This window comes from Tachypleus tridentatus, chromosome 13 (assembly GCF_004210375.1).
Source record: "Tachypleus tridentatus isolate NWPU-2018 chromosome 13, ASM421037v1, whole genome shotgun sequence".
Lineage (NCBI taxonomy): Eukaryota > Metazoa > Arthropoda > Merostomata > Xiphosura > Limulidae > Tachypleus > Tachypleus tridentatus.
The window spans coordinates 174,553,487-174,697,665 of NC_134837.1; the positions used below are offsets into that span (position 1 = coordinate 174,553,487).

General features: G+C 31.6%; 2 protein-coding genes and 1 long non-coding RNA gene across 9 annotated transcripts; 1 reads left to right on the forward strand and 2 right to left on the reverse strand.

Annotated features, from left to right (window-relative positions):
- Nucleotides 1–13,272: 13,272 nt before the first annotated feature.
- On the reverse strand, nt 13,273–57,242 carry Polr2A (RNA polymerase II subunit RpII215). 2 transcript variants are annotated; one of them, XM_076480301.1, is made up of 25 exons: nt 57,155–57,242; nt 53,337–53,504; nt 47,163–47,432; nt 46,696–46,869; nt 44,557–44,838; nt 43,679–43,840; nt 42,004–42,224; nt 39,420–39,552; nt 37,640–37,764; nt 35,708–35,918; nt 34,440–34,649; nt 31,219–31,557; nt 30,595–30,723; nt 27,824–28,046; nt 27,336–27,546; nt 25,338–25,482; nt 23,249–23,354; nt 22,730–22,935; nt 22,401–22,625; nt 21,792–22,139; nt 21,320–21,424; nt 19,601–19,783; nt 18,984–19,187; nt 17,467–17,650; nt 13,273–15,068 (listed from the first exon to the last, which is right to left on the reverse strand). In XM_076480301.1, the coding sequence occupies exons 2-25, from the start codon at nt 53,421–53,423 to the stop codon at nt 13,786–13,788; spliced, it is 5,766 nt and encodes a 1,921-aa protein (XP_076336416.1). In that variant the 5' UTR covers nt 53,424–53,504; nt 57,155–57,242; the 3' UTR covers nt 13,273–13,785. The 2 variants fall into 2 exon arrangements, with proteins under 2 accessions (XP_076336416.1, XP_076336415.1); XM_076480300.1 differs by having other exon boundaries at nt 57,096–57,217.
- Nucleotides 57,243–62,662: 5,420 nt separating this feature from the next.
- LOC143241041 (uncharacterized) lies at nt 62,663–117,701 on the forward strand. Of its 6 annotated transcripts, none has more exons than XR_013022163.1 (3): nt 62,663–62,935; nt 69,761–69,820; nt 108,064–112,870. It is a non-coding gene; the product is annotated as an uncharacterized LOC143241041 (long non-coding RNA). The 6 variants fall into 6 exon arrangements; XR_013022161.1 differs by lacking the exons at nt 62,663–62,935; nt 69,761–69,820 and adding exons at nt 104,560–106,852; nt 107,001–107,153; XR_013022162.1 differs by lacking the exons at nt 62,663–62,935; nt 69,761–69,820 and adding exons at nt 104,578–106,852; nt 107,049–107,153.
- LOC143241039 (ras-related and estrogen-regulated growth inhibitor-like) lies at nt 69,726–92,387 on the reverse strand. Its single transcript, XM_076484497.1, has 4 exons — nt 91,868–92,387; nt 81,124–81,180; nt 74,524–74,600; nt 69,726–73,474 (listed from the first exon to the last, which is right to left on the reverse strand). Exons 1-4 carry the CDS (start codon nt 91,926–91,928, stop codon nt 73,028–73,030), a joined length of 642 nt encoding a protein of 213 aa, XP_076340612.1. The 5' UTR covers nt 91,929–92,387; the 3' UTR covers nt 69,726–73,027.
- Nucleotides 117,702–144,179: the final 26,478 nt, after the last annotated feature.

The window sequence follows — 144,179 nt, forward strand, 5'->3', positions numbered from 1 at the left end:
CCCTAATTTAGCAGTGTAAGACTAAAGGGAAGGCAGCTAGTCATCACCGCCAACTCTTGGGCTACTCTTTTACTTACAAATAGTGGGATTGACCGTAAAATTATAACGCCCACATGGCTGAGAGGACGAGCATGTTTGGTGTGATCGGGATTCGAACCCGCGACCCTCAGATTACGAATCGAACGCTTTAACTCACCCGGCCAGACCAATTCCAAATACTTTTTGCTTGAATGCTTACACTGACACATTGTATAAATTAAAATACAGTCGAGCTTTCACTCCTTACATTTTACATTTTGTCAGTAATGATAACTCTATTCTTTCTTGTTTTTTGTAACGAGGATCCCCCCTCGTTTTAATGAAATTTACTTTCGAGTATCTATTTCATTTATGGCTTTAAGTGATAAGGGAAGGTAGGATAAGACGGCCACCTTTAACTCTAGATGCTTTTCTCAACAAATAAAGTAGGTGTAATGAAAAAAGTGAAAGATTTTAAAGAGAACCAACCTTAATTTATTGCTAAAGGCAATTTTAATTAAAACAAAGATAAGATATTTAATTCATAACAACTACAACTTAGGATACATATTGCTTTGACAACTTCATTCAAATCGCATTTAAGTTATTTAATTCATCATTTAAAAGGCTGAAGATTTGTGGAAAAAATATGTGTCATTCGCATAGGGTAAGACGAACATTCTGGGGAAAGAAAATCTTCCAACCCTAAGTAACTTATCGTGACGCAATCACACGTTATAAAAAAGAATCAGTGAACTTAAGCTGTACCTCCTGTTCGGCTTCTATAATTCCTCAATGCTTATCTGAAGTCAATGTTATTCAAAAACATATAAATGATGGCACTTTAATCATTCACACTCGTGCTTGTCATTAGTATATTTTTACACTGGGGCAAAAGAAAAGAGTTAGATATAACTGACCCTGATGTCAAATCTTTATAAAACATGTAGTGATAGTTTTACCCAAGAGGTGTCGTCTTATCTCACATTTCCTTAAATAAATTTTATTTTCGTCGTTGTTTTTTGTTTCAAATAACTACACCATTTGGATGTATACTGATTTTCTTAACATTATTGCAGCTAAATAAGTCATCTCCACCAACATACGTGACCACCGCAGCTCGTTAGAATAACAGAACTTTCTTAATTTATAAATTATATGTTGTAGTTTTATTAGTTACTTTCAACTTGCTACTCTTTAAGTGACAAATAACGGTGCAAAAATCACGTTTAAAAACAAAAGATAAATCTAAATTTTCATTCCACCAAACAAATGTTACAAAAGGAAAACTCTCGGCTTTTGACCTTTGTTTTCTGCTTGCGAAGCTACTACTGCATCATCGTCTCTTTCAGCGTAAAAAAAAATCGAGCCCCATGAATCTTGTACAAAATGTCAACCGAGGCTTGTCACAAGTCCTGAAACGTTGCCCAAGAATTAACTTGTTACCAACTCACTCCACAAAATACGAACTGTATAAAACACAAAATCATCGACTTGAAGCAATGTTTAAGTGCTTTAGCTGTACGAGATAAAAACTATATATTTGAATTTGAAACTTGCTTTGTTTTCTCCACTCTGAATCTTTATATAGACAATACTTCAGCAATTATTATATTGTTTCTTAGAATGAATGTTTTGTCGTAGAGATACACCACAGATTATCTGTTTTCTTTCCACTCAGATTTTTTTTTATTATTTCTTGAGAGACCTTAAAGTTAAATACCAATAATGGTACAGTTATTATAAAATACGGTAAGCAAATAGTATGATTATTTTAAATAGAACATAACATGCTTATGCAGTTTTAAAAAATCCTAAACATTTGCACTAACTTTGTGAAAATCCAACTAAAATTAGATAAGATAAATTACAAAGATCCTCATTAAGGTGTATAGAAGGATTATTTATTGACGTATAATGAATATTATAGGATAAAACTAATTGGATTTTATTCAGTTATCATGAATCAGTTTATTAGTTTCTAAAATCCATGAAGATGTGTGACATATACATACGGCATGGGTTTGTGATCACGTTGTTAGAAACTTTAGTTAAAACTGAACATATTAATAAACATTTGAATTTTCTCAAGAAATAAAAAACTAGAATTAAAAGTGGAGTTCATTGTGCTAGAGACCGTGGGTTTATGTTTTAAGCATATGTACCAACATGGCAATGATAAAATAATGTTTATTATGCTAAATATTATGAATTTATGCTTTAAACTTTTGTATCATAACGACAAAAATAAAATGAGATTTCGTAAATATATGTTTCAGACTTCGTTAGTTTTGCTACCAAATAATCCAGTTTTCATTTTTAATTAGTATGCATTTTAACTTTGATAGTTACATACTATTCTCTTTTGAGAAAAATCTGGTTAAAAACTGGTTCATCGCTTATATGAGTTTGTTATAAAGGGTTAGTAAATATTAATGCCTTCTACTAAAAAAAAAGTCTCCCAATAAACGTTTTAAAACCAGTAATTCAAAACTATCTAAACAACAAGTGTAACGAATCTTTAAATAGAAGACATTATCACACCTTCCTTAAGGCCAGCAGTGAACAAAAACCGTGAATTATGAAAAGTATTTTGACTAAAACAAAAGAGAAAGTTGATTAATTGATTCTGATCTACGTATAGGCAACTTGTTGGTTGCATCTGAAGTTAGTGATAGCATACATGTAGCACCAATCAGTATTTCATTTATGTGTTTCAAAACAAAAAAACCACATCGGGCCTTCTGGTGTATTCATCGAAGGAATCGAACCCCTGATGTTAACTTTGTAAATTTGTTGTTTCACATCTGTCACACCGGGAAACGTTTCAATTTAAAGAACCACGCATTCCATTTTTCAGTATTAAATAATAACAAAACAGATTATTACATATAAGTCAGCTTTCCCTCCCCTGTAGCTCAGCGGTAAGTTTCAGGGCTTAAAAACTAAAACTCAAGGTTTGATTCTTGTAGTGGGCAAAGTGCAAATAATCCAGTGACTTTACGTTTGAACAGAACAAACAGGTATGTATAAATATTTTTTTACAACTCTAAATGAGAATATCTAGGCATACTTGTATTCGGTTAGTGTGCAAAACTCGTATAAACATAGCTTCAACTAAGTCTGTATTTTGTATTCGATCCAGCTTGATGATATCTGGTCATCAGCAAAATATTTGTCGGGTGACAAACAACGGACAAGACGTAGCTGTTATGTACATTCTTCTTGGTTGAAACATGTCTTACCACGTCCCACAATGGCACAGCGGCATATCTGCGGACTCAGCTAAAATATGAATTTTGATACCCGTGGTGGTCAGAGCACAGATAGCCCATTGTGTAGCTTTTTGCTTATTTCTAAAAAAAAAATAAATGTCGTACCACTAAGGAATGATCTTATTTTCATTATTATAATTTTTATTGTGTCCTTATGGCTGATTTTTACAGGCTTAGTTACACTGATTTTCATATGTAGTCCATCTGTACTGGTTTTTGTGAGACAGATAACGGTCTGAAAACTTTACATTCATCGTAAGTTAAGTGAGTACTTCATAAGAAACAAAGCCTACCCTTCCCACAACCTAATTTATTATTACAAGCGAAAACGATCTTATATGGAATAATAATAGCTTGAGTACAAATATAGCTCAAAATGTACGTTTTGGAACAATGCGAGTTTATTATTATAACTTATATGCTGAAATTGTATATTCTGTAATTTCTGTAGGAATGTTCCAATGACATTAGTTCAATAATAAACCTGTAAAAGGACACTTTTTATTTTCCTATCAAAAGCTAATCAGAAAATAGACTTATTTGCAAAGTTTTCAAACGGTTATCTGTCTCACAACTTCACAAGGGTAATTTTAGTGGTTATTGATACTTCTGGTTTGAAAATGGAAAATAAGTTAAATATATAAACTAAGTGTGCTAATTAGAGCATGAATATAGTAAACCTAAAACAAAAAACACCTTTCTTGATGACTTGGGCGACCCAGTGATCGAGTTAATATATCACTATCCAGGCAAAAGAGGTTAAACGTGGCAATACAACATTTCTGTATGCGCCCTCTTTATTCTGTAAATGGCATGAGGAAGGAGTAAAAAAAACTAGTTTGATTTCTGAATTTTGCGCAAGGCTACATAAGGGCTATCTGCGCCAGCCGTTCCTAATTTAGTAGTGTAAGACTAGAGAGAAGGCAACTAGTCATCTCCACTCATCATCAACTCTTGGGCTACTCTTTTGCCCATGAATAGTGGGATTGACCGTCGCATTATAACGTCTTCACGGCTGAAAGGGCGAGCATGTTTGATGTAACGAGGATTTGAACCCACGACTCTCGGATTACGAGTCAAGTGCTTTATCCACTTGGCCATGCTAGGCCTATGCTGCTACTCTAATTCTCAAGTACATTAATAATCTAAGTACGAAGTTCAACTTGCTACCTTTTTGAGTATACTACACAACCATGTCTTTGTCTTTATAGCAAGTATGAGTAATAACAACGGAAAATTTAAAATTATCTTCGTTTCTAGTCCTTCAAAGAACATTCTTATGTGATTGACAACCACATGATTTTGGAGGCGGTATTTAATGACTTCAACCTGGACGACACCATATACAACATATAGACACATAGATTAAACATGCAAGTCTGAGATCCATTTAGATGTATTCACCACCTACGTGGCTACTCTTAATAAAGTAGCAAGATTAACTGCCACCTTTGTAGTACTTGGAAGCTGAAAGTAAGTGTGGGGGAGTGTTCAGAGGAACATTGCAGGCTCGTGCCTTGAGTTTTGTGACCTGCAGCTAAACAAGCTAATCATAAGGCTTGGCACAATCTGTTTCTCAAGTCACAAGATGTTTGGTTAATGTATTAGTTAAAGAAGTGGTTCAATATTTCTTTTCAATTTAAATGAATACATTATTTTTTACGTAATGTAGAAGCGAAGTGGTGTAACTTTGTAATAAGATTAAAGAGGACAACGCAAAATCTTAAAATGACCAATTTTGAGGCAAGAAAATGCGTTAAAAGTACGGAAATATAAAAAACTGTTTATATCCCTACTTAGGATCAGCAAGAGGTTGTCTTAGTACCAAATCCCATTCCGTGTAATTTGATTGAAATGCACATAAGTAGCTCATGAAAATGCCCAAACTGTGCTTTCCTCACTGAAAAATGGAGCAAAAAGAAACAAACAAAAAATATTCCAAAAGTGTCCACATTTCTGTTTGGACTTGCAATGAGTAACTTTCCATTAACTCCCACGTATATTGCTCAAAACATTTAGCTAAGTAATTGAACAAAACCCCTCAAAGTATGGATTTAACCTTTTAAGCCTTTAAAATGACCAAAAATGGGCATATCCGACACTTTTGTACCTGTATGCGCAGTACCTATAGAAAAGTATATTTGTACCAAATCCCATTTAAATTGGCCAAAATACAATGGAATAATCGTAAAAAAACAACAAAATTATTCTTTCCAAGGCACCTTGACCCCATGTAATTAATAAAAATTGGAGAGTCCAACATTTTCGTTTGTCAATAAGTGAGACCAGTAGAAAAGTATAATTTTACCAAATTGCAAGTAAGTTGCTCCAAACATAACTGAGTAATTGACCAAAACCTTGCAAAATATGGTTTTTTATGAGCCCTGATGCATCTGAAAAACTTAGAACGTGTAATTCCAACTTTTTTGTATGCCAGTGTGTTAGGCGCATGAAAATTTATATTTGTGCCAACTTTCATCTTAATTGCTGTAAATATGACCGAACAGTAGTCCAAAGTATAAATTTTGGGGATTGTCTGACTTCTGGACCCGTAAAATCCTCGAAAAGTCCTAAATAAAAAAGCAATGTTTGAATGTATTTGAATGTATCTTACCAAGATAATGCAAATGACAAAAATTATAATATCATATAATGGGTTTAATCTGTTTCTAATTATGGCATCAACCGTTCAAACTAGTTTCTCTTGGTCACTAAAAATACGTTATTTCAATAAAACTATTAATGTTTCTCTGAGACTTATAAATAAATGACGATACCGAAACTGACGACCCCTGACTTTTTATAACAGTAAATGAAACACCATAATACAACTGATGTATAGTTTTCAATACCTCATTTTTAACTCCAGGCCAAAGCTCAATTCGACTAAAAGGTGTATATTAATAACATTTTACCTGCAGTAAAATGTTGCTACAAGGTTAGTCACTCAATAGCTCTTTGTTTCTTAAAAATAGTCATATAAAGAGTATTTCATCTGAAACTTTAGATGTTGTAAAATAAGACTTCTGATGAACTGCGATACAGATCAAAAGAAATCTGGCGACTCTTGCACTGCTAGTTAAGAACGAGGCGTCTAAAACGAGTAACTGGTTCAATATTTTCATTAGATGTAAAATAAGACTTCTGATGAACTGCGATACAGATCAAAAGAAATCTGGCGACTCTTGCACTACTAGTTAAGAAGGAGGCGTCTAAAACGAGTAACTGGTTCATTTTTTTATTAGGAATTTCGTCAAGATCACTTTATTAATACTAGGGTATAGGAAGTTTTACTTCTATAATCGTCACTAAACACAGGTTTTTGATAGTGCACTCTAAGAGGACAGCACAGACGTTTCTATGTACTTATGATGTTAGTTAAACATTTTGTTCAGTGAATGATAACCTAAAATGTTTTTGATGTTAATAAACTATCTTAGTATATTTTCAAGAAGGCAGTAAAACATCTAATTTGAAGTGTGATCCCTTAAAATGTTCTAGTAAAAATAGAAAAGCCTATTAAATTCATGGGTTGTCATTTGAAACTCTTCCCTGTAGTGGACACCACATGTAACCTAATGGGCTTTGCTATGAAATAGATAAACGTTTAAAACATTTGAATGACAATCGAAAACATTTCCTGCAGTGGGCAATCGCTTAGATGTCACAAAACATCTAATTCAGTGAATAATCGTTTATCGTTAATCTGACTTTCACATAATTTTCTAAATGTCGTTATTTGTCTCACTGTTTAAATTTTAAACTATTTTATTGTCAAGTACAAACTGATCCTACTTACAAAGGAAATGGTTCAATATTAAGAATCGAGTTAGGAATCTAACTGATGTTTCGACAGGTCAAACAACGCATTGTAAAACGTTGTTAAGAAATACAACTAGTGAAACAATGTAATATTGAAGACTATTTTTAAACCTATGGTTTGTTTGTTTCTGTTTATAGCTGTTGATATTGTCTTTGCGCAAATAACACTAATAACAAAAAATACCTTGAGGATGCTTCATGAAATAGAGAACTATATAATAAATATAAGAAGGCCCGGCATAGCCAGGTTGGTTAAGGCGTTCGACTCGTAATATGAGGGTCGCGAGTTCGAATTCCCGTCACACCAAACATGCTCGCCCTTTCAGCCGTGAAGCATTATAATGTGACGGTCAATCCTATTGTTTATTGGTAAAAGTGTAGCCCAAGAGTTGGCGGTGGGTGGTAATGACTGGCTGCCTTCCCTCTAGTCTTACACTGCTAAATTAGGGACGGCTAGCACAGATAGCTCTCGAGCAGCTTTGTGCGAAATTCAAAAACAAACAAAACAAAACAAATATAAGAAATAAACAACTGATAAATTAAATAGTGTACATATATTATATATTACATATATAATTCGCATACTTGTTTTAGCTCAAAATGGCTGTCTATGCGTTGCCCACTACAGGTATCGAAAACCGATATTTAGTGTTATGAACACTTACATTTACCACTGAGACACCAATGAGACACGGGGGCATAACTATGCACATAACATAATGATTTATATACTTTGAAAAAGTAATGTGTTCCACTTAGTCATTACAAGTTAATGGTTGAAAACATAGAAAGTAGAATCAATTCTTTAGCTTATTCAAAGGTGAAAATGGTTTAACTAATTATATAAATTTAAACCTTAACACGAATTGAAAAAAACAAGCAAAAACGTTCTAAATCAATTATATTAATGGTTTATTATGCGTCTTAAGTCATTTGACTACCATATCACGTGACACCCTTGATTAATTAAATCTCATCCAAAACTTAAATATACTGAAAACAACATTTCAAGTTGTTATCAGAAAAGACGAAGCCCGTTTAATTTTTTACCCTTAAAAACTAACCTGTGAAATAGGATTAGTAAATGATAATTTTGGTTTGAACTTCGCGCAAAGTTACACGAGGGCTATCTGCGCTAACCGTCCCTAATTTAGCAGTGTAATACCAGAGGGAAGGCAGATAGTCATCACCACCGACCGCCAACTCTTGGGCTACACTTTTACCAATGAACAATAGGACTGACCGTCACATTATAAAGGGTGAGTATGTTTGGTGTGATGGGGATTCGAACCCGCGACCTTCATATTACGAGTCGAGTGCTTTATTCACCTGGCCATGCTGGGCCCTAAAGAAGAGAGAATCTTCTAAGTGGATCTTTAGAATGTGTGGATGTGTTATAGAATATTTAACTCAATTTTTGCTAACTACAGTTTATCCATGAGTTTCATAAGAAACTAATCTGATGGGATACATAATAGATATTTCCTGGTGCAATTAGATTACACTGTTTCTTTGTAAATTCATATCTAAAGTACGTAAACAGAAAATCTGTTTCTTTGTTGTTGTTGTTGAACAGCCTTGCAGCAAAAACATCCATCAACAGTTTGACAAAAGTTTCAAAATGTTCTCACTGAATGTCACACATAGTGGGATAGAAAAGTATTAAGGCTATGTCAAGGTATGTTCGTTAAGTGTACCCTGGGCCAGAAAATTATGTCAGCAGAGATCTACAGCTAGATCTAAGTATAATTTATTACAGATAAAGTTTTGCTTGGTGTTACCTGCTTACATTGTTACTGTTGTTTGTTTAATAGTTTTTACATCCAAGCATAATTTATTTTTAGAGCCGATTAATTACAGATAAAGTTTTGCTCAATCTTATCCTCTTACTTTGTTATTCCTTTTTCTTTTTTTTAACTTTTACAACCAATGCATAATTTATTCAGTTTGGAACTCAAATATGACAAGGTGAACGAGCTCTGAGTATCTCGTAACTAGTATAAAATAACCCGGAAAGTAAAACTGATGATGAAGTTGGAAACGTTGTTTATTTCTTTAATTTTTAGAATTTCGCTCAGACGTAGAAGGTAACCTGGTCATTTTGATAACGCGCCTACGACCGCAAATTGTGGGAGGGGGCGTTATTATGAGAGCAGGACTCAGCCACGTTCAATGTTGTTGTTGTTTTTTGTGTGTATTTTTTTTTTCGTTTTAGCAAAGCCACATCGGACTATCTGCTTGAGCCCACCGAGGGGAATCAAACCCCTGATTTTAACTTGTAAATCCGTAGACTTACCGCTGTACTAGAGGAAGGCTCGGTCGATGAAATTATGAGTAAATTTCATGTACACGAGGCCTAAAGACAAAGTCCTTTTTAGTCTTTGTAATGTGCCTTCATGTACACGTGACATGATTGTGTTTGTTTGTTTTGTAATTTTGCACAAAACTACTCGAGGGCTATCTGTGCTAGCCGTCCCTAATTTAATAGTGTAAGACTAGAGGGAAGGCAGTTAGTCATCACCACCCACCGCCAACTCTTGGGCTACTCTTTTACCAACGAAAAGTGGGATTGACTGTCACATTATAACGCCCCCACGGCTGGGAGGGCGAGCATGTTTGATGCGACTCGGGCGCGAACCCGCGATCCTCAGATTACGAAGCGCACGCCTTAACGCGCTCGGCCATGCCAGGCCCACACGTGACATGAAGATGGAGTGTTCTTTGTTTTTGTAATTTGCCTCTAGCTATTCTGGAATCGAAAAGGAAGAACCAGTAAAGGTTAAAGAGTAAAAAAACATCAATTATTTCTACTTCTAGGGATAAAAATACCTAGAGCAAAAAAAAAAAAAAAAAAGATAAGAAAAATAATGTTTGTTTTGAATTTTGCGCAAAGCTACTCAAGGGCATTTGCGCTAGCCGTCCATAATTTAGCAGTGTAAGACTAGAGGGAAGGCAGCTAGTTATCACCACCCAGCGCCAACTCTTTTACCAACGAATAACGCCCCCACGGCTGAAAGGGCGAGCATGTTTAGTGCGACCGGAATTCGAACCCGCAACCCTCGGATTACGAGTCGAACGCCTTAACACACTTGGCTATGATGGGGCAAGAAAAATAATATAAGAGTTTCTAATTTGCGCAGTGCTACTAAATGTTATTTGTGCAAGAATAGTATATTGGAGATTAATAGTGACTGTCAAGGGATAGTGAACAGGAATGAGAAAAACACGACTGTATTGAATCTTCTGCATAATGAATACCAAATAGTGATTAAAAAAAGATGCGAAAAAAATCTCCGGCAAATGAAGAATGAACAAAAGAACAGAATAATTTCTCACGTCTGTCTAAATAGTGAACCGAAGTCAGAACGAAGACCAAATACAAAAATCCGAATTTCTCAGTATAAAGCTGGTACTATGAGTTTAGGGACAAAACTTCCTACAGCCTATAGTGTTTTAAGTAGTTCAAGGTAGTGTTGTGGTGAATCAGCAATACCCGGAAGACTACAGTGATAAAAGTTGTACTTAATTTTTAAAGCGAACAAGCTTGCAGAGGATTTCGAGATTAGGTCCAAGTAGGTGGCAACAAGTAGTCACACACCAAGGATGAATGAAAACTACTAAGTGAAAGATTACAAAATGACAAATTATCAGTAGGGCTGTTTTCGAGCAAGAAACTGCACAAAAATGACACGAAAAGTTGAGAAACAAGAACTGATGACCTCTTGTCTGATATTCCGCAGAAGTATCCTTAATAATTCTTAATCAAATCTTCCACAGGAAACAGTGTTTGGCAATTACTAGATAACTTCTCTTGTCTATAACCTATGTTGTTGTTTGGTGTTTATAGTGGTATAATTATCTTTTGTAATGTTAAAGTTTATAAGAAAGAGCCCCGAATAGCCGCGACTGCAATTTGATCTCAAAAGGTTCAAGAGATGAAGCTTTGAGTTAAAAGTTCGAACTTGGAAAAAAACAATAAAAATCTCAGAGCCATTCATTCCATGGGCCGTTATGCCGCGGCTGAAAACATAGCGTAACTAAGCGTCTTATATCTGACACTGGTAACCAACTTCTTCTTGTTATGATTATGAATAATATTATCACTGTCACTAACCGGTGTTATTATTGCCATTCTAAAATCAAATATCAACCTTTGACGACTCTAAAAATGAATCCGGTCTTTCAACTCTTCTACATTTACCAATAGCATAGTTAGTTTGAATATTGTGTAGCTAATTATCAACAAAACGACTTACGAAGTCTTATTATTATTCATAAGATTTAGATAAATTACCTCCCAAACCGATCGATAAATGAAACCTATACATCACCAACAGAACTAGAATTCCTACATATAGCTTCTAACAACTTGAATTTGGTTAAGAATTTACAAAATGTCTTCTTCAAGCTTCAATCACAGCTTATACAAAATTGAATATTGTTAGGCTATGTTATTAAAAGCCAATTGTTCACTATTTTCTTACGCACTACTAAAAGTTCAACAGTGTTCAGACACCGATGTAGTAACGTAACCAGATGTTTTAATTTATTACTACGGGTCCTTTAACAGCTACTTCAACCATTGTATAAGGAACACTTGAACAAACTAGTGTTAAGAGATTTTCCGTCAGTATGACCGTGTTTCGATCCGTTAGTTTTATTCCGACAGTTTGTACATGTTTCGATCGATGATGGCAAATGTTTCAAGTTCAGGCAGAAAGTACAATGTTTTCCATCGTTAATTATAAAGTAATTTTCGAAATATTTTTTTTCTTAAACATGTCACTTACACCCTTACATCGTTGTACTGTCTCTGTGTAACACCTTGTTCACATCATCTCTTAGGTATAAAGTGTTATCAATTTTAAAGTTGGCTATCTTATTACAGTTTTTGAAATGTTTTAAGAGATCTTTTTTTCATTCACAGTAAATAATTAGTTTAGAATTTGGACACCTTCACGTAACAAAAACATTCATCAGAACTGACAGTAATATTTTTATTCTTGGCAGTTCAAGATAATTCTTCATAAATGGCATTTCATATCTGGTTCCAGTTTTAAGGACTAAAATGTATTAAATTTCATTATGAAAAACAAGTAGGTACATAACCTTTAGGTAAATTAGACATTACGCGCTACATCTATGATGGTAGAATAGTCTTTATGAAGAAGCATCTGTTACAAGTAGTAAATATGAGTATTACCACGAATTAGAAGTCGAACTTTGTTTAAATGTTATATATCAATCTGATCCTAGGCATTACAGTTATCATCCAGAAATGAGACGTATCACAGGTAGTTGACCGTAATTTTATCGATTGCTGCATACTCAATACATATGCACAGAAAAACTTGCACATTACACTGTGTAAAATAAAAACAATTACCTGTGAATTACAATAGCAAGAAATATTCGTATTGGTGACTGAAATAATAACATATTAAAGGGGCTGTTACTTGAAACTGGCCAAGTAATTGTCTTGTTGAAAACACAACTCATATTAAATTAATTTGTATGTACGTTGTTGGAAGTACAAGTAATTTCCATTTTAAATCAGTAAAATCGTATTCGTGTAACATACATGTACATATTTTTATTTGTTGGTTTTTAAACGAAAACGACTGGCTAACACAGCAAACTATCAAACAGAACAAGGAAACCCCCAGTGTCTAGAGTATTCCCTATAGTCGTTTTACCAGATTTTTTTAATTACCCAAAAATGTACTTCATAGTTTTGTTTTGACTCGTAAATCACGTGTTTGTCAACAGGTATTTTCACGGTACGTTAGTATGTAAAAAAACAAAAAAACTCCCGCTAAATTAATAATAGTTCGGGTATGTGTATATATACACAAAAACGTGCATTTGTTATTGCAATATTCCTGACTTTAGATTTAGTATTTTGTATGATTAAATTACCCTGTGGAAAAAAAACTTTGAACCTTCTACTAGAACATATAAAACATTACTTGCTATTACACACGAAGAGAATGTTTATTGTCACGTACTTGAATAAGTTGGGTCCAAGAGGACATATTCAATGACGTGATATAGCTGAATGACACAGCCATAATACATTACCTACCAACGTGTCAAGATGCATTGCATATTCGAGAAAGGAAGTCCTGAAACAGCATTTCACACGCACGGACATGTGTATATATATAAATTAGTGCTTTATTAAACCATCTGGAAAATCGACTTCTACATCACATAAACGTACACTCGAATATATGAACATATTTAAGACACCACCTGAAATATTAACCGATTGCCACAATGTTTCATTAAGATATGGTTCTTACATTTAGCTAACAGTAAAATATGTTGAATATATTGTCATTTCATGGACACACAAGTATAAAACATTTTCATATTCAACAATCAGTAACTTAAAATAATCAAAACTAGTTTAAAGTTTTTGTATAAATATTTCGCTCATGTTAGCCACATTTTTTAATAGGCTATTTTAATCTACCAACACTATCCTTTAAAAGAACACAAAATGCTCCCAAACAATTAATTTTTTTGTATTAAACCACTGCAAATATTTCAAATATACAACGTAATAACCTTCAAAGTTTCACAATATTTATGTGAACAAAAATGTGTACAATCGTTAAGCATTTTCCAAAAGACGTTATGAACAAATTCCAGACACGTTTCGTGATCAGTGGTCATCGTCATAATCCATCGTGGGGCTAGTAGGACTTCTTGTTGGTGAGGAAGGAGAGTACCCTGGACTTGCAGGAGAGTAATTTGATCCTTTAGGACTGGATGGTGAATATGTGGGACTTGTGGGGCTATAATTAGGAGAACTAGGAGAATAGGTGGGAGATGTAGGGGAGTACTTTGGAGACGTGGGACTGTACTGAGGGGAAGTGGGACTATACTTTGGAGATGTTGGGGTGTATGTAGGGCTGGTAGGTGAATACTTAGGACTTGAGGGAGAATAGGATGGAGATGTTGGAGAATAAGTTGGAGAGCCAGGGCTGTATTTAGGAGAAGTAGGTGTGTACTGTGGAGACCCTGGAGAATAACTTGGACTGGTGGGACTGTATGATGGGGAGGTCGGAGAATACTTGGGGCTACTTGGAGAATAGCTTGGAGATCCAGGGCTGTAGCTTGGGCTCTGGGGTGAGTAGTTTGGTGAGCTGGGTGAATAACTGGGGCTAGTGGGACTATAGGAAGGTGAAGTGGGAGAATATCCTGGGCTTGTAGGGGAATAGCTTGGGCTAGTAGGGGAATATGATGGTGATGCTGGAGTGTAATTAGGGGAACTGGGAGAGTAGCTTGGACTTGTTGGGGAATAGCTAGGGCTAGTGGGACTATAGCTTGGGCTTGTGGGGCTGTAACTAGGGCTTGTTGGTGAATAACTTGGACTTGTTGGAGAGTAACTGGGACTAGTTGGAGAATAACTTGGGCTGGTGGGGCTATAACTTGGGCTGGTTGGAGAGTAGCTAGGACTGGTAGGGGAGTAACTTGGACTGGTAGGAGAGTAGCTGGGACTGGTAGGGGAGTAACTTGGACTGGTTGGGCTGTAATTTGGAGATGTTGGTGAGTAGCTTGGGCTAGTAGGAGAGTAAGAAGGTGATGTTGGTGAATAGCTTGGGCTCTGTGGAGTGATTGATGGAGACGTCGGAGCATAAGCAGGTGATGAAGGAGAATAACTTGGTGACAGTGCACCAGCTGGACTGGGTATATACGGAGAAGCTGGAGAAGCAGGTGATCCAGGTTGTGGAGACCATGCTGGACTGTATCTTGGACTGTAGCCACTGGCATCACTTGCTGCTGAGGGGGAGAAACCAGCAGCTCCTGGAGTCATTCCACTACCTAAACCTGGGGACCAAGCACTGGCATAGGCTGGAGTCGAACCCTGATTCCATGGAGTCATCTGGGGTGACATGGCTGAAGTGGGGCTTGCTACAGTTCCAAAAAATACACCTGGACCACCTGGAAACATAGCGATACTTTTAAATTCTTAATACAATTAGGGTGATGATAATATTGTTTCTTACCACATAATCCATACACAATGTTAAACCTGCCAAGTAAATGTACACAACTTAATGGTGAAAGTTATCAATAACAACTAAGATAAAATCTGTTAGATTAAAACTACAACTTATTCATATTTTACACAAAACTACTAGTACACATTTATAATGGTTAACTACTTTATAAAAATGTTAAATAAAAACAGAAGTTTATCACTGCTGAATAACACGGCAACAAAAATTACATCATGAACTTTTAAATACATTAATACTGAAAATTAAATATAGTAAGAATAAATACAGTAATGCTGCTACTTCAATACATGTTAACTATTTTATTGTGTACTTTGTACTGTGATCCCATAATATTTGTGGCATAAAAATACCAAGAAATTTAATCTGAAAAACACTATATACAAATACACAATCACTGGTAAATAAAATAACATTTTCTCTAACAAAATTATAAGCAAACCAGCTTTTGTTTTCTTGTGGTACTGTCAATCTCAAGATTCTGTTTGATATACATACAAGTTTTAAAATACTTTGAATTTAACTATATGCATAATAATACTTGAAATAAAGTATATAATAATACAAAATCTTTAAGAAATGTATAAGTGTAGCAGAAGTTGTTGACACGTAATTTTCCACCATATTAGTATTATTTTGTACATATTTTACTAATATACACTAATGATTTTATTTGCAGGAAGCTGAAAAAATACATGGTTGAAATTCCAGTTCTTTTGAAGTTTTATGTTTTTAACCCTTTAACTGTTACTATATTTAAGGGCACATAGAATTTTTGTGACCAGTACACTCACATAAAACAGATTGAAATGGACTGTACGTCTATACTGCAAGTTAACAGTCAGGCATTAAATGTATGGGAGGACTACAAAAGTAATTATTTTTAATTAAATGGTGTAATTTTACCCTCATAGGGGAAAGTACCCATCCAAAGGTAATAAAGAGTAAAAATGGAAAGCAACAGAGTGAGGGCAGACTGATTTAATTTTCCAGTAATTTATACATTGAGTTTTTTTTAAATGAATGAATGAAACAAATAGAATTTATCTACTGTATGTATTTTCACATTTCACATGATTTTAAAAAACGAAATTTAACATTTCAGTGAATCCAAAACTTTAAACATAACTTCAAAGTTTAGCAGAGACACCTAAGTACAATATTCATTGTGATTATTATCTAGAAATAACTTTCAACAACAAGAATAACTTTGTATCTTTATTTGAACACTCTTAAAGTGATGTAAAAATGTGAAAATAGTGCATAGACTATTTTCATTTGTACATTATTACGCCAGTAATAATTTAAAGACCCCAAAGATTCCATCAGAGTTTCACCATCTACTAAATATGAAACTTGTGTCTTGTAGTATTAATTTCTTTGTATGTATATATTTGTTTGTAATGTTACACTGTGAGACAGTAAGCTGATTTTATTTTCATTGTTCATTTATTATTCCCTATATTATTTAGTTAGCTGATCATGCCCAATTAACTATGTATTGTGATGCTGACACAAGCTTCCCTAACAGTTACCTAGATATTATTAATATGGGAAAAGATTATGTGAATTTATGATCATATAAGATGAACTCATAGCCTAAACAGTAAATAAATACCTCTCATAAGCTACATAAACTGAGTCACGAAGTAGTGAATTATTTCTGTCTGTGATTCAGTCATGTTATTAATATAAAAAGGTAATTTTGGAATACTGTTTCGTTTTAGTTTGTTTTTCTAATTCTTCGCACTGATTCCATTATTTTTAAATAATTAATATTGTTATTTATTTTTTATAATTCATTAATATTAGTATCAAATCCTGCCAAAGGAAAATAAAGTGTAGATGTTCAAACGTTTACATGTAAACGTATGACACAAACACTGTTCCTTGTAAACATGTGCTATACATTACCAATAACAGGAAATACTACTTCCTTAAACATGGCAACTAAAAGGTTGGCCACTACTAGAATTAATGATTTACAAATTCTAACTATACTAATTTATAACAAACATTGATAAATAAATGTAATATAATCAACTATAACTCACAAACCAGCTTATAACATTCAAAAATACAAACTTTTACAAGTACTTTTCAGACAGTCTCACACAAATACTGAAACTTTTATACACAGTATTACAATTCTAAAAAGTAGTAAGAAAATTAGATTCTTTGCCATTAGTATGTATGTTTACAGATATTTGTTTCACATGATTATCCACTAGCTACATATTAGCTGTTACTAACTTTCTTATTTATCCTAAGTTAAGGTAGTCACATAAATGACAGAAAAATTATTTTTGGCTATGACTTACCAACTGGTCCCATTCCAGGCAAATTCATAGGGATCTCAATACCATATTTGCATTTCTCAGCATCCAGCATGAGGTCAAAGCAACCAGTACCCATTCTTGCTAGTTGTCCAAGCATAATATTCTCCGATACTCCTTTTAATGTGTCCACTTCTGAATGAGAAGCCGCATCCAGCAGAATATCCACCTGTTAAATGGAGCTGTTTAACAACCATCTACCAAGTTTATGCTAGTAGGAAGAAAATTATTAACCAAGAAAAAACAACTCAATGGCATTCAAATATAAATAAAATAGGCTGTAACACAAAGATTTTTCATCAACTCATAGAATGGCTCTAAATTTCTTTTCAAGCAGACTTTTAGCTCATAGCTCTTGACCAATTTGAGGTCTATTTACAATTTGAGTTGAGAGATCAAATCCCTTCTGACTGCTGTATTTGACTATGCCCAAGGGCTCAGTTTAGTTTACTCTATCTAGTCCAGCCAAAACTTCAACTTAAGGATAGACTGGCAGAGATCCATCCTGATGAATAATAAAATTGAATTGTGTATACTACACACAACCCACACTTTGTATTGATGGTGCACAAAAAATATAGCTAATAAAAAGGATAAAAACCATCCCACAGATTCATTTACTCTAATCCTGCCTAAAAGAATTTCAAGGGCAGAAGATATTGGGGATTCCCTTTTGCTTTATTTACTTATTTTTACATAGCAATTTTACATAATTTTGGTAAACAACACATTCTCAGTCCTAAACCACCTAAAAATCACAAGATTATTAAGGTTGAAATAGGTTTGTTATATATTTCCAATGAATAATTTATCCTAATTTATCAGGCTTTTGTTTACATACTATTACAAAGAAAACTTAAATTTTAAAATGTTTCATTCATTCACTAGTAGGCATGAGATAATTAGGGCCAAATTATAATCTGAACAAAGTTATGAAAAATAAAACCTTCTATTTAAGTTGAGAAAGTTTAAATGAGACACATTTCAATATATAAATGCCTATCAGGCCAATTAACTTATATTGGGAAAAGTAAAATACAGTACCACATTTCTTTGTCTGAACAAATAATTCTATGATCTTTTTCTTCAAGGTTAGAGATTAGTCTCTTTCCTATACATTCTAGCTTAGAAAATTCTTTCCCAATACTTCTGCTGCTGATCTGAATTATACTGCTAATTCAGTGCTAAGTAGAAAAGAAGAAATCAAGTATCTGACTTAAATTCTGAATAACTAATGGTATAAAATTACAATTTTATTTAATTACATAACATTAGTTGAACCTTTTCCACCTGAGCCACTATTTGACAAAAGTGTGTGTGTCTGTATAGCTAGAATATTGGTCAATCACACAAACACACACACTTTTGAGGGCAGAAAGACACTCCCCTGTTTTTCCTGTGCACTAAATGAGTGCACCAGCTAGCAATGAAATAAAACTGAACCAAAACTAAAATTATCTCTTTTTAAGTGGCTCATAACAAACAATTTAAGATGAAATTACTGTTTCTTCAAAGGAGCAACGCATTAGAGCACCAGTATCTTGTCTATTAATTCCATGACGAGTAATAGCCATAAGATGACCCTTTGCAGTCATGACATCACACAATAAGGCCAAGTGACGATAATTCACATAGGAACCATCAAATGATATTACATGATTCATTTCTTTCTCTACAGCCTTACGGACAGCCTCAATCCCAAGAACCTAGTGAAAAAAAAAATGAAACATTTGTCAAACATTTTGTAAAAACTTACATTATAAATCTTAATAATAACAAAGTAAACAAAATCTATTTCAAGTTAAAGTTCTTTATCACCACAAATATCTATCCATACATGTGTCTAAATGACTTTCCCTATTATGTAACAGAATATTTTATATAAAGAAAACATTCTTTATAAGATATTACTTTAAAAACTGAGTAAATTAAATAAACAGAAAGTAGAATGTAGTGTTAAGGAAACCAAATAATACATCAAAAGTATGATCCTAACTAATTTAATATTTACCAAGTTCTCTTTGTAGTGTTTTAACTCTCTACTTTTTTAAGAGTTGTTTTATTTTCTTTAAAAAAACTAATGCAAAACAAAAATTGAAAAACTAAAGAATGAAATTACCGAAAATATCTCACAAATGTCATTAGACACCGTACGAACAGGATCTACATCCCGTTCGCTAAGAACCCTCATGAGACTGGTACCATCAGTTTCAAGAAGCCACTCAGCTATAGCCTTAAATTCTCCAGTGTCTGTGATGACAATTCTCTTCTTGCTGTCAGTGGTAGGAAGGTGCATATACACCTGCAACACAAAAATGCAGTGAGGTTTGCTGTTGATCATTTCATACAATATATCTAGTATAGTCCAACATAAATCACTTTTAACAAATCCACAGGGTGATAGTTCATTTTTTAACAAATAAATGGTGTTACTACTACGTGAACAGGTTTGATGCATTGCACTACCCTTATTTCTTTGAAGCTATTTATAGCAAATGCTTATTGAAATTTCAAACGTACTTAGTGTATCTTCATAAAATCTGGTAAGCTTTTAATGAATATTATAAGAATGTTGTATATACAAAAAAACACAAAGAAATGAACTTAAAATAAAGTGTTTCTACAAAAGATTTGTCTGTGCATTTACTGAGTCAATCTGGCATGGACACTAACTAGTGTAAGTTCAAAGTATTTTCATGTTAAGAATAAAAATACTTCTCAGTTTATATTTCTATATTTCATTTCCATAAATTCTAAAACCTACAAAATGAGTATCACAATTTGTTTTCATAAAACTTTATAATTAAAAATATTTTTAAGGATGTCTGCAGAATGTAATAGAAAATTACAGTTAATTATCTTAAATGATTTAAACCACATCTTCCCAGATATGCTTTCATTTTATTGCTCTTTAAACCACATAACTATATCATGACAAGTAATAACTCATTCAGCAGAAAGTGTTGAGTTCAAAGTAAATACAGTTTCTGGTTACATCACAGATCATTATGTATGGACAGTACTTGAAGTGAAAGTTAAAATTTAAGTTTTGCTATCCAACATAACTTTGATTAAATAAATAATAACATATACAAAAACAAGAAATGCAAAACTTATTTTAGCTTTAAGTTAGAATGAAGTCAAGTATCTGCTTGTTTAATTCTGTTCTTTTCCTACAATACTTGTTGTCCAAACAAATAATTCATGTAACTTTCAAATATGAATTTTATAAAACTACAAACATATCACTCACTAAATTAAATTGAATAAAATTATTGTAATTTACTTGGCTTTCTAACTAACCTATAAAAAGGTTTATAAATTTTCATTACTTCCTGGAGTAACATCTTCAGTTCAAATTCATTGAGCTCCAATGGAAAATTATAGAATGGCACAAACAAAATTAATGATCACATTCTTACTGTAGTGTACAATTTGCTCTTTCAATTGGTGATAAACATGATCAATAGAACTGATTTGAAGATTTGAGATTATAAGTTTAATAATATCTAAAGTATAAGTGTGTAATTTGTGTTAAACTCAAAACATTTTATAGGTATAAAATCCAAAATGTACAGGTTGGAGCAGCAAAGTGTTATATGGAAAAGTGAAAAATTGGTATTTTTTTTAATGAAATTGAAACATGCCTAATGTCAGAATCTTAAAATCAAACTATATATCTTAGTGTCAAGAACTTTTTAGAAGAATTTAAATACATAGTATGTAGGAAATATATCATGTGCATCACTAATCAACAGAAAGAAATGTTTAAAATTATGTCATCAATATTCATTAAAAAGTGTCCAAAGATATTATGACATTTATAGTTTCATCTAACCTTAGTGATAGATTCTATGCCTTGCAGTGTCATATCACTCAACATATTTGCTTCTATACATCGAAGAAACACATCATCTTCCATCTTGTCCACTTGCTGTTCTTCCTATCAACAATACTCATCAGAATCAGAATAATAGTTAACAAAATTTCTACAATTATAAACTGTAAATGGAATTACAAACTGAAGCATACTGTAACATGTTTCACTTAAACATTTCAAATTAACCATATGATTTCCTTCAGAAATACAAGCTATAATTTGTTAATATTTGTTTTTAAAATTATGTACACAGAGAGACATAATTTCTGTATAACTGAAAAGAAAGCCCAATTTTTCAAGGTACTGGAAGTGTACTCAAACTATGATTGCACATTTACTCTCTCACATATGACAAACTGTCATTTCAACCATAATTCGAGTATTTTTATCTTTTATCATACAAAAAAATAAAAAGGTAGTTAAAACTCACATCCTGGAATTTGCTTTCATCATTGTTCATGATCCTAATTCGAAGAACTAGCTTCTCAGCATTGTCATCATTGAAAATACAATTCAAGTCATCTCCAAACCCTGCATTTATTTTTTCTGCAATTTGCTCCATGGTCAGTTTTTTGTCTGTCATGCGCTTACGATCCAGTTCTATGCGCAAGAGCCATGGAGAGATCCTTGTGGGATCAAAATCAGGCATCTCATAATAAACATTTACAAATTCTTGGTCTTCAGCTATGACAGTATTTTGTGGGTCAGGATCATAGTAAATGGCAGTGTTAGCAGTGACTTTTCTCAAAGTTGTGTGTTCCAAACGACATAAAACATCCTGAAAAACCAGAAATTACTACATTAAAAGTGTAGTTATTTTGCATAAAACTTCTAAAAAAAATAATTGTACCACAAAACAACTAAACCTTTAAAAAACAGGTTTTAATCTTCCCTTATTGGTATCCCTTAGTTTATATAAAATCATTTCCAGTTATAAACTGTTTTTGTAACACACCTAAGAACTGCAATACTAAAAATACAGGATACTTATTCAATGATGTTTAGTTTTTACACTTTTAACATGATAAAAGTATCTTACCTTTGCTTTCTCAGCATCCCGAGCAGCACTGCCAGTTAAAAACACTGTCAAAGAAGGAGTTTTAGGCTTTTTGGAGATGTTGATAATTTCTTTCAGTCGAGGTACACCAAGAGTTACATTCTTGGCAGAAACTCCAGCATAGTGAAAAGTGTTCAGTGTCATCTGTGTGGCTGGTTCTCCCAGAGATTGTGCAGCCAAAGGCCCCACCATCTCTCCAGGCTGAACCTAAAAATAAACATTTCAACAAGCCAAGTTTTAGAAATAAAACAAGAGCCATTTGAACCTGCAGAAATCAACCAAATGATGAAACTAAGAACAATGGCCATTACCTGGGCTTGCTGAAATCTTGTTTCAATTTCCCCTAATAACCATTGGAATGATTCACTAGAAAGTCTGAACTCTTCTGCAACACGCTTAGCACAAAGGGTCGATCTCAGCAAAGCACGGAAAAGTATTGTCGCATTATCATTAGCTTGAATACTCAGTCTGTCTTCCCCAGGCACCACCACTAGTTTCTTCACCAGCTCTTCAACACCTTATAACACAAATATTAAAAATTTACTTTATCTTACAATTACTATTAACCTACTGAATACAATTCATTAGTGTACAATGTTATTGAAGCATAAATTTATTTTAATTTCCAAATTTATTCAATAGTGCTCCCAGAATAAAAAAAATTGTTATTCAAAAATGTTTCTTACTTCCACAACTGAGTTGATAGATGTCACAGAAATATTCGATGTTACACAAAAATATTATATTTAGAGATTATTATGATGTTGAAAATGCAAGAACCTCATAGCTAGTTCTACATCAAAATACCAGTTATCATTTCACAAACCTACCTGTAATCACTTTCAACGGACTTAAATCTGTAGGGGCTCTCTGATTCACATGGAAAATCTTCTGTGCACTCCAGATCATTCTCTGAAGATTACAAGGTAGAACTACCTGTTGCAGTAAATGTGATATTGAGACGTTTATCACCAATATATAGGTATTGCAGTATTTAACTTCAAACACTATAAAAACAAGTATTTCCAGACAAGAAAGATGTCAATGATATCCCTCAAGTTTCCATTCTCAAAAGTGGAAATCCTTAACCAAATTGCAAAACCCTTCATATAAGTTTACAAGATAGTATCTAGTGTCAGCTTTAGGTAATTCTTATAGTTTAATTTAGTACTAAAATTTAGTTGTAAAACACCACTTTGATGAAAAACATTTAAAATACTTCAAATTTTCTTACAATTTTTCTTGATCATAAAAAAGTTCAACTTTGTGTATCCAGTGAGTTTCAGTTTGACATTTATTAACATTTATTTTGACCTTTTGCCAACTGCAGTATTCACAATTTATGATTATAAACTATAACAACACAGCAAAGACTAATAAAGACATATTTAGTAACCAAGGAACTCTCTGATTAAAATAGCTTCACCATATCTTTGTCAGACTGAGGACTGTGATTTTTAAACTAATTTTTTTTTAATCAAGATCAATTGCTAAATAATTTATTTTTCATAAACAGTTGTTTAAATAAGATAAACATAAATAACAATATTCAATAAATAAGGATTAGCTTCATGGTAATATATTTCTGGTCCATATAAGACTTGTGAACCTAAGCTTACAATACATAGAGTTATAGAAACAAATTTCTGTAGCTGTCAGGTATAATTTAACAAATAAATATTCTTAGAAATTAAAAAAATAATCCCAGATCCATGACTCATTCTCAAGACTTCTAAATTTCCTATTAATTCCTGTTTACTTTCTTGAATTTACTGCTCAGATCACTTCATTTACACTAATGTAACAATTCAGAATACACTATCCAATAATACTTAAATATTGCCTGTAGTTATTTTAAATTATAAGAAAGTTTATTAGTAATTATTCTGTCCTCATCGGAGTAGTAACAGTGGGCTATAGCTATGAAATCACAAACACAGAAGGGAAACCCACATACACCATGGATAATTATACTCTAAAGCTGGGTTTCCCCAAGGTGCTTGAAGGGGTCGATTGAGGAAGGGATTGAAAATGGTCCCTAAGGTAAGGCTGACTTAAGCAATCAACCACCCCACACCTTTCCAATTTTGTGTTATCTGCTAAGCAGAACTTAGCCATATGAATAGTCTTCTGAGCAAAAAATAAACAAGCTCAATGTTGAAGAATGCAGAGACTTAAAACTCAAAAACCTACAGCTTAATATTCCCATCTATCTCATTAGATAAAATAAAAGTCTATTTCTTTCCTAATTTTATGTTTTCTAATGATTGTATTCTGATGAATACAAGTTGATTATATATTGATGTTTTTAACAATGAACTTTCATTTCTATTCTAAGAGTTAACAACTCAGAAAGGTCTGGGAAACCCTGCTCTAAAGGGGTGATGGATTCCAATAAAATATGAATCTATACTTTAGACAAGACAGAAATATCATAAAAAACAAAATTTATAAATACAGACATGAAAGTTGTAACATTATTTTACTTTGTAAATTACACTAAATAATCATACAGATGACAAAATATTAATGAAAGTTAACATTTTATTCTCTTAAATTTTCAAATTTGATATTCAGGTGTGCATTTCACTTCAAACCTGAAAAATGCTCACTAGTCAAACTGGACTTAAAAAAAGTCTTGATATCAAAGAAACATGTCAGGTTCTCTTAGAAAAGTGCACTTTAAATTTACTTTCGTTATTAAAGTTTATTTTACATGATAAAATCATAATTTGAACATTTATAGAAGGAAAATATATATACCACTTTCAGATCAATTTAACATTATGTCAAAAAAGTTGTATGTACAAATACATAACTAAAATTAGTGACAACTATAATAAACCATTTGTGTTATTAACCATGCAAGTTGTGTCATAAGTACAAATGTTAAACCTGTACTGAATGAAATGTATTTACCTTACTATCACCTGTGGGGAAAATGGCTCTCAATAATTCCCTGTCATGTTTCAGTTTTTCCCATTCTTTCTCTAGCTCACTCAGTGCAGTGGCACTGCCCATCAAGTCTCTCACTACATCCTCGGTAAAGATACGTCGTAAATACCTTAAAAAAATTAAGGCATAATAGCCACAGATTAAGCTTTTCCTCCCATGGAAACAAAAACTTTTCTCAACTAGAAGTTATTCATGATTCTTTGCCCTTTCCATACAATATTTTCCATTTCTGACCTAAAACAGATTATTTATTTGCTGTACTTATTTCTCAGTTTGAAGATTAAACAATAATTATTATTTAGAACGTCATGGAAGTATCAGATAATTATTCTATGTTTACTTTTACTTGCAACTGTAAAGCATAAAGTTGGTTTGACTGCAATAAATACAGTCAGTAAGAAAACGACCACAGCAGAAAAATCACCGAAATAAAATTAACATGAGGAAAACGAAAGGAGAGGGCAAAGAATCTCCAAAAAGAATAACAGGAAAACTACATGTAAAATCAAAACATTCTACTTTAAAAGCAACAGCTACTGTTGCCTTGGTTCTTGAAGATGGTTTTGAAACATACCTAATATTATTCAAATATCTTAGAAAGATATTTAGTGTTCTTTGTCTGTTATTTCTCTTACTCAGATACTTCTGTTCCTTACTTAATTTTTGTCTATGTCGAAAAATGATTTATATATTATACCAACATTAACTTGTGCTTTTGTACTTGTTTGTTTATCTGAAGTTAAGCAGAATACAACACAAAGGGAATATCTGTGCTCTGCCAACCACAGGTATCAAAACTGTTTCTACTGCTGTGCCACTGGTGAATTTTTTTGTGTGTTTAAGGTTGTTTACTGAGAACAGTCTTAACAATGCTACAGTTAAAATCCAAGACAACTGATCACCAAATGTTTGGTACTTTGGCCTGTTTAAGTAACAAATTCAATATTAGAAATACTAATAAAAAATAAATAGAAAAAACAAACAAGGTTGAAGGGAGTAATCAATTTTAAATTTATCTCTTTAGCAAGATGGGAAAGAGACTGAATTTTCTTGAAAGCTAAAACTGTTCCACCACCCCACTAATATTTTACTTTCTGGGAATAACCAAAATTTTTTTTCAGTTTTTGCCAGAGCTAAAACAGTTTTTCATCTTTTCTTATTGAATTTCTACTCACTGATAAACCCTTTATTTTCAGAGATTTTATATATAGACATTCAAATTAGTACAAAATATAATGTTATCAAAAAACCTCTGGTAATACCCCAACACTTCTTGAAGTTAAAAGCAAACACCACTTTCATACCAATTCTAGTCACTTGGTTATTTAAACACTTAATATCATCCTTTAGAAGTCTTCCCCCACACTTTTTTTCAGTTATTGGAATCACAGGACAATCAAAATACAATTTTACAATCCAATGTATAAATAACACTACGTAACATAAATTTTGTTCCTGGGTAGTGTGGGTTATTTCTTAATTGCTTATGTTGTAAAAGTACAAAAAATGACCATTATTCCCTTCAAACTTTGCTTTTATGACCTGGATAATGAATAATAAAAATTAACCTATTTTATATGTAAAAATGGGCAAATTTGAACATTTTCATTTACATGAAGTCTGAATAAAACAACAAATGAATCAAGATTTACATGTATTTATACTAAAGTTATACAAAAATGTTTAGAAGTGAGTAGTTTTTTGAGATTTGCAACTGTAATGTAAATCACTTCCATGTATCAACCCCCAAATATAGTCTCCCATCATGTTTTTGTTATATGCTCCCAGGTCCCAAAAGCAAAGTTTTAAGAGAAAAATAGGTCTTTTCCATTTACTTTAGGCATATACAATTGGGAAATAAGACTTTCTGCCCAGTAACAATAAAAAGTAAACATTTTGTTACACAGTGAAATGAAAGAGTGTATTTAACTCCTTGCCAAACTTTCCCAGTTTACTGGATACCTTTCATTGGATACATTAAACCTAAACTTCTTCTCGAATGCTTTATCTGAAGGTTTCAGTGTTGGTAGTGACTGAAATTCCACAGCTGTCCCATCCAAACCATCTTCTCCATACTTCAACTGAATCACTTGTCCAGTGCTGTTTCTCACAGTTCCATCATAGGTAGCCATCACACTTTCCATAGCTTTGATTAAACGTCTTTGAATGTACCCTGCAAATCAAAAGTAAAATGAAGAAAGTACCCCAAAAGACAACCATCTTTACAGCTTCAATATTTAGTTTCCATTATTTTTACTCACCATAGAACTTCTTTTACACAGTTATAACATGGTTCAGAGTAGATTTGAAAACATTTTACTGTAATGCTATGAAAATATGGAAATGATTTTAACAATTACAGAGTCTTTCAGTTTAGAAATACTATAATATAGTTGGTTTGACACAACTCAAAAGTAAAATTTCACAAGATTTGACTATCTGAAAGTTACCTGTTTCTGCTGTTTTTACAGCAGTATCAATTAAGCCTTCTCTACCACCCATAGCATGGAAGAAAAACTCTGAAGGTGTTAGGCCAGCCAGATAAGAGTTCTCGACAAACCCTCTACTTTCTGGTCCATAATCATCCTTGATGAAGTGTGGAAGGGTTCGCTTTCGGAATCCAAAAGGAATTCGTTTACCTTCTACATTTTGCTGTCCCACACAGGCAATAACCTGAATTACAAAATAATATTATAATTCAAATGTAATTAAAGAATAATGCAATAAATCATTTAAAAAATTCAAAACTTGAGCCCTAATTGTTGATTTTTAGCCTTCTGTTAGAATTTGTATTTAGACAGTGATTTAGTTAAATCAATGTGAAGAGTGAATTATTGAAGTTGGTGATGTTGAGAAATGTACAAATGAACTTTCTGAATTGTTTGTTTGTTGTAACTTTCTCATTTCTAAATTCACTAAAATCATAAATAATTACCTAAAATCTAGGATTAACTTCTTTTTTGAAATCTATTTACTGTAGGAGTTTCTGTCTTTGCACTTAACATAAAGTAAGATTATAAACAAAGCATGACATTTATATTTAACTTTGATTTCATTTAGATATGGTATTCTGTTATTTGTAAGCCATAGAAGGTAATAAATTAATGTTTCAATACATGTTTATCTGTTTTACTGAAGTAATTTTCTTCACAGTAATTTTTTTCTATACAGTAACTTTAGTTTTGTAAATTAGCCCCAAGTTTAGGCCAAAAAGTACAGATATTTGTCTGTACTTGGTCAAAACACAAGTTTGTTACAAGGTTTTGAACATGCTAACCCTTTCACAATAAACTTGGCAAAATATACACAAGTTCATATACACAATAAATACTTAAACTATAACTTTTGATGCAGTATGTTTATCTTCACACGACTTGGTCGACTTTTATAAAAGATAACATTTTTTTAATGAAATACTATTATTACAGTTATTTTTTGCAAAAATATTGAGTCTGTTTGACTACTAGACTGAATGTGAAGTGATTAAAAAATGTATTCATCATCATAAAAATCTAATATTTGTGTAATCTCTCAAATCTCCCAAATACATTTCAAACGTATGCTTACAGTAAGCCTTTTATATTTTATATACCTTAACTATGTAGGATCTGTCAATATGACCTACCTTGGAAACATCATAAATAAATAAGAAATAAATATAAATTATACATTTTTCATGCTAGAATGAATAAAAATTATAACACAGAAATACACAAATGTTTAAGTCTTTTAACATTATACAAGTTTATATATGTTTATTATTTTTTATATTGACCTTCCAGTGGTGCCTGGCTAACATCACATAACTTTCCTTGATGCAGCGTAGGTGAACAAGTTATAACATCCAATAATACAAAACTGACCTTTAATCTTTACAAAGTGATCTTGTCCTGGGGTCATTTTAATAGACTAGTATTTTGTAATATGTAGTCACATTTCAATTATTACACACTATATAATTACTATTTTGAAATAAGTTTTTTTTTTAATACAGAACAATAAATAAAGAAGCAAGTAATTATCTCTTCAAACTATGACCTTTGAACTTGGTTGCTGCTAAGCCTTTCATATTCTCCACATGTGAAACTGAGTTACTAAGTTTGATAAATTATAGTGGAATTCTGTGGTATCAATATAATAATATACGAGTTTTTTTTTGTTATTCAATGGTATGTATAAAACCTTAAAAAAAATCGTATATTATTATATTGATACCACACAATTCCACTGTAATTTATCAAACTTAGTAACTCAGTTGTAAGGTCTAAAAAAAAAAAAGAAACTTCAAGCATACTAAAGACACAATCTATGTCCTTGAAATGTTGGTTTGAAAAAAATGTAAAAGCCTTTAAATAAATTAAAATGGCTGAAAAAACTATTAGGGGGTCATTTTAAGCTGTTCGTTGGTTATTCCCATGTCACATATTGAACTACATGTATATAAGGTGCCATGTTTACAAAAGGAGAAAGAGGTGAATAGGGCCACTCTGTTTGATTCAGTACAATAGCTGTATCTCAACAAAATAAAAAAGGTACATGGTTTTTATTTTATATTCTAGCTTGTTAATATTGGTGATTTGAGTTGCTAATTTATATGAAACTACAGACTTAGTATTTTGACATCACAAACATCTAATTTTAACCAGTGCTGCATTCAACATACCATGTGACTCACAAAAATTTATATTTAGATGTGTTATTTTAATATTTACTTTTAAATTAAGAAATTAATTCATATAATAATAAAGTTTGAATTATGACTTACAATTTGATACCAAACTTATTGGCATAAATTCATAAAACAGTATTTGAATAAGAATTTTGAATGTAAGTCAACAATCTCGATGAAATGGCCTTTGACTCTTCAAGAAATGGTCAAATATCTTACTATATACACGCCATAAATCATTTCACATGTAAATCAGTGTGACATAAGTACAATATGTTCAAAGTAGTTAAAGTATAAACATCACTATACCTGCTATTCATACATGTCTCAAAGTTCACTGTAAGATTAGCAACATATTCATAATAAATGGTTATGCTGCATTATGTTTGTTTTTGTTTTTAATTATGTTATGAATCATAACTTTACCACAAAAATATAGCTTATGTTTCAAAACTGGTGATGTTTAAGAGTTGTTATTTCTTATTTACAAACCCAAACTGGTCAAGCACCATCCATATGCTAAAGGATTAATCACTCCAGATCTTTTAATACCTGTGATATGTTGATCTTTGATCCTTTGGCACCAGACACTACCATAGCCTTGAAGTTATTAAATTCAGAAAGTGACTTTTGGGCACTAGCACCAGTCTTGTCTCGAGCATCATTTAAAATGCGGTTCACCTGCAAACAGCGAAAATGTTCTATTAAAATTAAAATGCTTTAATATATACAGTTGTGTACATGTGCAATTAACAGTTATAAATTTTTAATATTCACAGAAAGAGAAAAAACTTCGTAATGCAACCGTTGGATTTAAGATATTATAATGCAGTTATGTACCATAATTTAAGTTTAATGTCAGCTGAGCTTAAGTCAATTTTCTTTGATTCTTAAAGGTCATTCTTTGAAACTCACATTAACATTTTTCCAAGTATCTTAAAAATTGTTTCAGATCTATACTATGTTTACAACTATTATAAAAAAAATTCTTTTACATTTTTCCAAGTATCTTAAAAACTTTTTCAGATCTATACAATGTTTACAACTATTATAAAAAACATTCTTTTACATATTAAACATCCATTTATTTCACATTGTTACTGAAAATATGAGGTTTTCTCTCTCATAATCTTAACAAATATTAAAAGAGATTGTGTAAATGACTGCTCCATTTACCTGGTTCTCAAAAGTCTGTCTCAATGTATTACCAGGTGTTGGTTCCAACTCATCATTATGAGCTTTTTCTATAACTTCAATCACATCCTGTTTGGCCTTTTTAATTGTATTCTGTATTTCTATGTAAGTTTGGGGATCAGCAATTGTGTCACCAATACCGATTGTATGCCCTTCCAGAAGTAGCCAGTTATTAACAACTGTCTGAATATGACCATAGAATTGGCCTGCCACTTCATGCCCAAGTTCATTGAACACAACATGCATCAGTGAACCACTAGAAGCTCCAACTGTCTTCTTACACACTATACCACTGATTAATTCACCATGCTCAATAAGAACCTGCAAAAGAATATAAGGTTTAAGAATTAAATTTCACCAACCTCATAACCACCACTGAAAAAAAAAAATTACCTTTTTTTTATTTCAAGAATGACCTCAAATTATAGCATGAAACTACATTTATCCTATGTAGCTTTAAACTCATAACACTGTACAATTATTTATACTTAAATTTTCTTGTTTGGTTGCCCTTCAAACCATATCATAAGAAATTATAAACTGTTTGGTGAATTGAGATTCACATTACGCCAACAAATTACATTATCCACAAGTTAATTCGAGCATCTCATGCGTGTGCCTCATGAAATTTTTTAAATTACATTATTCATTTTACCTAATCTAACCCGAACTAACATAAAAAGAACCCTATTTTTACATTTTAGTTACTTTTATAACAATAAAGAATATATACGAAAAACGAGAAACAAAGTTTATTAATACCATGTATTTTCTTTGCTGTTAGCTGTCAATGACACTTATTCCTACTTTGTTTTTTATACTAATAGTAGTAATGAACTAAATATTCTACTTAAGTAATGCACCAAACAACACAGAATATTAACACTCCTACGAAAAGTGGGGCCTAATAGGCCCCAGAGCAACTTGAAAGGTTATTAATATTAGGCTAATAATTTTGTATTTAAATGAAATTGCCATTTAAATCCATTAATGAATGGATTAACGAGATTCCCACTGTCCTTATCTACTATCTAGCGAAACCACAGCCAGGGGAACGGGCTTGGAAAAATCAGGACTAGAAACGTCTTTTCGTAGGAGTGTTAACATGCAAAAAAAGCATACAATGTCCCATTACAGTAACAAATTTTCTGGCTTTTTATCTGTGCAACAAGAGCCATGACAAATTCATTCATGCTAATCAACATCTTTCCCATAGGAATGAAGATTGTGTTGGAAGAGAAATTAACAATTCTCTGTTCAAAAAACAATGTAATACATTACTTGATAAATGAAAATCACCTTCTGTTGGTTATAAATAATTTAGAATTAAGTGTACGAGGGAATTATCACAAAACCCTGAGAGAGGAGGTGACAAATAAGCACAACAAGAAGAGTCTGATTTTATATCTGGTGACTCTGTAAACAGTATTGAAAGCCACAAAAAATAAGCTTCAGTCTCAGCAAAGTGAAGCTGACAGTGAGTAATTTATGTTAAAAATCACTTACTGAAAAAGTGATACCTAGAAGGTAAAATACAATATTTCCCACAATAAAAGAATTAAGGATTTCTTTTCTTGTAAAACCAAGACATTAATCTATGGCTTATTCACTACAGTTTTATGATATATTGATTTGTATAACAAACAGAAATTGGTTTGATTAAATTTTTAATGTAAGTCATGTCATGACATGCACAGTAAATGATGCCCATACAGAAAGGGTTCACATATATACATTTTAGACAAACATCTGGACATTAACAATGGCCGTGTGGGCATCCTTTACTGTACATTTCACACAGTATTTAGTAACACTCAAAATTTAATTAACCTACATTCTGTTTATGTTATACTAGTTGTTATGGCATAAATTCAGAGCTAACGATACATATTTTAATAGTATACATGTTTTAAGTTCTTAATTCTATAAAGTAATAGTTTAAAACATCTTAAATTTCTCCAAGTGTAAGAAATATGACATTTTTTCCAGGCATCTCATATTCTGTAATTTATTCACCACCCATCCAATAGGTATGGAATTTAACATCACTTATTCACTAAAAAATTATCATCATTCAGTCAAAGCATAATTTTTATGGCTTTCAGTATTGGTTTCATAGTCATCAAATAAAAAAAAAAAACAAGATCCTTCTTGTCACGTCACTCTTTCAGGATTTGTTATTAGTTCTCTCTTACATTTAATTCTAAACTGTTGATAATTAATAGAAAGCCAAAATGTTTATGTATCAAATAACATATTACATTGTTTTCTAAATAAAGACTTACCAATTTCTCTTTTAGTATAAGCTTTGTTCCTACTGGAAACATACCAACTAGTTTGGATGCAGTTGTAATAGCTCTTGGCACAGTTAGGAAGCCAGGAAAACTGTGGTGGTTATGGACCACTGTCTACTTTTTGCATGATTTTATTCTATATTTTTTTTGCATTATTTAATTAAATAAAAATTATTTTGTGCACCACTACCATTAATATAAAAAAAAAGTAGAGTTAAGTGTCACTGACAGTTAGTAGCAAAAAACTTACCCAGGTAAGTACTTTATTTGTTGTTTTTCATGTGAATTCTTTATCAAAGTAACTAAATGTAAATATAGAAATATCTTCAGATTAATTAGTTAGATTAGATTAAATAAATAATAATATAACAAAACAATTTCATGGGACATGCACACCAGTAATTGTGGGTTAGGATAATGTAGTTCAACAACATGAGGTGAACTCCACATTCCTTTGGGTGATTTACCAAGAACAATACTAAGAACAGTAGTTAAAATTGGTTCAAAGGACAATGAAACAACAAACTTTTAAGCATAAACAGACATATACTATTAGGCATATAAACTACTTATGATAAATAAATATAGCTTCATATTAGATTTGAAATTATTCTAGAAAGAAAAAAACAAAACAGTAAACCACTTGTCCATATGTACATTAACATAAACAAAACTGCTTAAACTTCTGGAAATGTGATTTCTTATTTGTCCATTTAGTGAAAACAGAAATTTGACAAACATCTGTTTATAAATATAAATGACAATTTTCTTACAACTTACGTTTTTCAAACAAATTATTTAAAATAGCAACACTAGTGCAAGATATTTACAGTTTAATGTCTATTATATTTTCAAATATTAGTAATTTTAATGAAGCAAACCAAAACTATTAAAATAAATTGAACTAACTTTTGTATCTCCTGGAGATATCCACTTGTAAGGACCATCATCTTCTTCATCAGGATGTGTGCTATGGGTTCGAATCAAATTAATGTTTGGGGGAATGATCAATGAAAACAACTGTTTGCCTGTCCATAATGGCTTTGGTTTCAGAATAGCTGGCATAGGCATCTTGCCATCCCAGATAGGCAAGTACATAAGTAAATTCATCATCTGGTCCTAAACATATGAAACAAAAGTAGCTTACACTGAACACATATTGCAACACTTTCATCTAATACTAATTCATATTACCATTTCTGTAAACGTTATCTTGTTTTAATACCTAAAAAATATCTTTCTCTCCTAAAAATCTGCTACACTAGAACACTTCTTAATAAATAGTATTTCCTACCACAAATATAGTAAATTAATATTATATAGCCTGGCTAGGTGGAAAAACAGCACTGAATCAAAAAAAAAAAAAAAGCAAATAAATTTGTTGTCTTTCTTTCATATTTTTCAAAGCACTTTCACGAGATAAATTTTATGTAATAAGAACCTTGAAACTTCAATAAGTTTTTTTAAACCAATTACTGTTTCTTAGACTTGGTTGTCATGCTGTTAGTTCATTCCCTGAACCTCAGCTTTAAGAAGTCATGGTGATCCAAATAAGCAAAAGTTATGTTTGTTACAGTACAAGTTTCCAGTTCAGTGGAGAAACATGTGGAGTTTGAAATAAATTATCTATAAAACTTAGCTTGGCGATATGTTAGGGGGTAAAGAGAGATGGTTGTGAACAGTTTCTGGCAAATAAATCTTGTTTTTTTTTTAATTATTATTATTAAGGGTTGCTTTATCATATTTCAGAAAACTACAAAAAGAAATATTTTTTTACGACATAACATTGAAAACATTTAGGCCTAATTAGATCATTTTTCAACTGACTATATATTTCATTTTATTGAAATGGACACTTTTTGTTAAGTCATATTTCCATAGCCTACAAAACTGCTTGAATGGTGAACAATGTCACAGATAAAGTGTTAAAAAATATGTACATATTCATACAAATATCACACATAAAATTAATATTTTAATTGGTAGAAAGATCATAAAGTTTCAAAGAATTTCAAGTGTTTTTGAAATGCAATGAAACCAATAACATGCTTCAAATCAAAGTACTTGTAAATTTTAGTCAAAAGAAAGATGCACACAAAAGGAGAAAAAAAAACCTTTTTTTTTATTCAAGTAAAACAATTGCAAATTATTCAAGAATTATAATATTTTATACAAACCTTTTCTAAGAAAACATCTCTCCTAGTCATTTTCCTTACTGCAGTTAAAGTATCCTGTACGATTCCCATCACAGGTTTATTTGACTGAGGTGTAATGATGTTGCGAGATACCATCGCCAACTGTTCTATCTCAGCTCTGGTTTCTAGTGATTGTGGTACATGAAGATTCATTTCATCTCCATCAAAATCAGCATTGTAAGGAGTAGTCACACTGTTTGTGTATGAAAAATATATAAAGACTATTAAAATACTTGCAAAAAATGACCTATAACTGACACACAGTGGTGTAAAAACATTTTTGGTATATTAGTAGGTATGGGGAACATACTAGTTCAAACTGAAATTTACAACATCAATCTTCTTTGGAAACCTTTAACTGGTTCAACTGTGATAAGCAATGGGCATGGATGTTTGAATTACCTTCAAATATTTTGAAATATAAATAAAGAAATGAAGTGCCTTCTGGTCGAAAGCGTGCAAACATTTAATGTAACTCATTTTTTTATGTTACATTACAGTGAAATTTACTGGCTTGACTTTTTTTTACCACTATAATGAATAAATTATTACATATTGAAAATATGAATTAAATATGTATTTAAATGCTACTGATGTCACAATAACAACATAATTAGTACAGTGTATGTGATGTAGTTGTAAACTGTATGAACATATAATAATGATATTCCTGACATAAAATATGATTCAGAATACAAATACATAATATCTCTCAGTAGGTTACCATACCAACACATATACAATTAAATCAAAAGACCTTGTTCTTTTCCACCTTATCTATGTATTTGTGGAGGGGGTGGGTAAATTTCTGTCGAGTTGCATAGGTAAAAACGGCTGTCATCTTACATCAAAAATAACTTTTGTATTACCAGTGAAAAATAGTTTTGTTAATTAAAAGGTATAATAAGTATGACAACAAATTACTGAACAAGTTGATAACTGAACCATGCATGTGTTGTCTATCAGGCTAATGAAGTATCAGCCTATCACTTCAAAACAAACAGACTACCATTCTTACAAAAATTTCAGTGACAGTATATATTTAATGACTTGGTGGGAAAAATAACAATTTCAATGTTGTGAATATTAACTAATAACTGTAATGATATTTTACACATGTACACTTTTCATAAAGCAGAATCGTGCTACTTTCAAGTTAATACGTAGGAAGTCGCACATTTCTACAAGCTATCATTAATAAGCAGTCTACCAAACGTAAACAGTTTCAGTGACAATGAATATTTAATTATTTCAAAAACAATAACAAGTGGCATACTTGTAAATTTATAATTAAACACAACTGGACTTTAAACACACATTTCATTTAAAAAAAAACAAAATCACTTTTACTGAAAAGTAGAAAACAATGTTTCCATCTTCCTAGGTCATCTTCAGGTCAATACCCATACCAGCTGTTCTGAGACATATTTTTATTTCAAGTGGGTTTCTCATCATCAAGAAGAATCATATTTCAATCTAGTACACACACAATGCATGACAGCCTAAGTTCAAAATCTGTTAGTGGATTTTTTTACACCCTGGGCAGAATACTATAAAGTTGAAAATACCACACAACCCACTGAAAAATAGTCCTGAGGAGCCCTCAGTAAAAAAAAGTGTCTGAGATTTCAATCATTTTGTCATATAGTCAGTTTCATCACTGGACTTTCATGGACTTAATATATTTTTATGTTATTAATTTTTTTGCATTTTATAACCTCCTTTAATTCCAAATACCTTAGTTTAAAAAGAAGAAAACTAATTCCAAAGTACAACACATAGAAAACAATTAATTATATGCAATATTTACATGGACTTTGGTGTAGAAATACTCAATAAAGATGTATTAATCATGGGTACAACTGTCTATAGGATTGGAATATTCATATAAGACTTTTTTTTTTTTAACTTTACCTTAAATTTAATCTGAATGTTGACCATGGAAGAACTTTAATTCTATGCCCCATCATAGACATTTTATGCAAAGTGGGTTGCCGATTGAATATGACAACATCACCATTCCGAACATGTCTTTCCACCTGAAACAAGAAAACAGCCATCAATTTTTAAAATATAGTACCACTTTATCATATTTTCTCCATAATGTTTGTACAGAATTTTGTATTTGAAAATCTATGTAATGTTTTTCAGCTTTTTATGCAACAAGAAAAACCAAACAGTCATAAAATTAGTACATTAATAGCTTGAATTAAACTAAGAAAGGCTGTGTAAATTATAAAATTTAATGAACAACTGACTTTCTATCAAAATTAAACTATCAAGTCATCCCTTAAGTAATGTCCAATTTTAAGTTAAGAGAAAGAGAAAGGATTTTAAATGCTTTTAATGTTATTTAATCAATAATGCATATTCCATCATTATTAATTACTTCCTAACAACAATTCAGAAGCTCCTGAATGCTACCTCTATAAAATGATTGGGGTTTGGAGGAAAACAATGTAGAGAGGATAGTTTTGACATCTTCATATGTTCCATGCTCTTCCATCAAGATAGTTCTGCAAACTTTGGAATAGATAATAATCAGATGAGGCAAGGTCTGAGAATAAGGAGGATGCAGAAGTTTTTCCCAGTCTAGCTCTTCAATCTTTGCAGATGTGATCCTTGCTGTATGGGGCCGTGCATTATCCTGGTGTAATACAACACCTTTATGATTGATCAAAGCAGGCCTCTTTTCTTTCAGTGTAACATTCAAGCACTCTAACTGTTGACAAGAGAAGTCTGATGTAATCATTACATTGATTGGCAGCAACTCAAAGTGAATCACACTAGCAATATCCCACCAAATGCCTAATACGACTTTCCTAGGGTGGGGGTCCATTTCAGGCTGTGCTTAACATTTTCACCTCCAGTCACTAACCTGTCCAAAAAAGGTAAGTTATGTTCACAAGTGTGCAGAGAAATGCAAATGTCCACTCTTGCTCTTAGGTTGGCCACTGTCAAATCATGAGGGACCCATTTTCCAAGTTTTGACACCTTTCCAAGCTGTTGCTAATGACAGTGAACTGTTGAATGGGTCAAATTAAGCTTCTGTGCTAGTTCTTCAACTGTTACAGCACAATCTTCATCAAGTGCAGCCAGCAGCAAGTCATCATTAAATTCAACAGGACAACCTGAGCATGGCACATCACTTAAGCTGTAGACATCTGATCTGAACTTCTGAAACCACCTTTGACATTTTCTTTCATTGAGAGAGACTGCACCATAAACACCTTGAATGTTTTGAGAAGTTTGTGCTGCACTCTTGCCTTTTTTAAACTTATAAAGCATTATATGCCTAATATACTCCTCACATACATCCATCTTCATAGGATTTATTTGATTAATGATCTGAAAAAGTGGAGTTATGTTAGTTTCTTTTATTTGTCTAAACATTTTTATACACATCCTACTATATAATTTAGTCATTAAAGCCTTTTACAAAGACAGAAATGATGATAATGCACTTTCTGTGTTAAATGTTCAGACATTACTTTTGGGATGACCCAATACTTAGTTGATTAAGTCTTTCAATATTATTAACACATAAAATAGTCACCACATCTGATGAGGTACTCACACGAACACGTAATTTATGTACTGAGAGTTAAGAACCGAGATTAAAACATTATGATTAAATTTACTAACAAAAACATTATATCTTAAGAACTAGAGGTTTAGAATTCTTAGAACATACTTTATAACCACACTGAAGGTGGAGGTCACTAGCTTTTGGATGAAAACGTAAATCAATTCTTTCACCATTGTCTCGAATAATATACTTTGCTCCAGGATACTGGCTGTTTCCACGTCTTACCAGTTCATGCATCCTTAAAAAAACAAGTTATACATACTTTTCAGCGATACAAGTTAAATATATCCCTACTGTAATGAAATTAGACTTTTCCAGCACAACGTATCCAGTCACATAATAGCAAAATTTCAATTACTTTGACAGTTGGAATAATCATAAATCTAAATTTTAATTAGTTGATTATTTTTGTAACACTCCAATTTAATCATTATTTTGAGTAATCAAAGAAAAAATAACTGTTCATTAATTAACATTTGACAACTATTTAACTGCAATTAGGATTAACCAACTGTTGGAATAATCTGAAACCATAAAAAGTAATGGTAATTGCAATTAGTTAATTGCTTTGTGAAAATCATGTTAATAACAATCTAAATTAATTGTTGGAATAATCCAAAACTAATAAAAGGAAACACCAATTTTGATTATAGTTTTATCCTCCTACTTAAGGAAGTAGGTGCACTACAAGTATTAAAAAATAAAAATGACCAACTTTAAGTTCACAATTACATAAAAACTAATTTGAACTATGTTACATTATAAAATTAATTTTTTAAAAAAGTGATATTTTCAATGCATTTTAGAATAATTTAACATCATATGGCAATTACTAGTTTTATGATGAGATTAAAATACTGAATTAAGTAATTTTTTGAAATCTTTCTCCAAGCTTATTTTTTAAAAATTGTTATTTTTAAGACATTCCACCATCATAGTATAGATTTATTGGTAAGTTAATAACACAAATCACTCAAATTTCAAAAACCAAAATGTGTTACATTCATTACAGTAGTCCTATTTTTTATAAAAACATAGGTGAAACCAGAGAGCTAACAGAGTTATGTAACTAAATATAAGCCAAAAGTTCTTATGAAGCAGACTTTTTTTTATAGCCTCTAAAGGGCTAAACACTGAAAATGGCAGCCTACATTTTATGGCAGTGTCAACTCCAAATCTAATTAACCCTTTGGAAAGAGGTCACAGGTCAAAGGCCACATTATCTTGTTTGTTGTATTACATTCAAAATTTTATCGAACTACTGTTTTATACATTTATGTCAATAAGTTTGGAATTAAACTGTAGATTATAATTCAAACTTTAATACTAAATATGAATTAATTTCTTAATTTAAAAGTAAATATAAAAATAAAATATCTGAATATAGATTTTTGTGAGTCATTATGTCAAATGCAGCACTGTTGATGTCAAAATACTGTCTGTAGTTTCGTACACATTAGAAGCTCATATTACTAACAATGATAAACTAGAATATAAAGTAAAAACCACATCTTTTTATTTTGCTGCACTAACCCCATTCAACTCTTTCCACTTTTTTTTTTTAAATGGGCTCTTATATACTCTTACTACAGCATATGACATGAATAATCAAACAACAGTTTAGAATGTCCCCAGAATGATTTTGTCAGCCATTTTAATCTGTAAAAAGGACACACATTTTTCTGACCCAAGTTTTCAAGGATATAGACTGTGTCTTTAGGCTGCTTGAAGCTTCATATTTTTAAAATCTACATCTACCTCAGTTACTAAGCTTAATAAATTATAGTGAAACTCTATGGCATCAGTGTAGTTATTTATGATTTTATGTTTATTCAACTGTATATACAAAACCCAAAAAAAATTTTGTACATATCCTCCACGAGTGAAATTTTAAAAGGCTTAGAAAAATCTTATTTTTTTTATGCACAAAATACTTGTAATCTTCACTAAAAGTCAACCAAATTTTGAGAAGATATACACGTTACATCAAAAGTTATAGTGTTAATATATAACATGTGCAAACAAGTAGATGAACATGCATATATTATACCAAGCCCATAGTGAAAGGATTAAACCATCTGGGTCCATGACTACACTGTAATGTAACAGGCATGTTTTAGAAACATCACTATTTTTTCTTTTGGTTTCTTTCTAGGAGGTAGGAAGATCACAAGGTCAACTCCACTGATATAAATAACTTTACCTATTAGCAATGAATTAAAAATTAGTCTGTCATTGTACATTTACTAAACAAGTATTACACATTTATATACACAATCAAAATAATTAGTTGTACTTCTATATGGTCCCTGGAAATATTTTGTTTCAAGATTAAATAAAACTAAAACTAAAAATAACAAATATTTTAAATTCTTGCTTTTAAAGTTTTTACATAATGCTGCATTAGAGCCTACAGATTCCATAATTATTCTCATGATTCATGGTAAGTGCATGTTTTACAGACATCATGACAGTACAAATTGCAAAGCTAAGTGTTCCTTATGTGATGTCAAGGAAATAATAAAAGTGTAACCTAATGAATTCACTCAATCTCTAAACACATGCTTCTCATTTATCAACCAAGAATAGCTCATAATCTAAAGAATTAAATGTGACAATGTTCTTTTGCTACCCCCAAATACAGTATCAAAAAATATAAAAATAGACAATTTCCCCCAAAAATACTCACTTGTCAATGTTAAATGGTGTCACTATTTCTGGAAATGTCAAATTTTGTGCAATTGAACGTGGTACTCCAACTTCATCTATTCTTAAATTGGGATCGGGTGTGATAACAGTTCGAGCTGAGAAATCTACTCGCTTTCCCATGAGATTACCTCGAATTCTCCCTTCTTTACTTTTTAATCTTTGCTTCAACGACTTTAGAGGTCTTCCAGATTTTTGCATTGCCTATAAGCAATTACAAATGAATTATATGCTGTAACAACTTTTTTTCCCTTAGAATATAGATCTAAACAATATTCTCAATAACATTTATGGTTAAATGTCACTTATGTAACATATTACGAACATTAAGTACATACACACACACACACACATTAACAAATTAAACATCTGACTAAGATTCATTTAAGTACAATTTTTTAAAAATAATTTAAGGATGCTACCAATCTTGTTTGATTCTGGTTTGTGCCTATTTATCAATAATCTTTGTTTTACCTCAAACCATTATCTTGAAACTTTCATCAGAGGTTCATGTTTCAAGGAGTGTTCTTTTACACTAAAACTGGGTAGATCTAAATACATATGATATTTATTTTTTGTCTTCCAAATATCTCACAGTAAATAATATACTTATAGACTTACACCTGGGACATTTTGCTATAGTTGGAAAAGTTGAAGAATGTATGGATGAAGAATTACTTTGTGCCAAAACGGATTACCTTTAGGTGATGGTCAGTAATCATGTGACCAGTAAAGGTCACTTTATTAACCCCTAACAGTGATTGTCTTAGTTTTAATTTTTACTGGTAAGTTATCTATTCTTCTCCTGCAACTAGTTATCACATTGCTTTTTCTTACTAGTCATTTCTACCTTACCATCATTAATTTATCTTTTTTTTTCATCTTATTACACTGTCTACTGTCTATTGACAACTTATCATATTATTAATCTTCTGCTAGCATATCTTGATCAGTAATGGCCAACAGCTGCACTCTTCAACCATAAAGTATTTATTAATCAATCTATCAGTGTTTCACCATCCTTGAGAACCCTCTAATATGTTTATTATAATTACATTATTTTGTTTTTTCTGTTTTATATGGTTGTCCTGTTCTCAGTATCATGAACTCCTGTCAGTTAAACCCTGCTGCATAGCTAGAGAAAGTTGGTTTTTTCCCCCTTGCTTATTCATGATTTGACAATCAAAAAGAAATAAACTACCAGAATAATGACTTAAGTTTCAAAAGGAAATCACAGAAATGACAATTAATGAGAATGTCACATATCAATGCCAATGTCCTAGATGTAAGTCTAAGTATCTTGAATCTATCATAAGATCCTTAGAATCACAAATTAAGGAACATTTAAATTTTAGATTTATCAGTTTTCTAATATTAAAGAATATTCCTAGAGACAGATAAGTGATCTCCCAACTGTAGGATTCAAGGTTATAGCTCAAAGTGAACACACAAATTAAGGGTAGATTGAAGTATAATGAGCAGATGTAAACTGGAATTAAACACTGTTACCTTACTGAGCTATTTCCCATAGTTTAAATCATCAAATCAGAGGTTTGGATGGATTTTGAAACATATCTCATTCTTTACGTATGGTGTTAATTTTGTTGTAAAATTGTTACAATCTATTATAACATGCAAAACAGCATTCTGTTACTTACCCTAGGCAAACCAGGAAGTTCATTATCAACAAGTGTTGCTACATGGAACTGAAGCATTTTAATATTTTCAGCAATAATGTGAGCTGCTGCTCCATTTTGTTCATTCCTGATCAGTTCATTGTTTGCCTTCACTATATCAGCTAACTTGTGGGTCAGATCATCCTGAAATATGACCATCACTTTCAGCAATTTTAAATTTAAAACAAAATATGTAAATATTATACACTTTTCTCAATCTACCCATTAGACTAGAAACAGTTTATCATGGTTTATACTGATCTAAAACACTTTTAAAAACTTAGTTCATTGTCAGTACAAACTGTTAGACCAAATATCGTTTTTTAAGTAATCAAATCATCAGTTACTTCTGTTCAAAACTTTGAATAGTATGGGGGACAAAAATATATTATTTTGTATAACTATTATATATATCTGAAAACTACATGATCTGTTAATTTCAATCTAGATCCAAATAAGCATTGGATCTGAGATATCTGACATTTAATAAATGTTGTTTTTTTAAACATTTTTCCACTTATTAACTTCTTAACTAGGTACTATACAACCTCTTTGTTCATTGAAATCATAACTACTGCATATTTAACAAAATTTAAAACTAAATCTGGTAAATTTATAACATTCCTGATTTTTTTATGAGCTTTTACTGAAAACATTTTGAGGTTCTTGTACCAAAAATATAATATTACAAATGATAAACTTAGTAACTTGTGACACCACTCAAATGGTGGTTCTTCATTATGTTATATATTATTAATAAGCCTAAATATATAAAAATATATAAATTTCACACACTGCCTGCTAAGAATTCTTCAATACTTCTTACTCAACCTCAAGTGTTTTAACAAAATTTGACTTACCTGATTTCTTGCTGAACCAAACATCACTACTGCTGGCCTCACTGGTAATGGTGGAACAGGAAGTACTGTGACCAACATCCAATCTGGTCTAGCAAAACGAGGGTCCATTCCTAATATATGACACTCCTCATCTGAAATGTGCTTGAAAATTTCCCACACCCTCTCAGCAGATAACTGAATTTTCTTTTCCTGGGAATCTTCGTTCACATGCTTCCATTCGGCAGTCAAGTCCAAGCCACTTTTACGAATTTTCGGCTGATAACGCCCACAACCTCCGTGGCCCTAAGGCAAAATACAGAAGCTGTTCACTACATGAAATTCTCAGTAAACATAAAAGTGACAATTTATTTTTTAGATAAATTATAACTTTACTATCACAAAAAAATTCTCATTTCATTCTTCTTATAAAGATTAAAATATTCAATGATTCTAACATGTGATTCTACCTTGTATTTAATCAATAGCACAAATAAATTACATTGTCTACTGTCTGGTTTTAGACAGAAATAAACTTACCATAACTTAGGTAACAAATAATACCACAGTTAAAAAATAACTTAGTATAAAAACATTTGAAAAGTAGGTGGTGGTGGTTGTTTTCTAGCAGAGTCAAAACAAGATACATTTCTTATATTCCCTTAACATATCCAAAATCTTCTTGAAATGCTATTAAAATCAAATGTTTTTGGATGCATTGGAAGTTTTCTTATTTCAGTAAAATATGTGCATCCTCTGTGGTATGGCAACTAGCTTCATAATATAATTAAATAACTAGCAAGACAACATATGCATTGATCACTAATAGGTTACTCCAATAACTTTGATGGCAGAATGGTTCTAACTATGCAACATGCTACTGAGGATAGCTTATTAATAATAGCACTATTTAAATCAAAATATGAAAGGCAATAAAACCAAAATGACCTTATTCCAAAAATTGCATGTTTTCAAATTTTTGCCAGAATTTTTGATAAGAAATAACTTGTACAAACTTTGATAGAATATTTGGCAAATTTATTTTGCAAAGATTACTTTCCCATTGTGATATAAAGTCCTTCATACATTATATTAAAAGGTTAAAATTCAAAGAACTTGTGTAGAAATTAAAATATTAAAATCCACAAACAAATGTTTCACAGCTGTAAAAGAAACCATGTTTCAAACATGGTTTCATGTCATCTTCCTGAAACATGAAGAATAACTTTTACAACTATTGCTCAGTTTAACTCAAGATTTTAACTTTATATCATACAAAGCATTGTTTGCTTGTGGATTTTGATACCGTCATATTATTTTCATATTCATTCAAACAACTGCTATTAAATATTAAATATTTCTGATAAAAACAATGCTCAGCCATAATACTGGAACATTCAATAAATTCTGTCAAATGCAGCAGTGCAGCAAAAATCAAATGCAGCCAAATGCCAAGGAAAGGGGATTGAAAACAAGTAAAATATTTAAGCTGATCAAACGAGAGAAAAAAACTTTTTTTTTATTTTGACCCAGTAAACTAGCTGTTAACACAAAACACCAGTCCTTTATTATTAAACACAACACAACACTTAATGGTATTATGCGCTTCAGTCTTAAAAGAAATAATAAAATTATGCTTTAATTTACTTGTAATTCATGCCATTTATGGCCAAATTTCATGTAAAATTAAAGAACAAGGAATGCAATTTGAAACAACTAAACAAAATAAATAATTTTGAAAAAGTACATATTGCACTTAGAATCATTCATTAGTCAGCATACATAAACAAGTAACCAAAAACTGCCCTCAGTAAAAAATTAGAGTGACTGACATTTCAATCACTTAACTCATATTATGTCATATTCATCACGGGGCTTTTGAAATTAAACTAACTAATGGTTTTGAAATGTGTAAAAAAAAAGAAATTTAAATTTAAAGAAAGTTAAATTTTCTTATAGTTTTATGAACAAATTTTCTGTAACTATATTCAATGCATTTCAAAACTAGCCAAGTTTATCTCATACACCACTTTCATTCTGGACAAACTATAATATATATTAGTACTGTTAAGAACAATATACATGCACTAGATTATGCTCTCTGAAAACACCTGTATAAAAAATACATGATTGACAATTCTAAGCTTCCAAAGATATACATACCAGCTTTTTTGTGGGTTCTTCAGCATGCTGCTGAGCTTCACTAATCAATTTTGTGTCTATCTCATCGCCCCCTTCACAAATGTTCTTTCCTTTGCACAGATCATAAATATGAGCCAGTCTTTTCCTTGGCTGGCCTTTGGACTTGGATATTATTTCCTTGATTTTTGGATTATTCTAATGCAAATGTATGCAAATAACTTTGAGACATCTTGAAGTTTGGTAAAAAAAAAAAAAAAATTTACTGTATTTTCTTGGAATGAATCAGTTTCAAAACTAAAACAATCATAAAATGAACTTGTTAGTATTAAAAAATAATTAAAGAGATAGACTTTTGCTCTCTATTATTAATAAATTCTGCATTTACTTTTGCATGGAAATTTCATATATAACTTTATTCACTACTAAAAGTTTCTCTCTAAAACTGTAATAAACCATTAATTTGTCTCACTACTAAAACAAAAACTTACCGGGCTGACAAGTAGTTTGGAACAGTAAAAGCATACACATCTTAAGGTTTTGATGGTCTTAGTCAGGAATCCTACATGAAAAACAGGCTTGGCCAATTCAATATGGCCAAAGTGGCCTGGACATTCTGTCATGTTCCCAGCACACGTCTGGCATCTAGAATGCCTATCAATCACACCCTGCCGAGGATCCATCAAGCCACCCAGTTTTGGCCTACCTCCTTCATAAATTTCAGAATAGCGAATTCCACCTTCTGTGACAGACATGCGAAGCTAAAAGAAATTCAAAATGAGAATAAATGTTTGATACATTCTAGAAATATGTCAATATGGCCTTTAAACTCAGTTGCTGCTTGATGTAGGTTGCTAAGCCTTTAAAAATTTCACACATAGAAAACATGAAACAAAATATTTTTCAGGTTTTATATACACAGTTGGATAAACAGAAGTATTAAATTACTATAGAATTCCACTATAATTTATAAAGGTCAGTAACTAAGCTGTATTTAAGTATTAAATAAATATGAAATTTCAAGCAGACTACAGAGACAACCAATCTCCTTGAAATTTTGGTTCAAAAGAATGAGGCGACCTTCTAAAACATTAAAAATTGCTGAAAAATCACTAGGGGACATTCTAAGCTGCTGATTGGTTATTCACGCAAAATATTGAAATAAGTGTACATATAAAGGACCATTTCCAAAAATGGAAAGAGATGAATGGGCCACTGTGTTTGATTCAGTACATAAGCCATATCTCAGACAAATATAAAGATATGAGGTTGTTATTTGATATTCTTGATTGTCAATATTGGTAATTTGAGTTTCTAATTTATATAAAACTGCAGACTTAGCATTTTGACATCACAAGCATCTAATTTTAATCAGTACTATGTTCAGCATATCAAGTGACTTCCCAAAATAGGTATTTAGGTGTGATCATACCAAATATTTAAATTAAGAAATTAATTAATGCATAATAGTAAAACTGGATTATAAATTAGAATTTGATACCAGACTTATTAACATAAAAATTCATAAAATAGTAGTTCAATAAAAGTTTGAATGCAAGTCAACAAATAGAATGATGTGGCCTCTGATCTTTGATCCATCGTGATAGGGTTAAGTAGATTTAAAAACACTAATATCTTATCCAAGTTTAAGACCAATTAAAAGATATACAAGGAAATCCATATAATGGCACTTCTATGTTTGTGTCAATAAAAAGTAATGCAATTGTCACCACATCTAAAACACAGATATTTGAAATGTAAAGCACAATTATTAAATTATTTTGAAACTAAATGTTTCTGAAAACAATCAAAATTTGTAAGAAAATGAATATGTCACATCATACAGTAATGAAACTCTTGCTTATATGTATGGTACTGAAAACATTATTACATGACATGCGATCTCCAGCATTGCAAAACTTTTATCCTGTGTGTACATAGATTTACAATTTCTTGTCATGGAGTACTTTTTTCTCCTTTCATAGGTACAGAAAAATTTGGCAACTGAATTTGCTGCACATAATGGAGCAAAATGAAGGTGAAGAAGTCACACATAGATTCAATGTTTACAAAGTTATAAAGCGATTAACAGAAACAGTTCTGTTTTATCAGTTTTTTGAGCATTTACCAAGTGTTCAAGCAAAAAGACTCATTTATGGCCAACAAATTGAGAAAAACTTATAAAAATAAAAATGTTCTTGAAGTGATGCTATTTGTTTACAAATACACAGGGTGCAAATATGACATCACATACTAATCTAATTGTTTTTCATGAATTAAAGATACAAAGTGATGAATGGCATCAGAAACAGTTTTGTATTATCAGTTTTTCAAGTAACTACCCAATCTTCTTGCAAAAAACTGTCATTTGCAATATTCTTAACTTCATTTATTGAGTTTATTATACTGTATTAATTTTTTACGTGACTTATTATACCCTTCCAACTTGTATCGTTCCTTGAGAAAAATTATATTGTGGAAAAAAGTATTTTTCAGGTTTTCAAAAACAAAAAGTGAACACAACCAAATGAATGGTGTATGGTAAGGTAAAATGCAAGCTCTTGAGGTTCTCCAAAACCATTAATCCAAACATAGTTTTAGATATTCCTATAAAATCTAATAACACTGTTTACCCACTCAATTTATTTTAAGATATTCTGCCTTAAAATATTTTATATATATCATTAAAAAGTAATATAAATATAGTGTATCCTACACCAGCCATCCTGAGATACATTTTTACTTCACGTGGGTTTTTGATCATCACAAATATAAAGTGTTAACCTCATATACAAGTTACATATGTACTCTTCTCAGACAATACATACAACTTTTATTAAGCCAGTCCCTAGCATGCACTAATCTCTTAGCTTTTCCCAGGTCAAACTATACCAGAAGTCTCCAATTTATTTAAAAAATCAACAACCACAGTAATTTCAATGAAACAAAAATTATAACTAATTAAAATTAATTTACTATGCTTACAGAGAATGCAGACAATACAAAACCATGATAAATTAAAGTACTTGAAAACATGTAGTCATGAAAGGTTTCTGATGTAACATGCTTCAAAACTGACCATGTATACAAGAAAAAAAGGAAACTTATGGTAAATGTACTGCAAGAAAAACAAAAGTTTCCAGTTTTAAGATATGATCACATATTTGAATTTGTTAAACCAAAAATGAATTCTGTTTAATTATACTGTTTTTGGCACCATCATGTACAAAATTCCATTTTCAAATCATTTCAGCTAAAAATCAATAACATATGCAAGTAGCTGTTTGGTACATTTATATGAAAAGTAATTTTTCTTTCCAAATGAAGAATTCAACTATGCGACATAAAAATCAAAACAAAGTTCCACATATGAATATTTCAATTACAGTTCTATTTTGCACATATTTGAGAAAACTGATACATTTTTTTTAATTTCATGTCATTTACTCTCATAAAATGAGAGGGAATCCTTAATGTGAGCAACATTTGAAATTCTTTTGGGCAAGATCAGAGTAAATTAATCTACAAAACCTTTATTTTCCTTTTTTTTATTAGCTACATTTTTGTGCACCACTAATACAAAGCAAGGAGCACATATATACCTGATTCAATTTTATTACTTGATGAGGATTTCTACCAGTTCTCCTTCAATTTGAAGTTTTTTTAAGCACAATTAAAGTAATCCATGAGATTTTTGGTGTGATCAAACACAATCAAAAAGGTTTGACCTCCTGAATACAAATCTATAAGCAGATCTCAAATTGATCAAGAGATGACAGAGTTATGAGCTAAAATTTTGTGCTTGACTTTTGAAAAAACTCCATTATTCTATGAACCACTATACTGCTGCTAAGAATTCAAGATGCTAGGCTGGAAAAAGTATTATACCAACACATACAACTCCAAAGATATACTTGTTGTATTTCATAACTTAAGAAAAAAAAAACACCATTAAACCAAATGTTTTCTTTCATGTATAGACTGAAAAAAATTCACCATCTTCACACATCAGTTCTTCATAAAACAATCTGACTTTTAAAACCAAAATTAAAAATGCATTTAAAAAAATTAATATTTCAGAAACATGTTAACAATCCATTTCTTGAAATGGAGTATTGAGAAGTCTAATTTCTACTTCCTTTAGTCAGAATTTATGCTGATTTGATTTCTTAATTTCTATGATAGAACTAAGCTACATTAGAATAAAAAGCTAAATAACTGAGAAATATTCCCAAAGTTGCCACTTACCATTTTAACATAGAAGTCTCTAAAAGTTTTAAACTACTATAATTTTACTTGTTTAAACTGCAAATTTCAAAAGTCATTAAAAAGACAAAACTGCATGGTCTGATTACCTCTACACACAGACACTGCCATGCATTGTCAATAGCAACATACATACAGAATATCCTAAGTATTAAAAATCAATTTCATTAACCTTTTTTGATGATAATTATAACTACAATTATCATGTTAGCAGCATTTTATATCACTTTATAAGCACTAACATCAAAACAATCATTAACAATTCTAAAGTAAATTTAATGGAGGTTTAAAACGTGTCTTGTTCAACTACAATAAATTAAATAGTTGTATTTTAACTGATCCTAATGTGTTTTAAGTTATTATAATCCAACCTCATATTTCACAACTTATTTCTATATCTTCAATACAAACTGTTAAAACAGTTCTTGCTACAGTTATTACACTATCTGAACACACTAACTATAACATAAAAACTGTCTAGTATTAATTGTGATTTTCTTATGTACCATTTTACCAAATACACATAAACTCGAAAACATGAATCAATAAAACTAGTATGATTTTTATTTAATATTTGAAATTTGTCAGGATACGTATCATACTTTGAAAAGTCCTCATATGATTACCAAAATACATAATAAACAACCTATAAAAACTTCACATAATATCAATCAGGTCATAATTATGAAAAGATTAAAGAAAATGAAACATCCTTCTACAGAATTATGTTTGGTTTAAATAATGATTCTCCCCTCCCTGATGACAAGCAAAATTTATGTTATATAGAGTAGCCCTCAGTAAAAAATTAGAGTGACTGTATTTCAATCATTTTCTTCATAAAATGAAGCTTTCATCATTGGGCTTTAAGAAATCATTTTCACCATTTCATTTTCAAACAGCAGTATAAAAATAAACTCCATTTTTAACTTGGGTAGACATTCATTTACTAATACAAGATTTCTCATTTTACACTATTTACTCTCAGGCACATATAATTTTAAATAAGTTGTACATACAACACAGTAACACTAAATTTAAATACACTAACAGTCTCCATATTGACCATCAATACTAATGCAACTTAAAGAATTCCACAATGCTATTTTGATACACTTTTTACAAAGATTAGATTGGTTTATATATGAAAACATGCAATACATTCAAAGCATCTCCTTCCTGTTGGGGAAAGCACACGATATCCCAGTATGAAGGTTTGTTTGAAGGTTTACAAAAAATTAAATACATGAGGAATTTAAATTCATCTAATATACATTTATTTGTATTTTGATGGAAAAGTGCTCTTCTTGTAGTCTGGTAACTGCATAATTTATTTTAACAGCAAGTTCTGAAGCTTGATGCATGCCACTAGTATATATATATATATATATATATATATACACACACACACATATATTAGGGATGTCAAGACATGCAGAACACACAAATGCTGGTTGTCAAACTTTGATCTCAATAATCAAATGGTCTTGAACACATCAACACTGATCCACTATTTCACTCAAATTTCAGGCTTAACTAAAATTCATTTCTACAGTAAAACAGGTTTGCACCAATGGATATCAAAAGTAAAAGCAGACAAGTGTGAAAGTATACTTATATTTCAAATGATAAACTTCTGGGTAATACTGACTGTAAAACAAAACTAGAGATAACAGTGCATGTTGATTATTACAAAATATATTCTCCTCATATTTATAATTACACATATGCCTACAGAAAGATAACTTTGAAGCTACTATTCTAATACATATTTCATTTATTTAGTAAAAAGTGCAGCCCACATTTACAATGACATAAGTTCATACACACAGTACTAAAAATTGGCTGACTACAAGAAGATTGAAAAGTTGGTATTCCCCCAAACAACTGTAACAAAGTCACATAGGATTGAACAGTGATTTTGAAAATATTTCCAAAGTAATTACAAACCTGGAAAATGTTTTTCATTATTTTTCTTGGTGCTAATAGCAATTGTTTTATATTATTATTGTTTTTAATTACAAACATTATTTTGTTCTTCATTAATCACATAACCAACAGTTGGCACCTGTGAGCATGATGGCCAGTAGAACATCCCACAACAGTATCAGACAATAAATCATTACTGATCATGATCATGCAAGATTTATTTTTGATCAGGTTACTTCACTAATTGATGGGCAAAAAAATTCCACTACATATTTTTACATAAATCAGTTTGTAAAATAAAAACAAAACCTTCCAGCTGTTAACCTCAGTGGTACAGGTAGAATTACTAATGGAACAAAACTGTTTAAAAAAGTCCAATATGTATATATCACATACACACATGACAATCTTAGATATTAAGTTTCCAGAATATAAAGTTCATAGCAATACAGATACCATTTTCTAAAACTTACAATCTCATCTGGACTCAAAATTCCAAACTGGACCCTCTTCACATCCCTTAATGGTGCCTTAGAATCTGAAGTTATAATGGACGTCATGCTGAATCTCTATACAATTTTTGCAATGGCTGTCCAATATATCAGATGCAAAACTAAGTAAAAACCTCTGGTTCAGCCAACCTGAAAATAAACATTCTTTAAGATCAAAAATTTAAACTTAAAAACCACGTGTCATCACACTTGAACAGTTCATTAAGAAATTATTTACAATATACATGAGAACACACAGTCTATTAAATACCATTAGAATCTAAAATCAGATTTGTGATGCTCTGATGTCCAGGTAACACTCAGATCTGAATTAGAGTTTTCTTTTAACCTTGTTTCTTCTAGTTATAGAATGGAAAGACTTTAATGAATTATCCAACAGCACTGAATTAAAGATGACTCAATTATCAACTAACTTCCTGTTCAAATAAATGTATTGTAATTAGTAAGATTCATTTTCAAAACATACATTTGGAAGAGAATTCTAGTTTCCATAACATTTGTTCAAAAATATATAAATAAAATTCAGTAGGTTTTGTGTATGCATGTGTGTTTACAAACGATGATCCAAAAATAACTCTGCCAATACAAAAAGAGAATATATTTTAAATGAAGTATAAATGGAATTTAAAGTACAATACTTTTCAATTCCAAGACATATAAATTCAAAGCACTTGCAGTTGTACATCAAAATACTTTCTAACATTCTAGTTTGTTATTTTTAAGTTTAACAAAGCTTTTTCAAGCAATTTAAATTAGTTAAGATTGGGGTACAAGTAAGCTTGAAGTTAAAACATTAGGGTTAAATTGTAATACTAGATTGTTAGACTCAACTCAGTTTTGTGGTAGTAGCACTAGAATTACAAAACACTTCATTATGTATCACAAAACTATCACAACTTGTGTCAGCTAATTAAAAAATTATCTACCTCAAAGAGACTGTTTATTGTTTCTATTACTTGGTACCAGCTAGGTACTTATATTAATATACTTAAACTGGCAGTTAGTTTTATTTTAGAAATACATTACTGTCTAGAGGCTCAGAACAATACCATATATCACACCTGCACAGCTTTCTTACTTGTGGGATAAGAGTGAGCTTTGGGGAGAATACTGTGCAATTAAGAGATAAATAGCAAACAGGATCAAAACAAAAGTGAAATGTGAGTGGCGTGTTAGAAAGGATGCACAACAGAAAACAGATGGGCTACAGTTTCAGGTTCAGTTTATGTCCAGATACCAATCTTATAAAGGATAGGAACCTTTGGTTGTTTGCAATGATCCAAGAGGTTTACATAGTGGAAACTCAAACAGGAAACAGTTCAGAGAACTTCTCAGTTGGTTTTAAAATTGAAAAATTATCTTACAAGAAGAAACTATTTCTCTAAGTCTTTTCTCAAGAGCTGAGAAACTGATTAACTTATGGAACAACTTTCCATCAGCATCAGTACAGGTCTTAACTTCACATAAATGTACAAAAAACAAAACAAAAAACATGTTTCTTGTAAAATAAGGGGGTAAATTTTTACTTTTCTCAAGAGTGGGTATGCATGGGCAGCCTTCTGAAGTCAAATAGTTCCTCTTTGTATGCTCTTTTTTATTTGTTGTTGTAGTTTTACAAAACGTTAACTATATATTCTGTAACATATTCTCAGAAAATTTTCATAAATTACCTTTTCTGTATTCATTATGATAGTATTACACTTTTACACCAAATACAAGAAAGCTCAGCATATTTTTCATACCAAAGTATCAAAAATCCTATTTAGGAACTAGGTAATCAAAGCTTGTAAAACACTTTCCACATGGCAAATTTTAACACAACCTGTGCACAAAGAACTTAAAGCATTGGCCACAGAGTAACTGCAATGCCTCAGCCTAAAATATTTAATTTCCTTTGAATGCAGGAACACCTGCAAATTCTTTATATACACACCATTTCAAACAATCAAAATATGAATATGATGCAATACCAATTAGTGACAGTCAAAAATACACCAAAAAGAGCAAGTATTAACTTTTACTTTTTCCTCTGCATTATTAGTAGCAGGTGTGACACACAAATTAAATTCACAAATATAGTCTGACTGTTGCTATCATTTCACAAATATATTTGGATTAGTTGGCAAATAAATGATAAATGCTTCTAACCCAAGATAATGCACACGTAATATCATAAGTTATAAACACATTTTTAATGGGAATAATCTTTAGCATTCTATTTTATCATCCTTTCCAGCCATACAAGCTATGTACTTTTACTAGTAGGAAGTCAAATAGGTTTGTCTGAAATTAAGCACAAAGCAACACAATGGGCAATTTGTGGTCTTCCCCTCATTATCAAATCCCAATTTCTAGCATTACAAGTCCAGAGACATACCACTGTGAGGATGCAAACATGATTTTAAGCTGTATATATAAAAATAATGAATATAAAGTCTGTGGTTATACCCCCATATCTCACACAGTCTTGTATGTCTTAATTCATGAAGGACATTGAGATGTTAGAAAAGCACTGCTATGATGAAATTTGGGACAGAGGTTTTCAGACAAGTTATTTTAAAAATTGAAAAAAAAAAAAAAAAAGTGATGTGACAGACATTAAACACAGGTAATAGTGTTCATGCATAGTTGTTTGTACTAAGTGGCAATAATTAGGTGACAGCTATATAATTTAAGATAGACAAAAATCAGAGCTTTATTTTTTTTTTTTTTTTACAATATAGTAGTTGCACTTTTGTAAATAATTAATCAAATATAGTACATGAAATTAATTTAAGAGAGTATACAAGAAGACTTTATACATACTTAATAATAAAAGCTGGCTTTAAATATTTCACTTTTAAATTAATGGTTGTGATGACCTAGATGAACCAACAGGTCCCTTGTCTTTTCATACATGCATTGTACAACTGAAGCAGACCTCCACTTAGCTACGAAAATGTAACCACCACAATACAAGATATTTAACTCACATTATTAGGCAGTTTAAAGTTTTAACCCAACAAATTACAATTTGTAGATATAATTTTCCTAAACAAACTTGCATCAACAGGATTTTTTCAGTGAATTTTACAATTCACAATATGTATATACAAACACTTTACATAATGTGACCACTTACAAATGTTGAGATGTTCCCTATATTTCTTATATCAAAACAGATTCTATTCGTTTTTGATCTATTCTTTATTATCCCTCACAACCATTGCAAATACTGGAACGGGCACAAAGTTACTCTGTATGATGCAACTTTATAAACAATACCAATAAGATTTGTAGCTTAAAGCAAATGAAATTACACAACAATTAACAAGTTACAAATAGTTTCACCGATTTGTAACAATGTTTCCTGTATATCTTGTACATATGTGCTTTATTAACATTTGAATTCACAATTGCTATTTTTCAGGTTGCTTTAGGTGTAACAATGAAACTTTAGAACCACACGTTAAAAGATTTATTACATAATTCAATTTATTTAACTATGAACCTAGTTATGCTCTTAGTAACAATGACAATTTGTTAATAAGCGTCTGAAGATGATATATGCAGTTATTACATTAACTCAAATCATTGAGTGGGTCAGTCACAATTACTGTTAGGCCTAACCTTAGATCACATCTTACAAAAATATGCATAACAATAAATATAAACCTCATAACACATTCCTCAAAAATAACAACAACATATATAATCCTTTATCTGGTAGTTTAACCTTACCAAGATCATCAATTAAAATCAAATTTAGATTCAAATAACTTCATTACAACATCATTCACCATTTTCTAACATCAACATCCAGTATGCATTCGTTACGACACCTTTTATATAATATAATGAAACACGGGGTTTACAAATATGTTTTCAAGTCCAATTCGGCGTCATCTGGTGGAAATGTTATGACTTTTGAAATGTGGTCATAAGATGCGTTGAAACAACTATCCTGCCAAATTTATATGCAAAAACGGTTCGTTTGGATAATAATCAGTGATTATTATCCTGCCAAATTGTACCAAACGTATATCGAACAGATCTATTCCCCAAGACATAATTCAACAATTTAATTTAAAACCAAAAAGTTATATTAAAATGTGGATTACACAATATTTATTAGCGCTTTACTTCATTAATTACAGTTTAAAATTTGAATAAATTGTTTCAGAAAAAATAAATTTATTCGTATTATTGGAATTTAATAGTATATTTTTGTTTGTTCGATTTAAGCAAAGCTATTCATGGGCTATGTGTACTAGCTGTCCGTAATTTTAAAATGATAGCTTAAAATATATTTTTCAGACCGAATGGTGGATTTGATCATTATTCATATATCCCAAACAACAGTGATTCATAATAGATGTCGCAATGGCTTGCATAAAAACCCTAATAGATGTTGTTTTGAATTAAGCACAAAGCTACACAATGGGTTATCCGTACTCTGCCCACAACGGGTATCGAAACCCGGTTTTTAGCGTTGTAAGTCCGAAGATATACCGATGAACCAACGGGGAGGCTAAACCCTAATAGAACGTTCTGACAAAAAGCACCTTAAACAATAAATATTCAGTTCAAACAACGCTGAAACCTTTATTATTAATGACAAAAGTGTAAACTTATAAACAAGTGCAAAAATGCACGCATGTTTTACTTACTAAAAAAAGAAAATCAACTCAAAATGGTTCTTTTGTAATTTTTATTATTATTATTATTCTCTTGCCAGCCAACAACACAAACGGCTTGATATATTATACTCCAACCTTTTGTAGAATATTGAGTAAGATACTGTGAAAGCCGTAAAAGTATTGAAAAATCTATCTGTTTCTTCTGTATTTTACACAAGCTAAAAAAAGCTCCCTTGTGGCACCGCGGTAAGTTTGCAGACGCACACCATTAAAACAGGGTTTCGATACCCGTGGTAGGCAGAGCACAGATAGCCCATTGTGTAGCTCTGCGCTTACTTCTAAACAAACAAGTTAAAAAATCGTAGTTCTAGTGTAAACGATATTATCATTACCCCTTGAAATCAGATTTTTTAAACAAATATCCGGCGTTTATTTAAAGAGTAGCCCAAGAGTTGGCGGTCGATGGTGATGACTAGCTGCCTTCTCTCTAGTCTTACACTGCTAAATTAGGGACCAGGGATGTAGATTTTTTACACCCGATGGGGGGGATGATTTTTGCAACCACTTATGTGGACTGTTCAATTTGCAAATTGGTAATCTCTGATTAAGTGAACCTGAAAGCTGTAAACATGCAGTCACAGAGTAATCTTGTTGCCACGATACTTCAAGGTTTCCATGTAGATTTGTATAAGTGAGGTGTTGTGAACAGTTTTCAAAATGTTAATAGAATAAAGACATGTGTCACAAATTAACTGTCACACAAATTTATTCCTGCACAGTGTAAAAGATGGCCATTGCACTTGACAATGTTACTAATAACTTTCATTGCATGAATTACGTTTTCAAATATTAATAAAATTAGTAGATACCTTTGATAAGTTTATATGTAGTGAAAAACTGTTCATGTTGTTTGATAAAAATAATTAAAATGTCTTTGCAAACTCTTGAAAATTACACATCAATACAATGTAGCACACAATTATTTAAACTTTTCATTGAAGTAAGATTCATTTAGTCCTCTAGTCTACATGTTCCCAAACATAGACCTCCTTTGTGATGATCTGTTTATGAATTCTTTCATAAGCTCTTCTATATTTATCTTGTCGACCTCATCTTTGGGAGTGTGACAAACTGCCACATGGTTGAGGTGGTACTGAGACATAGTTGACCTGAACCACATCTTCAACTGTCTCAATGCAGAAAAGCTGCATTCACATTTGCAGCTGGATACTGTTTTTGTTGTTCCTTTAAACATGGGCAACTGAAACTCGAGCCATTGTGCAGAGATTACTGGATAGAAGTTTATAACTGATTTGTCAATCGTACCACATGTGATCATGTTCTCAAGTGCCAGATATTGCCTCAAGTCATTGTTGTCTGCATTAAATCTAGTGGTCAGATGTTCTATGACTGTGTCCACAAATTCAAAATATTGGCTTCTGTAGTAATCTCTAGCTGTTGCAGAATGGTGTGCTGAGCCATGACCTGTGATCCTTCTGGGGAGTCTGCAAATGCATGGTGGTTCAATAGACACCAGATCTAGGGAAGTTACCTTTTTCTCAGCTTCATCAAATATCTGGTTATAATTTTCCTCTGTTCGCAATACCCGCAATTGCTCAACTATCATTGTAGATGCTTCAATCATGCCAGATACTGTCGTTGAGTTTGCTTGGAATGCACGGTTTAGTTCCTCTAATGCAGCTAATGGATGCTGAGCCATCAACAATCCTAAAACTGTCTTTCCTTTGTCAAATCTGACCAGCAGACCTCGTGCTTTCACTGCTACATCTGATTTTTCATTTGCTAATTCAGACAAAGAATCAACAATGTCACTGTAGTGATCATTAGCACATGTAAATGCAGATAGGCGGCACTACCAGCGTGTTGGACACAGTTGGCAGATGTATTTAACTGGACCATTGTGACTGTCTGACGATACAATATTTTCAAAGATTGTCTTGTATTTGCCTGACCTCTGAAGCAAGACACCTAGTTCATGTACCCACTGGATAGAATCTCGAACACATTCACAAGCTTCAACTGCATGTTGCATTATTTAATTAGCCTTGTGTGTTCTGCAGTGAAAAAACAAAGCTGACAGTTGCTTCTCTTTTATTTTTGCCTGGCATCCACTGTACGCACCACTCATGTTAGCGGCTCCATCTTAAGTTTGTGCTCTTAATCCTGATAGTGGTAAATTGAGTCTAGTCAGTACATCAAGTATAGTTGAGGATATTGTTTCACCAGTTGTATTGGAAACACTGTACAAACCAAGAAATGTCTCATGGACGTCATGGTTCTCATCTACGTATCGTACACATATTGATTCCCGTTTGGCACCTGTAACATCAACCATTAGTGCAAAGATTTTACTTTGCTGTACTTCGTGTGCTATGTTCCTCAGTATTTGATGGCTGAACATCTCCATTATTTCATTCTGAGCCTGGGGTGATGTGAATGTGGTTTTCTTTGACAAGTAGGCCGTCAACTCAGGATCTTGTTCTTCCAGGAGCTTCATTAACTGCAGGAAGTTCCCCTCCATACAGTATGTCCACGTAATGCTAAACCTTGATGCAGTAAGAAATGTAAACTTCTGAATATTTTGGCTAAACTTCTTTTGCATTCTTCCTGCTGCTTCTTTTTTCCATCATGTAGCTGGACAGTCATTGGAGTTACATCAAGTGAACTTTCTGAAGATGTAGCAAATCTGTGCTGAGAGGAGGATTGGTGTTCATTGAATTTCTGTTTTGCCCTTTTCCAGTTGTTAAAACTGGTGGATGTGAAGGTATATTACACTGGCCTCTCCAACTTCCCTGTGAAAAGGCCTCTATTTTCTGGCTTGGCACAATGAAAGCATATGACTTTTTGAGTCTGATTGTCGAAGTGCAGCCCTGGAAGTTGATATTTTGAGATTTTGCTTTCTGTCATGGTATTAGTTGTGCATCAGGATGATGTGGCTTTCCACATTGTATCTGTGGAGTGCCAGATTTTTCATTACTGCACAAACTTGTTTCACAACTACCTGGTGGTTCATGATGTGCAATAGTTGCACAAGCATTTTCAGACTCGTCCTCTGATGAACGTGATGTTTCCTCTGTATGGCAAGTTTCTATTCCTTTGCTGGAGTTTGTTGGATTATCTGCATTGTCACTGGTAGTACTAGTAACTGGCTTGCAGAACTGTCTAATATCGGAAAGTTTCAGATGCTTGCTTGTCATAATTGGAATCTGTTTCCCAGATAACTCAAGAAGCTAAAATACAGTCTTTATTGAAAAACTCTAACATACAATGAATGAAGATAGTACAGAATGGAAGTAGGACTGAGCTGTACAATGTATTTAAGTCGAACATGCGAACTTCACAGTGACTACCGAACCGACTGATCGCCTGGGCATCGCTGGGACAATAATGTGTGCTAGTTACAACACAAGTAATTGCAAGTTTTTTGAAAAATACTTAAACAATCACAAATATATTATATTCTTGTTAAAGCTCATCAAAAGGCAAACACATTTTGATATAATGTCTATAAGCAGTCCACTAAATAAAAACACCGAAACAAAAACTAGCGATACAATTCAAGTAGAGGCTTCAGGTCATTGAAATTGCTCCTTTTGTGTTCTAATTATACAAGAAAATACAATATTTTTACTGTGTATGATAAGAGAATATATTGTTCTTTTACCATAAAGCACAAGCACTTTATTAGAGGTTGGTGATAATCTGAAATTTCATGGATTAATGAGGACCACAAACACAGGTCTAATGAGCCCTGTTGTAAAATCAAGGCTCAGACTAAATGGAGCGGAGGGAGGTGATGTAGGGCGTGTCTGGATCCGGGCCGCTCGGATCCCAAGCGGATTCCCCTGGAACCAACTGGAGCCGCGCAATTCAAACAGTCCACGTATTTTTTGAACAGCCCTCGTATGCTTAGTGTCGCTATGTTCAAACAGATCAGCTGATTACGACGCCATTTCTCGATTGCAGATATCTTCATTTGTGTATATCTTCACTTAAAACCGCGTAGTGCGATTTTTTCGTTTGGCGGATTTCAGAATGAATGACCTGAAGGAGCAACGACTTGCTGTGAAATTTTGTGTTAAACTTGGAAAATCTGCGACTAAAACTTTTGCTATGCTTAACACGGCTTATGGTGATGTTGCTATGAAGCGTACGGCATGTTTCAAGTGGCATGAACGTTTTAAGGATGGTCGACAGTCCATTGAAGATGATGAGCGTCCTGGACGTCCTTCCACGTCAACTGACGACCCACACGTCGACAAAATCAACACCCTGGTGCGGGCAAATCAACGTCTGACTGTCAGGGGAGCTTGCTGAAGAGTGTGGGATATCAGTTGGATCTTGTTACAAGATTTTGACCGAAAAATTGAAGATGCACCGCGTTGCTGCAAAATTCAGCCCTCAGAACTCGTGAGTTTTTGGCCAAACACTCGATCACTGTTCTTCCCCACCCCCCTACTCACCTGACATTGCTCCTTGCGATTTTTTCTCGTTCCCCAAACTCAAAAGACCCTTGAAAGGAAGAAGATTTGAGACGATTCCCGAGATTAAGGCAAATACGACGAAGTAGCTGGAGGACATTACAAAAGAAGCGTACCAGGACTGTTTCAACAAGTGGAAACACCGTTGGGATAAGTGTGTGCGTTGGGGAGGAGAGTACTTTGAAGGGGTCCCAGACCTGTAACTTCTAAATAAAGTACATTTTGTTTTATGACGTCAGTCCGCGTATTTTTTGAACAGACCTCGTACACTATGGTCAGCGACTTTGAAAGCTTAGGAGAGTAAGGCATTCGACAATAAAACTGGCTAGACATGCATAAGAACAAATGGCATAGGAAAACTGCACAATGTACACATAAGATTGATGCAGCTACAATCTACAAATGGCCTGCCAGATCTAGATCACCGGAGTTTATGCTTGTGAATAATATTATAGAATTTCATGCTCTGTTCAATCTATTGTCATGAAAATTTTACTTAATTTTACACTACGTACAAAACGTAGGTAGATTCTATGATAGTGCTTGCAAGCCGCATGTATACTTAGGCCTACTGACTGATACTTATGAGCTATCGCTTAGATCGTAAAGCTTAGAAGCACCCCTATATTAAAGATGTACATTTCGGCTACTGAAAAAACCTACATCTAGGCCTAATTATGTAATTCAATTGGTAAGAACACGAGAATCATAAGAACAAACACACAATTTATAGGCCTGTGATGCAATAAAACAATTCAACATACCAGATGATTGTATGCACCATATCCCCCACCTAAAATGAAGGGGGTGTATCCCCCATCCTTCCCAGGACCTACGCGCCTTTTAGGGACAGTTGGCACAGATAGCCCTAGTGTAGCTTTGCACGAAATAAAAAAACAACAAACAAACATAACATGAAAATGACACTTATTAAAACTATTATGAAAACTAATACAAATAAACATGATCAGAACTTTGTTTCCACATATTTAAGAGTAACTATTATTTTGCTGGTTGGGGTCTTATTTTTAGTAATTAGATTACTGTAACTAAAGACTTGACTTTAATATATTATATTTCTAAAGAAAAATAAACTTTTTTTATTTGTCTTCAATGTAAGCTTATCTTGGACAGAATCTAGAAGAGTGTCACTGAAATAGCTGAAGGGAAAGATGGCTTTTCAAAAGCCTTCTTTAGGTTTGCTATCAAATGCAAACTGTGGTGGATAAAGAAAGGCTTTATAACACTATTATTGGATAAGTAAGTTGTGGACTTTTGTCTATTCAATATCATTGTAATGAATCTGTGTTTTATAATAAATATGTTCATATGTGTATTAGTTTATTATTGGATTTTCTGTGACATCTTTTCAATATCTGTGAGACATATAATGTATCATTAACTTGCTATTGCACTCCTCAGAACCATGAGTATCAGTACATATATGTACATGTATCAACTGTTGATTCCCATACCAAATTTTAAAATAATGTCAGTCCAAGTTTAAAGAAACCAATTGTGGCTAGCATGTATGGACTATAAATTTCTAAATATATAATTCACATCTCTTTGTCAAAAATATATGTTCTGTACTTTGGAGGTATGGGTGCTATCTAAGAGTGGTGGTCAAATCCCACAGTGTGGTCAGATACAAGTACTCCAGAAGTTGGTGGTTAGTGTCTTTTCTTTAATCTGTCAGTTCAGAATAGAAAAAAAATTATACACATTCTTGTTGTGTAGCTTTGCATGAAACTTTGAAATGCATATTTAAAAAATCAGTTTCTAAGGCTTTAGATTCTTAAATATTTTAATATTGCACGGAGTGAAATACTGAAATTTGAAGAATATCAGTTGATCTTGTTTTAATTAGATGTTGAAATTTCCATTTTCGTGAATTGAAATTTTCAGTAAATACTAATTAGTAGTTGGAGAAAATAACTATGAGTATAGTCAGCTCCTTTAATTCAGCCAAGAAGATATCAGACAGTGGCTGTAAGAATATTCCTTCTGTGTAGTGAACTACCATACATATTTTGTGTTACTTTTTGAAAAACAACTTCAATACATAGGTTTGAGTATTCTTCACTTACAGTTTAATTTAATTTGCATACATAAAGGTGAAAAGAAATTTCCCAAACTAAAGGAATGATTATTAAAGTTGTAGACAAATATTGTGCATTACAAGAAAAATAATATTCCAAAAACTGAAGAAATGAATCTTAAAGTTTCAGAGAAAATATCATGCATAGTGATGAAAAGAAATATATTCCCAAACTAAAGAAATGGTTATTATAATTGCAGAGAAAATATCATATATAATGAGGAAAAGAAATATGTTTCAAACTAAAGAAAGTTTTATTGATGTTTCAGACAACATGTTAGCTTTGTGGAATTAAAAAAACCCTAACCACAGAATGTCTGTAGATAAAGTAAAAGTAATGATAATTCAAGAAGCACATAGTTACCTGATCTATATATCAATTAGAGATTTGAGGACTTAAAATGTGGAAAAATAGGCCTAATGATTTGTGATTGTGTAATAACAAAAGAGAAGGTTTTGATTATAGCCAAAATAAAGATAAAATAGTTTATTGTCTGAAGAGTAAATAAAAGAAAGTGGCAGACTATTGCAATGTAATTACAATTAAAAAAACAAAACAGTTAAACAACTGAACTATATTCAGCAAAGTGCTACTTAAAATAACATGTAGTTTTATTTCAATGAAAATTACAATCAGGAAACAAAGATGAGACTTCTAAAGCAAATTCTAACCTTTACAAGACAATAACCCCTGCAGGATAGAAATAAATTTGTCTGAAGATATCATATTTAGACTGAATTCATATTCACTTTTGTTGTGTAGTTGACCAGTCAAAAAAGTGGATCATTAGACTGGAATTAAAGCAGAAAGTAAAGTAGGCTACAATATCATGAGCAGATACTGTTACAGAAAGTTACTTCTAATTTTTAATCCAGCACAGGATCAACCTTGGATGGATTTAGGATGATCAGAGATGAAAGTTAGGAAAAGATAATTGTGTAGAAATTAAATGTCAGTTAGTACATGTAAATCTTCTGTGCATGTCGTGTTCAGATTATTTCTGTCAGGTTTATTTGGTGTTGTGTTTTAGTTGTGGCCAGGTGTACTTTGATGCTGAACTCTGGAATACTTCCAGTTACATCTATGTGAAAAGGATTTAGAAATCAGGAGAAGCATAAATGATCAAGTAAATGGTTTAAAACCTCTCTTCCAGTAGCACAGCAATATGTCTACAGACTTAATACTAAATGTCAGATTTGGTACCTGTGGTGTGCACAGTAAAGGTAGCCCATTGTGCAACTTTGTGCTTAACTACAAGCAAACAAAATGGTTTAAAAGTTATTAAGGCCGTTAGTTTAATGGATGCTATGTATCTTTAATATTTGTGGTTTTAATGATATTTAACAATTTTGCAGATATGAATGAAAAAATAACAGTGGTGATGAACCTTAATTTTTTGTATGTACTTTGATGAGTAAAAGAGTGTTCAGAAAAATCAAGTTTATGAGCTCATCTTAAACCACAGAGAAATATGAGGATTGGAGAAATATATGTACTTTTTTGGAAATAATTTGAAGACTTGCCAGCACTTGGAAACTATATTGACTTTATTAATAGGCGAACTGCACAGTTTTGTTCATTTCGTCACAGTTCAAGTCTATTAATTAACATACTTTCGTTTGTTCATAACTCTTGTTTATCATCAGTCTTGCGTGATAATTTAAACTTTGTGTCTGTTTTGTATGTTACAGCTGTATAATGCATATTTTGTAATACTCAAGTGTGTCATAGATTTCAAATTTGCATACTCTTATGTACATGTTGTTAATACCTCAGAGGTAGAACCTATATAACTTATATTATGTTTAAGTCTTTAAAATACCAAGATTTAATGATATACATGGTTCACTCCACCAGCTATTAATGTTATAAGTGTAGAGTTTTGTGGTTATTATTTATTTTTGAGTTGCAATTATTGTGATAAATGGAATATCCCATGTAATTTACCTTCATTATTACTACACAAAGAAAAGGACTCTTAGATAAATTACAGTAAAAAGTTATCATAGATTTTTTTAATTGTGAAATGTTTTTTGGTTATATTCCTTCAACCTCTGATGCATCTACACCACAAAATAGAATAGGATTTAACACCTCAAAAAGAATTAACTTAAGAAATGCTTCTTTTATAGTAAGAAAATGTACCTTTTAATTTTAAAATGAGTAATAAAAGTTGTTACACTGAATCTTCATTGCTTTAAAAATGTAAAAAAAGCTGTTAAATTGAGACCATATTTTCGTTATAGTGAAATAGTAAAAAAAATAATTTTATTGAAAATCACAAAGTCTCATGAAATTAATATTTTAATATATAATATACTGAAAATGTGGCATGTGTGAAAGAAAACTGGAAAAATTGGAAATTTTTTTTAAAGCTTAGAAGAGGTTTTGTATTTTGTTCTTTACAAGTAATTATGACAGTGTGGATTATACATTACTTTTATTTTATTACATTGTTATTGTTCTTAGCTGCTTCTTATTTATTTTTAACCATTAAAAATAAAGGAAGCATTATCTAAACATTTACTATAGAAAAAAAGTGTGGGATGAAGTTCAGGTTTCCTTCTATCCACTTGTGGTATTTTGAGTAAATTAAGCCACCTAAGTTTTATTAGACTTTTACTGAGAGATTCTGAGAAAACCTAAAGTTTTTGCAGACCTATATTTATAGAAAGGGCTGCCTTTTTCTTGTTGAGGGCCAAGCACAACCAAATGTTAATGTGTAACTCTGTGGATCTGAGTTTCAATGGTTTTATATCTCATTACTTAGAAAGAAGAAGAAAATTATATTATAAACGTTTGGATACCTGAGTATCTTATTAAATTGATGGTCAAGTCCCACTATCTTGTCTGGCAAGAGTAACCCAAGATTTCTTAGTAGGTGATGTAGACAACTCATTTTCCCTTTAATTTATGGCTGCAAACTTAGGGACAGCTAGTGAAAATACCTCTTGTGTAATTTTGCAAAACAAGCAACAAAATCAAACAAAGAAACATTATTGTTGAATATAGAATGGGTTCCATAGTTCAACTTACTTTATTAAAACAGATGTCTTGATTTAATTTGATCATTTAAAACTGTTGTTTGAATTCCATTTCTATTCTAATTATTATTTATATTGTGAGAAAAGGAAATGAACTCACCAGTATTAGTTTCCATGCTTCTACACTTTTATGTTTCAGAATTGTTTTTAAAAAGGTAAGACAGTTGATAGGAGGGCAGCTACATGTTGTAGTATGTGGAAGAGCCCCACTGTCTCCAGATACCCATCAATTTATCTGAGCAACTTTGTCATGCACAACTATCCAAGGTTATGGCCTGACAGAGACCACAGCAGGAACAACTACCATGGGTTTTAAGTTTTTTTTTTTGTATTTGCTATTACAGGTGTTTTAAAGATTATATGTTTTGGGCATCTAGTTCAGATCTTTCAATGTTATTTTCCAGATATGTGATATATGGATTTTTATGTCAAATAACCTGCATATAACATAGCTATTTGAGAAAATATCAGGTTAAGTCAGTTTTAACTTGATCTACCTTATTTTGAATGAAAGAGTATGATCATAATTGTGTTTTCATGCAGGAATTAATTGTTTCAATATTCACTGAATCATTTTAACAGCACATGTCATCTCTATTGTATTTTTAACCTCAGAATCTGTGATTCATAAGGTTCCAAAACTTTATTGGTTATATGGTGCTTAGCAACATGTGAATTATACCAAAACTTTTAAAGTAAAACATCGTCAATAATACAGTTTATCCCACTAATTACGCTGAGAGTTTACTTTTATTTTACTCTAAAAAATAAGTCATTTTATACAGTGTGGTTACTCGGCTCTTAACACTGAAAGTTGTGGTGTTAGTGTATAAACCACACTGAAAGTGAACAGTATAGTAAAAACACTATCAATTTTAGTATTATGTATCACTCTAAACATGCATGTATTTCATAGTGATAAAATCATATAGGTTTTGTGTTGCAGAAGTCAGGAGGAGGTGAAACAGGTTATGAATGAAAATATTACTTCATTTCTTTAGTTGGTGATAATAGTACTGGTAGAGTTGGACCTCCAATGAAGGGATGCTATGTATGTCTAGATGACTGGGAAGAAGGCAAGTGTAACATGAAATATACCAAAGTGTAGATAAAATTATTTTTATATCATTACATCTCAGAAACATGATGCTGGATATGTTTACAGTAATAGAAAGAGAAAATAATGATTTTACAGTTTTTAAAAATGTGACAATATATTTACAGTTGTCTAGGAGAAAAGTAGTTATTTAAGTTCACAGAAATGTGACATAGAATTTAACTATAAAAGTCTAAAATGCAAATAATAAATTAGCAACCAGTACAGATTTTTTAAAGGAATGTACCATATGGTGCTTTATACCCCTGATCACCCTGCTCAGACTATTACTTGAAATGTTCTTGTTGCTACCAGAACTGGCCTTAATCAAGTGGTACTCCACGTGGAGTAAACATTTACTGTCCTGTACATTTCTTATATATAATAAGCATTTATTCTCCTGTACATTTGTTTTGAATTTCCTGCAAAGTTACATGAGGGCTATTTGTGCCAGCCGTCCCTTTTTTTGCAGTGTAAGACAAGAGGGAAGGCAGCTAGTCATCACTACCCACCGCCAACTCTTGGGCTACTCTTTTTACCATCGAATAGTGGGATTGATCATTACATTATAACGCCCCCCATGGCTGAAAGGGCGAGCATGTTTGGTATGATGGGAATTCGAACCTATGACCCTAGGATTATGAGTTGATCGCCTTAACCATATGGCCATGCTGGGCCCATAAAATGATATGAATATTCGCTTTGTTGTTTTTTAAACAAACCTTTAAAACGTTCAGAGTAAGTGTGTGCAAGTTTCTTTTTTGACACTTGAGTAATTAGAGAAAACTGTAAGTAATCATGCTATTAAAACAGTAATATATTAAATTACTGATGCTTTAAAGTAATATAAGTTATGCAATAGCAGTAAATCAGTTTTAATCCTTTTATTACAGTTTAAAACACCTGAAATGAGTTTCTTGGCCGTTATAACATTTAGTATTGTAGAAATTAGTTTGTTTTTTTTTAGAGAAAAACGCAACAACTGACTGAAAAATTAATAATTTTATTAATTCATAAAACAGGGTTTGATAGGAAAACAAGGTCAAAACAGCTAAAACTGTACAGAAGACCATTACTACATAGTAAGTAAATACTGATTTGTACGTTAATGTCTCCCAGTGCCTACACACAATAGGTGAATCTTACTCGACTTTATTGTGCTGCACTTCAGTACATATATATTGGTAATTTAAAAAAACAAAAACGTTTGAGAATTTCTAAGAAACATCGAAATGTATAGTTATATTATAATATCTACAACATGGTACCTTTTCACAGTATATAACTTAAAGAAGTTTTGAAATTTCTTACTAGTGTTTCATACTTTGATCTTTTTAAAATCTTGACAAAAATACTAAGTCAGCATAACAAAGAATTTTTTTTTTGCGAATAACGTAAAGTCATATATTACCTATCGTTATCATCAATAGCACTGAAGACAGAGGCTTTTGGTTGATAAAATAATACCATTCTCTGGGCCATGTACCCTGGTGGGATAGCAGTAAGCTTTTGGACTAACAATGCTCAAATTAGGGGTTCGATTCCCCTCGGTTGACATAGCAGCTCGCCCGATATGGCTTTGCTATACAAAAACACACACTCTTTGAGCCAGTTCTCTTCAAATACTTCAAAGATATATCATAAAGATAATTTTGTTTGAATTTACTTGTTGGTTTTTAACTATGTTTACAAGTCACAGCTTTTATAAGAAGGAAGACTTATTTTAAAAGGTACGACGTTTTTGTTGCTGATACGGCCATTCTCAAGAATTTTTATTTTAACGGTAAAGGAGGTTTTTATTATTAAATCAACAACATGCCGACGTATTTAAATTGAAGAATCGAGAGGGCGTATCTATACGTGTGTTTTGGCGGTTTATTTTTTTTTTATTTTGGAGCAGAAAATATAGATAAAAAACTAACAGTAAGTTGCATAAACTATCACAGCATTTACACAAGCTGTTAACTATTATTTTTTAAAAAAAAACAATTCATATGTAACAAACATACACTCTCAGAAAACACCACAAAATGAAGGAACCTAACCACCGGTATTATCCTGTCTGTAGAAAACGTTCGCATAACTCAGAGGCGATTGAGTTTGTTTGTTTTGAATTTCGCACAAAGCTACTCGAGGGCTATCTGTGCTAGCCGTCCCTAATTTAGCAGTGTAAGACTAGAGGGAAGGCAGCTAGTCATCACCACCCACCGCCAACTCTTGGGCTACTCTTTTACCAACGATAAGATTACGAAGCGCACGCCTGAACGCGCTAGGCCATGCCAGGCCCTAGAGGCGATTGAGACTATTACCACATAAGTATGTTTTTAACGTAACGACTAGATTCATTTTCAACCCTAAATCAAAAATTAAAGACGTAATTTGAAAATGTATAGCAAACCGATCTTAACAGGAGACATTTATAAAATACTATGTTACAATTGCTTGGTGTTTACTATGATGAAATAGTGTGTAATTTGAACACCATGTTGAGAGAACACACAAAAACACTTCGTATGTCTGAGAAGCATTCGAATAAAAATGATCACAGTTGTTCTGAATAAAAAAATATCGCGATAATAAAACACGCGTATGATATTAACAGAAGAAAAATTGTAAAACCTTATTAATATAATCAAAACAATTTCACAAAACAAACGATTCTATACCTTTATCATCAATTTTAATATTACCCAAATACATCTGTTTTTTAACTTTAAAAATAATAAATAAATCGTTAACCCATCGGTATTGATATGCACATACATACATAAGTAACCACTATCGATTTTCTAATTAAAACACACTTTGTTCATTATTATATTATTGATATAAATGTAAAAAACCTTCTTTACCGTTAAACCTGAGAAAGGCCACACCAGCGATTGGTCTATTTATTCAGTGTCAAGCGCAATGGTTTATATCTGCTGTGCCGACCACAGATATTGAAACCCAGATTGTAGCTTTATGAGACTTGTCGCTAAGCAATTTGTGGGAGAGGCACCAGTGATCTGAGCGTTGTGTATAAGTCCTCCATTATTGTAAAAACTGTAATTGATTATGTGTGTACTGAGTACGTTCGTGCATCACAGTTATTTCATTACAGTGAAAGGGATGTATGTTTTATTTTTGTATTTTTAATGCATGTATTCTCCTGGTGGGTTCTGCCACCTTTTCTATTTTTTTCAATAAAATCTTTGTTATGCGGTATCTACACACCCGAACAGTTCTTGTAATCGTAAGTTTCAATATCTCCAAATACACATGCTCACTGTTGGAACCGGCTTTCAACACAGTTCCATCCGGAATGTGTCTGAACGCTCTCGAAGCTCATTTAAAGATGCTATTGTACTGAACCGATGCTATCACTTAGTAGCGCTGCTGTGGTTTTGTTCATGTTCTTTCAGTTGTTAGGCTCTTGAGCTGAGATTCACATCGCTCTTACTGTACCTGTAAATATTTCCTACATTCTAAAGTTAAGTTTCTTTACTGAATTTACTATTGTTTAAACCTGTTATCGTTATAAAGATGTAGAAATGCTGAATTTTAGAAAATTCATGAGGTGTCAAAGTATTTCATATAAAATATCATAATGGAAATGCTTTCGTAATCAGAATATTTGCGTATCCGGCATTGCTCAAATCCAGCATTTACCGGATAATAAAATTTTTACTGTACATACATGATTTACTGTATTTGTGAATGGACACATAAATACACAGAGAGAGATATACATTACGTAACTTCAATCTACACTTTTTTACTGGACATTTCGTAGTAGAACAGATAGAAGGGAATGTTCCTGGACATATATATATATATATATATATATATATATATATAGAGAGAGAGAGAGAGTAGGCTAGGATAAATAATTGTGCTGTCTCGATAAATTAAAGTTGGGAGGAAACCTATTTGTTGGGATTCTACCAACACCACAGAGACAGACATACTGTTATATAACGTGAACAATAATTACAAGAATATTGAAGTTAACACTTATTTTGACCAATTATAATCTAATATTTTAAATGGTGAATATAATGTTTCTTTATAGCTACATTTCAGTTTCCTCTTTAATAAATATCAGTTTGTTCCGGTATTAGATTCTTCATTTTCCTTCTGTACTTGAGTGGAAGATTAAAGTTTTGTAGTATTTAATAAACAAGTAGCAAAACTTAAGTTTGTTTGTTTTTTATCAAGCTGTACAGCGAAAGTTTCGTGAACTAGCTTCAGCCGAGTAGCTCATTTGAAAACAAACCTAACCACTCAATATTAATTTAAAAATCAACTTACAAAGAAAAAGATGGATGTTTATATTTGACGACAACTTTGGGAGTAGTTTTACCAAACATAGCCCCAAACATTTTGGACATAGTTACAATACTGAGCTTTCTTTGGCGAGGTAAAGAACGTTGAAGATGCAATGTCCTTGCTTCGCGAATTAAGTTTTGAAAAGCGGTAGAAACTTCAACATAAGAATCGGCAGCCGATACTTCATAAAATTTGCAACCATACTGACTGGCAAGTTCACTGCCATCTTCAGAAGACACCTGTCTACAATGCTCCAAGTCTTTTTTATTTCCAACTAACACAACTGGGACGTAACTTGGCGCCCTCAAGCGGTGAACCAAATCGAGAGTATCATGGGCCTTGTTGAAACTGTCTCGATCACAAATACTGTAAATCAACAGGCAGGCGTCAGCCCAACGTACCTCCTCTTCTGGCATAGAATCATTCTAAGACACAACGACACATTTAAACAAACAGATGTATAAAATATTATTGTTGACTTTCACTCTTATAAAACGTTGAAGTTATATAAGTCATCTGAAAATTATATTAAAAGTACAACATTGAACAAAATAATGACCCTTGCGTCTATTTTTTAACTTTCTAATATTATATTATTAGAATAATATAATAACACACTACCTTCATACTTAAAATCTGAGACGATAAACAAAATATCGTTTAACAGTATATTTTGGTATGGTTTAATAAAGCAATGCTGTAACTGCTCTTTCAACACTATTTTAAAGTACCAAGAGGAAGGAAATTCTGGATAAATTCGTGAAAGAAAAGTAAACGTTAAACCTCTATTATTAACACTGTAGCACAGACACCCCTCGTGTAGCTTTGCGCCAAATTCCCCCCCCATAATCTTAATACTGCAACTTATTTGTGACCAATTTTTACATTTTTTACGAATAAAAGTGTTTGTACTGATCAGTTATGTATTAAGATTTTATTTTACGTATAGGATTAGTAACTGAGACGTAACCTGCCGCTCTCAAGCGGTGAACCAAATCGAGACAATCGTGTTTTGTCTTTTGACCACGTGAGTTAAAAACTTTGCGAAACAAAAGTTTTCTGTAGATTTACCTTTACCGCGAAACTAACAGTATATGAAAAGAGGTGGAAATTTAGATGTACTTTATATCAAAAGTAAACAAAAAAAGTCACAATTAAATATGTTATTAAACAATGGAATCACTTTGAAACCCGCCAAATACTTCGTTCATTCCAAACTATGTAAAAAATGAATACAGTTTCTAAGAAGAAAGACAAATATATGTGAATAAAATAGTCCCTTTTATAACCACTAGGAAATACGTATTTTTATGAAATTATAAATATGAATACAAGTCAAATTAATAAAACATTAAAAATAGCAAATAATAAGTTCAAAAACCGAATATTTCTTATTTGAAAATAATAACACTGTTACAAATTTTCACATTTTCTCTTACTACATGTAGATTTAATAATTAAAACCAGAACTTACTGGCCACCGAGAAACGTCCAGAATTTCAACGTTACTGACCATGTCATCAAAGGTTACACTGTGTTTATAAAGCCAGTCTGTAAGAATAAAATATATATTTAATAAATAAAACATTGAAAATAAATAGCATGCAGTAAAAGTTTTATTATAGGGTTAAATGTCTACCATTTTGACATTTTTTATGGTTGCTGTATAACAACTAGATGGTTGTAAACATTCGATTACATCAAGAAAATCTAACCAAAATCAGGAAATTCCATTTTTAGGCAAAGTATGCAAAATCGATTAAAGTTCTATATTTTAGGATTGTCAAACGCTATGTATGTAACGAAACTAGGTTTGAGGAACATCAGTTGGGGATAAGAAAGGTGAGGAAGAGGTCGACTTGTGGCTATTATGCTCTTAGTCATGATGAAATTATTAGAGTGAGCAGACACCATTCTAAGATCAGTAGTATAGGGACAACAAGATCCCGTATGATTGTGAAACGTTATAAATCAGTGTACAATTACAATACACAAGTGCAAGGTCAACAAGAAAGAAACCTGTTCGGTATGGGTTTGAGAAACGAATGTAAAAGACAGGCCTTCCACAAAAAGGGAAAAAACCGGGAGGTGTGTGTGAGAGAGAGAATATAAATGGAAAGAAGCGAAGGAAAAAGGTAATATGCGTCCAGTAAGAAACAATATATATATATATATTATAAATATCTCCATTCAGTTAATTAACGTGAAAGGTCTTAAACTTATGTTAATCCTTTATATTCCATAAAGGTTACATATGACACTATGATTACTCTGTAAAGGTTTATAAGTATTTAGCTGTTACTGTATTATCGCTTCCATAATGGATGTTAACAAAGATAATTGTAGAGTTTATAAGTAATATAGTGACGTTGACCTCTGGCATAACAGTACGATATGTTTTTTTTCTTACACCAATGTTTTGTATTTGCTCTAACAGTCATAAAAAAAAGTAACTAAAAGATCGGAATGTTTTGTTAAAAACCAAACAGTTTCTCTTGTGGAAGTTAAGACATGTCGCTCATGTTCAAGTCTGTCCGAATTCATTTTATTCTATAACAGATTTATTATTATAATACATTTATTTTAATATCGATGTGTATTTGAGTTAAATATATGTATTCAGAAATGCATGTAACTTATAGTGTTAAATGTGTACTGCAAATTTCCAGCCTATTCACTAAATTTTTAGAACATTCTCAATCGTAAGAATCTACAACGTACTATACTGTTCAAAAAAATAAACGCAAAAGGCAAAATTTGAGACATATTGTTAACAAGGTTATTCCGGGTAGTTCTGTATGACATGTGTGAAACTTTGCACATTCACTGCTGAACATCCCAAAGTCTGCAAAGGCGAAGTCCACGCTCACTAGTTGAAGTTTAACGTCACTCAACGTCAATAACGAGTATGCCCCCCGTGAGCATCAATAACTGCTTGGCATCTCCTGCCCATGGAAGCGATGAGATGACGAATCACATCCTGTGGAATGGCTTTCCACTCAGCCTGCAAAGCTGCTGCAAGCTGAGTTAGAGTCTACGGTTGAAGTTGTCGCCGTCGCAGACGTCGGTCCAACTCGTCCCAAAGATGTTCAATGGGGTTTAAATCTGGTGATCTGGAGGGCCAGGGAAGGACGTTGATGTTGTGGTGTCTCAAGAAGACAGTGGTGAGTCGGCCTGTGTGAGGACGGGCGTTGTTATGTTGATAAACGTCGTTGACGTTCACCATGATGGGTTGCACATGGGGCCTAAGAATCTCGTCGACGGTTGCGTACGGTCTGATCGGAAATCCTACGCAGCCCTGGTATGGTTGAGGCAGTAGACGTTGCAGTGGTGGTCCTATCCCGAAGGTAACGTAACCGGATGTAGCGATCTTGTGCGGGCGTGGTCACACGAGGTCTGCCAGATCGTGGACGGTCACAAGTTGATCCATGTTGTTGGTGACGATTCCATAGCCTTGTGATGGTGCTTGGGTGGACATTCACAGCTCTGGCAACATCTGATTGAGATTCGCCTGCTTCCAACGACCAATGGCGTTGTTGCGTTGTGCTTCAGTCAGTCTTGGCGTAACTGTATTGCGTCTCGGTGGCTTAACACTGAGCTATGGAAACCGAGAACCTGTCACTTTTATAGCGATTTTGCACATGTTGCATTTGCAGAACATACAGATCTCTCAAACAAATTTATTGGACACAAATGCGTTTTGGCGAAAAATCCGATGTTTCCTCCGTTTTCAAAATGCACAACTTTTATTGTCATTTTGGTCTGACAATCAGTGCCTTAACATGTGTAACATCACATACTCTGAGCTTGTAACGTTATCACATATATTTCTCTTTAAAATAACAAAAATATCCCTTTTGCGTTTCTTTTTTTGAAGAGTATATATTGTGAATGTAAATACTAATGTTTGCCAGTACTGTTGCTGTAGCTGAAATTTCTAGAATCTCGCGTAACGATTATAAAAGGTAGCCATCGCAATACGCAAAGATACAGTATATATTATTTGTTTGCTACAGTTAGTATACTATAAACCTCGAAAGCTTTAACTGTTATTAACGCTTATTAATCGGAAAACTACAGATATTTAAACAGGAATTTTCATCGATTTCGAACATTACAGATCGTTTAACTTCAGAGGATTGACATCAGATGGTAATATTTTTACGAATAAATTATATTGTTTGTTTGTTTAGAAGTTAGCATAAAGCTACACAATGGGCTATCTGTGCTCTGCCCACCACGGGTATCTAAACCATGTTTTTAGTGTGTAAGTCCGCAGACATACCACTGTGCCACTGGGGGGTAATAAATTATATAACACCAGCGGTGGAAAAACTCACTTGTGATTAGCGAAGAGCGAGCTAGCTCCCCGTTAAATGAATTATACCTATATCAACTCAGAATTAATTTGTTCATAGTGAACCATCGATAACATATCCATTTCCAGACCAGATAGAAGAATCAGTATTGTTTGTTAGTTTGTAAATGTTTTGTATAAAAATCATTATTTGTAATAACCGTTACTTTTAATTGATTATTTTTTGTATATTAAAATATATTTCTATTAAGAAAGAAAACTGAATGTGCATCAGTCTTATTGGCAAAGATAATAAATTTGATACATATCGATATGTTTCCCGCTTGTACAGCCGTATGTCTACGGATTTACAACCTTTAAATCAGGGTTTCGATTCCTCTTGGTGGGCTCAGCAGATAGCCCAATGTGGCTTTGTTTTAAGAAAACAGACACATATCAACATTTAATTACTTATTAAATGTGAATTACAATTTAATTTAGTTTTAGGCTATTTTAAATCGTAATACATAACATTTTTAATTGAGGGCTCAGCAGAGATAATTATTGTATGTAACACAATAAACTAGGGGCTCGTCCAAGGTAAAGTATGATACGTAACAATACTCTCAAAAAACCTTTCCTGAATAGGCAACATATCATGAATACTTATAACTTACATGTAAAACACTAGCTGCTTGAATACTATAAAAGTAAATAACAGCATTAGAAAATAAGGCATTTGTTTACATTTACTTTTTTTTTTTTTTTGCGATAGTGAGTTTATTCATTAATTTAAACCAAGTAATAATGCAGGTGAGTTCAATGAACGATTCAAGTTATTCGAAAATTTTAATTTTGTGATTAAATAGTTCATTGACCTATAAAGCTTTGGTATAATTACAGCGATATTTTATTGATTCTTCACAACAAGTGTAGTTTTAGTTGTTGGTGAAAACATAAGTTGTTTAAACAATTGTTTTTTATTATTATTTGATGAAATGACTGGTCTTATGAAAATGAAAAGTTAGAAGGTGCTTCTACAATTTGACCTACTCTCATTAAGATTTTCCTTTTTTGTTGTTGTTTGTTTGTTTTTGGAAGGTTCTTTTTTTTACAGAAGACAACAAGGACTAAATAAATAAAGCTAATAATGGTAAACGGAAGTTCTACCAAAGGACAGGTCGGGTCTACATTCCATCCTGTAGGGGTTTTACTGAGAAATTCTGTTATGAATCATTTTCGCGTCAGGTTTACTCACTCATTTTAAACTTCAGTGTTATACTAACACTCAGTGTTGACAGTATCTGTCAAGACTGGCACTATTCTCAGCAGTCACGACCTTGACGATAGTTGGGTGATGCTGAACTGTATTTCTCTCTCCTCTTCCCTTATTCATCCAAATCACCATGTGCAAAAACTGATTCGGTCAAAATATCATTTAATGCTAATATAAAATCCTACTTTTACGATACGACAAAGATCGTAGAATATTAATTACAGTAAAAACTTACAGTAAGTGTTCGTATACGTTTCTACTGGTGTTTACTTGTGAATAATGTCATACAATATTGTACTACTTTTTAGGAATCGTATGTATGGAAATTCAAGTGGTACAAACTTGTGCTTAGTAACTCTGAATTATTAATAATTGTATAACTCAAAATCTAAGTAACGCGAAATAACCTTTCATTAGCTAATCTAATTTGCTTAGCAGTTTATCATGTTTTACACAAGAGCCTTTCAGGAATGAAGCTATTTTACAGTAGAATGAAAAATAAAATATATTTAACTGAAGTGGGGGAGAGGATACGACATAATATAGAGAAAAATTGGACATAATAGAAAGTGGAATAATGTCAAGTATGTTTAATAATCTGACAGCTGGCATCCGGTCTGATGTTGGAAAAATCCCAAGAAAATGTTGATGAATTTTCAACAACTTTCTCGAAAAGATTACACAAGTTATAAATAATTCAGTATTACCGAGTACTAAGTCGTAGGTGTATTCTTATGTAGTTTTTGTATAAAGATAACGTTAATACTTTGCGGCTTTAAAGAAATGAGTAAAGTCATTGTAATAAAACAGTTTTTATATGACAAATGTAGATAGAGTTTATATATAATAATAAGGGTATAATTTCAGTATATGCGATGTTTCTTGATTCCTTTCAATGTGATAACTGTGTTTAAAATACATGTGTTTGTTTTTGCACGAACAATAGTGGGATGAAACTACTTTTCCACAATGCCAAGACCATGGAAATCATCAATCAAACTCCTTAACCTCACGTAATCCTGTTTATATTGACTAGTTTGTGTATGGGTGTACGATGTTTTATACAGAGCATATGACTCCACACAGTTAAGGTTTTATTATCATATGTTAATGTTATACGCGTTCTAAGCACTTTTACTGCGCCCTCTTTCGCAGGGTTCAAGCGTTTTTGACAGGATCTGTTTTTAACTCCCATTTAACTAAACACATTGACATCTACCACCCTCAATGAACATGACTATGGTTGTAAAGTATTTCATCATTCATAAACGGAAGAAAAGATTTATGAAACTATTTACCACAAAATGAGTAAACAAGAAATATTTGGAAGTAATCCAACTCGTACAAAGTTCACTCTTTGAAAACAAAACTGGAAATTATTCTGGTCTTAAAAGTAACAAATCGAAATAAAATAGCTTAAGTATTTAGGATAAATTGTTTAATACTTTGGTTTAAGCAAGTAGTCTTATGGAAATAATGATACTATGTTTCACAAGAGTCTGCTAAAAATAATCCCAGAAAACTTATAGAACAATGCGTATTCTAACAGGGCTGGGAAGTAACAGTGTTTATGTAAAATTCATTCTCTTCTCAGAGGTCGATCTGGTAAATGGCAGGAAATTTATCGTGTAAAAGACTACATTATAACGTTAAGTATTCGTACTCAACAAGAATTAAAAAAAAAAATCAAAGTACATACACACACATATATATATATTCCGAGAATAGCCTTATAAACTTATTAGTTTTCATTTCTCAAGACACAACATCGTTATTAATCCAGGGTTTGCCCCACTCGACTAGTTTCATTTGTCAAAGTGTAGCTTCCTGGTCTCAGAAACGTCAAGAGTTTCCAAAGTGGTCAACGTCAAACGACTAGTTTCTCAACTTTAAAACTCTTGACGTAAGTCATGACAAAACACTCCAGCCAGAAAACAGTTTTATTTTGTTTTTAAGTATTTGCATGCTTTATTAAATCCAAAACGATCTCGTGGTCAGGACTAAATTATCCTTGAACACTATTTATTTGTTTACAGTTGTACTATTTGACTCATTTAATTCGTGGCGTTAATGACAAAACTGTCAATTTTTGTCTTTTTGAAACAATTTTTACTGACATCTACAATTAATTCGGCTACACCAAATAAACAGTCCATAACGCATCCCTTTAATAATGTCAGAAACATTGTTTGTTGCACTAATATCGTTGGTTATTTCAGCTGTACAAATGTTTGTACAGCTGTTATAAAACAATTTTAAAAATTATAATTTCGAACTCTAGAAATGTTTCGCAGTGATTCAAGGGTAAGCTTTAGGACTTAAACGTTAGAATTTGGAATTCAATCCTGTAGCGGACAGATCATAAATATCTCATGATACAGCTTTGTATTGAGATAAACAAGCAAATGGTTTGAAAAGAAATTATGATAGTGGTGTTTTGCTTGAAATGTTTTATGTTTTTGGTATAAAACGTCAAGTAAATATCTGGACATTTTTCTTACCTGTGTTTGACTTGTATTCCCCAATGTACCTTTTGGTAAGAAAACGAACGATGACAGCTAGTTGGGGAAAAAAGAAAAAATTAAATGCAGCGTTTTAAAAACCATCAAAAGCAATAAAACGTTTCAAAACATAATGAATTAAAATGCATTTAAATTCATACAACTTACACAGAGAGAGTTGGAGAAAAAATCATATTTTCAACTTCTTTTGTTAATAAGCCACAGAGTTCGATTCTAGTAACATCCATTACAACACGTTTATAAAGACAAAGCACGTTCGGTACGCTAGCCCATGCTTTGAAGGTCAACTAGCCGAAATAACAGCCACATTTTATCCTTTATTCCTCTGATACAGACTGATAAAGTGATTGACTATCAGATAAGTAAGGAGGCACGTGACTAATATGATTATTCTGAAGACGAAAAACCTTGAACACAGCGGGATTCGAATGCACCTTCTGGTTTCTTGGTAACAAATTGTATCAGATTAAACGCCACACTCATATGCGTTAAATTAACGATTTAATTACTTTAGAAAAGCTCCAACATTCACGTGGTATTTGTATATATTTTAAATGTTTCGTATTTCGTTCATAGCATAAACCTGACCAATGTTTTTAAAATTGCAATTTAAGAGTTTTGAGCTTTAAAGTTCGACTGGCTTAGTTCCATACCTTGGTTGGAAAAGTTTAAAATCTGTTTTAAGTTTTACGGTTTAAAACACTGCTTTAGAAAATCGTTCACACCTTAATTTCTTTAAGTTACTATCAAGCAAGTATATAGTGCTGTTTAAAATCTGTTTTAAGTTTTACGGTTTAAAACACTGCTTTAGGAAATCGATTACACCTTAATTTCTTTAAGTTACTATCAAGCAAGTATATATTGCTGTTTAAAATCTGTTTTGGCCCAGCATGGCCAAGTGTGTTAAGGCGTTCGACTCCTAATCTAAGGGTCGCGGGTTTGAAGCGCGGTCGCACCAAATATGCCTGCCCTTTCAACCGTGGGGGCGTTATAATGTGACTGTCAATCCCACTATTCGTTGGTAAAAGAGTAGCCCAAAAGTTGGCGGTGGGTGGAGATGACTAGCTGCCTTCCCTCTGGTCTTAAACTGTTAAATTAGGGACGGCTAGTGCAGATAGCCTTCGAGTAGCCTTGCGCGAAATTCAAAACAAACAGACAAAATCTGTTTTATGTTTTGCGGTTTAAAATTCAGTTTTAAGAAACGGATTATTGTTTGAGTTACTGTCTAACAAAATCATAGATTTAAATGTTTTTCAATTTTTTACCGTTTAAAATTAATTCTAGTTGTTTATTTGCAGTTAAGCACAAAGCTACACAATGGGCTATCTGTGCTCTGCCCACCGTACGTATGGAAATTCGGTTTCTAGCGTTGTAAATCCGCAGACATTTCTCTCTGCATTGGGAGGCAACTGAAATCGGTTATGTTTTCAAATCTGTGTTTTAATTTTAACAGTTTAATAAGCCATGGAAGAGAGTTTACTGTAACACAGTTACGTTATCAACAACCACTCAAGTGGCAGGATAAAAACTTTGAACGTTCAATATTTTTTTAAAATTTCGCGTAAAGCTACATGAGAGTTATCTACACTAACCGTCCTTAATTTTGCAGCGTAAGACTAGAGGGAAAACAGCTAATCATCACCACCTACCACCAACTCTTGGGCTATTCTTTCACCAACGAATAGTGGGACTGACCGTTACATTATAATGTCCCTACGGGTTAAAGGGCGAGCGTGTTCGGTATGAGGCGAATTCGAATCCGCGACCCTCAGACTGCAAGTCGAGCACCTTGGCAATGCTGTGCCAAGTTCACCTTTGGCAAAATGGTTATTGTTCAATGAGCACTAAATGTTACTGGTGAGAGATGAAGTTTGTAGGCTTAGTTATTACAAATAACGAAACTGATATATGTAAACGTATACAGAATTAACTGTGTACACTGATTAACTTTAAATGCTGTTAGACAGGTATGTAGCCAGGACTTTGATTTGGGGGTATGCCTAGAATCCCCCACCCCAAAAAAACCCTTTTCAGTACTCAGTTTGGTTTGTATCTAACATTTTGGTTAATTCTCTTTTCTATAAAAAAAAGAGAATTCTGACTTTTTAACTATTTCGAATGAAAAGTCCTACTACAAAAATACAATATTTTATCAATATAAATAGAGTTTACAAACACAAATTACACATATATATACTGCTGGCCAAAATCTTAAGTTCAATGAACAAGAAAATATATGCATTTTGCGTTGTTATACCCAACCACGTATTTGAGTAGAGCTTTGAAAGATGAAAATAAGAAAAGGGAAAATAAAAATAAAAACCTTTTTTAGCATTTAATAGGGTAAATGTAAACACTATGAAATTAGCCTAAATACTAGCTGGTCAAAAGTTTAAGACCATACTGAAACGAAGCATTAATCGGTAAATACGTAACAAAATTTAGTCATTTGTGCTCAAGCATTAGCGTTGTCAACATCTCCCACTGACATCTCCTGTGTTACATTGGGTAAAAACTTGGCAAAGGCTAAAAAGTTGACAGAGTTTGAATGTGGCAGAATTGTCGAGCTGCAAAAGCAAGGTCTCTCTCAATGTGTCATCGCTGGTGAGATTGGGCATAGTAAAACTGCTGTTGCAAATTTATTAAAAGACCCTGAGGGATACGAAACGAGAATTTCAAGTAGTTGGCCCAAAAAAATTTCGCCGGCGTTAAGCAGGAGGATTCGACGGGTTGTCTGGCAATACACCAGCCGGTCGTCAAACCAAATTAAGGCCCTTACGGACGCAGAATGCAGCTCAAGAACAATAAAATGGCATCTACGAGAGAAAGGTTTTAAAATCCGTAAACGTCTTCAATGGCCACGCCTCCTTCCACACCACGAAACAGCTCGGTTAAACTTTGCTGAGAAGCACCAAACATGAGGCATAGAAAAGTGGAAGAAGGTTTTGTTCTCTGATTAGAAAAGAATTTAACCTGGACGTTACTGGCACGATAAGGATATCCCACCGGAGACATTTACTATACAACACAGTGGAGGAGGTTCCATCATGATCTGGGGTGCTTTCTCCTTCCATGGAACAATGGAGCTTCAGGTTATACAGGGGCGTCAATATGTGGAAATGACTGGATCTTTCAGAAGGACAATGCTGCAATCCACAATGCCCGCAGGTCAAAGGACTTTTTCACGGCGAGTAACGTGATTCTTTTGGACTATCCAGCGTGTTCGCCCGAATTGAACCCCATTGAAAATGTTTGGGGTGTATGGCAAGGGAAGTCTATAGAAATGGACGTCAATTCCAAACAGTGCATGAACTTCGTGAAGCCATCTTCACCACTTGGAATAACATTCCAGTCAGCCTTCTGCAAACGGTTATATCGACCATGCCAAAGCGAATGTTTGAAGTTATTCGTAATGACGGCTGTGCAACTCACTACTGAGACCTCTTGTTGGGCATTTTCTACCCTGTTTAGGACATCTTTTTGGTATGGTGTTAAACTTTTGACCAGCTAGTATTTAAGCTAATTTCATAGTGTTTACATTTTCCCTATTAAATGCTAAAAAGGTTTTTTTTTATTTTCCCTTTTCTTATTTTCACCTTTCGAAGCTCTACTCAAATAAGTGGTTGAGTCTAACAACGCAATATGCATATTTTTTCCTTTCATTCAATGATATGTGGTGTGAACGGAAAGACCCATAATCATACCATTCGTCTAGCACTCGTATAAGTATTCGTCTAGCAGGACCACACCAATCTTTCAATGATATGTGGTGTGAATGGGAAGACACCAAACCACCGTATTTATTAACATTTATGGACTTTTTTTTCAGTTAGAGTTGTTGATTGTAATGTCCACAGTAAGTCTGTTTTAACAGTCGCTTTCATAAGCTATGCTTCAACATACAACACGTGAGTCTGTATTATCATATACTGTATACTCGTGTATGTCCTGTTTCTGTAAGGTAACATGTTCCTAAAAAAACTAGTTATTTATAATTCACTTGTATCACTAGGGGGTCTACAAGTGAATCAGTGCTCTGTTTATAAACACACTTTTTATCCTTGGAGCATAAAACAATAAACTTTGTTTGGGTTCAAAAACTGTAACGACTGAGAGCTAAACATAGCTTAATTATTTATATTTCTAAAAAAACCGATGTAATGAAGCAACTGCCGTATTTCGTTATCATATAAATAAAACAATAAAGGAAAGAAAACAGCTAGGTTAGCGTAGCTGTAGAGATATTAACAAGCGTTCGTTAAATCTCGTACTACAGTATATTTTTTATATAGCTAGCATGGAAAATCATTGTAAACCGTTATACACATGAAATCTGTTTCCACTCCATTAAGATCGAACAGCATTTGAACGGACCAACCACCACCTAGACAGTGATAAACATAAGTTATTTTATCTACAGAGTCGTATCTCCGTTTTCTTTCCACATATGTATTTGACGGTGGGGGGTATTATACGCGTATGTTTAAATGCTTTTTTTAACCCCAAATGACAGCTTTTAACTTCTCCACTTCCGTAACAATGTAACAATAGACATGTCTCATTGGCCTAAACACAGAGAAATGTAATAATTGAAGTACTAAATGTGTAGTTACCAATGTACCCTCTTCTAATTATCTTTTCATCTTATATCTTCATCCAGTCTTTCCTACCTACTAGTTTTTTATAAGTCCACAATTAGCCTCCATCTTTGAATACAAATCTAGTTGTTCTGATGTCTCTGTTTCTTTATAAATCCTTAATTAATATCTATTTATGGATCAAGCACTTTTATATATTCTACTGTAGGCCCAATGGCCTCTGAAACATGGATTTCTCCGTGATCGACTTAGCTGAACAGGTGACAATGGCCATATCTTTAAGAATTCTACAATAATATGTTGCTAACTTTCAGTCTTCAAATAAGAAAATCGCCAAAGGAAAACGAAAAAAAAAAACTGTGTTGAAAATGTTGAGTTTGAAAAAAGCAGGAATTCAACTATGTAGAGGTTGTGTTTCATGTCGAGAAAGTAAAACATAACTATGAGAAACATAAACATTCCTTCATGATTAAGCTGTTGTTGTATGATCACCGAGTTAGTCCATTATTGCGAATATTCAAACTGTTCGCTGTACCTATCACTGCTTGTGTCTTGTTCTTGTGTGTGTGTGATTTGAAAACGTATAATTTCGCTGACATAGATAACATCTTAGATATGAGAGTAACCGTTTCAGATATTGATAAAGTTTAATTTTATTATTTGTTTTTAGAATAATGCACGTGGAATAATGATCGTATCAGTGATCGAAATGTCGTATGTGTTCTAAAACAAATCTTTCTTGTCGTAAAATCTGTGACTTGTAAAAAATAAGACATAATGAATAATTAAACTCAAAACGAAAATATTAATCGATATGGGAAAATTAGTATATTGTTTTAACAGTTCGTTAAATCTGAATCGAGAATTTAACTAAAGCAAATATGTTAAAAATAACTAAAACCAAAGTAACGTTTGACGGCGAATTGATGCTACAAACTTTCTTTTAGGCAAAAGAATTCCGAAGCAATTTGTTTGTTTGTTTGTTTTGAATTTACGTGTGAATACACGTGGGCTATCTGTACTAGCTGTCCCTAATTTAGCAGTGTAACACTAGAGGGAAGGCAGCTATTCATCACCACCCACCGTCAACTCTTGGGCTACTCTTTTGCTAACGGATGGCAGGATTGACCGTAACCTTATAACGCCTCCACGACTAAAAGGGTGAGCATATTTGGTGTGACGTGTATTCGAACCCACGACTCTCGGATTACGAGTCGAACGCCTTAACTTCCTGACCATGCTGGACCGCGAAGCAATTTAGTTACAGTTTTAAACCTGTGGATTCAAATTAGCGATGACAGCAGTTTAATCGTTTGGAGAAGCATCCGTTTTGTTTATTTGTTGAGCACACAGGTACACAATGGACTGTTTCTGATTTGTTCACTACGGGTATGGAAACTTGGATCTTAGCATTAGAAGTCTTCAGAGTTACTGTTTAGCCAGGCGGAAAGTGTTGAAAGTGTTTGAATTAGCAAATTAATAAATTACAAAGAGTGTACATTGTTAACAGGCAGTTGATGTTATTTTTTCATGTACAGTCGTGGTAAAACTGATTAACAAATGACTTTATGTGGAAATATAAACCTATTGCAAAAATTCCTGTTTCTTATATGTATATTCCAAGTTATACATATAACATCGGTTATCAAGGTTTCCCTTAACTTTCGGAGCAGTTTTGTTACTTCAGGATCAATGTGAAGAAAACTGACACCGGAAACCTTGTAAAAACAACAACAATAGAAACAACAAAATGAATGGGATCTACAGTGAGTTAAAGAATCACTTAAACCTTTATTAAGGTTAGTTGCTGGTGTCGGTTTCTATAGTACCGCAGAGATCCAGAACCACATCGTAAATAATTTCATTTCTGGACTCTGCGTTACCACAGTAACAAAACGAAACGAATGAAATAAGTAAATGCCTTACTGGGGGTTTCAAGGCCTTAAGTAAGTTTTATGACGTCAGTGTTTTCTGACAGGATATATTTTCATGTATCAAGTATGTTCACCAGTCCACTCAGTTATCTATATTTGGCTAAAACAACTTCGTACTTTAGTTCAGTAAGTACGTGTTTGGCGGGATTTAAGCAACCATTTATTTACGATCTCTGATGCAGATACAAAACCATTCTTCATATCCGATAACAAATGATGAATATAAACCCTAACAGGAAGTTTAAATAACTTCTGGAAATGTTTTTGAACGTTTACATTACGTGAGCAGTGATAATGTAAAGTTTATAGCAATGTCTCACCTGAGAAATAATTCTTTACTCACCACAATGAAGTTATATTTATGAAGATATCTGAAGGAAATGTGACATTAATGCCACTAATATATGCTCGATATACTCGAAAGTTATTCAGCGGAGAAACAAGCTGTCTAGGATAATATATTATTTCTCATCTACATAGAAATTTGCATTTCTGTGAAAATGGGAAAAAATGACTTGCTGGTATGATGGTAGTTGAATTAAAATCTAAGCCTCACATGTATGATTATTGGGTTATAACGCTACCTATGGTGTTGACCTGTATGGTGATTGAGTCATAACACTAGCTGTGATGTAGACCTGTATGGTGATTGAAGTATAACACTACTTGTGTTGTTGACCTGTATGGCGATTGAGACACATCCCTCGATTATGTATTAAAATATAACGACTATACCATTGTTCAGTACGTAAAACTTTATTCTCAGTTGAGTTGCTGAAACGTATGATAACCCTAAGTTTTGTTGTTGACGTGTTTGATGAGTGAACCACACGTAATTTGAACATAGGCTTATTAAATCAAACATAAGTCGTTTTTCTTAGTGGATAATGTGAAGTCACGATCAAAAAACTGATCACAAGTTGAAGAGCTCTGTCGGACTAAACATAATAAAAATGGAAAACAAAACAGATATTTGAAGAAAGAGAGGTGAGAGAACGCTTTCTGAAAGTCGAAGTCCTTCTGGTATTTATCGAGACACACACTTCAAGATTTGACGTTTCACACCAAATTCCATGGTCATCATTTGTGACGAAATTCGTTTATTTAACATTTTTTACTGTCTCATAATTGTCCTACAGTACATTATATTATATATTTTTATATATGTATATGTAGTTTATAGTAAAATGAGTAAGATCCTAATTTCGTCTTTGGAATTTTGTGAGCATTTTCACTACTTATATATAATCCAGTAAGGTATATATGTTTGTCGTCACACAAGATATAATATATTTAATAAAGTGAACAGATTTTTATGAATTAAATAAGATGAATGGATTATCTCGAGAAATTACAGTTCAACTTGATGCGTCAACAATGTTCCTTCGCTCTATTTAGTGAGAGCATAGTACTGAATGTTGTTTGTAAAAACTCAACAAATGTTCCAAATCTGCGAATGTACTGTCCAATCGTGACGCAATGGGAAGCTGCATACCAGGGGAAGAAGAGAGCGATAAGATGTTAGTACAATGTTTATAAAAAGGAGTGTGGTTTCAGAGACGCCAAATACTGATAATTACGTGTACGTTAGAGTCAGTGGCTGAGTTCATGGTAGCACCCCTGCTGTGGATGACGAATATTATGACGTATAACTTGCCAAAGGAAAGTTTGATTGCAAAGTGAATGAGTACTCGAAAAGTGTGTGTTGGCTTGTATGGTTTCAGGTTCTATATCCATCAGATACCAGCTAAACAATATAATATTGAGGTTATGTTTCTGTATTTAGAAATGGATTGTGTTTTTTTCTGACGAAATAATGCTCAAAATAACGTGTGGCTTACCACTTTACGAACTAAATTCGCCCTTATGTTCTTCCACAAAATAAACCAGTTCAAACATCTATCATTGTGTCATATTTCACTAGAAGACTACAGGTAGTTAGAGGATTTTAGCATCACACGTCAAAGCTTTTGGAACAGCTCAGGAACTTATAGATGATATTTTATGTTGCATGCTATACAATATTTTTATTTTCAGGACCTTACAGCAGATACCAGTCTATACTGCATATCATAGAATGTTGGGTTTTTTAATTTAATCATCATACATTTTTTTTTAAAAATACCCCGAACTTTTTATCTCTCATTCAATGTTTTGGACGTTATTATAAGCTAGCAGAAATACCCGCCCTCCGGGCAGGTATAACTTCCCGTCGATGACTGTTGGTCCTTCGGCCTTTTCTGGAATTGTCTGACAGCTGTTTAACAATGTACTTGACATTCAATAATGCTAACAGTCCATAAAAAATCATTTTATTGAAAATTTAGTTTAAAAACGAGCTATCACCACACAGTACATTTATTGAAGTGTTTCTTTGTAGACACAGTTATCAGCGAAAGTACCTTGCTTTTATATTGAAACACTCTTGAGATTTCCACCAAAGAATAAAAAATAATTTTTTAAGTTTGTTTTTGATTGTTTTATATTTGATACTTATTTTTTGTAATTTTTATTATTTAAACCAGAAACTTACCACTTTTTGTGGAAATTTCAAGTTTTTATTTATTGCTCAGCTATAAAAATACTGCTTAGTTATAAATATATTAGCCAGTTATGATTGGTGCAGTAGTTTCAAACATCCGGGTTTTGATTGTATACGTCACAAGCACCTCTATTATAATAAGAAAAAGTGACTACAAATGGAAGAATAAATATAAATATTACTTCATTAAAACATGTTGTACATGGTTCTGAACATTATGCACACGAATAGTTCTAAAATCCTCTTAATACGTATAAACTATACTACAATGTCCTCCGGTGTTTCAGGGTTACACAAAACATCCCTGGTCCATTCTCTGCAGAGAACAGAGCGCAGACAGTCAGTTGTGTAGATTTGCATAAAAGAAAGCAATAATAGTAAACTGTAGCTATGTTTGTCGTTTAGCTAAGTACAAAGTTATACAATAAGTTATCTGTACTGTGCATACCAAGGTACCGAAACTCCATTTTTAGAGTCACAAGACCACAGATTTGACACTAGGGGCAATAAACTGTAACATTCGATCAATACTTAACTGTTACAATCAGTATCACGTTTCAAGTCACTTACATATTTCTATCATGTAAAGAACCTCTAACTAGATCAGAGATATAAGGAATGCTCTTGTATAAAGTTACTTCAGTGTTAAGTACGTTCTAACAGCTGTTGGATACGTGATTTTTGAAGGTCTTAATTTAGTTTCAGGTGAAGGATACAATGTTCAAACGTAACCTACCCACGTTGTTTTAAACATAATCAGTAATATTTGCTCTCTTCCGCATAAAAATATTACTCTGGTGCACAAACTTCTATGGTTACTCAATCAAATTTATAACTGAGCTTAGAACAAGTTTATTAGCAATAAATTCCAACATGGTAACAAACCACGCGCTGTCCCCAAATTTCTTTTCGTTGTTTCTCTACCACTATATCGGTTCTTAAAGTTTTCAGACTAAAGTATAAATTTTAGGGTTGATAAAAAACTTCTACTTCCAGATCTATCTCTAGCCCTAATTTCTGTGTAAAGACACGCTGTTCGCACAACTTCCTTCATGAGTCGATATACAAATACACGTGTAATGACAGTAAGGTTACAAACATTAGCAAAAACAAAGACTATTTAAAAAGTATACTAAATGAAAACGTAAGGTACAAACGGTGTTGATACAACATTTTTTTCATATTTAATGGTAAGAATGGTAACAAACGCAAGTATACATTTTGGCAGGTAGGAAACTGTCATCAGCTTAAGACAGTTCGATTGTTCTAACAGGGTGGTTGGCCTTTAGAACGGTTTGTCTTCGAACGTGGTAGAAACAGTTAATTTAGGGGAGTTTAAGGGAAAACTTGCTAACTAAATAAGTAAAAAAGTCTGACTTTGAGATTTTGTTAAGGGTTTACTTTAATTTTGTGGGTATGGCAGCCTACATCCTTACTTGAATACATTATAAGTACGTCTAAGCTGAACCATAAATTGAGGGAGGCAAACTATAGCCTTACACTTACAGTTGTATATGTATGGCCTTATAGATGCTAATTTTGATTATATTAATCGTTATTGTGAGTGAACTAATTAATTTACACGGAAACAAACACTTCAATAACAGCGTGGCTGTTTTACAGTAGATTTTGATATGGCTGGTACTCACCTGTTTTACCAACCTGCTTACTTCCAAGTACCACAACATGAACTGTCATGAAGTTTGTCATCTCCCGGTCTTCACAAGTTAGAGGTTAGTGCTCATAACTCGCTAAGATGTAAATTTTTATAGAACTGAATTATAATATCATTCGTTCTGTCACGATACAAAGAATATGAAATAAGTTACGGACAGTAGTAGCAGTACTGGTGTTTTATAAACACACAAAACTGTATGTTATAAACAGGAAAGATGTTGTTCCTAACAGGGTTATATTCTACATCCGCTGTTGCCCGCTGCTGACGTTACGTGATCCCAGCTGCTTATCTCCAGCGGTTTTTGAACTGCTAAAAACTCTGTTACAGAAACCACGCGCGAGCCTCAGTGTTACGTAAACTGAATCACACTATTAATTCCACGAAATCTTGAGCTGAAACAAATCTCGTGGTGCTCATGTGCCACTTTCCAAGATGACGTAACGCTCTATCGGGGAAAAGCACAATGTGGTTTATATTTAGCGCCTCTTGTGGCACATACCACATTCACTAAAGTTATAACTCAGACTGTTTCTCGCATCTGTTTGGATCTGTGCTCTTGTTAGCTCATAACTAGCTTGCATCAAGATCATGGCGTCTTGTGAATACATACATAGGACATCATAAAACTTCTAAAGAAGATAGAGTGAACTGAAATAAAGTATATAGCATTTGGTATTGAACGATACGCTCAGTAGCGCACGGACAAAAGACCACAGAGGTTCACGAATAGCAGTCTCTGATTGAAGACTGCAAGTCAGAGTGAGAATAACCATTTAGCAGCACTCACTGCTTCTTCTTTGCTCATTCTTAACCGACAACGTTCGACTGATTGCCACAATTATAGTACCTTCATAGCTGATATGTATTCCAAAGTATATTGCGACACGAACCTCAGACTTTCCGATTCGTGGTTCTATAAGCTAAACACTAGAGCACGCTCTGTCCCCCAGAATGAAATATCTTACTTATTATTTCCTCTTACCAATAACCATATCAACATACACAAACATGTGTATTTAAAAGCTAACCACAACTAAAAACTAACTTTTTCATGATAGCCAAAACAGTTGTGAAATAACAAGATGTGATTTGCGTGCGTGTTTGTTGTGAAAAACTTATATTTGTAAATCTCACAACCCCCTGCTAACTACTGGAGTACTCTTGTCAAACCGATTAGTAGCATATGACTGTTACTCTTGTAACTCGCACATAGCCCCAAAGTGTGGAGTACGATTCCTTTACTTTTACGAGATAAAGGAGCGCAAACAACGGAGCCTGAGATCCACAGCCTGATACTATAACCCCTGGGTTGTGCATTTAGGTAATATGCATGTTTTGTGTAACATGATACTTGAAAGTTTTACAGAAAATGTTTCTGTGCCACATAATACAAGTCAATCCTATAAGTAAAACGGAAACTTTGTTATGTGAGGTCAGTCGTGATTATAAGTTATCTTGTCTGGACTGTGAATTTAAGGATTCACATTTCGAACTCTGTACTTACTAAAAACATTGTGGATGTACTTACGAGAATGATGGTCAAATAACACTATTAGGGTAAACCAGAGTAGCATAAGAGCTCGCGATGAATACTGTTGGCTCTTGTCTATCAGTTCAAAATTACTGACAGAATTATAATTATCGGTATTTCGGTCATCTGGGTGGACCTGGGAGGGTCAGGTAGAACCATGACCTCTTCCTCTTTGTGTATGTACGTTTGTTTGTTTTGAACTTCCCGCAAAGCTACAAGAGGGTTACCTGCGTTAACCGTCCCTAATTAACCAGTGAAATACGAGAGAGAAGGCACCTAATCATCACCACCCACCACCAACTTCTAGGCTACTCTTTTACCAACGAATAGTGGGGTTGATTGTAACATTATAACGTTCCACGGCTGAAAGGGCGTGCATGTTTGGTGTGACGGAGATACGAACTCAGATTAACCTTCTACCCACATTATCAGTTGAATGTTAAAGTGAGATGTTGCTTTAAGCAATATGTCGATCCAAGTCGAACATTAAGTTAACATGAAAATAGCAGCTTTGTAAACCAGTCACCTATGTCTTATTTCAGTATGATCCAAGATCAGAAAGCAAATGTAATAAGTTAATACAGATGTCTCTAATTTTTTCTTGGTAATTTTTAATATTTGTTGTTAGATGCCTGAACAATTCTTGTAAATATAACATTCATAACAAATTATGTTGATATTATATAAATATCAATATATATATAGTCGATACCAGTATAAATTAATATGAAGATGAGAGTACAAATTAACATACTAGAGAAACTTCTTAGAAATACTGGGTATAATAGAAAAAGCGCCACATGTTTCACACGAATAAATAAATGGTGGATTGAAATGGTAAACAAAAATTGATTTAAAATATAAATTTGGACTTTTCTTGTAAATCACCCTACTTATGTTTCGTGATCTGGTTTCATGATTTAGATGCTCTAACTAAATTGTTAAAGTTTGTCGTGTCATAAGTATTGAGTAACTCATGTTTCATTCAAGAAATGACATTTTGCCTTTTTTGAATGTCCCATTTTGAAATTTTATGTCGGATAAGAATAGTACCTTTTTCTTTAGTATTTAGCGTTGTTTATCTTGTACTGTTACACAATCAACAGAGAAACCAGCCATAATGTTCTATATGTCATTAATGCCTATCTTTTCCTGTTACACAATCAACATAAAAACCAGCCATAACGATTTATATAATAATAATATTGTCTATCTTCTACTTTTACACAGTCAACAGAGAAACCAGCCTTAACGTTTTATATAATAATAATATTATCTATCTTATACTATTACACAGTCAACAGCGAAACCAGCCTTAACGTTTTATATAATAATAATATTAGCTATCTTATACTGTTACACAGTCAACAGAGAAACCAGCCTTAACGTTTTATATAATAATAATAATATTATCTATCTTATACTGTTACACAGTCAACAGAGAAACCAGCCTTAACGTTTTATATAATAATAATATTAGCTATCTTATACTGTTACACAGTCAACAGAGAAACCAATACCCTTTAGGGTAAATTCAAATTTTCTGTTCAGTGCGATCCTTAAAGCAGAAGCTCAGTTGATCTGACATTTTATAAACTTTCACAAACGTAATGATTCAACTTTTCAGGAAGCGTCAGAGATTAATTTATCATATTTTTAGCGAACCTTTTACATAGTAGGGTTTCTTTGTTCACTGTTACGTACAAAGCTTCATAAGGGGCTGTCTGTAGTCAGCTCATCACGGCATTAAAACTCAATTTTTAGTGTTCTCAGACTTATAGTCGGGAGACACAGTAAGGAATTTATATAGAAAACTTCCTCGAAACGAACAGATATCAGCTGTATATTTTAAACGCTGTTTCTACTGAATATTAAACTTACGCTTCATTTGAAAATATATAGAACATGAAAATAAAGTTTAATGGAACTGAAATGTTTATTTTATCAATTCGAAATAACATATTCCATCTTTTCGCTAAACGAATGACCCATTTTTAATAAACAACAGAAACTGTATAAAGCTTAAAATACTATACGTCATTTATTTCATTTATTAGAGCTGAAATACATATACATAAAAGCAGCAATACCATACTAAACTCCTGTTTACAAAACATAATATATAATCCATTGTTTTTAACAACACTTAGGTTCGGTGTTTAGTTAAAACACAGTAACTTAATTTGTATGGGTTCCAGACGTACCTTAATGATTAAGTCTACCAGACTACGAATAAGGTGGTCCAAGATTCGAGACAACAATATGCCTCTGAACACGTTTCTAAATTTAACCAGCGAATACGTGTTAAATAACAAAAACAATCCCACCTTCAGTTAAAACAACTGCATAATAGAAAGTAAGGGCTAATTAGCAGTTTTGAATTAGGGTTAAAGTTGTTTGATCTTCAGTGTTTCTGATTTGTCCGTTCAGCTAATTTGTAACATAAGCATAAGAGGAAGGAAGGGAGTGGAAACTATTGTGGAATTGTCGATTTAATAAAAAATCACACATAAATATGCTAAATGAATAAAGAAAAAATTATGTTTCTCATTTTCCATAGAGAGACGTTCCCCCTCTTGGCCTCCCCGTCTTTGTCAAAATGCTTATCGTAAAGTGTATATGATTTTTTCTTTAATGTAAGTGTTCTTTAATATCACACTTTTATTACAGAGATTGTTTGCGTTCTTAGCTTAATATTATATATATATAAATATATTTAAGACTAACTTAGGTCTTTTAAGATGATCCAATTTTATGGGATATTATTGGGATTGAGGCCGAAAATATCGTTAAGAGCGAGGACAAGAAACTGATAAAAAATGCATTTTATTTCTTATAGGTATTTTAAAATATACATTTGATTAGCTGTACTTGTTATAAGGTTAATTTTTAGTTTTATTCTAAGTAGTCAGATAGCTAACTGGGATTTTAAGATAATATTAATATAAAATATGAGCTCCCTGGCTCTTAACCAGATGTGAAATGTCAGAAAATAGCGAATCACAGAATAAATATAAAATAACCTCAACAGAACACTAGATATTTAGAACACTCAGTTATTTATGTACGAAACCATTGTATTTCTAAAAAGTTATGTTTGTGAGTGAAAAAACCTAATAAAATAAAGTTCACTTTCACTCCTTCTAACTTTTTTGTGTTGGTTTTGTTTTAATGAAAAACCTGAGTGGCTTATTTGCTGTGTCTATCGCAGAAAATCGAACCCTGGATTTTAGTGTAAACTTACAGTTGATCCACCGGGGTACAACAGCAATAAGATTTGTAACTGAATTGATTTCAGGTCAAATGTAGTGGGACAATAATATTGACAGAAAATAGTAATACTTAAAGAGGCCAGTTTTACAGGAAGAATGTCACATGTGTCTGCCACGCAATCCCAAGATGGCAAATTTTGACACCAGAAAGATCGTAAAAAACACATAAAAATCAAAAACTGTCTAATCACTGCTCGAGGAACCTATTTGCCAAATCCTATGTAGATTGGCCAAAATATATTGGATACATGAAAATCTCTATTTTGCCAGTTTTCATCTTGATTGTTGTAAATATGATTACATAGGAGCCCAAAATATACACACTTAGGGTATATATTATACCCTACATTTTTTGGGTTGATTGTTCTTTGACTTTAAAAAATCCTTTAAAAGTCTTAAACAAAAATAATGGAAAAGAAGTCTGAACAACTTGAACAGAGATATAATCCTACCAAGTTTCAAATCAATCCGTCAAGAATTGAAAGAAAAGTAGTCGATTGAGAAGTGTTTGGAAGAAAAAAAACAGCATGTCCTGCTGCGAAGACATAATAAATGAAATGTACATCTTGTCAAGTGAAATAAAAACAAGATAATGTCAAATATAATACAACAAGTCTTGTTGGCTTTGCTGTTTGGGAGTTAATATGTATTTTACCCGTCATGAGAATTGAACCCGGAATTTTAGCGTTTCGAACCCTCAGACTTATTCTCGAATCAATAGAGAAGAAAGCAAACGCCTAAAGGTAAAAAAATAAAACCATGGTTCATCTTTACTACTCATGCAAAGTTCTAGAACAATCCAATTTGACAAGAAAATAAATGAATCTTTTAATTAGTGAAATCTCGATTATATTTTACCTCGAAAATATTTGATAAGTTTTATTAATCTAAGATGAGTAATCTCTGGAGATCTGTGCTGAATAATTCTGCTATTCAAGCTTCACAATTCGAATTGTTCTCAAATCCCATCGCATTAGAGCTCATGAATTATGTGGTTTTACTTAAAGATAGTTTCCTATATCCATACATAAACTACAACACTAAAAGACGTGGTTGTTGCGTCATTTTTAGAATATATATTACATTATTGACTCATCCATAATCATCTGTACGTCAAAATCCCCTACAAATGTTTAGAATGGTAAGAGTCAAAAAGCTGCTCAGTTCTAGATGTTAGGCTTAGAGTTTCTTTTTGACCTCCACATCCTAAATTTATGTTGTTCGTATATTTAAAAATGGACATTGAGGTATCAAAAGATGTTTTAGAGAGTTATAGTTTTCTATTCTGATTTTTTGTTTTTGTTTTTGCAAGCTGCTAAAACATCCAGAAACTTCCGTCGTTGTTTTTGTTTTGTTTTAAAGGAAATAAGTTTGATTATGAGTGTTTCTTACATAAAAGTCAACTAATACAATGAACTTTGCTCAAGGAAAGTGGATATCAGAAGGCACAATATCATATGGTTACATCTTGTGTAGAAAATGTACGTGCCTACCAATCTCAACAACAAAAATATCAGAACATGTAAATGAATATATTACTTTCCAACTGGCTCCAGTTCAATGAAAAATCCTCTTGGAGTCAGTCATGATTTACTGACATGTATAATTATAAACATTTTCAGTGCCTTGTAAATACATCCCCCATAAATACATAGGTTCCCTGAATATTGTGTTCATAATTTATCACGTGAAAAAAGAAAATTGTCTTTAACAGCTAATATTTGGTCTGATAGTAGTCTATCTGTAATGTTTATCGTGTTTAAACACATCAGCCCAGGAATGAATCACAGTTCTCCAAAAAACTAATTCTCACAGAAATTTGAATTTCTCAATATAATTCATTAGAAAAATGCTCCGCGTTTTGGGGCTGTAGGTGCATTATAAGAGTAAGAGTTTGATTCCACTATTCGGTCAATGGCTGGTGAATACCATCTGCTTCCCTACATGTATATCAGTTTGAAGTAAAGGTGGCTGTGCGTATATAACCCTTGTATAACTTTACGCGAAAGTTTTAAGAATCAAAACAAATAAAAAAGCTATTATCCACCCTCGTTTTTTATACGAAGCTGTAAGTGCACTTTTTGTTCAACGATAAGGCTAAGTCACCACCAATCACAGAAGATCTTCATTCTCATTCTCGAGTGAAATATGTAAAAAGTACGTCATTATTTTTCATACTGACCCCTCCCTCCAGTGGTACTGCGGTACGTCTATGGACTTACAACGCTATAAATTGGGTTTCGATACTCATGGTGGGCAGAACACAGATAGCTCATTGTGTATCTTTGGGCTTAACTACAAACAAACAATTTTTCATGCCTTTTTGTTAGCTCTTGACATTCTGTTGGACCCCCTCTGGTGAGAATGAAAGAAAGTAAATTAAGAAGCTTTATTTAAGTCATCATTAACATAGCGATTAAACTTGTATGAATGATATTACCATGGTAGGAAAGGAAGTATGATTTTTTTTATAGTGTGGTTTCTTCCATTCCACTCCCTCTTCTTCCTACCGGAAATGAAATCATCAGGAAATAGTGTTTTCTGAGTGGTTATTCAGTTGGGCGTATAATACACTGTGTGTTAGTTAGATATGTTTATAAATATAAACAAGGCGTTTCTCTTTTAGTTCAGCTAGATTAATGGATTTAATAGAGGACTATTAAATACGTGTGTATTGATGCTTTTAAACGACTGCTTTTAATAGTTTCACCTTGTTAAATATATATTATTAGATTACTTATGGTTCAGTGATGTCCTGTGTCCCACTTCGATTGAACGTTAATCGAGTCATGTCATAAAAAGTCATGAAAATAATAAAAAAATTGAAGTATTGTGGTGTTTTAGTGTTTGTATCCAAAGATGAAAGCTTTTGTGTGTTTTTGGTTTGAATATATATATATACCTACGTGTATACGTAGCAGTACATCTTGTCTCAAAAAGTACACAACTACGTCGCTAGAACAATTTTCAGTCATATTCAAATATATACCAATTAGTTCATATAGTAAATAAACAATACGTGGCAAAACACACTAGTTATCATGAAGATATAATAAATTAAAGTCAGTACGATTAATTATAGCAAATTATTATCAGTATTTGTTTCTAAGAGCTTATCTCTTCAACCACATGTGTTTTTATGTGATTCTATTTGCGATTTGCATGAAACACACCATCAACATCACTGCATGCAAACAAAATGATGTTATTATATAAACTTACATGTCTAAACATATTTTAATTAACTTGTGTCTGAGGTAAAAAGATGATAATGGACTACGACAGGGATTTAGAAATGTGTGTAACCTTGTCCCTAGAAAAAACACGAAACAACACATCATTAAAATATCACATGTTCTCATACTCGAATTTCCATCATCACCCTTTACTCCTAGAGCTAAATTAGGGCAGTTCGTTGACAGCTTACAGTGGGTTGTCGTAAAAGAAAAAGGTATTAGAATAAGTGCAACGTTTCGACCACTAGTGTGGTAATTCTCAAAGAAAATCACAAAATGAACTGAACTGGAATGTATTTATAATGATATAGTTATAACTCCCCTCTGTAAGCTATCTACGAATTGATTATCATTATTCGATGTGGAAAATTTATCCCCCAGAGGGGTTTTCTAGTATGCAGTTGATTACAAATTGTGCACCGGAAAAATATTTGTACCCTTAAAAATTCACCTAAATGAGTAAGTTCGAGAGGATAGATATTAAAAAAAAAAATAGATAATAAAATTCCATTGCAGTGTTGATAAATAAATGTATTTATTATAACATTTTTCATTTTTGGATTATTTGTTAGTAGGACTGTACATATGAGGTGCAATAAGGGGTCATGTATTGAAATAAGATAAAATTAAAATATAATTGTGCATTAAAACATCATTCGGAAAACTTAGTTATCCTTGTATCAAAAAGTTAATTTTACCGAGAGACCGTCTTGAGGGATCTCCGTTTTAATCATTCAAGTAGTGTTTTGTCTGTCAGTCAGTCAGTAGTCACTAAAAGGGACGCTTAACGTTGTAATTTGTACTGTCGTGACGTCAGTAAAACATGCATATGTCATGAATCACGAGATAAATTAAGCACTTTTTAGGCTAAAACATAGCATGACATATTAACTTGAAAGGAAAATAAAATAAAATTTTGGTTTTATTTCGTCTTGAAACAAAGGTACATCTAATCTTTAATCTTCTCGGTCTGATGAGGAACAACGATTCTCAACAGGGTTTTGTTATTAAAGAGCCTCACAAGAACCACCCTTCGAAGTGAAAATAAACTTGGGTTTCATTTTAGCCTTACAATAACCACCCTTAGAAGTGAAGATAAACTCGGGTTTTATTCTAGCTTCACAAGAACCAACCTTCAAGTGAAGATAAACTCGGGTTTATTCCAGCTTCACAAGAACCAACTTTCGAAGTGAAGATAAATTTGAGTTTCATTCAAAAACGTTATTTTTCCATCAGGTGACCTGCGAAACAGATCTTTGGACAATTGGTAACGAAGTAAATTTCCATAATTGTTTTGTGTTGTTTTTTTATATCACACTCCTCTTTTCGTCGTTGATTTTTGTATATGAAGTCCAAGTTATACAGTTTTACAAATAATAACTAATTTTTAGGAATATATATATTTAAATGTACATACAGACTTATATATATAAATACCTTTCATAGAATAAAATATTATCATAATGCCATTTTCTGTTTGTTTTGATAGGTCGTACAAGAAACATACATTTAGAAAAACATCAATAAATCTGCAATTGCTAAAATGACAAATCACGCGGCGACGGCTGACTTGTGATTGACTTGGAACGTCGCCTGTCGTGACCATGGAAAGCGAAGTTCTGTCAAACACGAACGTATTTTCATTTAGACTCGATACGTTCTGTTCAGACGACGGATGTGGAACAGTCTGGTTTGAACTGGAACTGAGTTACTTATAATTTGGTATGTAAAAACCTACCAGACGAAAAATGCAGCACGTGACCTCGAACATCACAAAGTTGTCACTTGTGGCGCCGATCTTACCAAACCATAGCTACTAAACACTAAACATTTTATGTCAATCACTCAGAAAACTTAAATAAATGTAAGTGCTTGTAAAGGAACTTAACAGGCATAACTTTTAATTCGTATTTTACTTTTCAAACTGCAAAATATTATTGTTCTGAATTGTTTGTCATGGCTACAGCATTATAATGGCAAACTAATAGGCCTATTGTAATAAGAGAAAACTGTTTAACGTAGAATCCGTACTTATCCTTATGATATCAAACCAAATATGTTTATATAACCCTACAGGCAACTCATTTATACGTATCGTTTGGTTTCGTAGGTATCCGTCTGTTTATCATACATCTATTTGTCTACAAACAAGCCATTTATATACTTTTATAAGGTGTTTATCTGTTTGGCATACTGCATCTTTTTATGTAGCTCAACTAACAAGTCGAGTCTCGCTGAGTGGGTATTTTGGTATTGATGTTAAATACCCAGGAGGGTCAGGTACATTAGACCTCTTCCTCCCTCCCGAACGTTGATAGCGTCTGTCGTCAGGGGTTTGTTTTGTTATAGCTTTTGGGCCAGAAAACATACATAGTATAACACAACAATTGGGTTTCTCGTCAGGCCCAGTTTCAGGGCACAGTCCATGCATGGACACACAAAAAATGGTTGTTTTTTATTTCTCTTTTATTCTAATATATTTTCTGTATTTTTCCTTTTTTATTTTCATTCAACATATTTGTATTTTATTTTTCTCTTTTTTTCTTCTTATGCTGCTTTTCTCCATAGAGAAAATGCTACTACTTCTAGTAGTAATAATAAAATAAAATAATAAAAAAAAGATAAATAAAATAAAAATAATTATATAAGAACATTTGGGACAATTGAAAGAAAAACAAGGATTAAGTGTCTAGTGTAAGGTGGCCAGCTTGTGCAACATTCCTTAAATACATGTTAAAAGGGGAGAGGTATTTAGGACTATTTACATCATGTACGTGATATCTGTCGAGATCACACATTAAGTTATTCTTATGCCAATTCTTATTGAAATATTTTAGAGAATTATACAAGAGTCTTTCAGATATTGTGTCTATGTTCGCATATTTGTGCATGAATGTGAATGAAGTGCTACGTGGTACTTTATATGCCGAAGTTAGAACTGAATTTTGTATTCGTTAAGTTTCTGTAAATGTGTGGGTGCTATGTTAATCCATGCAGGTGATGCATATTCTAATATGGGTCTATTGTACGTTTTGTAGATTTTAAGTATATTGTCTGGTGATGTTCCTTGGTTTTTACCTGAAAGACTTCTTGCATAGTTTGCTCTTTCCCAGATTCGTATCAGTATATTTTTAATATGCTTTGTTTTAATCGTAAGTTAGACCGAGAAATTTAGCAGAAGTAGCAGTCATTAAAAGTGATCCATTCATGTAGAGCTTTGGTGGATCTTTTTTTCAGTTTGTTGAGTCTGCTGAATAATACCACTTGGGTTTTCGGCATATTGATTTTAATTCTGTGTTTATGGCAGTATTCTTCGATGTTATTTAGAACTGGTTGTACGTTCGTTGCTGCAATTGAAGGAGTGGGGCACTTTTCCAGACTGCTACATCGTCGCAAACTGTGATGCCCTAAATTTACGAGTCGACAGAGCATATTACTCACATACATAATAAATAATATAGGGCTAACAACCCCTATGCAGGAACCCTGCTTCAGGTGAAAAGGACCTTGAGTGTAAGTTAGACATCTACTTTGTACATTCTGTTTTCCAGAAAGTTGGACAGCCAACGAATAATTTCCTGGGGTAAAGCCATTTCATGTAACCTATGACGTAAACCATTATGCCACACTGTGCCAAAAGCTTTCTCAATATCGAGAAAGCAAGCTACAGTGCATTCATTTTTATTAAAGCTGTCAGTAATTGATTCTGTAAGTCGAATCAGGTGGTCTGAAGTTTGGCGGTATTTTCGAAATCCGTTTTGAATTTCAGGTAATTTTGAATTTTCTTCTAAGTATACTGAGAGACGATTACTAATTATCCTCTCTAATATTTTGCCAATACAACTGGTTAGGCGAATTGGGCGGTAGTTGTTTGGTTTATTCGCTGGCTTTCCTTCTTTCTGGAACATTAATATTATTGCTTTCTTCCAAGAAACGGGGATATATCCAGCTGATAATGATAGATTAAATAAGGCTGTTAGGTGTTCATATGATCTCTGAGTGCCGTGTTTTAGGAGGATAGTTTGAATACCATCTTCTCCAGGAACTTTGCTTTTTGTGTTGTTAATAGCAGTTACGACTTCCGTTACAGTGATATGTTTCATCAGTTGATGAGTGCTCTAATCTTTTGTTTTCTTGTGGTGTATAATGTGTTTACTGGGAATATAGGTGTGTAAATGCTTTTGTTGTGATCAATAAAGTTGTTAACTGTATTATAGAAGTATCTGTTCATGTCTGGTTTATGATGTGTCTTGAACGTGTTTTCTAGGTGTTTTTTAAATATCTCAGCTTTTTTTATGTTAGTGTACGCTGCTTCTCCATCCAGTTCATGTCACCGGATTTACAACGCTAAAATCAGGGGTTCGATTCCCCTCGGTGGGCTGAGCTGATAGCCCTTTGTGGCTTTGCTATATGAAAAACACACACACACACCTCCATCCAGTTCAAGTGGTGGATATACTGTGTTTGTTGTTCCTGTATTCGTAAATCTTTTTAAGTGTGTCCAGAATTGTTTTGGATCAGTTTTGTGATTTAGTTCTGAACAGAAGGTGTCCCAGTTTTCTTGTTTTTGTTGTCGGATTAAATGTCGTATCTTATTTCTTATACTGTTGATCTGTGTTTTAGTGTGGGGTTGCGATTTTGTATGTACTGTCTGCGGAGTATACGTCTGTCTTTTATTAAGTGTATTATATCTTTATGTGGTTGCCATGAGTGAGTTGTTGTGAAGTGTTTTTGTTTCGGTATAGAGCTGTCGGCTGCATGTTTTAGACACTCAAAGATGATATGACAGTACGCATCTATATCTGACGCGTCCGCGGCAATATGTAGTACTTCGGGAGGTAAGGTTTGATTTAAGATAGTTTGAAAAAATGGCCAATTAGCTTTGTTATAATTCAGTTGATCTTTAACTTTAATTTTGTTTAAGTGGGGGATTAGATTGAAGATACACCAAACTGGAAGGTGGTCACTGTCCAAATCGTGACCAACATGAAAGTTTACAAATTTGCGACTCATATTATACGAACACAGGCATAGGTCCAGTATTTCACTGGTGCCGTGTGCGTACAAGATATGTGCCTGTGTTGCATCGTTTAATAAAATCAAGTTAGTTTCATCCAGAAATTGATAAAGTATCTTGCCGTTTTCGTTTGTACTTCGACAGTTGAATGCTATATGTTTACTATTTAGATCGCCTGTAATGATGAGATTGGGATTGTTATTATTCAATGAATGCAAAAGATTTGCATCTAACACTGTACTAGGCGAGCAGTAGATGCCCGCCACAGTAACGTCAGTATGATTATGCGTTTTTATATTGATGACTATGGATTCGTTACGGGAAGGAATGCTAAGTTCCTGAACTATAAGTTCAGTCCTGTACAATAATAAAATACCTCTGCTGGGATCTCTATTATCCTTCCTGTCATGTCTGATAATGGAGTAGTCGTTTAATTTGAACCGATGGTAGTTATAGAGGGCAGTTTCACTAATTATAACAACATCTGGTTTTATGGAGTTTGTTGTATCTTCAATCTCATGTTTCTTGGAAGCAAGAGCACCCTGGATATTGATGTATAGTACTGTAAAGTTATCCATGTTTAAAGGAGTTTACGATGGAGGTTAAAATTTGCGGCAGGAATTTATGGATGTTTTTCAAAATGATTTTAACTTTTATGTCTGTGAGACTTTGGTATTCGTAGGGTTTGTACATTCTGCCATAATTTCCGAAAAGGTGGAAGTAATGGCAGATGTCAGTGTGGTTTCAATCGTCGTTGGCGTGGTTGGTTGTGTGTCTTGAGGTGATTTGGGTGATTGGTCTTCATATGGTGATGGTTTTTCCTGTCGGAGTGATGAAGTCTTGACCACTGCAGCATAAGTGTTTGTTTGTGTAGTTGTGTTTTGTGGTGCTGGAGTGGTAGGTACGTGGGGTTCGATAATTGTTCGTGGTGGTGGCGGCTTGTTCGTGTTGGGATTTTTAATTTCATACAAGTGTGTTTTAATGGATTTATATTCTTAGCATCCTTTATAGTTAGCCGTATGTTCCTCCCCACAATTGCAGCATTTGGGTTTGGGGTTTTGTTTAGTGCATTGTGAAATATGGTGATTCTCCCCACAGCCCACACAACGCGCATTTGCTTGACATGCTGCTGCTACATGTCCAAACCTTTGGCATTGGTAACACTGTGTGACAACCACTGCTGGTGTTTTTGTTTGTTCAACCGTGTACCTTTGGTACCACAGAGTGATACCATTATTGATGAACTGTGTTATGTCCTGGCTATTATCTGTTACTACTTTGATTAAGTTAGTGGGTTTTTTGGTGATGTTTGAGATTATTCTGTCCACTGAAATATGTTTTATGTTTAGTGCACTTAACGCATCCTTTATGTCTTCTGTGTCTATTGAATAATGCACACCCCGGATCACAAATGATTTAGGTGTTGGTTTAGCTCCAGGTAAGTGGATTGTAATTTGTCCTGTTTTAAATGCGTCTGAAGGCCAAGCTTTCAATAAACTGTTCAAGTCAGCGGGTTCCTTTCCTTGAACAAGAACACCGCCTCTAGGCAGATGTTTAATGTTAACAATCGTAGTCGTTGGTTTGCACCTGTATATTTCTTTTGCCAGTTGTGGCTGGTTGAAACTACCAGGGACCCCTTGGATAATAATGGCATGCTTCGGTAATTTCGGTGCGGGTTGTGTACGTGTGTCGGGATTGGTTGACTTTTGTTTAAGTTGTTTTTTCTGACCAGGAGTCTGCACTAGCGTGAAGCCTTCGTCGCCAGAAAGAGCTTCGTCTTGTTCAGGATTAGTGTGTTGTGAAATATCCAGGGTGGGGTTTGAGATACTTAAACTACTAGTTATTGGCTTGTCGTTATCTAATACCGTAGGCTTAGCTACACTATCGTCAGAAGTTGAAGGTAAAGTGTCCTTAACAAGTTTTCTTTTTTTTAGTTCTTACAGTAGTATCTTTAGTAGGAGTTAGTTTAGATTTTAGTTCTTTCTCAGGAACAAACATCAGTGATTTTAATTTTATATTATCATCTACGATATGGCCACCGTCACTAGACTTGCTTTTGGTCCCAGTTGTACACGGACTTGTTCCCTCTATCTTAGACGCTATAACATTCTCCACGGTGTCTGACCGCTCCGACTCCCGGCCAGCATGACGCCTCGCTGTTTCGACTAAGTGGAACTTGCAGTCTCGGGCTACTTCGTAAGGTAATATAGTTATGCTGCTGTCTACTAGGTCTTCGGTCTCTGTAACTGCTAGCGTGCAGCTCGAGGTAAATAGTAGCAACTCGAAAACTATGAAACGGGAATAAGTCGTAGAGCACGTAGAATTTGCGAGCCTTCAAAAGTACAACTTATCTCTTCCCTCTCCAAGCGCCGTTCTCCTCAACTAACAAGCTATTTATACGTTTGGTTTGTCTGAATTTCGCGCAAAGCTTCACGAGGGCTATCTGCGCTCCATTTATACGCATCTTTATGTTTCACAATGTATACAGATACATATATATATATATATATATATATATATATATGTCAGTTTGCCACACTATACACTTTCATCTGGCTCTACAGACAAACAAATTATGCGTATTTAATATACCAGTTTGCTGTACTACATCCGTTTAGCTAGCTCTATAAACAAACCATTTATGTGCATCATCAGGCTTCGCTATGTATCTGTCTGTTCGCCAAACGTGAATGGTGCAGAATATACAAAATGAAACCATACAGCACGAAACGAACCAAACCCGAACAAGTGCGTAATTTATAATTTGTGCTGTTTGTTAAACAAACAAAAAAACAAAACAAATTTAAATTTAATTATCTAACTTCTCACACTGGAATTTCGTTGAAAGCTCTAAGAAAACAAAATCTCTGATTGTGATTATAAAAAGGAATGAAATGTTTATTCACGTGGCTCGTTATTTGATTTTACCTTGGCAACATGTTATACAGTTCTGAGCTCATGTTAATTAAAAGGAACCGTATGTTAAATCTATAGTTTTCAACTGTGACATTATTTTGGCTTTTGAATCCCAGATAAAGAATGAATAATTACATAAATCATTCTATAATCAAGCACCTGTTGTAGTTTAATACTTCTATTATGCTTTTACAGATGTGGAGGACTGGAGAGTATGCTGACAAATTTCCTGGCAAGCCATTGTATACGTTAAAACGAGCGGAACGGTTGTGAGCTTCAACGAACATGTTAGCATTTCTTTACACATTTATTGGAGAAGTTTGGGCATGGCATGGTCTGGTGGTTATGGCGCTCAATTCGCTATTTCGAATCCTAGTCACCACATGGTTCCCGACTGGGCCAGCCACAAGGCTGTAAAAGTTTTTGCTTACAAAGGTACTAGATGACGACTCTAACTATTTGGGATTAAGATGGTAAAAGAAAATAACTATAAATATAGAAACTTAAGTTTCTTCATAGAGATACAAACATTCTGAATATTGGTATCTACGAATATCCTTTCCTTAATGTTATATTATCATTCAATCTTTCGGCTTTGTCTACTCGAAATGGCTAAAACATTATTTTGATACTAAAGTAAATTTATACTCTTGCATATCTGTAACGAAACACACCACAATTATTTGTATTAAATTCCCGTTTTCTTTCGGTTGAACAACACCCACGAACTTACATTAACGACAATAGTTCAAGACAAGCACTAGTATTTGTGAAATCCTCATATAAGATATGCCATTTTGTTTATTTTTAGCTGTTTCTATTAATAATATTAGTTATATTACTTAGTATATCGAATGCAATTATTTTTTATTATTTTCATTTGTAATTTATTATTATGCTTTTGCTTTACATTGTTATCTGAGATAATGCAGTTAGGGTTAGGACTAACCTAAATATCCTAAGGTGGCAAAACCTCGAGATACATTATTGGAATTACGGCCAAAAAATATCATTAACAGCGAAGATGTCCAACTGATGAAACTATACGAGTTAGAATTCGTACATTCTATTTTTTATAAATGGAAACGTAAGAAACCTATTTTCATTCAGCTGTACTGTTAGCCAGGTTTAAGTTTAGCTTCACTCCAAATATATAACCTACTCTTATTGGAAGTTGTTATTATTACTTGTAAACTGCACAGAAACCATTTATAAGTTAACTGTTCCTCACTGGCTCAGCGGTATGCCTGCAACTTACAACGCTAAAAACCGGGTTTCGATACCCGTGGTGGGCAGAGCACAAATAGCCCATTGTGTAGCTTTGTGCTTAATTCAAAACATGTTAACTTGCGAAGACGCATAGCGCCGCCATATATTTTATGAATTTCCTGACAAACTAAGAATCACTTGTAGACTAGATTTATTATATAAATGTTTGTTTTTGAATATTTAAAATACCATATATTTAGCATTTGAAACTCGTGTGTAACTGATAAGACAAAAATAATGTTTTTCGAAAAAGTATTAACAAAATACATTTTTCTTTTTTCTAGTTAATAAAAACACTTAACTCAAAACTTTCAGTTTTTATTCCCCTATATGTTGCTTTAGCTTCTCCTTAAACGCGATGTGTAAAAACATTTGTCAGTTTCTATATATAATTCGTGTTTCTGTTTATATATTTGTGTACCTTCGTATAAACTCTCATTATATCAGTACGCAACTCGTCCTTCTCAGTAACTGAAATTAAACGGAACAACAAACACGTTCTCCACGCGCTACTTGTAAATTACAGACGTCTTAGTCTTGACACGCACCCGCGCTCGAATCCTCGTACACAAACATATTTATATTAGCAAATACAAAATAAAAATATAAAACCCAACAAATACGGTGTTACTTTTTTGTTTCATTTTTCAGAAAAGTGTTTACTGGTAGAATGAAGTCAGTGATGTGTAAACACCAGAAAATACCACCCACGGCAAAAATTAATTTTGTTGTAATGAATAACAACACTTTTAAACTACAGGTTTAGAAGTATTCATAGAACGTTTCAGCATTACTACTTATGTAATTAGTTCACAACGTTTTCAAAAGACGGCAGCACATTCGCTTTAATATATTATCCTCGAGAATATGAGCCGGGTTGTGCACTACATAGTTCAAGGTTCGAGTGGTGATTCTTCTTAACATTATTCATACTTTCAGCTGTGAACGCTTTATACAAGTGACGAACGACCGCTTATTCGTTATTTGGTTCAAAGTTTGTTCAACAAATCTCACGCAAAATTGCAATGTTATCTCGGTTAGCTGTCCCTAATTTTGAAGAGATAAACTACAGGGAAGGCAGTTAAAAAAATACTACTCACTGCTACTTCTTCAGCTACTTTTGTTAGACCGTATAGCGGGATTTGCTCGTCATTCCTATAACGCACCCACGATCCTCGGAACGCTTTTTTATTTTTTTGTCTTAACAGGACTCGAACCAAAGAACCTCAGTTTAATAGACCGTCACAGCTCGAACCGGGATAAAACCAAAAAGAATTTTGTACGGTAGCGTGTACCGTTTGCCGCATGGTTGGCCCCTTCACCAGTCTATAAGTCAAAAGTAGAAGCAGAAGGGGTCTCGGATCAATTTGTTTAATTTGCATAAATTGTACAGTAAAAAAATGTTATACAAATGTTTCTAGAAATATATTTCTCATGAAAAATAATACAAAAAAAAATATGAAAGTAGCAATATATTATACTAATTCCATTTGTTAAAGTGTTAATAATCAATAACATGCATGGATAAGTAATAGTGAAAGGTTAGAGACCTCGTATCTATTTGTTTGTTTTGAATTTCGCGCAAAGCTACACGAGGGTCATCTACGCTAGTCGTCCATAACGTATCAATGTAACACTAGAGGGAAGACAGCTAGTCATCACCACCCACAGCCAGCTCTTGGGCTACTCTTTTACCAACGAATAGTGGGATTAACTGTACCATTATAATATCCTCACGGCTGAAAGGGCAAGCATGTTTGGTACGACGGGTATTCCAACCCTCGATCCTCAGATTACAAATCAAGCTCTCGAACCACCTCCCCATGCCGGGCCTTAACCTCTTGTCAAGACACACAAATAGATGTATAAAAAGGTTCTAAGTCATTTCTTACTAACACAGTTAGCTCTACTCGAATACCAACGGGTGAAAACAAACAGTAAAAATACATTTAGGAAAAATATTCAGAGTTATATACTTAGTTTCGTTTTGTTGGAACACTGGCCAATAAGGTAAGACAAAGTATAACTTTTAAATATATAACAAACCATTAATAGAACATGAACGTTTCGCTACTTGATATTAATAGTTTAATATTTATTAAAGGTTTCCAAAACTTGATAAGATCATGTTACAACGTGTGTAAAAAGTTCACTTTACTTCGTTTAGTTCTTAGTTACATAGTAAAAACTGAGCCAAAGGCAGTGAGATGTCGTGTTGAAGGAGGAAACGTGCGCATAAGAAAAACAAATTAACATTTTACAGAACATTTCAGCTTGTCATGTTTCTAAAAGTCAAAATAAATTTCGCTTCACTTTCACGGTAGTTAAGTTAATAAGGCATTTCTTTGTTTTGTTTATTCATTTAAACGAAAAGCTGTGCAGTGAACTATCTGCGTTGTGCTCACTACAAGGATCGAATCTTGATTGGTAGCGTTAAAAGCCCTTAGGCTAACCGTCAAGCTACCGAAGGCATTAATAAGTAATTCTTACTGATGTGGTTTCAAAACGAGGGGTTTGTAAAAGAGTAGCCCAAGAGTTGGCGGTGGGTGGTGATAACCAGCTGCCTTCCCTCTGGTCTTACACTGCTAAATTAGGGACGGCTAGCGCAGATAGCCCTCGAGTAGCTTTGCGCGAAATTCAAAAACAAACAATCAAAATGAGGGCATCTGTCTTTCTTCAAAGTTGTCATAGAATTTCACAATATATTTAAAATGATGATGAAAATTAGGAGTAATTCGCTTTTGATCAGTATCTAAATTTTCACAATTAAACAAACAATCAGTGAACAAGCAAGTTAGTTCCAAGTTACACAATTAATGTGTTTTATAATATTTTGTGATAGCTTTTAAAAAGAAACAGCGATGTCTTCAGTTTGGAACCCTCGTCAGTAGGAAACTGAAAACATGTCAGATCAGAAACAAGCGGCCTGGCATGGCCAAGCGCGTAAGGCGTGCGACTCGTATTCCGAGGGTCGCGGGTTCGCGCCCACGTCGCGCTAAACATGCTCGCCCTCCCAGCCGTGGGGGTCTATAATGTGACGGTCAATCCCACTATTCGTTGGTAAAAGAGTAGCCCAAGAGTTGGCGGTGGGTGGTGATGACTAGCTGCCTTCCCTCTAGTCTTACACTGCTAAATTAGGGACGGCTAGCACAGATAGCCCTCGAGTAGCTTTGTGCGAAATTCCAAAACAACAACAACAACAACATCAGAAACAAGCTAATGAGAGAAGTCTGATATTAAAATAGAAATAAATATGAACAAACTAACTAAAAAGACTCGTAAAAGAAGAGTATATAAATTATGTTAAGAAAATGAGCGTAATAATCTGAACAGATCATTCCATCAAGTTTTCAAAAATATAGAAATGTAAAGTAATTAAATAAATTTGTTTTGGTTATGTTGAAAAATTACTGTGAGACATCCAAAATAATAATAATTTGTTTTGTTAACGGAACACACGTACTAAGGGTATCTGCCGCCGTTCCTAATTTTTTAACTGTCGATCACTAAAAAAAGAAAAAAAAAACAGCTAGTAGCAGCCACCGTCAACTCTTCTCCATCTTAAAGTTACTTTTTCTACCATAATCACAAAATTTGTCTCTTAATTATTTTTGTTTTTATTAATAACCACAATAAGTATTTGTAATCTCATTCATTTTGGTTAAGCAAGAATCTATCTGACAATACATTATTTATATGTGCGTATTTTGAAAAATAAATTCCAGTTCTTCACTAGAAATACAATAATGTATATCTTCTTCTTGGCTATAAGGTTTGATAAGAGGTTGCACAGGTCTACAGAAAGAAAATCAGTTTATTGTGAAAGAATATTCCCAGCTTTTGTAATATTCTGTACTGGTTTCTGAGAACCAGTTCCACGAAGGGTAAGTGGTATGTCAACGGACTCACAATCGTGAAAGGTGTGATTCCTTTCGCTATGGTGGATACAATGTAATTTTGTTCTAGAAACATACAAAGACGCCCACAGAACATTAAAATCACTCAGGAACATGGAAAGATAGGCTTGGAGTCTCTAAATGATTTTAATCATTGTATCTACTGGTTTTCTTTCTTCACTTTTGGTATCAGAATTTCCTTTAAAGTAACTCGAAATATTTAACGGTGCAGGAAAAACGTAGTTAAGTCACTAGTTCATGGTTGGTATCACCTAGGCCACAGTTATTGTTTACAATTACACAGGCTGATTGCGATGGTTTTATGTTCTACCGTAATTCCTGTACGCTGGATCCGAAAATGATATCAATTTATCTCCATCACATAGACTTTATTCAAAAAATACCATAACGCAATACTTTAAAAGAAAGACCACAACACGTTGGTTTGATACTAAACGATGTGATTTCATACAAAAAATCGGGATGAATGAGGATGCATAGTTGTTTGACATCAATGTTCTTCCATCTTCATCAGTTTGTTTATATTTTTGTTAATAAATATAACAACAAAAATGTTCATTATGGAAATGAAATAATAATTTGATTTAAGTAAGTTTTCCTTCACAATTTGCAAAAAATCCTCAAGCGATAGAAGAAAAAAGAATATTATTATCGAAACCTGTGTAACCGAATTATGGAATAATTTTTCATTAAAACTAAAACAACTTTTATGAAGTTTAAACTCGCAGGCCTGCATTATCAAAGAATAAATAAACAAAGTTTTTGACTGCGTTTTAGATTATGAAACAACGATAACTAAATTTTTTGTCAACTGACAGCTAAAGACAAAATTATTTTTATAAACATAATTCTCCCCTCGGTGGACTCAGCAGATAGCCCGATGTGGCTTTGCTATAAGGAAAACAACCAGTTCTTTGCGCCTTATATACAAAAGTATTAGGAAAATACCTTAATTTTAAATGATTATACCACAGTAGTTTTTCACATATCATAATCTGATTGTTCCATTTATTATCCTTGCATAACATTTGTTATAGAGCAAGCCATGTCGGAATATCTGTTTTGTTGCTGTAGAGAACCCTGGATTGTAGCTTTGTAAGCCCGTCAACTTACCTCTGTCCTATCAGAGACAGTACATAGTACTACGATATTTTTATACGATATCTGAACAAATATTTCGACACAAATGAACCAACGACTTTGCTGTACATAAGGAAAATCGGTATAGATAAAAGCCGATTGGATATGAAAAAAAACACTTTTGATTTATTCTTTTAAAGGAAATATCACCTTGTATTTCATTCCAAACAAAATTAAACATCTCGCCTGTTGTATTTCAACATCTGCATTGAGGAACGTTAAACAAATTTGAAAATAATAAATTAACGAATTTACGAACCTACTCGACTTCTCTGCGTCGATTATTAGAGCTTTGTATTTTAAATGTTTAGTCGATTTCACATAAAACGGATGCAAAATCTCAGTATACAAAAGGCCTTTTTTCACTGGTATTAACTTGCCTGTTTGGTCCTTTGTAACAGCTATCTGAGGTATTAACCGCGGGGAATCGAACCCAGAATTTCAATATTATAATTCCGAAGACTTAAGTCTGTTCCACCAAACACAATACACTAGACCATAATAGATACTTGTCTATGTCTTGACCGAGACTTGCTTTTGTTTTCAGTATTTTATCAAATTAAATTTTGTATGACTCATAGATTTCCCATCAGTTAATCCATAATTAGGCTAATACAGATCTGTAGTTTGTCTATTTTTATATGCCAGTTTGTTAAACGTCTGTATAAAACTAATAAAGTTGGAAACATTAAGAGTGATACAAAAATGTTATTTAAATACTGTCCCGTTGTGATGTCACATTTTTATTATATTTATACAGACTGCATAAAATTAAACACAAGGATTGCGTGTCAGACACCACGTTTGAGTTCTTTTTAGCCCCAGTGATTATTGTTTTTGTAAGTTGAACCATTTAACCACTTAAATACCAGAATATATGTATTCCTAAGTTGTATCGTTTATATGTTACAACGTAATACCTACACTAGCTGAAATTAGCAAAACAACTGCGGTTGAATTAGTTATCTTTACTATACAGTACTCCTTTAGAGATAGGATTTCTAGAATAGTAAAAATAATTATAATCGCAGACGAAGAAATCTCAGTCTGCTTACCTTAGGCCTAGCAGTAGCTAAGCCTTTATTAAATACGGCCTGTATTCGATAAAGACTTAAATTATACACTGCAACTCGTGAACGTTTTTACTTTAACTGGGAATAAATGTTACCGTACTTATCAATAAACTTACAATGTCATACTCTTACCTAACGTAAAATCTATTTAAAAACCTTGACAAGTTTTAGTACGTTTTTATACAAAATGTCTACTAAAGTGTATTTACATTCGCTTTTTGTTCACATCCGTTATGAATCAAGTACTCACGCATGCATATTAGATAGTAAGGTGGCCTCACATTTTCAAAGCAGACTTAAAAACTGAGTGTTATAAAGAAAAAAATTGCTTTCAGTTCTTGGCGTTTCACTAATAAAAGAAATAATAAGACGGAATTCTTCATAAAAGCTGTTATGGTGAAAGCAACATCGTGGTCCTTCAAAAATACATTTGTAATATATTATACAAACCAAGCCTCGAGATGTTTTGGAGAAGTCGCAGATAATTAAGTTTAATAACTGATTGATATTGTACGAATATCTAAGGAAAACTGTTCGCAACATTTTCATTTTTAAAAATTAACAAATTTATTTTGTTGCTTGTGGCAATATAACTAGATAGAACTGTGCCCACCCGAAGTAGGCTTAATTTTTAAAACCAGGATTTTTACATGTCTATAAAATACCTAACGTTAATATAACTATTTGTGTGTATTATATTTCTCAGAGTTTTTAAAATCAAACTCTTCGTTGTATAATCAAAATCTTAAATTCTCGTGTGAGGCTGAAGGCTAGCAAAAGTTTCTCAGCGCCCCTGGTTGTTTTTCAAGCCCTTTCGGGACCTGCCAGATTTAAAGGATAAAGTACTACCATGCAAGCTAAGTTAAATAAAGCATTCGTTACTGTATCAAGCAAAGTCGACAATAAAATACTGAAGTTAAACAAAACATTGTGTGGGTTTCCTCTTGTTTACTAAGGTATTTACAAAACTTCATTTCAAGTGATGAATATTTGTGGATTGTGTTTACAACGATACCTTTGGTTCCCATATTTCCTCAATTTATGCAATGAGACCTGACAAAAAGTTATAAACGAAACTAAAAATGTTTTACCGAGATCCATTTGAATCTACATAATAATACATCTTAACAGTGTCAAAAATTCGTATTGATATTTAATGTGTGTCCTCTTTTTGTTTCTTTGAAACTATAAAAAACGCCATAAAAGAAGTATTCACTAATTGTGAAAACAAGAGCTCTGCTTTGATCATAAGTAATATATAATATATCTTCCTAAACTGGACATCTTGGCAATGCAACACACCTACGTAGACATACAGTCTAATGTTTTATTTTACTATTAAGTTACACAATAATGAACCTACTCTAGATCCACTGCGAGGAATCGAATCCAAGAGTTTAGCATTTTAAGACCTGAAATGTATTGTAGAGGCACCGTTTGAACTTTATTAATAAGATTAAATAGCATACAGTAAACGAGTTATCGACATATATCAGCTCAGGTGCGAACATGTCTTCAAACGATATGCATGATTTATCAGACTATAATCAACCAGCAAATTACGTAAGATACACACATACATATTTAAATATATTACTCGTTTTCGCCACATGTGTTCTAGTCACAAAAACATCTTTCAGTGTTAATCCGTCAAATACCTAATTTTGTATTCCTACTTTTGTATACGGCGTACGTATATTAGTACAAAAATTGATTACTTAACCTTGACCTAACATTACTTACGATACACGAGACATTTTTACTTTGCATTTTTATAAAGTAAATTTTATTTAGTTTGAAAGAGCATGACTCATATCCTGTGTGATCTTGTCTTTGATATATTGAGACTTCAACACTTATCAGTTGAAACGTAAACATGAAGGTTTTTAATTTCATACAATACAGTGTTGCTATATCCTTAACCTCTTTAGCCTTGACTGTATCTTTAAAGAGCTTAGTTTACTATTTCCAAAATCTTTCTTCTTTCTATGATTGGAAACTATGAATATGTTTCCAATTACAGTTAACATGTAACTGGTTAAAGATAGTTCTTCAAATATGCATTATAAGCAAATTATAACAAGTTAAATAAATAAGAATTATAAACAATAAAACCTTTTGTGATGTGTAAAATTACCAACTAGACTGGTCAAACCAATATCAAATGTTTTGAAATTCAGAGGGTCTTTCATGAAATAAAAAGTAGAGGTCTGAGTTTATTTAACCATTTAATTTGGAATTTTCCAAGTTGGAGATGTATTTTAATCTGAACTGTGGTTGTATTTAATTGCATGTGTTAGCAAACATGTAAGTAATGAAACTAATTAATTAATTAATTTAGCTTAAAAGTGATATTCTGCACTGTCTTCATGAATAATTTAGAATTCATGAAGCCAATTATGATCTTATCAACAGATGGCGCACTACAAAAACTGTTGCTTTCTTCACTTTGTCCTTTCAGCGACTCAACGACAAGTTTGAAGGCTTAACACACTAAACATTGAGTTTCGATACTCGTGGTGGGTACACCACAGAGAGCTTTTTGTTTAGCAACAAACAGGCATAGCTTTCTTCGAAAAACTTATTTGTGGTAGAAATAAATTTATTTTATTTGAATCTTCATTGGTAACTGAGAAAGATTACAGATTTTACAGGTTCTGTTCCATTGTATTCCTGCTTGGAATGCAAATGGATATTTTTAACTGCATTGTAACATTACTTATAAAGATCAACTGTGTAATTAACTTGATGTTTTCTGATTGTTCTTTTAGCAGTTATAGGTCTAAACATCAATAAAAAAGGTAACTATAGATAGCATAATCTTCTAACTTTTCCTTTTGGCTTTCGTGCAGAAGCTGTGATCTGCTTATTGGCTAGTTTTATAGAAATAATAAATGTGGTTTGTCTGAGAATTGTGCTGTGGAGAAATGTGAGGCTCAGACCTAGTTTTAGTTTTGAAAATCGCCGAAGTACTGACACTACAAACAACTAACTTATTACTGACTCAGTGCATTATTTTCAAATCGTATTTCTGTAACTGGAGTACTGAAAATGAACTCAATAATATTCTCAATATCACACTAATAAACCCACAGGGAAATATATTTTCACTAATACAACCAGAATAACACTTATTTTCACTAATATAACCAGAAAAGTGCTTATTTTCACTAATATAACCAGAAAAGTGTTTATTATCACGGGAGTATGCTTTTATGTTTTAAAAGTATTTAAGATAAGTTAATGGTGCGACAGTGGCATGTCTAGGTGCGCATAATGTTAATACCTGAGATTCAGTTCTCCGCGGTGGACACAAGAAACAGCTCCAGGTGATTTTGTTCTAAATTAAATAAGCTAACAGATTCACGTGTTTTAAATTAGAAAAATTTCAATAAGTTTTACTATTTAAAAAGTGTTTCAGCAGTGTTCGCATTTAACCATAAGTAAACTACTCTTTTAGTAGTGTTCACATTTAATCATAAGTAAACTACTATTTTAGTAGTGTTCACATTTAAACATAAATAAGCTACTGTTTTAGTAGTGTTCACATTTAATCATAAATAAGCTACTGTTTTAGTAGTGTTCATATTTAATCATAAATAAGCTACTGTTTTAGTAGTGTTCACATTTAATCATAAATAAGCTACTGTTTTAGTAGTGTTCACATTTAATCATAAATAAGCTACTGTTTTAGTAGTGTTCACATTTAATCATAAATAAGCTACTGTTTTAGTAGTGTTCACATTTAATCATAAATAAGCTACTGTTTTAGTAGTGTTCACATTTAATCATAAATAAGCTACTGTTTTAGTAGTGTTCACATTTAATCATAAATAAGCTACTGTTTTAGTAGTGTTCACATTTAATCATAAATAAGCTACTGTTTTAGTAGTGTTCACATTTAATCATAAATAAGCTACTGTTTTAGTAGTGTTCACATTTAATCATAAATAAGCTACTGTTTTAGTAGTGTTCACATTTAAACATAAATAAGCTACTGTTTTAGTAGTGTTCACATTTAATCATAAATAAGCTACTGTTTTAGTAGTGTTCACATTTAATCATAAATAAGCTACTGTTTTAGTAGTGTTCACATTTAATCATAAATAAGCTACTGTTTTAGTAGTGTTCACATTTAATCATAAATAAGCTACTGTTTTAGTAGTGTTCACATTTAATCATAAATAAGCTACTGTTTTAGTAGTGTTCACATTTAATCATAAATAAGCTACTGTTTTAGTAGTGTTCACATTTAATCATAAATAAGCTACTGTTTTAGTAGTGTTCACATTTAATCATAAATAAGCTACTGTTTTAGTAGTGTTCACATTTAATCATAAATAAGCTACTGTTTTAGTAGTGTTCACATTTAATCATAAATAAGCTACTGTTTTAGTAGTGTTCACATTTAATCATAAATAAGCTACTGTTTTAGTAGTGTTCACATTTAATCATAAATAAGCTACTGTTTTAGTAGTGTTCACATTTAATCATAAATAAGCTACTGTTTTAGTAGTGTTCACATTTAATCATAAATAAGCTACTGTTTTAGTAGTGTTCACATTTAATCATAAATAAGCTACTGTTTTAGTAGTGTTCACATTTAATCATAAATAAGCTACTGTTTTAGTAGTGTTCACATTTAATCATAAATAAGCTACTGTTTTAGTAGTGTTCACATTTAATCATAAATAAGCTACTGTTTTAGTAGTGTTCACATTTAATCATAAATAAGCTACTGTTTTAGTAGTGTTCACATTTAATCATAAATAAGCTACTGTTTTAGTAGTGTTCACATTTAATCATAAATAAGCTACTGTTTTAGTAGTGTTCACATTTAATCATAAATAAGCTACTGTTTTAGTAGTGTTCACATTTAATCATAAATAAGCTACTGTTTTAGTAGTGTTCACATTTAATCATAAATAAGCTACTGTTTTAGTAGTGTTCACATTTAATCATAAATAAGCTACTGTTTTAGTAGTGTTCACATTTAATCATAAATAAGCTACTGTTTTAGTAGTGTTCACATTTAATCATAAATAAGCTACTGTTTTAGTAGTGTTCACATTTAATCATAAATAAGCTACTGTTTTAGTAGTGTTCACATTTAATCATAAGTAAGCTACTGTTTCAGTAGTGTTCACATTTAATCATAAGTAAACTCCTGTTTCAGTAGTGTTCACATTTAATCATAAGTAAACTCCTGTTTCAGTAGTGTTCACATTTAATCATAAATAAGCTACTGTTTTAGTAGTGTTCACATTTAATCATAAATAAGCTACTGTTTTAGTAGTGTTCACATTTAATCATAAATAAGCTACTGTTTTAGTAGTGTTCACATTTAATCATAAATAAGCTACTGTTTTAGTAGTGTTCACATTTAATCATAAATAAGCTACTGTTTTAGTAGTGTTCACATTTAATCATAAATAAGCTACTGTTTTAGTAGTGTTCACATTTAATCATAAATAAGCTACTGTTTTAGTAGTGTTCACATTTAATCATAAATAAGCTACTGTTTTAGTAGTGTTCACATTTAATCATAAATAAGCTACTGTTTTAGTAGTGTTCACATTTAATCATAAATAAGCTACTGTTTTAGTAGTGTTCACATTTAATCATAAATAAGCTACTGTTTTAGTAGTGTTCACATTTAAACATAAATAAGCTACTGTTTTAGTAGTGTTCACATTTAATCATAAATAAGCTACTGTTTTAGTAGTGTTCACATTTAATCATAAATAAGCTACTGTTTTAGTAGTGTTCACATTTAATCATAAATAAGCTACTGTTTTAGTAGTGTTCACATTTAATCATAAATAAGCTACTGTTTTAGTAGTGTTCACATTTAATCATAAATAAGCTACTGTTTTAGTAGTGTTCACATTTAATCATAAATAAGCTACTGTTTTAGTAGTGTTCACATTTAATCATAAATAAGCTACTGTTTTAGTAGTGTTCACATTTAATCATAAATAAGCTACTGTTTTAGTAGTGTTCACATTTAATCATAAATAAGCTACTGTTTTAGTAGTGTTCACATTTAATCATAAATAAGCTACTGTTTTAGTAGTGTTCACATTTAATCATAAATAAGCTACTGTTTTAGTAGTGTTCACATTTAATCATAAATAAGCTACTGTTTTAGTAGTGTTCACATTTAATCATAAATAAGCTACTGTTTTAGTAGTGTTCACATTTAATCATAAATAAGCTACTGTTTTAGTAGTGTTCACATTTAATCATAAATAAGCTACTGTTTTAGTAGTGTTCACATTTAATCATAAATAAGCTACTGTTTTAGTAGTGTTCACATTTAATCATAAATAAGCTACTGTTTTAGTAGTGTTCACATTTAATCATAAATAAGCTACTGTTTTAGTAGTGTTCACATTTAATCATAAATAAGCTACTGTTTTAGTAGTGTTCACATTTAATCATAAATAAGCTACTGTTTTAGTAGTGTTCACATTTAAACATAAATAAGCTACTGTTTTAGTAGTGTTCACATTTAAACATAAATAAGCTACTGTTTTAGTAGTGTTCACATTTAATCATAAATAAGCTACTGTTTTAGTAGTGTTCACATTTAATCATAAATAAGCTACTGTTTTAGTAGTGTTCACATTTAATCATAAATAAGCTACTGTTTTAGTAGTGTTCACATTTAATCATAAATAAGCTACTGTTTTAGTAGTGTTCACATTTAATCATAAATAAGCTACTGTTTTAGTAGTGTTCACATTTAATCATAAATAAGCTACTGTTTTAGTAGTGTTCACATTTAATCATAAATAAGCTACTGTTTTAGTAGTGTTCACATTTAATCATAAATAAGCTACTGTTTTAGTAGTGTTCACATTTAATCATAAATAAGCTACTGTTTTAGTAGTGTTCACATTTAATCATAAATAAGCTACTGTTTTAGTAGTGTTCACATTTAATCATAAATAAGCTACTGTTTTAGTAGTGTTCACATTTAATCATAAATAAGCTACTGTTTTAGTAGTGTTCACATTTAATCATAAATAAGCTACTGTTTTAGTAGTGTTCACATTTAATCATAAATAAGCTACTGTTTTAGTAGTGTTCACATTTAATCATAAATAAGCTACTGTTTTAGTAGTGTTCACATTTAATCATAAATAAGCTACTGTTTTAGTAGTGTTCACATTTAATCATAAATAAGCTACTGTTTTAGTAGTGTTCACATTTAATCATAAATAAGCTACTGTTTTAGTAGTGTTCACATTTAATCATAAATAAGCTACTGTTTTAGTAGTGTTCACATTTAATCATAAATAAGCTACTGTTTTAGTAGTGTTCACATTTAATCATAAATAAGCTACTGTTTTAGTAGTGTTCACATTTAATCATAAATAAGCTACTGTTTTAGTAGTGTTCACATTTAATCATAAATAAGCTACTGTTTTAGTAGTGTTCACATTTAATCATAAATAAGCTACTGTTTTAGTAGTGTTCACATTTAATCATAAATAAGCTACTGTTTTAGTAGTGTTCACATTTAATCATAAATAAGCTACTGTTTTAGTAGTGTTCACATTTAATCATAAATAAGCTACTGTTTTAGTAGTGTTCACATTTAATCATAAATAAGCTACTGTTTTAGTAGTGTTCACATTTAATCATAAATAAGCTACTGTTTTAGTAGTGTTCACATTTAATCATAAATAAGCTACTGTTTTAGTAGTGTTCACATTTAATCATAAATAAGCTACTGTTTTAGTAGTGTTCACATTTAATCATAAATAAGCTACTGTTTTAGTAGTGTTCACATTTAATCATAAATAAGCTACTGTTTTAGTAGTGTTCACATTTAATCATAAATAAGCTACTGTTTTAGTAGTGTTCACATTTAATCATAAATAAGCTACTGTTTTAGTAGTGTTCACATTTAATCATAAATAAGCTACTGTTTTAGTAGTGTTCACATTTAATCATAAATAAGCTACTGTTTTAGTAGTGTTCACATTTAATCATAAATAAGCTACTGTTTTAGTAGTGTTCACATTTAATCATAAATAAGCTACTGTTTTAGTAGTGTTCACATTTAATCATAAATAAGCTACTGTTTTAGTAGTGTTCTAAATAAGCTACTGTTTTAGTAGTGTTCACATTTAATCATAAATAAGCTACTGTTTTAGTAGTGTTCACATTTAATCATAAATAAGCTACTGTTTTAGTAGTGTTCACATTTAATCATAAATAAGCTACTGTTTTAGTAGTGTTCACATTTAATCATAAATAAGCTACTGTTTTAGTAGTGTTCACATTTAATCATAAATAAGCTACTGTTTTAGTAGTGTTCACATTTAATCATAAATAAGCTACTGTTTTAGTAGTGTTCACATTTAATCATAAATAAGCTACTGTTTTAGTAGTGTTCACATTTAATCATAAATAAGCTACTGTTTTAGTAGTGTTCACATTTAATCATAAATAAGCTACTGTTTTAGTAGTGTTCACATTTAATCATAAATAAGCTACTGTTTTAGTAGTGTTCACATTTAATCATAAATAAGCTACTGTTTTAGTAGTGTTCACATTTAATCATAAATAAGCTACTGTTTTAGTAGTGTTCACATTTAATCATAAATAAGCTACTGTTTTAGTAGTGTTCACATTTAATCATAAATAAGCTACTGTTTTAGTAGTGTTCACATTTAATCATAAATAAGCTACTGTTTTAGTAGTGTTCACATTTAATCATAAATAAGCTACTGTTTTAGTAGTGTTCACATTTAATCATAAATAAGCTACTGTTTTAGTAGTGTTCACATTTAATCATAAATAAGCTACTGTTTTAGTAGTGTTCACATTTAATCATAAATAAGCTACTGTTTTAGTAGTGTTCACATTTAATCATAAATAAGCTACTGTTTTAGTAGTGTTCACATTTAATCATAAATAAGCTACTGTTTTAGTAGTGTTCACATTTAATCATAAATAAGCTACTGTTTTAGTAGTGTTCACATTTAATCATAAATAAGCTACTGTTTTAGTAGTGTTCACATTTAATCATAAATAAGCTACTGTTTTAGTAGTGTTCACATTTAATCATAAATAAGCTACTGTTTTAGTAGTGTTCACATTTAATCATAAATAAGCTACTGTTTTAGTAGTGTTCACATTTAATCATAAATAAGCTACTGTTTTAGTAGTGTTCACATTTAATCATAAATAAGCTACTGTTTTAGTAGTGTTCACATTTAATCATAAATAAGCTACTGTTTTAGTAGTGTTCACATTTAATCATAAATAAGCTACTGTTTTAGTAGTGTTCACATTTAATCATAAATAAGCTACTGTTTTAGTAGTGTTCACATTTAATCATAAATAAGCTACTGTTTTAGTAGTGTTCACATTTAATCATAAATAAGCTACTGTTTTAGTAGTGTTCACATTTAATCATAAATAAGCTACTGTTTTAGTAGTGTTCACATTTAATCATAAATAAGCTACTGTTTTAGTAGTGTTCACATTTAATCATAAATAAGCTACTGTTTTAGTAGTGTTCACATTTAATCATAAATAAGCTACTGTTTTAGTAGTGTTCACATTTAATCATAAATAAGCTACTGTTTTAGTAGTGTTCACATTTAATCATAAATAAGCTACTGTTTTAGTAGTGTTCACATTTAATCATAAATAAGCTACTGTTTTAGTAGTGTTCACATTTAATCATAAATAAGCTACTGTTTTAGTAGTGTTCACATTTAATCATAAATAAGCTACTGTTTTAGTAGTGTTCACATTTAATCATAAATAAGCTACTGTTTTAGTAGTGTTCACATTTAATCATAAATAAGCTACTGTTTTAGTAGTGTTCACATTTAATCATAAATAAGCTACTGTTTTAGTAGTGTTCACATTTAATCATAAATAAGCTACTGTTTTAGTAGTGTTCACATTTAATCATAAATAAGCTACTGTTTTAGTAGTGTTCACATTTAATCATAAATAAGCTACTGTTTTAGTAGTGTTCACATTTAATCATAAATAAGCTACTGTTTTAGTAGTGTTCACATTTAATCATAAATAAGCTACTGTTTTAGTAGTGTTCACATTTAATCATAAATAAGCTACTGTTTTAGTAGTGTTCACATTTAATCATAAATAAGCTACTGTTTTAGTAGTGTTCACATTTAATCATAAATAAGCTACTGTTTTAGTAGTGTTCACATTTAATCATAAATAAGCTACTGTTTTAGTAGTGTTCACATTTAATCATAAATAAGCTACTGTTTTAGTAGTGTTCACATTTAATCATAAATAAGCTACTGTTTTAGTAGTGTTCACATTTAATCATAAATAAGCTACTGTTTTAGTAGTGTTCACATTTAATCATAAATAAGCTACTGTTTTAGTAGTGTTCACATTTAATCATAAATAAGCTACTGTTTTAGTAGTGTTCACATTTAATCATAAATAAGCTACTGTTTTAGTAGTGTTCACATTTAATCATAAATAAGCTACTGTTTTAGTAGTGTTCACATTTAATCATAAATAAGCTACTGTTTTAGTAGTGTTCACATTTAATCATAAATAAGCTACTGTTTTAGTAGTGTTCACATTTAATCATAAATAAGCTACTGTTTTAGTAGTGTTCACATTTAATCATAAATAAGCTACTGTTTTAGTAGTGTTCACATTTAATCATAAATAAGCTACTGTTTTAGTAGTGTTCACATTTAATCATAAATAAGCTACTGTTTTAGTAGTGTTCACATTTAATCATAAATAAGCTACTGTTTTAGTAGTGTTCACATTTAATCATAAATAAGCTACTGTTTTAGTAGTGTTCACATTTAATCATAAATAAGCTACTGTTTTAGTAGTGTTCACATTTAATCATAAATAAGCTACTGTTTTAGTAGTGTTCACATTTAATCATAAATAAGCTACTGTTTTAGTAGTGTTCACATTTAATCATAAATAAGCTACTGTTTTAGTAGTGTTCACATTTAATCATAAATAAGCTACTGTTTTAGTAGTGTTCACATTTAATCATAAATAAGCTACTGTTTTAGTAGTGTTCACATTTAATCATAAATAAGCTACTGTTTTAGTAGTGTTCACATTTAATCATAAATAAGCTACTGTTTTAGTAGTGTTCACATTTAATCATAAATAAGCTACTGTTTTAGTAGTGTTCACATTTAATCATAAATAAGCTACTGTTTTAGTAGTGTTCACATTTAATCATAAATAAGCTACTGTTTTAGTAGTGTTCACATTTAATCATAAATAAGCTACTGTTTTAGTAGTGTTCACATTTAATCATAAATAAGCTACTGTTTTAGTAGTGTTCACATTTAATCATAAATAAGCTACTGTTTTAGTAGTGTTCACATTTAATCATAAATAAGCTACTGTTTTAGTAGTGTTCACATTTAATCATAAATAAGCTACTGTTTTAGTAGTGTTCACATTTAATCATAAATAAGCTACTGTTTTAGTAGTGTTCACATTTAATCATAAATAAGCTACTGTTTTAGTAGTGTTCACATTTAATCATAAATAAGCTACTGTTTTAGTAGTGTTCACATTTAATCATAAATAAGCTACTGTTTTAGTAGTGTTCACATTTAATCATAAATAAGCTACTGTTTTAGTAGTGTTCACATTTAATCATAAATAAGCTACTGTTTTAGTAGTGTTCACATTTAATCATAAATAAGCTACTGTTTTAGTAGTGTTCACATTTAATCATAAATAAGCTACTGTTTTAGTAGTGTTCACATTTAATCATAAATAAGCTACTGTTTTAGTAGTGTTCACATTTAATCATAAATAAGCTACTGTTTTAGTAGTGTTCACATTTAATCATAAATAAGCTACTGTTTTAGTAGTGTTCACATTTAATCATAAATAAGCTACTGTTTTAGTAGTGTTCACATTTAATCATAAATAAGCTACTGTTTTAGTAGTGTTCACATTTAATCATAAATAAGCTACTGTTTTAGTAGTGTTCACATTTAATCATAAATAAGCTACTGTTTTAGTAGTGTTCACATTTAATCATAAATAAGCTACTGTTTTAGTAGTGTTCACATTTAATCATAAATAAGCTACTGTTTTAGTAGTGTTCACATTTAATCATAAATAAGCTACTGTTTTAGTAGTGTTCACATTTAATCATAAATAAGCTACTGTTTTAGTAGTGTTCACATTTAATCATAAATAAGCTACTGTTTTAGTAGTGTTCACATTTAATCATAAATAAGCTACTGTTTTAGTAGTGTTCACATTTAATCATAAATAAGCTACTGTTTTAGTAGTGTTCACATTTAATCATAAATAAGCTACTGTTTTAGTAGTGTTCACATTTAATCATAAATAAGCTACTGTTTTAGTAGTGTTCACATTTAATCATAAATAAGCTACTGTTTTAGTAGTGTTCACATTTAATCATAAATAAGCTACTGTTTTAGTAGTGTTCACATTTAATCATAAATAAGCTACTGTTTTAGTAGTGTTCACATTTAATCATAAATAAGCTACTGTTTTAGTAGTGTTCACATTTAATCATAAATAAGCTACTGTTTTAGTAGTGTTCACATTTAATCATAAATAAGCTACTGTTTTAGTAGTGTTCACATTTAATCATAAATAAGCTACTGTTTTAGTAGTGTTCACATTTAATCATAAATAAGCTACTGTTTTAGTAGTGTTCACATTTAATCATAAATAAGCTACTGTTTTAGTAGTGTTCACATTTAATCATAAATAAGCTACTGTTTTAGTAGTGTTCACATTTAATCATAAATAAGCTACTGTTTTAGTAGTGTTCACATTTAATCATAAATAAGCTACTGTTTTAGTAGTGTTCACATTTAATCATAAATAAGCTACTGTTTTAGTAGTGTTCACATTTAATCATAAATAAGCTACTGTTTTAGTAGTGTTCACATTTAATCATAAATAAGCTACTGTTTTAGTAGTGTTCACATTTAATCATAAATAAGCTACTGTTTTAGTAGTGTTCACATTTAATCATAAATAAGCTACTGTTTTAGTAGTGTTCACATTTAATCATAAATAAGCTACTGTTTTAGTAGTGTTCACATTTAATCATAAATAAGCTACTGTTTTAGTAGTGTTCACATTTAATCATAAATAAGCTACTGTTTTAGTAGTGTTCACATTTAATCATAAATAAGCTACTGTTTTAGTAGTGTTCACATTTAATCATAAATAAGCTACTGTTTTAGTAGTGTTCACATTTAATCATAAATAAGCTACTGTTTTAGTAGTGTTCACATTTAATCATAAATAAGCTACTGTTTTAGTAGTGTTCACATTTAATCATAAATAAGCTACTGTTTTAGTAGTGTTCACATTTAATCATAAATAAGCTACTGTTTTAGTAGTGTTCACATTTAATCATAAATAAGCTACTGTTTTAGTAGTGTTCACATTTAATCATAAATAAGCTACTGTTTTAGTAGTGTTCACATTTAATCATAAATAAGCTACTGTTTTAGTAGTGTTCACATTTAATCATAAATAAGCTACTGTTTTAGTAGTGTTCACATTTAATCATAAATAAGCTACTGTTTTAGTAGTGTTCACATTTAATCATAAATAAGCTACTGTTTTAGTAGTGTTCACATTTAATCATAAATAAGCTACTGTTTTAGTAGTGTTCACATTTAATCATAAATAAGCTACTGTTTTAGTAGTGTTCACATTTAATCATAAATAAGCTACTGTTTTAGTAGTGTTCACATTTAATCATAAATAAGCTACTGTTTTAGTAGTGTTCACATTTAATCATAAATAAGCTACTGTTTTAGTAGTGTTCACATTTAATCATAAATAAGCTACTGTTTTAGTAGTGTTCACATTTAATCATAAATAAGCTACTGTTTTAGTAGTGTTCACATTTAATCATAAATAAGCTACTGTTTTAGTAGTGTTCACATTTAATCATAAATAAGCTACTGTTTTAGTAGTGTTCACATTTAATCATAAATAAGCTACTGTTTTAGTAGTGTTCACATTTAATCATAAATAAGCTACTGTTTTAGTAGTGTTCACATTTAATCATAAATAAGCTACTGTTTTAGTAGTGTTCACATTTAATCATAAATAAGCTACTGTTTTAGTAGTGTTCACATTTAATCATAAATAAGCTACTGTTTTAGTAGTGTTCACATTTAATCATAAATAAGCTACTGTTTTAGTAGTGTTCACATTTAATCATAAATAAGCTACTGTTTTAGTAGTGTTCACATTTAATCATAAATAAGCTACTGTTTTAGTAGTGTTCACATTTAATCATAAATAAGCTACTGTTTTAGTAGTGTTCACATTTAATCATAAATAAGCTACTGTTTTAGTAGTGTTCACATTTAATCATAAATAAGCTACTGTTTTAGTAGTGTTCACATTTAATCATAAATAAGCTACTGTTTTAGTAGTGTTCACATTTAATCATAAATAACTGCTACTGTTTTAGTAGTGTTCACATTTAATCATAAATAAGCTACTGTTTTAGTAGTGTTCACATTTAATCATAAATAAGCTACTGTTTTAGTAGTGTTCACATTTAATCATAAATAAGCTACTGTTTTAGTAGTGTTCACATTTAATCATAAATAAGCTACTGTTTTAGTAGTGTTCACATTTAATCATAAATAAGCTACTGTTTTAGTAGTGTTCACATTTAATCATAAATAAGCTACTGTTTTAGTAGTGTTCACATTTAATCATAAATAAGCTACTGTTTTAGTAGTGTTCACATTTAATCATAAATAAGCTACTGTTTTAGTAGTGTTCACATTTAATCATAAATAAGCTACTGTTTTAGTAGTGTTCACATTTAATCATAAATAAGCTACTGTTTTAGTAGTGTTCACATTTAATCATAAATAAGCTACTGTTTTAGTAGTGTTCACATTTAATCATAAATAAGCTACTGTTTTAGTAGTGTTCACATTTAATCATAAATAAGCTACTGTTTTAGTAGTGTTCACATTTAATCATAAATAAGCTACTGTTTTAGTAGTGTTCACATTTAATCATAAATAAGCTACTGTTTTAGTAGTGTTCACATTTAATCATAAATAAGCTACTGTTTTAGTAGTGTTCACATTTAATCATAAATAAGCTACTGTTTTAGTAGTGTTCACATTTAATCATAAATAAGCTACTGTTTTAGTAGTGTTCACATTTAATCATAAATAAGCTACTGTTTTAGTAGTGTTCACATTTAATCATAAATAAGCTACTGTTTTAGTAGTGTTCACATTTAATCATAAATAAGCTACTGTTTTAGTAGTGTTCACATTTAATCATAAATAAGCTACTGTTTTAGTAGTGTTCACATTTAATCATAAATAAGCTACTGTTTTAGTAGTGTTCACATTTAATCATAAATAAGCTACTGTTTTAGTAGTGTTCACATTTAATCATAAATAAGCTACTGTTTTAGTAGTGTTCACATTTAATCATAAATAAGCTACTGTTTTAGTAGTGTTCACATTTAATCATAAATAAGCTACTGTTTTAGTAGTGTTCACATTTAATCATAAATAAGCTACTGTTTTAGTAGTGTTCACATTTAATCATAAATAAGCTACTGTTTTAGTAGTGTTCACATTTAATCATAAATAAGCTACTGTTTTAGTAGTGTTCACATTTAATCATAAATAAGCTACTGTTTTAGTAGTGTTCACATTTAATCATAAATAAGCTACTGTTTTAGTAGTGTTCACATTTAATCATAAATAAGCTACTGTTTTAGTAGTGTTCACATTTAATCATAAATAAGCTACTGTTTTAGTAGTGTTCACATTTAATCATAAATAAGCTACTGTTTTAGTAGTGTTCACATTTAATCATAAATAAGCTACTGTTTTAGTAGTGTTCACATTTAATCATAAATAAGCTACTGTTTTAGTAGTGTTCACATTTAATCATAAATAAGCTACTGTTTTAGTAGTGTTCACATTTAATCATAAATAAGCTACTGTTTTAGTAGTGTTCACATTTAATCATAAATAAGCTACTGTTTTAGTAGTGTTCACATTTAATCATAAATAAGCTACTGTTTTAGTAGTGTTCACATTTAATCATAAATAAGCTACTGTTTTAGTAGTGTTCACATTTAATCATAAATAAGCTACTGTTTTAGTAGTGTTCACATTTAATCATAAATAAGCTACTGTTTTAGTAGTGTTCACATTTAATCATAAATAAGCTACTGTTTTAGTAGTGTTCACATTTAATCATAAATAAGCTACTGTTTTAGTAGTGTTCACATTTAATCATAAATAAGCTACTGTTTTAGTAGTGTTCACATTTAATCATAAATAAGCTACTGTTTTAGTAGTGTTCACATTTAATCATAAATAAGCTACTGTTTTAGTAGTGTTCACATTTAATCATAAATAAGCTACTGTTTTAGTAGTGTTCACATTTAATCATAAATAAGCTACTGTTTTAGTAGTGTTCACATTTAATCATAAATAAGCTACTGTTTTAGTAGTGTTCACATTTAATCATAAATAAGCTACTGTTTTAGTAGTGTTCACATTTAATCATAAATAAGCTACTGTTTTAGTAGTGTTCACATTTAATCATAAATAAGCTACTGTTTTAGTAGTGTTCACATTTAATCATAAATAAGCTACTGTTTTAGTAGTGTTCACATTTAATCATAAATAAGCTACTGTTTTAGTAGTGTTCACATTTAATCATAAATAAGCTACTGTTTTAGTAGTGTTCACATTTAATCATAAATAAGCTACTGTTTTAGTAGTGTTCACATTTAATCATAAATAAGCTACTGTTTTAGTAGTGTTCACATTTAATCATAAATAAGCTACTGTTTTAGTAGTGTTCACATTTAATCATAAATAAGCTACTGTTTTAGTAGTGTTCACATTTAATCATAAATAAGCTACTGTTTTAGTAGTGTTCACATTTAATCATAAATAAGCTACTGTTTTAGTAGTGTTCACATTTAATCATAAATAAGCTACTGTTTTAGTAGTGTTCACATTTAATCATAAATAAGCTACTGTTTTAGTAGTGTTCACATTTAATCATAAATAAGCTACTGTTTTAGTAGTGTTCACATTTAATCATAAATAAGCTACTGTTTTAGTAGTGTTCACATTTAATCATAAATAAGCTACTGTTTTAGTAGTGTTCACATTTAATCATAAATAAGCTACTGTTTTAGTAGTGTTCACATTTAATCATAATTTAATAAAATAAGCTACTGTTTTAGTAGTGTTCACATTTAATCATAAATAAGCTACTGTTTTAGTAGTGTTCACATTTAATCATAAATAAGCTACTGTTTTAGTAGTGTTCACATTTAATCATAAATAAGCTACTGTTTTAGTAGTGTTCACATTTAATCATAAATAAGCTACTGTTTTAGTAGTGTTCACATTTAATCATAAATAAGCTACTGTTTTAGTAGTGTTCACATTTAATCATAAATAAGCTACTGTTTTAGTAGTGTTCACATTTAATCATAAATAAGCTACTGTTTTAGTAGTGTTCACATTTAATCATAAATAAGCTACTGTTTTAGTAGTGTTCACATTTAATCATAAATAAGCTACTGTTTTAGTAGTGTTCACATTTAATCATAAATAAGCTACTGTTTTAGTAGTGTTCACATTTAATCATAAATAAGCTACTGTTTTAGTAGTGTTCACATTTAATCATAAATAAGCTACTGTTTTAGTAGTGTTCACATTTAATCATAAATAAGCTACTGTTTTAGTAGTGTTCACATTTAATCATAAATAAGCTACTGTTTTAGTAGTGTTCACATTTAATCATAAATAAGCTACTGTTTTAGTAGTGTTCACATTTAATCATAAATAAGCTACTGTTTTAGTAGTGTTCACATTTAATCATAAATAAGCTACTGTTTTAGTAGTGTTCACATTTAATCATAAATAAGCTACTGTTTTAGTAGTGTTCACATTTAATCATAAATAAGCTACTGTTTTAGTAGTGTTCACATTTAATCATAAATAAGCTACTGTTTTAGTAGTGTTCACATTTAATCATAAATAAGCTACTGTTTTAGTAGTGTTCACATTTAATCATAAATAAGCTACTGTTTTAGTAGTGTTCACATTTAATCATAAATAAGCTACTGTTTTAGTAGTGTTCACATTTAATCATAAATAAGCTACTGTTTTAGTAGTGTTCACATTTAATCATAAATAAGCTACTGTTTTAGTAGTGTTCACATTTAATCATAAATAAGCTACTGTTTTAGTAGTGTTCACATTTAATCATAAATAAGCTACTGTTTTAGTAGTGTTCACATTTAATCATAAATAAGCTACTGTTTTAGTAGTGTTCACATTTAATCATAAATAAGCTACTGTTTTAGTAGTGTTCACATTTAATCATAAATAAGCTACTGTTTTAGTAGTGTTCACATTTAATCATAAATAAGCTACTGTTTTAGTAGTGTTCACATTTAATCATAAATAAGCTACTGTTTTAGTAGTGTTCACATTTAATCATAAATAAGCTACTGTTTTAGTAGTGTTCACATTTAATCATAAATAAGCTACTGTTTTAGTAGTGTTCACATTTAATCATAAATAAGCTACTGTTTTAGTAGTGTTCACATTTAATCATAAATAAGCTACTGTTTTAGTAGTGTTCACATTTAATCATAAATAAGCTACTGTTTTAGTAGTGTTCACATTTAATCATAAATAAGCTACTGTTTTAGTAGTGTTCACATTTAATCATAAATAAGCTACTGTTTTAGTAGTGTTCACATTTAATCATAAATAAGCTACTGTTTTAGTAGTGTTCACATTTAATCATAAATAAGCTACTGTTTTAGTAGTGTTCACATTTAATCATAAATAAGCTACTGTTTTAGTAGTGTTCACATTTAATCATAAATAAGCTACTGTTTTAGTAGTGTTCACATTTAATCATAAATAAGCTACTGTTTTAGTAGTGTTCACATTTAATCATAAATAAGCTACTGTTTTAGTAGTGTTCACATTTAATCATAAATAAGCTACTGTTTTAGTAGTGTTCACATTTAATCATAAATAAGCTACTGTTTTAGTAGTGTTCACATTTAATCATAAATAAGCTACTGTTTTAGTAGTGTTCACATTTAATCATAAATAAGCTACTGTTTTAGTAGTGTTCACATTTAATCATAAATAAGCTACTGTTTTAGTAGTGTTCACATTTAATCATAAATAAGCTACTGTTTTAGTAGTGTTCACATTTAATCATAAATAAGCTACTGTTTTAGTAGTGTTCACATTTAATCATAAATAAGCTACTGTTTTAGTAGTGTTCACATTTAATCATAAATAAGCTACTGTTTTAGTAGTGTTCACATTTAATCATAAATAAGCTACTGTTTTAGTAGTGTTCACATTTAATCATAAATAAGCTACTGTTTTAGTAGTGTTCACATTTAATCATAAATAAGCTACTGTTTTAGTAGTGTTCACATTTAATCATAAATAAGCTACTGTTTTAGTAGTGTTCACATTTAATCATAAATAAGCTACTGTTTTAGTAGTGTTCACATTTAATCATAAATAAGCTACTGTTTTAGTAGTGTTCACATTTAATCATAAATAAGCTACTGTTTTAGTAGTGTTCACATTTAATCATAAATAAGCTACTGTTTTAGTAGTGTTCACATTTAATCATAAATAAGCTACTGTTTTAGTAGTGTTCACATTTAATCATAAATAAGCTACTGTTTTAGTAGTGTTCACATTTAATCATAAATAAGCTACTGTTTTAGTAGTGTTCACATTTAATCATAAATAAGCTACTGTTTTAGTAGTGTTCACATTTAATCATAAATAAGCTACTGTTTTAGTAGTGTTCACATTTAATCATAAATAAGCTACTGTTTTAGTAGTGTTCACATTTAATCATAAATAAGCTACTGTTTTAGTAGTGTTCACATTTAATCATAAATAAGCTACTGTTTTAGTAGTGTTCACATTTAATCATAAATAAGCTACTGTTTTAGTAGTGTTCACATTTAATCATAAATAAGCTACTGTTTTAGTAGTGTTCACATTTAATCATAAATAAGCTACTGTTTTAGTAGTGTTCACATTTAATCATAAATAAGCTACTGTTTTAGTAGTGTTCACATTTAATCATAAATAAGCTACTGTTTTAGTAGTGTTCACATTTAATCATAAATAAGCTACTGTTTTAGTAGTGTTCACATTTAATCATAAATAAGCTACTGTTTTAGTAGTGTTCACATTTAATCATAAATAAGCTACTGTTTTAGTAGTGTTCACATTTAATCATAAATAAGCTACTGTTTTAGTAGTGTTCACATTTAATCATAAATAAGCTACTGTTTTAGTAGTGTTCACATTTAATCATAAATAAGCTACTGTTTTAGTAGTGTTCACATTTAATCATAAATAAGCTACTGTTTTAGTAGTGTTCACATTTAATCATAAATAAGCTACTGTTTTAGTAGTGTTCACATTTAATCATAAATAAGCTACTGTTTTAGTAGTGTTCACATTTAATCATAAATAAGCTACTGTTTTAGTAGTGTTCACATTTAATCATAAATAAGCTACTGTTTTAGTAGTGTTCACATTTAATCATAAATAAGCTACTGTTTTAGTAGTGTTCACATTTAATCATAAATAAGCTACTGTTTTAGTAGTGTTCACATTTAATCATAAATAAGCTACTGTTTTAGTAGTGTTCACATTTAATCATAAATAAGCTACTGTTTTAGTAGTGTTCACATTTAATCATAAATAAGCTACTGTTTTAGTAGTGTTCACATTTAATCATAAATAAGCTACTGTTTTAGTAGTGTTCACATTTAATCATAAATAAGCTACTGTTTTAGTAGTGTTCACATTTAATCATAAATAAGCTACTGTTTTAGTAGTGTTCACATTTAATCATAAATAAGCTACTGTTTTAGTAGTGTTCACATTTAATCATAAATAAGCTACTGTTTTAGTAGTGTTCACATTTAATCATAAATAAGCTACTGTTTTAGTAGTGTTCACATTTAATCATAAATAAGCTACTGTTTTAGTAGTGTTCACATTTAATCATAAATAAGCTACTGTTTTAGTAGTGTTCACATTTAATCATAAATAAGCTACTGTTTTAGTAGTGTTCACATTTAATCATAAATAAGCTACTGTTTTAGTAGTGTTCACATTTAATCATAAATAAGCTACTGTTTTAGTAGTGTTCACATTTAATCATAAATAAGCTACTGTTTTAGTAGTGTTCACATTTAATCATAAATAAGCTACTGTTTTAGTAGTGTTCACATTTAATCATAAATAAGCTACTGTTTTAGTAGTGTTCACATTTAATCATAAATAAGCTACTGTTTTAGTAGTGTTCACATTTAATCATAAATAAGCTACTGTTTTAGTAGTGTTCACATTTAATCATAAATAAGCTACTGTTTTAGTAGTGTTCACATTTAATCATAAATAAGCTACTGTTTTAGTAGTGTTCACATTTAATCATAAATAAGCTACTGTTTTAGTAGTGTTCACATTTAATCATAAATAAGCTACTGTTTTTTAATCATAAATAAGCTACTGTTTTAGTAGTGTTCACATTTAATCATAAATAAGCTACTGTTTTAGTAGTGTTCACATTTAATCATAAATAAGCTACTGTTTTAGTAGTGTTCACATTTAATCATAAATAAGCTACTGTTTTAGTAGTGTTCACATTTAATCATAAATAAGCTACTGTTTTAGTAGTGTTCACATTTAATCATAAATAAGCTACTGTTTTAGTAGTGTTCACATTTAATCATAAATAAGCTACTGTTTTAGTAGTGTTCACATTTAATCATAAATAAGCTACTGTTTTAGTAGTGTTCACATTTAATCATAAATAAGCTACTGTTTTAGTAGTGTTCACATTTAATCATAAATAAGCTACTGTTTTAGTAGTGTTCACATTTAATCATAAATAAGCTACTGTTTTAGTAGTGTTCACATTTAATCATAAATAAGCTACTGTTTTAGTAGTGTTCACATTTAATCATAAATAAGCTACTGTTTTAGTAGTGTTCACATTTAATCATAAATAAGCTACTGTTTTAGTAGTGTTCACATTTAATCATAAATAAGCTACTGTTTTAGTAGTGTTCACATTTAATCATAAATAAGCTACTGTTTTAGTAGTGTTCACATTTAATCATAAATAAGCTACTGTTTTAGTAGTGTTCACATTTAATCATAAATAAGCTACTGTTTTAGTAGTGTTCACATTTAATCATAAATAAGCTACTGTTTTAGTAGTGTTCACATTTAATCATAAATAAGCTACTGTTTTAGTAGTGTTCACATTTAATCATAAATAAGCTACTGTTTTAGTAGTGTTCACATTTAATCATAAATAAGCTACTGTTTTAGTAGTGTTCACATTTAATCATAAATAAGCTACTGTTTTAGTAGTGTTCACATTTAATCATAAATAAGCTACTGTTTTAGTAGTGTTCACATTTAATCATAAATAAGCTACTGTTTTAGTAGTGTTCACATTTAATCATAAATAAGCTACTGTTTTAGTAGTGTTCACATTTAATCATAAATAAGCTACTGTTTTAGTAGTGTTCACATTTAATCATAAATAAGCTACTGTTTTAGTAGTGTTCACATTTAATCATAAATAAGCTACTGTTTTAGTAGTGTTCACATTTAATCATAAATAAGCTACTGTTTTAGTAGTGTTCACATTTAATCATAAATAAGCTACTGTTTTAGTAGTGTTCACATTTAATCATAAATAAGCTACTGTTTTAGTAGTGTTCACATTTAATCATAAATAAGCTACTGTTTTAGTAGTGTTCACATTTAATCATAAATAAGCTACTGTTTTAGTAGTGTTCACATTTAATCATAAATAAGCTACTGTTTTAGTAGTGTTCACATTTAATCATAAATAAGCTACTGTTTTAGTAGTGTTCACATTTAATCATAAATAAGCTACTGTTTTAGTAGTGTTCACATTTAATCATAAATAAGCTACTGTTTTAGTAGTGTTCACATTTAATCATAAATAAGCTACTGTTTTAGTAGTGTTCACATTTAATCATAAATAAGCTACTGTTTTAGTAGTGTTCACATTTAATCATAAATAAGCTACTGTTTTAGTAGTGTTCACATTTAATCATAAATAAGCTACTGTTTTAGTAGTGTTCACATTTAATCATAAATAAGCTACTGTTTTAGTAGTGTTCACATTTAATCATAAATAAGCTACTGTTTTAGTAGTGTTCACATTTAATCATAAATAAGCTACTGTTTTAGTAGTGTTCACATTTAATCATAAATAAGCTACTGTTTTAGTAGTGTTCACATTTAATCATAAATAAGCTACTGTTTTAGTAGTGTTCACATTTAATCATAAATAAGCTACTGTTTTAGTAGTGTTCACATTTAATCATAAATAAGCTACTGTTTTAGTAGTGTTCACATTTAATCATAAATAAGCTACTGTTTTAGTAGTGTTCACATTTAATCATAAATAAGCTACTGTTTTAGTAGTGTTCACATTTAATCATAAATAAGCTACTGTTTTAGTAGTGTTCACATTTAATCATAAATAAGCTACTGTTTTAGTAGTGTTCACATTTAATCATAAATAAGCTACTGTTTTAGTAGTGTTCACATTTAATCATAAATAAGCTACTGTTTTAGTAGTGTTCACATTTAATCATAAATAAGCTACTGTTTTAGTAGTGTTCACATTTAATCATAAATAAGCTACTGTTTTAGTAGTGTTCACATTTAATCATAAATAAGCTACTGTTTTAGTAGTGTTCACATTTAATCATAAATAAGCTACTGTTTTAGTAGTGTTCACATTTAATCATAAATAAGCTACTGTTTTAGTAGTGTTCACATTTAATCATAAATAAGCTACTGTTTTAGTAGTGTTCACATTTAATCATAAATAAGCTACTGTTTTAGTAGTGTTCACATTTAATCATAAATAAGCTACTGTTTTAGTAGTGTTCACATTTAATCATAAATAAGCTACTGTTTTAGTAGTGTTCACATTTAATCATAAATAAGCTACTGTTTTAGTAGTGTTCACATTTAATCATAAATAAGCTACTGTTTTAGTAGTGTTCACATTTAATCATAAATAAGCTACTGTTTTAGTAGTGTTCACATTTAATCATAAATAAGCTACTGTTTTAGTAGTGTTCACATTTAATCATAAATAAGCTACTGTTTTAGTAGTGTTCACATTTAATCATAAATAAGCTACTGTTTTAGTAGTGTTCACATTTAATCATAAATAAGCTACTGTTTTAGTAGTGTTCACATTTAATCATAAATAAGCTACTGTTTTAGTAGTGTTCACATTTAATCATAAATAAGCTACTGTTTTAGTAGTGTTCACATTTAATCATAAATAAGCTACTGTTTTAGTAGTGTTCACATTTAATCATAAATAAGCTACTGTTTTAGTAGTGTTCACATTTAATCATAAATAAGCTACTGTTTTAGTAGTGTTCACATTTAATCATAAATAAGCTACTGTTTTAGTAGTGTTCACATTTAATCATAAATAAGCTACTGTTTTAGTAGTGTTCACATTTAATCATAAATAAGCTACTGTTTTAGTAGTGTTCACATTTAATCATAAATAAGCTACTGTTTTAGTAGTGTTCACATTTAATCATAAATAAGCTACTGTTTTAGTAGTGTTCACATTTAATCATAAATAAGCTACTGTTTTAGTAGTGTTCACATTTAATCATAAATAAGCTACTGTTTTAGTAGTGTTCACATTTAATCATAAATAAGCTACTGTTTTAGTAGTGTTCACATTTAATCATAAATAAGCTACTGTTTTAGTAGTGTTCACATTTAATCATAAATAAGCTACTGTTTTAGTAGTGTTCACATTTAATCATAAATAAGCTACTGTTTTAGTAGTGTTCACATTTAATCATAAATAAGCTACTGTTTTAGTAGTGTTCACATTTAATCATAAATAAGCTACTGTTTTAGTAGTGTTCACATTTAATCATAAATAAGCTACTGTTTTAGTAGTGTTCACATTTAATCATAAATAAGCTACTGTTTTAGTAGTGTTCACATTTAATCATAAATAAGCTACTGTTTTAGTAGTGTTCACATTTAATCATAAATAAGCTACTGTTTTAGTAGTGTTCACATTTAATCATAAATAAGCTACTGTTTTAGTAGTGTTCACATTTAATCATAAATAAGCTACTGTTTTAGTAGTGTTCACATTTAATCATAAATAAGCTACTGTTTTAGTAGTGTTCACATTTAATCATAAATAAGCTACTGTTTTAGTAGTGTTCACATTTAATCATAAATAAGCTACTGTTTTAGTAGTGTTCACATTTAATCATAAATAAGCTACTGTTTTAGTAGTGTTCACATTTAATCATAAATAAGCTACTGTTTTAGTAGTGTTCACATTTAATCATAAATAAGCTACTGTTTTAGTAGTGTTCACATTTAATCATAAATAAGCTACTGTTTTAGTAGTGTTCACATTTAATCATAAATAAGCTACTGTTTTAGTAGTGTTCACATTTAATCATAAATAAGCTACTGTTTTAGTAGTGTTCACATTTAATCATAAATAAGCTACTGTTTTAGTAGTGTTCACATTTAATCATAAATAAGCTACTGTTTTAGTAGTGTTCACATTTAATCATAAATAAGCTACTGTTTTAGTAGTGTTCACATTTAATCATAAATAAGCTACTGTTTTAGTAGTGTTCACATTTAATCATAAATAAGCTACTGTTTTAGTAGTGTTCACATTTAATCATAAATAAGCTACTGTTTTAGTAGTGTTCACATTTAATCATAAATAAGCTACTGTTTTAGTAGTGTTCACATTTAATCATAAATAAGCTACTGTTTTAGTAGTGTTCACATTTAATCATAAATAAGCTACTGTTTTAGTAGTGTTCACATTTAATCATAAATAAGCTACTGTTTTAGTAGTGTTCACATTTAATCATAAATAAGCTACTGTTTTAGTAGTGTTCACATTTAATCATAAATAAGCTACTGTTTTAGTAGTGTTCACATTTAATCATAAATAAGCTACTGTTTTAGTAGTGTTCACATTTAATCATAAATAAGCTACTGTTTTAGTAGTGTTCACATTTAATCATAAATAAGCTACTGTTTTAGTAGTGTTCACATTTAATCATAAATAAGCTACTGTTTTAGTAGTGTTCACATTTAATCATAAATAAGCTACTGTTTTAGTAGTGTTCACATTTAATCATAAATAAGCTACTGTTTTAGTAGTGTTCACATTTAATCATAAATAAGCTACTGTTTTAGTAGTGTTCACATTTAATCATAAATAAGCTACTGTTTTAGTAGTGTTCACATTTAATCATAAATAAGCTACTGTTTTAGTAGTGTTCACATTTAATCATAAATAAGCTACTGTTTTAGTAGTGTTCACATTTAATCATAAATAAGCTACTGTTTTAGTAGTGTTCACATTTAATCATAAATAAGCTACTGTTTTAGTAGTGTTCACATTTAATCATAAATAAGCTACTGTTTTTTAGTGTTCACATTTAATCATAAATAAGCTACTGTTTTAGTAGTGTTCACATTTAATCATAAATAAGCTACTGTTTTAGTAGTGTTCACATTTAATCATAAATAAGCTACTGTTTTAGTAGTGTTCACATTTAATCATAAATAAGCTACTGTTTTAGTAGTGTTCACATTTAATCATAAATAAGCTACTGTTTTAGTAGTGTTCACATTTAATCATAAATAAGCTACTGTTTTAGTAGTGTTCACATTTAATCATAAATAAGCTACTGTTTTAGTAGTGTTCACATTTAATCATAAATAAGCTACTGTTTTAGTAGTGTTCACATTTAATCATAAATAAGCTACTGTTTTAGTAGTGTTCACATTTAATCATAAATAAGCTACTGTTTTAGTAGTGTTCACATTTAATCATAAATAAGCTACTGTTTTAGTAGTGTTCACATTTAATCATAAATAAGCTACTGTTTTAGTAGTGTTCACATTTAATCATAAATAAGCTACTGTTTTAGTAGTGTTCACATTTAATCATAAATAAGCTACTGTTTTAGTAGTGTTCACATTTAATCATAAATAAGCTACTGTTTTAGTAGTGTTCACATTTAATCATAAATAAGCTACTGTTTTAGTAGTGTTCACATTTAATCATAAATAAGCTACTGTTTTAGTAGTGTTCACATTTAATCATAAATAAGCTACTGTTTTAGTAGTGTTCACATTTTATCATAAATAAGCTACTGTTTTAGTAGAGTTCACATTTAAACATAAATAAGCTGTTTTAGTAGTGTTCACATTTAATCATAAATAAGCTACTGTTTTAGTAGTGTTCACATTTAATCATAAATAAGCTACTGTTTTAGTAGTGTTCACATTTAATCATAAATAAGCTACTGTTTTAGTAGTGTTCACATTTAATCATAAATAAGCTACTGTTTTAGTAGTGTTCACATTTAATCATAAATAAGCTACTGTTTTAGTAGTGTTCACATTTAATCATAAATAAGCTACTGTTTTAGTAGTGTTCACATTTAATCATAAATAAGCTACTGTTTTAGTAGTGTTCACATTTAATCATAAATAAGCTACTGTTTTAGTAGTGTTCACATTTAATCATAAATAAGCTACTGTTTTAGTAGTGTTCACATTTAATCATAAATAAGCTACTGTTTTAGTAGTGTTCACATTTAATCATAAATAAGCTACTGTTTTAGTAGTGTTCACATTTAATCATAAATAAGCTACTGTTTTAGTAGTGTTCACATTTAATCATAAATAAGCTACTGTTTTAGTAGTGTTCACATTTAATCATAAATAAGCTACTGTTTTAGTAGTGTTCACATTTAATCATAAATAAGCTACTGTTTTAGTAGTGTTCACATTTAATCATAAATAAGCTACTGTTTTAGTAGTGTTCACATTTAATCATAAATAAGCTACTGTTTTAGTAGTGTTCACATTTAATCATAAATAAGCTACTGTTTTAGTAGTGTTCACATTTAATCATAAATAAGCTACTGTTTTAGTAGTGTTCACATTTAATCATAAATAAGCTACTGTTTTAGTAGTGTTCACATTTAATCATAAATAAGCTACTGTTTTAGTAGTGTTCACATTTAATCATAAATAAGCTACTGTTTTAGTAGTGTTCACATTTAATCATAAATAAGCTACTGTTTTAGTAGTGTTCACATTTAATCATAAATAAGCTACTGTTTTAGTAGTGTTCACATTTAATCATAAATAAGCTACTGTTTTAGTAGTGTTCACATTTAATCATAAATAAGCTACTGTTTTAGTAGTGTTCACATTTAATCATAAATAAGCTACTGTTTTAGTAGTGTTCACATTTAATCATAAATAAGCTACTGTTTTAGTAGTGTTCACATTTAATCATAAATAAGCTACTGTTTTAGTAGTGTTCACATTTAATCATAAATAAGCTACTGTTTTAGTAGTGTTCACATTTAATCATAAATAAGCTACTGTTTTAGTAGTGTTCACATTTAATCATAAATAAGCTACTGTTTTAGTAGTGTTCACATTTAATCATAAATAAGCTACTGTTTTAGTAGTGTTCACATTTAATCATAAATAAGCTACTGTTTTAGTAGTGTTCACATTTAATCATAAATAAGCTACTGTTTTAGTAGTGTTCACATTTAATCATAAATAAGCTACTGTTTTAGTAGTGTTCACATTTAATCATAAATAAGCTACTGTTTTAGTAGTGTTCACATTTAATCATAAATAAGCTACTGTTTTAGTAGTGTTCACATTTAATCATAAATAAGCTACTGTTTTAGTAG

Excerpts from the sequence above, each read along its gene's own strand:
- LOC143241039 (XM_076484497.1), bottom strand. The coding sequence starts at position 91,928 with ATGACAAACTTCATGACAGTTCATGTTGTGGTACTTGGAAGTAAGCAG. Across the intron at positions 81,181-91,867 it reads TAAGCAGGTTGGTAAAACAG|CTGTCATCGTTCGTTTTCTT; the intron begins GTGAGTACCAGC and ends TTCCCCAACTAG. Across the intron at positions 74,601-81,123 it reads GGAATACAAGTCAAACACAG|ACTGGCTTTATAAACACAGT; the intron begins GTAAGAAAAATG and ends TTATTCTTACAG.
- Polr2A (XM_076480301.1), bottom strand. The coding sequence starts at position 53,423 with ATGACGTCCATTATAACTTCAGATTCTAAGGCACCATTAAGGGATGTG. Across the intron at positions 42,225-43,678 it reads AACTTCCTGGTTTGCCTAGG|GCAATGCAAAAATCTGGAAG; the intron begins GTAAGTAACAGA and ends AATTGCTTATAG. Across the intron at positions 19,784-21,319 it reads GCATAGAATCTATCACTAAG|GTGTATATGCACCTTCCTAC; the intron begins GTTAGATGAAAC and ends TTTGTGTTGCAG.